Below are 144,179 nucleotides of genomic sequence, written 5' to 3' on the forward strand. Positions count from 1 at the left end.
CGAAAACACTAGTCAATAATTCAAATCTAATGTTCAAAATGTATAGAGGGCATTCCATGCCGGATTCATTTGAAAGCTTTGGGCGGCTGCAGGATTAATAAAGGCAGTGGCTATTATCACGGCAACCGTGCGACTCGCCTAAGACATTTTTTGGGCCGTCGCCTGATTGGCTAAGCACGCCACCTGGAGATTCCCTGGTGGAACAAATATTAGCCGACCGCCCATTCCTACCGCTGCTCCTGTGTCGCTGTACTGTGGCACCTGCGTGGAAACGAGAAGGCGTAGGTTGAGTTGGGCAGGGGTAAGCGTTTCCTTTTTTTAACTTTCGTAATATTCGAAATGTTGGCTACTCGTGATTCTCGTATTGCTTTTTTTCGTTCTCGTTATTATTATATCAACATTTGACGAGTCTAGAATGGGTTGGATTACGTTTAACATACGTGGTCTTCTGTGTTGTTTGGTTGTGTTAGGTTATAGGATCGTTTTAGTTCTGCCGGATTGGAAGAGGTAATGATACGTTCAATAGAGTACAATAATTTCTTTGGGGTAGGTTAGGTTACGTTAAGTTAGATTCGGTGGTGCTAGGTTATGTTAGGTTACATCAGAAGGTCTAAGTGCTCAGCGAATTTTAGGCCAGCCAGTTTTCTGGAAACTGCTGTAAAAATTTCCCGACGTAATTCTCACGGTTGCCGTGAGTATAAATGCAGCCTTTAACAAAATGCGAAATTAAATCTGCGCAATGTACGTTCGTTCATTCACCAAGGTCACAAATTAAAAATAACTCCCAAGGATTCTGGAAATTGGTGACTGATGAAATGCCGGTGGACAACAAGGAAGAGGACATCGAGCGCGCAGCTGCAACCAGTGCGTTCAGGAAATCGAATCGGGCCGGTGATCAGTGGACGCCTATGACGCGCTGGGCTGGAGAGCGCGGCCCTGTGATCGTGTTCGGGTGAGAACCTGGTCGCAACTGCTGCTGTGTCCGTGAGTCGTACGCCGCTGATCACGACAACCCGTGGGCTGGCCGTACCAGGAGCTGGAGACGCGCTGGGGGAGAGAGGGCGGGACCGGATTCACCTGGAGACAGAAACCTCCGCTCACACCCGCTGCTACCCAATCGAGCCGTGACTCATCGGTGTGGTGTAGTGGCGCCCTCTAGTGGAGCGCCCGCTCACTGTGTGCGCTTGGTTGTATGAATTGTAACTAGATGTCGTTGCTGTGGACGCACGTGACGGGTCACGTGCGTATGCGTCTCGGTGCCGTCTTGTTGAACAATAAACGTTCTCTTTGGGTTCTGGTCTTGGTGCGAGCAGGCCGCACTCTTTCTTCTTGGGCTTGTGGGTGGGCCCGGCGGCCGGCCTTCGCTCCCGTCGCTGCCGAGGCCGCTCGCCGTCGCCCACGACACATCTTTTTGGTGACGAGGATGGGATGCTTTTCTTCTGCTGCGACGACATCGTCGACGGGTCCGGCAGAATGAAAACGTGAGTGCGTTTGACCTCGCTCGAGTGTGACTGTCCGGCGCGTCTGGCGTCGCGAGGCCTAGCGTTCTTTGTGCTGACGCTTGTCGAACCGTCGTTTAGGCCTCGCCCTACTTCGTTCTTCTGCTTCTGCTCCTGCGTCTCTCTCCTTCCTGCTTGGCAGCATGGGCCTCTTCGATAACCTGCCCGTTTTCCTCGAATTGCCGGGGCCGCCTCCGATTCCGTGGCATAACTGGAAAAAATTGTTTCAGGCCCATCTCGAGGCGGCTGGCGGCAGCGACTGGAATGACGGACGACGCGCGTCGGCGCTCGTCAGCGTTTTGGGTAGGGAGGGGCAACGAAGGTATTTTGCTGAGGCGGAGCAGGACGAAGCAAGGAGGGACGCCGCCAGTAACGTGACCGACGCTAATGTAACCAGCCCTATCGTGACCGACTCCGCGACCGACTGTAGTGTGACCGCATCCTCGGCTCCGGCCATTTCGAAATTCGACCAACTTTTGGAGCAGCTGGACCGGCTCTTCGCTGCGTCCACAAATACGCTTGTTGAACGACGTGAGTTCACAAGCCGTCGTCAATTTAGGGGGGAAAGTTTTTTAGAATACGTGACCGCTCTAAAGGAGAAAGCCGTACGTTGCAAGTTCGGGCTGACGTACGCGAAGCGCGTCCGAGATCAAATCATACATGGAACGTCTAACCCCCAGGTTAGAGAAAAGCTGCTCGCACATGGCGAAAAGTTGTCTTTGGAGAAAGCTGAAGAGATTGGTCGGAGTTTTGAATCTTTTTCGTTGGCGAACCAAGCCTTCGGTTCGCATCATCAAGTACAAGCAGTAGGTCGACGAGGAGAAGGTGGCGTCGCGGAAGATCACAGTCGGGGAAGCCGCCGCGCTCAAGATGGCGGCGTGGAGAATCAAGATGGCATGGGCCGCCGGGGAGGCCGGCGCGCTCAAGAGGACGGCACAGGAATTCAAGATGGCCTGGCCAGCCGGGGAGGCCGTGACGTCATTCCACCGGGTTCGGGAAGGCAAGATGGTGGCCCCCAAGATGGACGTTTCCATTCGCAGTCAGCTGCAGAGTTTCGCGGTACAGTCCAGGCGAAGAAGTTTGCAGGCAAGCTTCAGTTGTGCGAACGATGCGGAAATAAATGGCATAATTCAGCATTTCCAAATTGTCCAGCCAGAAATCGGCGCTGCAACTCTTGTAATAAGTGGGGACATTTCGCATCGATGTGCCGTAAGCCGGCACCAGTGCATCGAGTTTCTTCGAAGGAAGCTACGGGACCCGCTTCGACACCGGAACCTGTAGAGCATCCAACATCCACGGAGATCAACTCATCTTCGAGATCTTCCGTCTTAACAGTCAGCACTTCTTCTAGAAAGGACTTAGTCGTCCAACCGGAAGTCAGCGTCAACAATCCTCCAAGAAAGGACTTAGTCGTTCAAGCCGAAGTCAGCGGAGTGACCATGCAACTCTTAGTCGATACCGGAGCATCCGTGTCGTTGATGACTGTCGAAGATTTCAAGCGTCACTTCAGTAAACAGCATGCGCTGTCCAAGGCTTCCGTCAACTTGTGGAATTTTTCCAAACAACGTATCGGCATCCGCGGCTCATTCCAAGCTCCTGTTCAAGTCTTGCAACGGTCTTGCTCCGTCACATTCTACGTCACCGACAAAGGGACATCTCTTTTGGGGCTCGACGCCATCCAGCAACTGGGCATTCAGATCGACGGTGCGCCTCTTACGTGTCGACTAGCATCGGTGTGTGCAGTGCAGTGTCCCGTGAACGTGCCCCCGGGTTTCGAACATCTCTTCAACGGCGAGTTGGGTATTGTCAAGGACGTCTCGCATAAGATCCAACGGCGGCCAGGTGTGACTCCAGTTGCATCTAAGCTACGAAGATTGCCTCTTGCTCTCCGTGATCCAGTGTCCAGCGAGCTGCGACGCCTCGAGGACAATGATGTCATTGAGCGTGTCGACGCCTCGGAGTGGGTTTCGCCACTCGTCGTCGTCCGGAAAAATAACGGGGACATTCGGCTGTGTGTGGACCTCCGGGAACCGAATAAGGCAATTATCATTGATGGGTATCCTTTACCGCATGTTGAAGAGCTGTTGCAGCTGTTGCAGACGGACACAGGTGCTGTTTGTTTTTCTAAGCTCGACTTAGCGTCGGCTTATCATCAGTTGTTGCTGGAAGAGGGAAGTAGGGACTTAACTACCTTTGTGACTCATGAAGGCTTATTCAGGTTTAAGAGGGTGTGTTTTGGTCTGGCGTCGGCGCCTGCGGTTTTTCAAAAAATGATGTCTCAGATCTTAAAAAATTGCAAAAATGTTGTTTGCTATCTTGATGATATTCTTGTGTGGGGAAAGACTCAAGCTGAGCATGACGCGAGCCTGGTTGAAGTCTTAACATATATAGCAAACAGTGGCATGAAGTTGAACGACAAATGTCTTTTTTCGGTCAAGGAACTTGATTTTTTGGGTCACAAGATTTCGGCTGAGGGCATCTCACCTTTGGAGAGCAAAGTAAAAGCTATAGTTCATGCTCCCGCTCCTACGGACATAAAGTCACTGCAATCATTTTTAGGTCTTGCAGGATACTATGATAAGTTCATAAAGAACTATGCAGAGATAGTTGAACCACTTCGCCTCATGCTCAGGAAGGGTCAGACGTTTTGTTGGTCTGATGATGCTCAGCGCAGTTTCGATCAGTTGAAAGCGTGCCTCACATGTTCCCCGGTTGTGAAGGTCTTTAATCCTGACTTGCCTGTAGTAGTAACTACCGACGCATCTGATGTGGGAATTGGCGCGGTACTACAGCAGCGGTATGGTTCTCGGCTTGAAACCATAGCCTTTGCATCTAGAACTTTGTCGGAGACTGAGAGAAAATACTCTGTGGGAGAGCGCGAAGCGCTGGCTTGTTTGTTCGCGTGCGAAAAGTGGCACATTTTTCTTTGGGGCAGACGGTTCACACTTAGAACTGACGATGAGGCTGTAGTTGCTTTGTTAGCCGCAGGAGACTCAGGTCGGAGACCTTTAAGGATTTCACGGTGGTCAGCTCGTCTGCTGTACTACAATTTTGACATCGAGTATTGCAAAGGGTCAGAAAATCTGGTGGCTGACGCTCTATCGAGATTACCCATTCAGACCGGTCAAGAACTTGTTAAGGAGGAAGAGATAGTGTCACTAGTAACATCAGTAGTCGATAAAGAAACCGTGCAGCTGGCAACGAAGGCCGATGTGACGTTGCAGAAGGTAGCAGAGTATGTGTCAAAGGGTTGGCCTGATAAGAAAAAGGTACACAGTGATTTAACTGCTTACTTTCATGTAAGGGATGAACTTTCTGTTGTGGACGGATTACTCATGCGTGATGACCGTGTAGTCATTCCTGGTGTACTGGAACCTACGTTTCTCGAGTTAGCACATGAAAATCATCAAGGAATAGTACGAACGAAGCAACTTCTCCGGGAACGTTACTGGTGGCCTCAAATGGATCGCAATGTTGAAGAACATGTAAAGCATTGTCACGTTTGTCAGCTGGCAGACAAGTCTGCTAAGCCTCATGTAGCTCCGTTGCAGCCAGTGGAATGGCCTGAAGGGCCTTGGCAAAAGTTGGGAATGGACATCGTCGGTCCGTTAGATGTGTCGTACCCCCGATTTCTTGTTACACTAGTCGATTACTACTCTAAGTGGCCTGAGGTTCTGGGCACAAATTCCATTTCAACTGAGGATGTCATTAAGTTGTTGGACTGGTCTTTCAGTCGAAAAGGGCTCCCTGAGGTTTTAGTGACGGATAATGGACCCCAGTTTGTCTCCAAACAAATGCAAGAGTATCTAAAGGAGAAAGGTATCCGCCACGTGTTCTCGTCGAATTATTACCCTCAGGCTAACGGCCAGATTGAACGGTTTAACAGAGTTCTCAAAGAACATTTACAGGTAGCCAGACTTGAAGGCAAGGATGCTTCGAAAATCATTACACAATTTCTTGGGTCGTATAGGGTCACACCACATTCAGTGACAGGTCTTTCTCCAGCTTTTTTGCTGCATGGACGTCAGCCTCGTTCCAAAGTGGATATTAGCAACTTCAGGATACGTAAATAGGCAGCAGAATCGGACAATTTCCTGCCTCATGTTCGGAATCAAGTCTTCACGAAGCAGCATAAAGCTAAACAGTACTTTGACAGAAGGAAAGGTGCGCAGCAGACCCGCATAAAGGTGGGAGGTGTCGTGAAGGTAAAATTCCGTAAGCAAGGATTTCTGAAGTATAGTAAGCCGTTGACAGTGCAAGCTCAGGTTGCACCTTTCACCTTTAAGCTCAGTGATGGAAAGATCTGGAACGCTTCGTAACTCACAGTCGTTCCGAAAGGAATTGAGATTGGCTTGGCACCGTATTCCTTTGACAATGTTGAACTCTCGTCGAGGCATAAAGAGTTTTTGTACTCTTTGTCTAACTTGGACATTTGTGACAGTCAGTCCCCTAGTCTACAGTTGTCAGAAGGGACAAGCCCCAGTGTTCAGACAGACCCTGATCTGTCGGAGGTTTCTACCAGTGCAAGGTCTGAATCCATTGTCCCTCGGGAACCATTAGAATGTCAGGAAGAAAATAGTGAACAAACAGATCCAAATAGCCATGTAGACAACACAAGGGAAAATGAGGGGGTTTCTGGATCGTCAAATAATGCAAGTTCAACGTCTACGCGTCCGCGCCGTAAGACTAAGCAGCCTCAGTGGCTTCGCGAATATGTGCAGTAAGGGGTATACGTACGGTTCATGCTTTGCGTCATGTTGGACGTGTCATGTCTGTGTTGAATCGTATATCATCATTGAAAGTGTTTTGGACGGGTTTTTTTGGGGACTTTAGAGAACTGTCGTGAGCGAAAATGTTTTTTGGACGGTTTTTTTTTTGGACTTATAGAACTGTCGTGAGCGACTGATAGCGTGTTGTGTGAGTCAAGTGAAAGGAAGATGCAGACATTCTTCAATGCACGGGAGAATGATGTGGAGTGTGCATTTAAGATGCTGTATGTATTTCGCAGAGTGTGCGAACTTCTTTTGCACGGGGAGATGATGTGGTGTAGTGGCGCCCTCTAGTGGAGCGCCCGCTCACTGTGTGCGCTTGGTTGTATGAATTGTAACTACATGTCGTTGCTGTGGACGCACGTGACGGGTCACGTGCGTATGCGTCTCGGTGCCGTCTTGTTGAACAATAAACGTTCTCTTTGGGTTCTGGTCTTGGTGCGAGCAGGCCGCACTCTTTCTTCTTGGGCTTGTGGGTGGGCCCGGCGGCCGGCCTTCGCTCCCGTCGCTGCCGAGGCCGCTCGCCGTCGCCCACGACACAACATCGGCAAGGTCGGCGATGCCTGCCCGACCTCCCGCGCCTGGATGCGACGTGGCCTAGAACCGGTCATCGAGCCAGCTGCACCGTGACGTCCCCGTCAACCCCGCACGCGTCGGGACTTCAACACCCCGAGGGGCTGCGACAAAACCCCATAGATGTTTCTTTTCTTTATTGCGGACATTAACCCGTTAGCGTCTTGTTTTGTTTAACGCCTATATCTTTAGTGTCGCTTCTGCTTCTTCTTGCGTCATGCATAAAGCAACGTTTACTCCCGCACGCACCGGCCACTGACTCGTGACTTTCACGCCAATCCTGGGCCCATTCATTACAGTGACCACCAACTGTAAAGATAATGCAGGCATACAGCCACTGACGTTCAATAACAACTGTACCCTAATGATGTTGATAAGGCAAAATGCTTTAACTAATATTTTGAAGCATTCTTTTGAATATCTCAACCACGCTCATTTCCGACTTGTGCGTAACCAATATTTTAGCATATTCCTAAAATTATCGTTGCAGGTTACAAAGTGCTCAAGTTTCAAAACTTAAAACCAAGTTTTGCATCAGGGTTTCATGAAATTCCTAATGCGGTCCTTAAATCGGGCGCTTCTGTCATATACCTAAATATTTAACACTACTTCGCTCTCCTTCAGACACAGTATCAGGCAACAGCCAATACGATCAGGCCGACGTCTGTTTTTCCCTTCTATTCAATATTATTACTCTTTCTCTCTATTTCTCTCAGGGTCTCTATCTGTTGTAAAACATAATCATTTCAAGTTCCACAGTACAGGAAGATTTCAGAAAGCTTTTCACGGTTTGTCGCAACCTCGTATTATTGAAACTATCTTTTCTTTGGTTTACCATACGATAGTCATTGCTGCTTCACACTTATCTAAATGGCCAGTCCCAAAAGCTTGTGATATTGTGTGATCAATTAACAAACGTTTCAGTGCCATCTGGTGTGCCCCAATGGTTGGTTCTTCAAAAACTTTTATTTCTAATTGATATCAATGGTATTGGTGCCTGCAAAAGTTTGAGTGTAAGGCTATACGCAGGCGACTGCGTTCTGCAAAGGATCTTTGGAGATTATTCCGATAGTTGGGCGTTACAAAGTGACTTGATAAAATAGTTTTTTGGTGCAGCCAGTGGCACATGTGCCTAAACAAACACTCGATTTTCGTGGAAACGAAAACCGTTCCTAACACAATATATTATCAATAACAAAGCTATTCCTCGGGTAAACCGCGCTAGGCACTGTGTGGTCGCATGCGAGCTAACACGGAACTGAGATATAGAATCCATTACCACGAAGGCAGACCGCGCGCCAAACTCCATTAAGAGAAATTTCACTCAGGCTATGCAAGCTGTAAAAGATCGGTTATATGGCACAATTATCCGTCCTACCGTCGAATACGGTCGCACGGTAAGAGGCCCCATTTACTGAGTAGCTGATAGGTAGCCTAGACGCAATGCAGAGCCGCAGTGTTCGTTTTCTTAAGTAGTTACGTATTTCAAACTACCATTAGCTTGCCCTTAGCAAGCCTACGCTTGCATGGTGTCGCGCTTGTGTTCGTATGGCTTTCTACAACACATATACTCCCTCCGAACACCACTGAATAAAGATGCTTGTTGGTGTCATCATCATCAGCATCATCCTCATCATCACCGTCAGCCTACTCAGGTTCACTTCAGGACGAAGGTCTCTCCCATTGACCTCCAACCGCTCCTGTCTTTCGGTACTCGAGTCAATAGTTTCCCCAAATTTTTTTCGTTTCATCCTCCATTGGGTCAATGGCCTTCCACTTCCCCGATCCATTCTGTTGCCCTAATTGTCCGCCGGTTGTCCCTTGGTCTCACCACATGGCCAGAACAAGTTCATTTATTTTTTTATTTGAACTATGATATCTTCTTTTATGGTCACCTTTCTGATCCACGTAACTCGTTTCCTGTCCCTGAATGTTATTCCTAACAATACTCGTTCGATGGCCCGTTGACCACACCTAAGTTTGCTTTCTATATGTTTAGTAACGTGAGAAATTGCAGCTCCGTAAGTCATCACCTGCAGAATGCACTCGATCTAGATCTTTCTTTCGAGTGGGATAGGTAGCTTACTTTTTATTATTTGGGCGTGCTTTTCGTCTGCTAGCTAACCCATACTTATTCTGCGCCGGATTTATCTCTCGCGGTTACGGTCACCCCTAACCGTCTCCAAGAGGTAGTTGTATTCTTTTACTTATAGCGTTTCCTTTGCTAAGCTGAAGAGAAGGCTTTTGGAATGCTTATTCCTCATTTCTTTTGATTTGTTCATATTTGTTTTTCGCCCCACGGCTGTACTTTCTGATAGCAGTTCCTCAAGCATTGTTTGCAGGTGTACCGTGTTCGGCTGTGTCACTCGTCAAGACTATGTCGCCCTCAAATTACAAATGGCTCAAGTTTTTAACCCGTTTATTTTCATTCATATGTTCTCCCAGTAAAGCTTTATAAATATTCTATCCAGACATGCTGTGAATAGACCCGCGCTTTGCGCGAAAAAGGCAACACCATCGGGAAGGACGGCACAAGCACAAGATGGGTTTGCACTTCTTCCTTCCTTCCTGTGTTTTGTTTGTCCTTTTTAACGCAAGGCCTGTGTTTATTCACCAAGATGCACCAACGCGCCCAACAACAAGTTATTCTATGCTATGAATAGCTTTAGCGAGCTGGTTTCTCACTGTCTAATTCCCTTTCGGAACAAAAATTTATCTGTAGAGGGCATGCCATGGAGGCGTTGAAGGAAGGAACAGACCATGTAGCAAAATCGGTTTTATTCCTTACGCACTGGGGTCTCCATCCCCAAATTCCGGGGGCGCGCGAGCCCTCCGGCGGGTAAGCGTGCTGTTGGCCTACGTCACTGCTGCCTCTGCAATGGTGGCTTGGCGCAACAGGGCTCGCCCGAAGAGGGGAGCTGCTGCGACACTCTGATCAATACAGCCCACATGACGGTCGCAGTGGTGTGCAGCCACGGTTGGAAGACTTGTAGGGCTGATGTCGTTGGCGGACCCGTATGCCGGCTTCAGACGCGCAAGACCTATAGTGTATAGTAGGGCTATAGTGTTGATGTTGACGACGTATGTCGACGAGTGTCCCTCGACCAGAAGGAAATGGACAACGTAGTGCTGTTGCAAAGGGTGGCGCATGTGTCCTGTTCAAGGTCCAGAAGCACATCAGCTGCTTGGGGTTTTCGTTCACATGTCGGCTGCGGTCTTAGGCCAGCGAGGATCAATCGAAGAGATTTCTGGTAGTACTCGGGGGAAGATACTTGCTACAACACCTATAACAGGTCGGCTGGTAATCGACGCTGGGTGCCATAAACGAGTTCAGCGGAAGAACACGTGAGGTTTATTTATTTATTTATTTACAGATACCTCAAAGACCCCAGTGGGTGGGGTTTTACATGAGGGGTGTTGAAGCACGAAAATTACACAACAACTGAACAAAAAACAGAAAACAATACAACCGAACAAGTGCATCACGAATACAGAGGGTATCAAGCACGCTCTGTTGATAAAAAAGCATACAATGCCAACCAACGAAGTAGATAACACCACTAAAGATAATCGCATACACGACACAAAAATAATCACTGCAAAAGTTTTTCTACGGCAGCTTTGAACTGAGTCGGGTTTGTTTGGGTGACGACACTTTCGGGAAGGCTGTTCCATTCGATGGCTGTCAGAACAGGAAATGAATTTAGAGTGGTTTTTTTTTTAGTGGTTGAGGCGATATACTGCTTTTGAGTGGTTGAGGCGATTCGATGGGTGGTGAGTAGTTTTTATACAGAGGCTTTCGCATGATAACGAGTTGTAGAACTTGTGGAAGAGGCAAAATCGCGCTACTGTACGTCGTGTTTTGAGACTTGGCAACTTAGCTTTACGTTTAAGATGTGTTACGCTTGTGTGGTATGAATAATCTGAAAAGATGAATCTGGCCGCACGGTTCTGGACGGATTCAAGGATGGTGCATGAGTTAGCTTGCGGTAAGTCCCAGACTGCACACGCGAATTCCAGCTTAGGGCGAACAAGCGTTTCGTAGGCCAATAATTTAACTTAGGACGGAGCCAGGTTTATGTTACGTCGGAGGAAGCCCAGAGCGCGATTCGCGTCACTGGTAATGCGATTTATGTGGGATGTCCATGTAAGGTCATGAGAAATAAGAAGACCTAGATATTTAGTGGACGAGACAGGAGATATATCGTTAAGGTGGAGCGTTTGGCCAGAAGTTTGAGGCCCAAGCGCTGGACCCAGTGAGTTGGGCAATCGTGTGCAGTGAGCGCGGCCTTACGTTACCGCTTAAAGCGCTCTACGAGCCCATTTGTTTGTTGCCGGTACACTACGGTCCGTAAAATAGCCGTGCCGAGAAGGTGGAGGAGCTCGGCGAACAAGCTAGACTTGAACTATCGTCTGCGCTCGGTCGCGGTGAATGATGGGCATCCGAATCCCACTACCTGCGTCGCACGAATGCTGACGCTACAGTCGGTGCGGAGATGTAAGTTCGCTATGTAGCTACCAGCCAGCGTATGAACCCGTACCTACAATTCAGTACGTACCGCTTGCCTTGGGACGGGGGCAAGGGATCGACGAGGTCGATGTGTACGACGGCGAAGCGCTCATGTGGTTGCAGGAACGTCTTCGCCGGCGGACCTGGGTACGGGTGAACCTTTGCACGCTGGCATGGTGCACAGGCACAGACCAGGTCCCGAACATTGGCGTTCATTCGAGGGCAAAAAACGAGCCGCGATGTGTATCCATTGTGAACTCGGACAGGTAGGCAAGCTTCCGCACTTCTTGGTGCGTATAATGAGTGTTGGGCCGGTTGAAGGCGTAGGTCAAGGGTTTGTGGTCAGTGAAGATGGTGAACTGTAGAAGATGTAAGAAATGATGCACAGCCAGTACATTGCAAAAAGTTCACGCCCGAAGTCTTTGCACCGGGTTTGAGGGGGGGTTAGGCGTTTTGAGAAGGCCAAGGGCTACCCCGCCATGTTTACCTGCTCTTGAGGACAGCTCCCGAAGCAGAACTCGAGCCATCCGTCATCACTGCAAGTAGACGTCCTGAATTGATGTTTGATGGCGCGAAAGGCTGCCTAAGCCCTTGCGTTCCATTCCAATTCGGTGGTACAGCGTTTCCGGGAAAGCAGGCGCTCCAGAGGTTGAAGCAGAGTGGCGCAGTTCCTGATGGAATGACGGTAGAAGTTTACCAGACCCAGAAATTGGCAAAGCTTGGTGACCGATGTTGCTCTTGGGAAGTCGAGAATGGCCTGGACCTTGTTGGAAAGGAGCCGAATGCCTGTCGCATCCAGCTGTATTGTGTATGTCCTTCTTGGCGATGGGAGTCTAGTGGTACGCCCGGACAAGGTCAGTTTTTTAAAGTATGGTAGCACCCTGCAGACTGGCAGTGAAATCTTGAATGTTGGGAAGGGGGCAGCAATCCAGAATATCGGAAAGGTTCAAGAACGGGTAGTCGCCAAAAGGTCGCCAGTCACCGTTATTATTGGTAACGATGTGCAAGGGTGATGCGTAGTGGCAGAAAGAATGTCGCACGATACTTGCTTGTGCTCTACACGGGCGATCTAGACTCCGTCGGGAGCGAGACGTCGCAGACAAAAGAAAACAGGTGATCCGGTAGTTGTAATACGATGACGGACGTACTGCGTCACGGTCTGAGTCCAGTCGGGGGGTGAAGTCACGGTGGGGAACTCATTAAGCAGGGCGGCAAGCAGTCCTTCAGCAACTGTAGTGCAGGAAAGCGGTACGTCTGCAACTGCTGTTGCTACAACGACTTGAACTGAGAGGATGGTTGTCGCATCGAGAAGTCGCCGTCGCTTGACGCCTACTAGGTGAATATGTTTGGTACCAAAGTCAGCATCAATGATGGGAGAGCGAACGTCCGCGAGAGCAAAAATCCACCGAGAGGTTCTGCTATGACCCAGGCTCACAGTAAGGGATCGCTGCGGCAACACGAAAATGGGTTTGGTGTAATATAGGTTTTTTTACTTGACTGACGACATGAATGTGTTCTATGGTTGAGTAGCCTTTCCTAATTGATTGATTGTAGGGTTTAACGCGCCGACGCAACGCAGGCGATGAGGCGCGCCGTAGTGGAGGGCTCCGGATTAATTTTAGCCACCTGGGGATCTTTAACGTGCGCCGCAATCTCGTACACACGGGCGTTTTTGCTTTTCGCCTCCATCAGAACAGCGGCTGCCGCGGCCGGGAATCGAACCCCCGACCTCGTGCTCAGCAGCAGAACGCCTTAGCCACTGAGCCACCGCGGCGGGCGCCTTTCCTAATCCGAGCTGGCCTTCTCGGATGTTGGGAATCCATGCTGTCGCCTATGCGGCTAACTATAACTTTGGGAAACAGCTTGTAAAGAACTGACAGTAGGCAGACGGGTCTGTAAATATTGAGGTACTTAAGGTCTCCCTTACGAAACAGAATAACGTTGGCGTTTTCATGGGCTCCGGGCACTTTTTCAGTCTTCAAGAATTCCGAAAATATTAGACCAAACGTTTACAGTACAATATCGCCTGCCTATTTCAAAATCTCCACGGTTATGCTGCCGTAACCTGGAGCTTTCCTTATATTCATGTCATTGACAGTCTTTCCAACTACCTCTTCAGTTACTGTTGGGGCATCCCAAGTTGATCTTGTACTCTCAGTAGCTTCCCCTGGTCCATCGTCGCTGGCCAACAGTTTTAGAATCGTTCTGCTACCTTTGTTACCTCGTTGGTGTAGCCCTTAGAGTGTCATAAAATTATAATTAGCGGAGAAACTGATTGATTGTGGGGGTTTAACGCGCCGACGCAACGCAGGCGATGAGGCGCGCCGTAGTGGAGGACTCCGGATTAATTTTGACCACCTGAGGATCTTTAACGTGCGCCGAAATCTCGTACACACGGGCGTTTTTGCTTTTCGCCTCCATCAGAAAAGCGGCCGCCGCGGCCGGGAATCGAACCCGCGACCTCGTGCTCAGCAGCGCAACGCCTTAGCCACTGAGCCACCGCGGCGGGTAGCGGGGAAACTGGCGCTAGTGTCGAATTGAATACCGAGGCGGCAAGTACGCTTTGATGGAAATGATGGGCAGTAATGAAACAGGATTGCAAACGAGCTAAACAGAGCTCTCTGGCTATGCGAATCGTGTATATTGACAGTAAAAATGTTATTGCCCTGTTTGCCATTTACAAATTACATGACGAACAAGAACATTAGCGATCAAAGACTGGTTTTGTACGAAATAAGAGGCCGCGTTTAATAAAAAGCAAACGCGGAGTTGATGAAGTTGGTGGAGTTGGTTTGCCATTTGCCGCCAGCTGCAGCAGGACTTCCTTAAAACTATTTATAGAAGTTTTCGCACTTTTAGATTTTACTGCTAAGAAACGCTTTGTGCTCCTAAAAAGATCAATCACATTTGCAGAAGTTGTTTTATCATAAATAAGTAACATTCATGAATCTACGTCCCTCTAAGCCGACGATACTGCTGGTCTGCTACATAGAAGCCGACGTTCGCACGAAAAGTGTGGCTATTATAAGCAGTTTGTAACCGTCGTCGGCTTAGAAAATGCATTGCTCTTCCGAATGAGCAGCGCCGCATGTCCTAATTCACACGCAACTTCGCTGCTCACAGCCCCGTCATTTGTGTTTTCGTGCTCGCTGTGCCGGCAATGCAGTCACGCGATAACCGAAGCGATTCGCAACGTTTGTTACCTACAATGTCCACTCAGAGAGGGTTCAGTTCGCGTATGGCATTCAGTTAAATGAGAAAGGTATTTTTAAATGCTTCTTCCAACATAGACAAATCTCTTGAAGCAATTAAAAAAAAAACTGCCTGACGATTCAATTCAGAGTAACTTTTGCAAGGCATCAAGTGCCAATCACAATCCAGAACTACCATTCCCGCCAATTGTTGCGGGCAATCGCAGCGCCAGATTCTCTCTTGTGGTTATTTTACGAAACTCTATGGGTTTTGCCCACATATACCTTTTTGTAGTCCATGTCTGGTCTGGTGTAGCCCACATATATCTCTGCTTGACCACATGCTCAAGATGACAGAAATGCTCGCTCGTACAAGTGCTTTTACCAATTTATATTTTCCCCGCAATGCAAAGTACTAGAATCAGCTTCCCTAGACGATATCGAAGTTACAAGCGACAATGAATTCCTCGTGGCTTTGGGCAATCCCCTTGGATGCAAAGAACTCTGGGCTATTCTTCCTAGTGCACATGCCTCTTTTTTGCATACTTGTTTTCTTGCATACGCGAATTTCTCTATATGTTTGTGCACACGTGTGTTTTTTGAATGCTGGGCAGTTTTACATTTTGTGCAGACATGTACATTTTTGTCTGCTGTTTGTTTCCGTGCTTCTTCGTATTGTTTAGACCTTCCATTTTCGTTGACGCACTTTGCGCGCGGAAATCTGTTTTTACGCCCTAGTGGTTTGTCCTGTAGGCGAAATGTCGCTGTGTGAGTAACCGAACAAACTAACAAACAAATAAATAAGTATACAATGAACGAAAGTTGGAAGAAAATGCAGACGCCAACCGGGCCAGCGTTATCAAATGGCGTTGCTTCTCCTTTCAAAAATATTATTGCGTATTTCTTGCAACGTGCCTTTTTAAATGTTTCAGTTCGCCTTGAATGGAGAAGAACAAAAAGAGACAATTTTATTCGAAAAGACCTCAGATCTCTCGAAATTGCCCTACTTTTTTTCTACCGATGAGGTTACCTTTGCCGAGACCGAGATTGTAGAACTGCACCTCTTATACAGTGGCATCACACAAGGTCTACCACCTCGTCGCTCTCCAGGAGACCCTGTAGGTACTCTGTGAACTCCCACAATCGGCACACAGTTCTTTTGCACAGCATTCTGAACATTGTTTATTCTAGTACGAGCAAATTATTCGCTTATTAGTTACTCCAAATGCAACACGTTCTAAAAGGGTGTCACAACTTAACAATATGTACAATCAGATGCCGCCGTAATAAAAGTGCTTCACCTGTATTGTCGCCTTAAATTTTCCCCAGACGGCGGTTATTGCCAAGTGCGAAGATGGTTTAAATTCGAACAGGGCGTGATCATGAAAGCGTTAAAAACAAGAGGGCTGCTTCTTGCAATTCAAACTAAAAACAGGTGATTGCTGCGGGATGGAATGTCACTCCATCGACAGCCGTGGAACAGTAAATCTTGAGGAAGAGGCCCTGGCACGAACTTCTTCCGCGAAGTTAGAGGCAAGGCAGATATCTTGTCGACTTTGTACGACTTCGGCTGGGTATACGGTAATGGTTTGACAATATAAAATGTGCTGCCCGATATCGAACTGGTTGGAGGCTTATGATATGAAGGGTAACGTGTGCTCCCCATACACATGAGAGAACGACAATGCCACAAAGAAATGTAAACCACATCGGCACGACAGAGAAGGCATCGCTTAAGTAGGAAAGAGTACGGTTAGCATCATTTTAATTAGGCTCGGGTGAGTCTGGCTCGAAGTCTGCCGTCTGCCATGCGAGTCTGCCTGAGAAGGCCGTGAGGAGGCGGAACTTCAAGGTAGTTGTAAGAGGTAGTTTTGTGGGAAAAAAATTTCGATATGTGGAGGATGTTGGCGCAAACAACGCCGTCGGCTTTGTTTACTTTTATTTTTGTAGGCTGCCTCTGAACGCGCAACGCCATGTCATCTGCTTTGTAACAGAAGCACGTGTTCCGTGCACCTTCTTTAGTAAGTCGCAGAGGCCAGAATATTTATAGAGCTAGGGCTTTGCCCAGTCATCGCTAGACTAGAATAATTGTAAATATTCTCGATTTCCTTCGACTGTTCAAGAACTGGTTACTCATCGGGAAAATTCTGCTGTATTCGATTCGCCGAGATCAGCCTACGCAGGTCACCTTGTTGACTACCTGTACACTGCTTGTATTTCCTTGTTCTTTTTGGAGAACACAACTAAACTCTTATAAACTTCCTTCATCTAAGAACCCCGCATCCTCCTTGGCCGCGTGTTATCCTGTGGAGGTGCGAGATACATGCACCCTAAGCTTCAATTCTCCAACCAAGCCCAACTCGAGCCAGCCGCCAACAGCAAGTCCACAAACCCGAGCTTAGACTAGTACAGGAGAAAGTGAGGAAGGGAGGCGTAGCGACAGGTGCCATGAACAACGCACCCACAAGGAGCAACGCTGCCTGCATTCGTGCAGTTCTATACTAACCGCGGGAGCCCCCATCATTTCACGGGTCCGATACGGATGGCCCCGAAGAATGGCTGAAACATCTCAAGCGGGTCCGGAACTGGGTAGACAACGTCGAAACACAAAAACAAAACTTTCGGGATATTAGAACTAAGTTCTAGAACAAGGAAAGCACCCTGACGACCTGGACTATATTTAAAGCTGTACTCGAGAACGTTCACCCCTCTGGTACGGAAAGAACAAGCCGACCATTTCATGCAAGCACGCCGGCAGCATGCCAATAAAATCGTGCTCATATTCGTTGCAGAAATTGACTTTGTCGACAGGCTGACCCGAAAAGTTGGCACAGGACCGAGATAATTGGAGAATAATGAGAATAAAGGGAGAGGCCTTTGCCCTGCAGTGGGCGTAGATAGGCTGGTGATGATGATGATGATGATGATGATGATGACCCGGAAATGGAGGAAGATAAGAACCTGCGCTTCCTAATGCGAGGGGTAAAGCAACAGCTATTCGATTGCATAGTCCGTAACACCCTTAGGACTGTCCCCAAGTTTGCATCTGAGGCAGCAGGCCTGGAGAAGACGCTTGAAATTTCAACAACGCCGAACGGGTACCCAATCAATGCGGTGGTTTCTGGGACAGTTGGTGCCGCCGATATTAGATCCAATTCACTACGCGAGACCATCCACGAAATATTCAGGGAAGAGGTGCGGAAAAATTGCCGAACAATGCTGCAACCCCAAGTTACTTTACTAGGTGACGTGATTCACGAAGCGCAGCAAGGAGTCGGGACCTCTATGTCACTTCAAGAACCATAGAGATCCCGAGTGCTTCTTGCGAGCCGCACGCTATGACGTACAGCGCTGCTCTACGCCGCACCTACCCACCGATTACGACCCGTCCTTAGAGCCGTCCGATGACCTTCCACTGTCGCCCATAAGTCACCCCGCAGTGCAAGACTCCCCCGGCCCATGCTTCCCAGAAGAGCAACGTGTGACGAACTCCCGACCGTTCTTCGCTGATCTATATCAGTACAGACAAGCCAGACACATCTACCATTGGTGCCGAGAATATATCGGCGAGGCCTCCCCGGCTTGCACCCCCCATTTTTCCCGGACAATCCGCGGAGGATATCAACAAATACTTATCCTACACCAGCCGAAGCCCGCAGCTCTTCACTCATTCGTCGTGTCCTATCCCTACAGAAACGTGAGGGCATTTCCGTATCTCACACGCTAAGTCACAAAAAAATATGACACAACAAAAAGTAACGTGGTCAGTTTCGAATTTACTGCAAAACATTAGGTCCTTAAGTAAAAAAGCCACTCAATAACGTTTTTAACTTTGTAATGAGGTGTTACAAACTGAGCTAATTTTTTACCCCTACGATTACGCTTTCGCAAGATTACACTTTTACGCTATGAATACACTTTTACACTTGCGATTATGGCGGACAACAAAGATCCAGAGGTTGGCGAAATTAATCCGGAGCCCTTCACTGCGGCGCTCCTCATCGCCTGCGTTGCGTGGGCGCGTTAAACCTTACAATCAATCAACCAATCAATCTTAAACACGCTGCAAGAAAACAATAAAACAATGGCGGCTCGCGCTGTATGCGATTTGTGTTAATAATGCAGTGCACCAATAAGGCGCTTTATCGGCTTTATCGTCGTTTGTCCCGTGTGTGTCTTGTGGAGTCGTTATTTTTACGTGAGGAAATTATGGTGGGCTGTGTTTATGGGTAAATTCGTCACCGATTTTGTGCCAGGAACGTCGAGGTTACATCTACTTCAGGTGGGATATCCCGAAATTATGTCGCTGGAACACAACCTGTCTGAGTAAATAATATGAGTGGCATTATTCTACGGCAGCACCGGTAACGAGTTGCAAAAATTCTTTTTTTCTTGCTGTGAACATTGGATTGACCGACCTTGAAGCCGAGGCAACGTAATTGGTGTGCGAACGGCCACTAGGTGTCGTACTACCTTTCTGACAACGAAAGGTATTCTTCGTTGCTGAATCGGAGCGGCTGCGCATGTTGCGGATTTTCAAGCAGGCACTGTTGAGTCTATATACAACGCTGCGGTCACGAGGGAAAACATTGTGGCATATCAGAATAGTTTCGTTTTAGGCCTTCTGTGCTTCATGTCGCCGTTTTTCAGGTGTACTGAAAAACGGCGACTGTTGCTTCTGTACTGTGTAGGTGTACTGTAGGTGTACTGTACTGTAGGTGTACTGTTGCTTCTGGATGTACAGCTGCAGTAAGAGTAACAGACGTTTGCTCACCAGGTTGGAATCGTCTGATGTCCCTTGTTCGAAGCACTGTCTCTCTTCGTAGCGGTTTGCTGTTGCATCTGTCGAGAAAGCGTCGGTAAAAATTGAACTCATATAATACGCTGGAATAAATTCATGCCACGCCTTCAGGCTATGAAGTCTCTCCTTCTCAAGCATTCACTCTTTCTTACAGCCATGAAGCGGTGGTAAGAGTTGAAGTATTAGACGTGTTTGACGTATTGAAATAAATTCCTGTTCCCTTGTGTAATGAAAGCAAAATAAATGAAAATGGGAACAAAAACCTGCACCAGCAAAGCTATCACAGGTTAAAGCCAATTAGAGAAATAAATGAACTGGGAGGTATGCTCCAATGTGAATTTCAAGTAAAGCCAATTTGGCGGAAAAGCAAAGAAAAGCGAGGCTCTTGCAACTCGCGACAGAAGACAACACAACCCAGTCCCATCAGAAAGTGATTTCGAAATGCAGGGGTGGGGCCTCCTGGACTAATTCAGCTCCCACATAAATGTACCCTTTCCCCAATGAATCCCCCCTCCACTAACTCCCTGATCCATCATCGCTTACCACAGCCTCGGGAGGTACCCGGCAAACAGCGGCATTTATTGAAAGCCAATGTAAAAGGGGTGCACTAGCCCATCCGTGGGGGGTGAAAAACCTTGCCTCCTTCTCCTGGCTGGACTAAAAACACCCCCCATCATGATGGGACTGGTCTCGTCCTCTCCTGACCAAACATTAAGGGGACCGCGAAAGGGATAAACTAGCCCATCCCTGGAGGGTGAAAAACCATGCCTCCTTCTCCTGGCTGGACTAAAAAACACCCTCCATGGTGATGGGACTGGTCTCAACCAATCCGACCAAAATTTAAGGGGACGGTGATGACGAGCCGCAGGCAGACCGGGTCCACGCAGGAACCGAGAGCAGGAGCCCGAGCAGCCAACTCAAACTCCCGGGTCCCGCGCTGGAGCTCGGAACAGAACACCAGGGCGTCTCGGGACCTGCACAGCGAGAGCAAAAGCGCAGAATACCAACAGACATACAAAAAGGGCAACTCTCTCAAGCCCCGCACGGCGGTCCAATCACGTCAGTCTGTTGAGGGCATGTAGAGATTAATGAATTCAACCATCTCCTTAATTATATCTAGTGCGCGCTGGTTACGCAATAGCGCGGGATAAAGGAGGGGCGTAAGGTCAGTGTGAAGCAAATCTTGCAATCGTTGGCGAAATTGGGCAGTTTCGCTACAATCAGACATATAATGTTCAATGTTCCAGCACTCAGACCCACAGAAACAAAGAGGATGAGGAACGAGAGATAGGTAATACAGATAGAAAGGAAAGCGGCCGTGCCCCGTGATAAAGAAAATCACCCTTCGATGGGGCGGGAAATTAGGTGGGAGGGACCTAACTACCGGTATCCAGCGAAACAATTCCGTATCCGTATGAACCGTGGTCCACTGTACCGACCACGCACGCCATACCTCTGCATCGAGCATCGACCTTACCACCCGAACCGATAAAGCTGACTCCCTGGGCTCACCCACAGTGCATGCCCTAACCGCAAGATGATCCGCGATCTCGTTTCCAGGTATGCGTGCGTGGCCCCGTACGTGGAAAAGGAAAAGACGCATGCGCGTAGAAAGAACTGAAAAAAGGGCGCGGATGTCCTCTATGCCCTCGTTACGCGTGCGCAAAGAGGCTAGCGCTGACAACAGCGACAAGCAATCTGTGTAGACCCGTACAGGCCGTTCCGTCGTGCAACCGGTTAGATACACGAGGGCCTCCCTGAGGGCGATCAATTCCGCCGCGAAAGCACTACCCGCCGACGAAACTTTAAAACGCCTGGCTTCCACTAAACGACCCGTGTGCGTGTACACTACAAAGGCGGCACCCGCCAAGGAATTAGAGAATGCACCATCCGTGTAAACATGCAACCCCGGTAACCTAGCATAATCGAGTGCCTGTGGCGTCTCCAATCGACGGAATGGACAGACGACGCGAGATGCGGGGTGCCGCCGCCAAGGATCAAAAGCACGCTGTACGCGGTCCGGGGACAGCGAGAGGCGGCCATAAGTTACTTCGCGGCGCAGGGAAACTAGCAAAAATTGCGCCCTCTGGGCCGCCAAAACCTCGGCCAAAGGCGGAATGCCCGTCAACGCATTCAAGGCCTCAGTACGCACCGTCCTCATGGCCCCCGTCAAAACAAGAAGAGGGATCCGCTGAAGCGACTTAATTCGGTTTACCAAGAGATTCGATGGAGATTCCGGCCACCATGCTGGAGATGCATAAGTGATGGCCGGTTGGATCAATTGGAGGTATAATCGACGGAAGGCAGAAGGAGGAAGTCGATAGCGCATGTGAATAAACTGAACCAGCTTGGGAACGAGAATGTCGACCTTAGTCTTAAGATAAGTAGTGTGAGCCATACATGTCAACCACGGGTCCAGGACTACTCCAAGGACTTTCATTTCTTTTACCATGGAGAGATTAACTCCATCCAGACGTATGGTAGGCAATCGACGGGCCAAGCTAACCCGCCCGTTAGGGAACAGCATAAAAGAGCACTTGGACGCATTCAGCCTAAACTTAACCGATTCCGCCCACTCACACACTACCGCCAGCGCATCCGCAGCTAGACGCTCCAACTCCCGGCGGTGACGTCCCGACACCACTAGGAGCGTATCATCTGCGTAAGCTTGTACATGTACACCTGGGGGGAACGTGGTCTCCAACAATTCATGAAGCACAATGTTCCAGAGAAGCGGGCTCAAGGGAGAACCCTGAGGACTACCTATGGACTGCTCAACTGACGCATCCCCCTCCTTAAGACGACACACCACTCTTCGATTACATAAGAAAGAGCGGAGAAGGCAGTACAAGTTAACGGGGCAGGAATGACGTCGAAGGAAGTTTAAAACCGTAGGATGCCAAACGGAATCAAAGGCACCCTGGAAATCGAGGGATATCAGAACCGAACGAAGCAAATCCCGACGGCGGGACTGGAGGACTTCCCTTAAGTGATGGAGAGCCATCGTGGTGAAGTTACTCATCAGTGGCTCTAGATGGAGAACAAGCAGATCAGTGTTCCCTTCATCAAGGCGGGGTGAAGCTGTTGTAGGGAACCACAGCCTGCTAGTTGGGAGGCGCAGTAACTTTGAGATCTAAAGATATATTGGCATATAAGGTGTTTCACGAAAGCTTACCTAATGGAATTGTCTACTACGTTTTTTAACAGGAACGTTCGCAGGAAGTGTTCGGGAATGCTAGGTGTGGGTGTTTGCACTCCACTGGCGGGTTCCTGGGGCCATGTCGGCCTTGCCTGCGGAAGGGGCACACAGGTCAGGTCACTGAAAAAGAGTAGCGGACCCGCTTTTTTATAAACTTGAATCCTCGGGGTACATGAGTAATGAAAAGAAAAAAAAAACAAAAAAAATGAGGTACCTCATTAGCAGCTTGGTTTCACATCAAGGGTTGATGCTGTGAGGCCACTGGTTCCTTCGCACACACTATTTGAAGTTACTCCTCAGCGGCTCTATATGGAGAACAAGCAGATCAATGTTTCCATCAAGGCGGGTCAAGCGTTGTAGGCGACCACACCTTGCTAGTGGGGGGGTGCAGTAACTTTGCGATCAAAGAATATATTGACACATATTATATGAGGTGTAACTTGCGCCTTAGAAGGCGCTTCAGCCGCGGGCGTGTCGTTGGGCCACTTGTCGCTACTCCTCAATACTGGCTTGCTGAAATATTTGCGTCACAGTGAGGGCAAAGTTAGGCGACTTCTGGGAAATCGGTACTCGCACGCTAGGCCGTGGGTGCTTTGAAGAGGCTCGAGGAGAACTAGATATATCCGCTTCGCATCACTCCTCCACAATATGTAACAATCGTTTACATTGGATATATATAGATGCTTGAGGTGTAACGTGCGTCTTAGAAAGCGCTTCAGCCGCGGGCGTGTCGTTGGTCCACTTGTCGCTACTCCTCAATACTGGCTTGCTGAAATATTTGCGTCACAGTGAGGGCAAAAGTTAGGCGACTTCTGGGAAATCGGTACTCGCACGTTAGGCCATGAGTGCTTCGAAGAGGCTCGAGGAGAACTAGATATATCCGCTTCGCATCACTGCTCGGTGCTTCCTTGGGCTGGTCCCCTGAACTGCTCGCATTAGGGGCAAAAGTCCCGTTTCGCTGGCCTTGGGAAAGCAACAAAAACACAAAATACCAATCCTTTTCAAGCATTCACTCTTTCTTACAGCCATGAAGCGGTGGTAAGAGTTGAAGTATTAGACGTGTTTGACGTATTGAAGTATTTGACGTATTAGAATGAACTCATGCTGGTTCATCAGGCTGTTAAGTAGCTCCTCTTGCAATTTTTCAAGATCCATAGCTTCGCCATCGACTTTGCCACTTCTCTCAGGATTGGCGCGGTGAACTGCTCAGCGTGCTGAGCAATTCAGAATGAAGTCGCCCCTAACCACGGCCAATAATGATGTTGTCTCCAAACTCACAGGTGCTTGGTATCAAATTTGGCATGGGAAAGAGGAATTCGGATCCTACTTGCACTTGATTGTGACAGCATCTTTTTCAAGCAATCTGAAAAAAAACCCACCAGGGGGCCGTCTGTATCAGTCGCTTGATGCATGTGCTCCCACATTTTTCGTCAGCAACTGCGGCTAGAAAACACAGATCTCCACGAGAGCGCCACTGCTGCAATCCTAGGGACGAGTAGACCCTGGAAATATCAAACTACTCCCCGGTGTGAGATATTTTTAACCGGCGTCACTTCAATAATCCCCAACCACGCCAAGCCGGCTCGCTACACGTAACCCGGAAAAGAACAGCTGCCACGCGCGACGAGTGCCACGCGCTAGGAACGCTAGCCTCACCGCGTTCGTGCCCTGCCTTCGCCTCGGGCACAGGCCCCAAGGCCTCACTCTACCACTGAGCTTGAGCGCACACCGCCCAAGATCCACTAATGCCACCAGAAAAGCCGACAGGCGTGGAAGGCGCAAGCTCAAGCGCAAACCCGCTTCCCCAAATTCCCCATGCGACGCCTCCTGCATCCGAAGCTTCACACGCCATGTAATTAGAAGCCGAAGACAACCGGACCACACGCCTCCAGAGGAACATGCAGAAGCGGAAGAAAAAGGCTCATATATGGAGATATAAACCCGAAGCAGGCGACGAAAACTAGCCAAGGAACGCCAACTAGCTAGCACTTCAGCGGCCCCGCTTCACTCGACAAGACCTTCAAAGAACCAGAGAAATATAACGAAGCTTCAGCCTCTTCCGTGAGACGGCTTCAAGGTGATTATCCGACCTCGAGACTCTTTAGACGTCAATCACTGGACAACTGCACAACTGGGAACAAGCCTTCGCAGCAGACTCGGAGGAGACATAACGAATTGTTTTAAGAAAACCAACCTGCGACGACACAATAAACTCAGCATCGACCAAATCAAACAATCATAAGTTACAGAACTCTGGATTTAAACCTGGCGAATAAGCGGAGAAAACTCCAAGCATTGTGTCTACGAGCAACCGACTGCCCCGTCGCCACATACACGGCAGCCCTGGACAATTCAGTGTAAGGCATAGTGCCTAGAATTTCCCCGGAAACAACAACAGGAGGCATCTTGGGCAACCAGGAAGACCCAGGGCATGAAATTCTCTATAGCCTAATGTTGGGACAGATGTACACGGCAGTAATCTCTTTCGCAGGAAAATGACTCCTCTTTTTCGTGTATTACATGAATGGAGAAATGCGGTGCACTCCACACCACCCAACGAGACGTGTCTGCCGAATTGCCTCCAAGAGGGACACCCAGCCGAAGTGTGCCCTGCCCCGACACTGCAAAGTATCAGACATGTGGAACAACCAACCTCGATCATGATCACCCATGTGTGCCAAAGTGCGCGCTGCTCCAGTGAGCACACCCAACGGCAGCGCGAGAGTGCCCACAGAGACTGAAGCACCCGTACCTAGCGCGGGCTACCACCGGACTACCACCTGCGTCTGACCGAATAACCCGCAGAGACTTCCCACCCCTCCGGACTGAGACCCCGGCCACCGGTCACAAACGCCACGAGACCAAGTCCGCTCACAGTCTGTTCACCTGTCCAAGAGGGGCCAATCAAAACAGAGCCCCAAAGCCAGTAGCCAGCTTCAGTCTGATTTGGTGAGCTGGAAGCGCAGCTTTTTCAGAATACCACTGCTCAATTTTTCCCCATCTCTCCCCCTGCCACACAAAATCGTGCAGTCATCCGCGTGGAGAGCAATTCATCGCGGAATTGCGAAAATCAAACGTGGTAAATATCCAACTGTTGGCACAAATTCGGCAACTTGAAGAATCCGACATACAGCGATAGGAACAAATCCCACAACTACGAGCAGCATTAGCAGCAGTGGACCAAAATCGCCCCTGCTAACGGCATCACGGCCCCGAGAACCAGTGCAAGTTACACAACCACCACTAACACCTGAACAACATCCATCTAGTAACGAATCATAATAAATGCAGAGCCAGTCAGGGCAGGAAAAGTCGAAGCTAGACGTGATTACGAACATCATTCGGGATACACAGCGAGCTATACAGGACTTGTATATGGCAACGCAGGACAACGTGCTCGCTGTATCAAATTTACGTGAAGGCATTCATACTATCCAGTAAAGAGAGGCTACACGGAAGAAATTAAGAGGTCACACAGCAGACACATCTGCCTCTGACGGGAACACCAGCCTACAAACTCCATAACATGGTTAGTTCTCGTAAGGAAAAAAAGCTATCCTGCATGTCTTGAGGTTGAACTGTCGGGAGTAGAGAGAAAAATGACGGTATGCAACATATTATATCAAGCCCTCAAGAAACGTAAGCCTTTCCAATAGCCTTCATAGGCCATTCTGCATATGTCTGCAACCGAGGTCAGCCTATCACGTATTATGCGTATATACTGTATAGGTTGCATTCTGAGGACATTCCAGCAAGTGGAGTCAGTAAATAGCATTAGCAAAAAAACAGTTCCCTGGAGCAAGAGGTTATTCCTCTGCTATCCTACACCCAGTAGTCGTTCGATGTATGTGAAGTGTGAATGTGATAATGGTTAAACCATAAACACTCCGTCGTAGATGGGATCTGGTCGTTGATGAAACTGTTCTTACCCAGTCTTCAAGAGTCAGGATATGGTACTAGACTATAAGCCCATAGTTAACCTCTCTCAAGGTAATTCCACTTTTAGATATGTCGCCACCCAGATAGCCAACGCCCCACAAGGTATGATGTCTCGTCTATGGGTGCCAGTGTAAAGGCCCAATCGTAGGTAGCGCTTGGTAAGGATGTGTAATGTACTCACCCGGAGGAATACCGGCGTCAGGGAGCGATGACACAGATTTTTTAATTGCACCTCAATTAGGCACCATTTATTTGCGTTCGGCACTTCAGTTGCCTGTGCAATTTCCACTTTTACGTTTCCAGCGTATTTATAATCTGCGCAGTAGGAAACGAACTACTGTATTGGTATCACCGCTGTCTAATCTTAATTGCGATATTTTAAATTTAAAAATTCCAACAGTCAGGATGCGGGATTACTTCTGGGCGCGGTGGATACTTTTATGATGGAGGCGAAAATCTAAAAGTGCCATGTGTCAAGACGTCGGAGCACTTTAAAAGGCCCCAGGTTGTCGAAAAAGATCGGGAGCCCTCCACTTAGGCCAGCCTCAGATTCAAGGTGTGGCGTTGCCGCGATAAACCCGACAATGAATGAATGAATGAATGAATGAATGAATGAATGAATGAATGAATGAATGAATGAATGAATGAATGAATGAAAAATTGAATGAGTGAAGCAATCAATCAGTGACTCAATCAATCAATCCTTCAATCAATGAATCTGTCAATCAATCAATTGATTTAATCAATCGATCGACCAATCATTGACTTGCACCGCAGTGGTCAAAACATTCACAACATTGGCGCTTTACCAGCTCAAGTAGCAGCGTACTCTTCGCTGCGTTTCGCATTTAGCGGAAACAGTGTAGCGCATGTCGGACTCAATGTTCGTCGTGTGAAAAGGTCACCTATGATCGTCATTCGAGACCGCTCGCAGAGCAACGCCAATGGGCAACGAGTCGTTTCCTGCTACACCGAAACAGCAACAAAAAGGCTCCAATAGAAAGCCTGGGATTCAAAGGTTTACAGGAGGTTTCACTGAATCAAAGGTCACCCTTCCGATCTTTATGGGTGCGGTATTCTTGCCACTAATATCATAAAAAAATAGTAGGGTTAATAAATCCTTTCAAGCGGTTGTGTTTGAACTTGTGCTTGAATTGTTCTGCTAAATCCGAGAATGTTTCTCCTTGCAGATTACCTTGAAAAACTGCAATCTTTGTTATCTCAGTCTAGGCGGCAGGGCTGTAATACAGGGAAAGTATGTAAACAGCAACTCCAAGTACAGCGGGTAAGTTACCACTTGAAAACTACCTGCGAGTACAGCAGTTATATTCTGCTACACCACAGGTTTTGTTGTTCCCTATTGTTTAAAATAATCGACAACATCAGAAACGAGAACATAACCAAATCGTGGAAAACCAACTGTTCGTTAATCAAAACATTTTTAGACCGAAAAGCGAAAGAAAATGTAATTAGTGCTCCTTTTCCGGCGATGTGTCTTATGTATGGTGATGTAAATACACGACGTGCAAACACGTGCCTTTTAAGTGCGGAGCACTTTAGGGGCCCGGTTTGCCGTCGTCATCGAGTTTTTTATTGATTATACTAGCACGGCCGCTGGATGAGAGCGCGCGCAAGGTGCGGCCTGCCGCGTCGCCCGGATTTCAACGGGCGAGGGCATGAATGGCGGTGTTTACGTTTGCCGCCGCTTGACTCCCTCGTGGCGCTAGCGTTCGGGGACTGGTTTCAGACGGAGCGGGGCGGTCCCCGTAGGCGAGCGCTTGCGCCGGCTGAGAGACAGCCAGCCCACGGGTTTTTAAAGATGTTGTTGTCATTCCTGGGCTACTCAACCGCGAAAACTGTCTGTCCGTACGTATGTATGTCTGCCAGTCTGTCGCTCGATCCAACCACCCGGCCGTAACTGACGCAGCCAGAAGTTAAAATAATTCTTGAATGAGGTATAGGCAATACATTTTCAATCTCACAAATCTAAAAAGTTACCCCATATTCGACAACATTGTTAAAAAAAGATAATATTCAACAAAAAGATAATACGCACCGGTTAGCTTTGTCTGAAAACGTCTCACACACAGCACGAAAAACCGCGTTGCACAGTTTAAAGCCGCAAGTTGATTAATTACAGTTCAAGCGGCAGGTATGTGGTAGGAATTTATTCGTCCGGAATTTCAAAAATGTCACCTTTTCTCGGGAAACGCGATGTCGACACACGGGAGAGCGATGAATATTTGCCGGCGACGGATTAAAGCTTGCCTTAAAGACACTTTGAAAAAAAAGTTTGTCCGGGTGGAATGCCCACCTCATAAAACGAGGACACGCGATAGGATGATTGAAAAAGGATTTGAAATGACTAGACATTTTGCTATGCCTGTCTTTTGATACTCTTACTGGCTCATGTCTTGCCGCGCATTGAGATTTCGGTTGTTTCATTTTCGCAGGCACGACAATGCCTTTTAACACGCTACTGAAAACTTGATGACAGGGGTTGTATAGAAAGAAAAATAAATGCACCGTGCTGTGTTCAAGAGACACTGCGTACGGTCCACTCTCCTAGCTGCTAAGCATTTTTCAATCTTTGCGATGAGAACTAGCGCTAGGTACATTTCCTCCGTTATTTCATCGCCGATTGAAACCCATATGCATTTATCTCTGAAGCTAACGGTCGGGCTCCTGGAGCAGCACACGTATGTGCTCAAATTAGCGCGCTCTAAAGACGTTGCGATAGTTTTCCTCTGTGAACATACTACGCTTCAATTCGAACCAATTTTCGTAGCGTAGGCAAATTTTCACACACGTTATTATTACGTAAGCTTACTTTTTTGAGTACCCACGCATAATCTCTACGTAATGCAAGAAGTGTAATGCCTTGTATCTGCACAAAAAAATGCGTAATTCACGCAGTTAGAACAATTAATAATAATGATATTCAAGATGTAGATTGTTGGTTTAAAATGGCAACAAAAAGAAGGAAATGTGAAGTGGAAAAACGGTGTTTGAATACTTACCCATTATTAGGCAATTTTTGGATTTTCTGTACAATTTCGCTTTTTTCTTTTGTGTCCGAGCAAAAATTTAGCTTGCCGAGCTCGCCAAATATTTTTAAAAGTGTTTTGTGGACACGGACATCCCATGTGCTCTCCTTAATTTTTTTCGAGGCTACAAGGAACAAGTAATAATATCAGGTAGAAACTGGAATAGCTTTTCAATCAACTGTATATATATATATTGTCAAAATAAAAAAGGGCCGACATAGCTGTGATAGTAGTATTACTGTTATGGAACGGGACGCAGACGCGAGGCCATGGCTGAGCCGGACCAAAGTTTATTCGCTTCTTTTTTGTCCCACCGATAGTAATGATAGTTGGCGGTTAGCCACCTTTGTCCTCTTCCTCTTCCTTAATAAATCTGCAACATACTCCCACCCTCGACGGTGACACTAGTGGGAAAGTGCAGAACACGTTAGTCTAGTTTTCCTAGATGGGTAGTCCGATGTCAATTTCTTTGTAAACGAGAGGTGGAAGATGCATCCTTCTTTATCCTCCATCTATGCTTCGCGGCACGATGCCTTCTTCTTGCTACCTTCTTGGATACGACGGGGCACGCTGTTTTGTTCGAAACGGAGTGCCTGACGCAGGAGGCAAAATTAGTCCTCGAGTGAGCATGGATAAATCGTATTCTGGATGCAGCCTCAATCTTTTGGTCAGCGGTCCCTTTTCCCTTTTATGATCGCTTTCGATGTTCCGTTCTAAGTCCTGGCTGAGTTTTTCGCACTTGTGTCTGTATCGTCGTCATTGCCCTGGATTTCCTTGCTTCTAGTAGTCGAACGAACGCTTCAATTTTCCATGCCTGAATATGCGTGTTCCGAGACTTGCTGCCGAGCCACCTGGTTGGTATCTCCGGTGCACGAGTGAATGCCTTGCTGTAGTCTCACTCGGTACCACTGCTCGGCCGTTCATCCATTGTCTTAATCCGACTATTTTCCATGCGCGGTGGCTTCTTGGTCTTGTTTCCGAGCGCATCCGAGTCTGGCATGGTATTGTACTGGCATCGGCGGGATGCCACGGAGCCAGCTGCTTGGCCTACCTCGGACATGCTGGTACATCCCGCGGCCTGGTTTACCGACGACGTTGTAAATGTAGAGTCGCTGTGCTGGTCTATCCTTTCTTCCACAGATGACGACGAACCCACGGTTTCGAAGGCGGGCCTTGTTGCGAAGGGGAGGCCTGCGCTGGCCGCGTCCTTTTTCTGGGAGGTGCCACCTCTGAGATGCCCCTGCTTCTTTTGAGGGGGCGACAAAGTCTTGGTCACGGTTCCCGCCTTTCTCAAAGTTCCCTCAGAGATTTGCTCGTTTAGCGAAACCTTAGCGCAACTGACCGTGTATGAGTACTCGTCGGCCTCTTCTAAGTCCTTTACGAAGGTGTCAAAGTCGATAAGGTTCTCAATCATCCCGTCAAGCTTTCGAAGTTGATCCTGTTTTTGTTCTACCTCATGGCACAAATCCATAAGCATACTGATATTCGGTGTTGACGATTCGAAGGCACGAACAGTTGTACTGGCTAATTCAGTTATATCCGCCCGGAGGATGACCTGCGAAATTCGAAGTTTTTCTATGACCTGCCAGTCATCAGAACCAGGGAGCGCAGCGAAGCAAGGGTTGGGATTGTCCGATGGGTGGGGTTCATCTCCGGGTTCTAGGCGAGGGGTCTGCGTCCAGCACGCAGCCATGGCAGACACCGTTCAAGGGTGAGGCCTCCGAAATGAGAAGATCCGACGTACCTGAGGCCGCGCACAACCTTGAAGGCGCTGCGCTGTGAAGTCCACTGGTCCGTCGCTCCCGGGTTTCACGGCACCAGAAATGTTATGCAGAAAATGTGTAGAGAAAGAAGACCAGCGTCCGGCTTCCGATGTGGTGATCGAGCTGATTAGTGAGGCAGTGAGCACCTTCGATCCTCCTCTTCCTCTTCTCCTACTCCCCCTATTGTCGCCCCCTGCCTGCGCACTTTATGTCTTAACATACTCCCGCAGCCGCAAAGTTGGTCAGCAATCAGCTTCAGCGACACAATCCTGAAGCAAAGGCGCAGCGGTTGCGGGCACGGAGTCTGAAAGCGGTCCAACTGCTGCAAGACACACAAGACAGACCATGCTTTAGGCCATTCGTCATGAAGTAGCTGCCGGGATCGTACGGGAACAGTTGATGTAGACTGCCAACTGCCAAATTTCCAGAGAGCGGCAGGGGAGTGCGATGGCATTGCCGTCGCGTCCACGTCTGATACTTCTTCCAAGAAAAATATGTGTGTTCCATCGGCGTGTCCATTTTCTCTGCGAACCATAGGACTTCGATCTCGCCGGACTCACCACGGTACAAAGGCTCGTACACAATAAAGTTCTGCTTGCTGAAGAAAGGGTCATCACCATAAAAGCATTTGCCTGCTTCGCCACGAGGATGCCTCCCCACAGGGCCTGCACGAGCGCGGCCGAAGCTCGGTTCCGGCTTGGAAGCTCGCTCACGGAGCGTCGGAGGAGCATGCGTTTCGGTATCTCCTGAAGAGAGTCCATCTTCTGCACGAATCGCGTTTTCTTTGCTGGACCCAATAAAGATATATTTGACTCGAAACCGGGTTGCTGAACTTCTTGCGAAACGAGAGATGCGTCGTCGACGTAAGGGTCGCAACAGGGAAGCTCAGAGGTGTCCAAAACAAGAGTCGCATCGTCTACGCTAGGGCCATGGCAGAACGGGTGCGACGTCTCCAGAGCGGTAGTTAAATCGTTACTGCGAGGGTCGCACAGTGTCGCGTGGACGACTCCCAAAAGGGGGGTCGCTTCGACGACGCCAAGTTCGCTGCAGGGCCGGTCGGTTGACCCCAAAGCAGTAGTCAAATAAGCGATGCCATAATTCCGCAAGGGCCGCTGTGACGTCTCTGAAGTGAGAGCCGTGTCGGTGACGCCAGCACTGCAGCTAGGCTGGTCAGACGTATCAGAAACAATAGTCTCGTCAGTGACAGCGAGGTCCTGGCAAGGTCACTGAGATATCTCAATAACGGCGATCCCGGAAACGCCAGGGTAGGGCGGTCGCAGGAGCCGCACTCGCATGCTGAGCCCCTCAGGGTCTTCTTTAGCATCGTTGTAACGCGGAGCGCCCTCTTTGCTGTCGTGTTTCTCTACCCGTCCAACATTCATTGCCCGAGGAGGCGGCATGTCACCCGAGACCTTTGTGGACACCGTCGGCGCACCTCCCCGGGAAGCGAGCAGAGGGTCGAAGTTTCGATGCAGGCAGAAAACAGGGCTGCCCTAGGTTGCGAGACGGGGCTTTTGAACAAGTCTTGACCCGCAGAAAAGCGTACGCACGTTCGCAGGGCGCAGATATGCTCCTCGTAATCGATCGCTTCCAAAACGTCGGCATCAAATTCTTCATCCTTCAGGTTCTCCTGAACTTGAGCGTCGAGTTTGTGAAGGCTCACCTGGTCTTGCAAGACGAGGTCGAGGACATTTTGTCTGTCAAGGGCCGTTGCTGCCTTGCTCCGCAGGAAGGCGTCGAGGACTGTCATGGTCCCGGAGACGGTCGCTCGCAGGACATCTCGGTGAATACGAAGAGCGTCCATGGCACCAGTCGATGAAGCAAGATGCTGGGGTTTCGAATACCAAGGGGACAAAGACGGGCTTGGGCATGAGCCGAAAGGGGCGGGGGTCAAGAGCAAGGCTTCCAGGATAAAGCAGTACGAAGGTATCCGAGCCTCGCGTGCCTCGGAGCCGCTGCGCCGTCGAACGTAGATTCGCTCGTGCGCCGGTTCCCGGGTTTCACGGCACCAGAAAATGTGTAGAGAAAGAAGACCAGCGTCCGGCTTTCGATGTGGTGATCGAGTCGATTAGCGAGGCAGTGAGCACCTTCGATCCTCCTCTTCCTCTTTTCCTACTCCCCCTACTGTCGCCCCCTGCCTGCGTATCTTTATTTCTTAACAATTACTTCATAACTAAACAACCTGTAATCAAGTCATATGGGCCGTGAGATTAATACGAATTGTGGTGTTTTAATTAATCAACAAGGAAAAACCTACATGAAAGTTGGTCATGTCTTAAACATTGAGAAGTGTTGCACTCATAAATAACAAGCACCGTCACAAAAACATTGTTTCCGTTTGCCCGGAATTTTAATAAATTCTCTGCAGTCGCAGCTTGCAGACAAAACGTAAATCTCTGCCAGGCGTGAGGTCACAAAGAGCATGCCGGACGATGTAAGACACAACGACACAGCAATGGGAGACAGAAGGCACACTATCAACGCCTGATGGTGCTGCTGCGAACGGAATTTAACTTCCATCTTTACCAAGTGATGCTCGACAGCCGCTAATCGTGTCTGTCTTTTAACAGGCGTAACATTAGTGATGGTAAATGCCTTAAGTGGAGCGTGTAACGCCGATGATAAGCCCACACTTCGAAATAAGCGGCCCGAAAGATCGGCGTCCCGCGGGCCGCACTCGCCGCAACCAGTCCCGGAACGGTGGCGCCGCGGTGGCAGTATCTGGCGCTAGGCGCACTCACGCCTCTTTGGAGGCACGCGGCAGGCCGCACGTCAGTGCGCCTTTCATCCAGCGGCCGTGATACTAGAAAGAAAACTGCGCATGGGAATCTATGTCGGAGTGGTTGGAGGGTAGGCGAGGTTATGTCCTTATCGGGAGATCCCAGTTGCTTGCTCGGCATTTCTAGCGGATTCTTAAGCGTATTTTCGGGTTTTCTTTCTTCACTATCATTTCTATAAGTACGAGTTACTAGCGGGTTTTAGCTGACCGTTTTGCACGGTCCATCTCCACTCCGATAGCAAGCGGAAGCGCCACTGCGCATGCGTGACGCACTTGGCCGCGAACGGCATTCGCTCCGGTTGCGCCGAGCAGGAAGCCAATACCGGAGCCGGCCGTCGCAAACGGTCTGCTAAAACTATCTATTCGCTGCAGCCGAAATGGCCGAAATGGCCACAAGTCGCCTCGCTTCTTTCGCTATGCTTGGAAACTCAAAATTTGATTCATTAGTTGATGCTTAGTCAGCTGTGCTTCATTACAAGCAAATAGGAGGACTAGTGCAGGCGAGCGACTATCAGTACGTATTTACGTACAGAAAACTACAACCTAGACACGTTATTTTTGGTGGTAAGCAGAATGTGCCTCCAGGTTATTATTTGCAGTAGCAGTATAGCGCCCGGACATATTGAGTATTTTTCCCGCAGCGAAAGTTGTACCAGGTGGTCTGTTACGAAAACACCAACTAAAACGCCGAGAAATCAGTGTTTTCATAGGCCCGCACAGAAAACCTTTATAAGCTTTTAAAAAAATCGTAATATGAAATGTTTGCAAAATAGTTTTTTCTCAGTTTCCCTCAACCTTTTACGCCACTGTTACTACCAGCATGGTCTGCAGAATTGTAGGCATAACCGTTCAGACAGCCTCTCAGTAACACGAACACGCTTTATTTGAATAGCTTTAAAACGGCGGGTTTTATTTTGTAACTATATAATTACACACTCGTCTTTGAGTTTTTGTGCACCCAATTTAAATTTACGTCTGATAAAGCGTTCCAATCTAAGCCAACGACGGAGCAAAGGTGAGCTTGGGGCTAAATGGGGCTTACGACAACACAGCTGGAATTGATGTGAGCAGCATAAACGATTGCACCAGATTCCCACGAAGTGATATAATAAGAAACTCTATGACAGCCATAGCTCATCCTGCCTCCCTTCGTCACGCACCCAAATAGAGGCTTCGAAAAGACCACCGCTTTCTCTGGTCGGGACCGAACCGGGGTCCTTCGTGTAACGAAACGAATGCCTAACCCATTAGGCCACAGCGGCACACGTTACGCAATTGCAAACTGTCGGCGGCGATCATTCTGTGGTTGCCACGGGCGCTGCAGTTGTTACAGCAGAAATAAGTACACATATATAAAAATCAGAACAACATCACGAATTAACACAAAAATACGCCACGGTAATAAAAACGAAATTCCGTGCCTATGCATAAGCCGTTCCACGAACTGCGGCGCCCTCCCTTGACTATTTTCGACATTATCAGCATGCTGATACTGAAACTGTAAACTTTGAAAACGATGAACACACATGGTTCACACCATAATAGGACAATGGAAGCAGCAGTGAATTAGTACTGCGCCCTTCGTACAGCTTTACTTTGAGTGGAATTCTGCCAAAATTTTTTACACGAAAGTGTTTTATTACGGGGTACACAAACATTTGAGTGACGTGATATCCGACACGGAAGTGACGCCAGTACAGCGAAGCAAGTGTCCTGTAAAGGGTGCACCCCTGCACATCGGGTGTTCTAGCGGGGAAGCAACCTTTAGCACCAAGGAGCACGTTATACTTAGGGTTCATCGTTTTCGGGCTTTATATTTTACCTCAAAAGTCTTTTATCCCGGGATACACCACGCTTTCACTGACGTCATACTCGTCACGGAAACGACACCAGTAAACCTTTGCCGAAGCGACTCGCGAGGAGGACGCCGCTCGGCAAGCACACCTACAAGACAGCCGCGAACTAGCAAATGATGCGCCGCTGTAGATTCCTCAGCACATTTTACTTTCGTGTTTTACGGATTCCTATGACAGAGAAATCCACCACAATTTTTATTATAGTTTGGTAAAAATATTTAGCTAAGCCGTCGGCTCAGTGTGTACACGAAATTTCCACACTTAACACTGCGCCCAATAGGAATTATTGCGCTGCGATAATTTTACACATATAAATTGCACTTCTGGCCTAAGCACTCAGGCCGAGTAATGATGCTCCAAGGACGTTTGCGAGCGCTTTGCAGGTTGAGTCGCAACATTGCAGATACAATGGGAAAGGTACGCAGGAGTTGTTTTCCGTATTGCAGTACTGCGTTAGTGGGCGTGAATTCACATTACGCAGCCACGTCCACCTCGTCCCTGTGTGCTTGGAAGGTGTTCCTGTAGAGCTTTCGACGGTTAAAGCACGGGACCATATTTTAAAACGATGCAGTTAGTAGTGCTCAGAAGACGGATAGGGGTGAGCGGCACAGCTATAGCGCAGCACATCACACCCTGTTTAGCCAAATACTGAATACTGTCAGAAGGGGTCAACTGCGCTAAGGAAGACGCTACACAGAGGGAGGTACACAAAGACAGGCGCAGAGAAAGACCTCTCTCTGTGTAGCGTCTTCCTTAGCGCAGTTGACCTCTTCTGAGAAAATGCACCATACTGAATACTGGTGTGGCAGAAAGAAGAGTATATAACGGAGTATCGCATATTACACAGCCCCATAGTCTTTCGATACACCTTCATATCGTATCCGCCATCAACTTTGCCACAGCATTTCTTGCCTATTATCATTTCACCTGTTCTTTGTGTGGAGAAGAAAACTCTCTTTATAACATGTATCGCAGCATGCATGAGGAATTCTAATTGAAAATAACCCAGCAACGGAACATGACATTTATCTTCGCTCAAGACTAGTAAGATGCAAAAAGGCAAAGCTGTCAACCAATGGAGCCTCCCATGCGTTGTATCTTGCGTAGAAGACTATCCACCACGTGCCTCGTTTCCTTTGAAGTTTTTACCCATACCTGCAGAAAGAATTTCAGCCCCTTTTGCCGTAATCTAATTCCTTCAGCGAAAGTAGATTGCTGTGAATAATGCATATAATGAAAACTGCGATGTTAGCCAAACCATTACGCTCGCTTGCTATGCCAAATGGACTGTTGTCACAAGTGGTGTGGGTGGGGTGCATATAAATATGCATACAAATACATATAATAAAAACTGCGATGTCAGCTGAGCCATTACGCTGGCTTGCTATTCCAAGTGAATAGTTGTCCCTAGGGATGTGGGTGGGGTGGGTTTGCATAGGTTAATTCAGTTAGGCTTCAATGGGGTCATCGGGGTTCATCGGGAGACTTAGAGTTCATCGCGGTCATCAGCGTAACTTACAGCTTCCCTCATTCGTCATGATCTCAAGGAAAATCACGCGGATTGTTATGTGAACGTCCTCAATGGTGCTCCTGGGAAGTGTTTAACAAGCCTCGGACCACTGGACGAATTTCTCAGAAAAAATGAATCTCCGCATTTTGGCTATAAGTGTGCGACGTGGCGCGGGGAGACTGCAACCATCACGCACATGGTGGAGGACTGTACCAAGAATCCAGGCAAAGCAAGGTCAGGAAGCATACCGCCATGACTGGAAGCCGCGGCAAAGAGCAAAATCCAACAACAAAAACTTTGGGCCTTTCAGCAGGCCTTCGAGGCTCCGGCCAGGCAGGGGCCTCGCGAACCGGCAATGGCCAACGGGGATCCAGTGAGGGCGCAGCCCCGACGACTACGTAGGCTCTGTCTATGCGTGCGCGCGCTTACTCATACATAATATTAAAGTTTGTTTAATCCAATGCAATCCGCATTTTGGTTGTCCTCCTTGCAGCAAACTGCTGCCGACTATTTTTGAATGTACACGCCAACGCCAATGTACAACTAACGCGCATAGTAGGTTTAGATGATCAGATTTTTATAACGGTTCTTCAGAATTGATTTTCTTCAATGGAATAGATCTTACTCGGCGACTGCGTCATGTATTGCAGCATTTGTTTTGAGTACGAGTAATAGCGTTAGCTTCTCTGAAATAGTTTAACTAGTCAGCGAGGCATGTTAGGTAGAACGAAACATTATCCGATTTCTGCGTAACAGGCCCGGTTCGTCGGAGTCTACTTTGAACCACAGAAATCTTTTTTCAATGACAATTATCTGCATAAATTTCAAAGAAGGATTTCTCCTCACGAATGCGAAGCAGGTGAATTCATGCCACATGAACGGAACGACCTTCGGCAGGATGAAAAAGAAGGCAGTACTTACAGCTCTACCCAATTCGTTGTGTCCTGCGTGATCACCAAAAGAGGTTACACAATAACCTGATCACATCAATTGTAGAGCCAATTTCGACTAAGTCCTTGTGCTGCAGTGATGCATGTTTATCTCGTCTCGAATCGACCTACTCCGCTGCGCGTACTCTGCAAGGAAACGAATCGCTGTGCCTTCAACCATTTTGTTTAGCGAATTGGATATGCTAGCGGTAAATGTTTCCCCTAAGCATAGCTTTGGTCCACCGGGACAAACAGTGCAGTTTATTATGCGGACGTGGGGGGTGAGAGAGTTGTCACCCGTAGCTTCTCCAATTTCTCCAAACACTGGTCTTAGTTTTAGTTAGGGTGCAAAATTCTCGTAAGTCAAAGCGACCTGTTCAGCACAAGATCAACCTGTGAGACTAACAGATTCAAGTACGCGAACACGAGTTATTCGTAGACGTGGGGAAAACCGTAAGAATCAGTGTAAAATTCTTACTTACTGCGCTATGTTTTGTATACAAAGAATTACGAAAATATAGACTTCATGTGAATTTGTAGTACCCAGGTATAACAAGTGCATGCAATACTTATGAAAACAAAGTATCAAAATACTTCTCTGTTCTGACACGTTAGACACCTTTTTCGGGTTTGTTTCTTCATTAAAGCGCAAAAAACACCACCATTGGGTTTCTGCATGTCATCCATATACTGGTAATAAAACAGGAATTCCCGCGAACAAGGACTTGGTGTTTCTGTTAGCATTAAAAAGATACAAATGGTCTCTAACTTTTTTAGCGTACTTACTGCCCTAGTGAAGCGTTTTGTATATAAAGAATTACGAAAATATGGTGCATGTTAATTTATAGTACCACGGCATACCAAGTGCACGCAATATCTTCAAAAACAAAGTATCAGAAGATTTCTCAGAACCAACACGTTAGACACATTTTTCGGGTTTGTTTCTTCAATAATCCGCGAAACATATCACCATTGGTTTTCCGTATGTCCTCCGGATACGTGTATATTATAAGGAATTCACGCAAATAATGATTTCTTGTTTATTGTGGCATTAAAGAGATATAAATCGTCTCTAACATTTCCAGCGTACTGCAGTACTCTGCGTTGATATGTTGTCGAAACATATTCTTGTTTCCATATCGAAGGAGCAGCGCAAGAGAGCTGAGACACAAGAAGGGCGAACGAAAACAGCGCTGTTGGCACTGCTTGTTCGATATGGCCGCGATGATCAAGTAGCTTAACTTGACATCTTTCTGCATCTCGTTGTTTGTATGTCGGTGCTCGGCCACTAAACCTAAGCATTTCATATTTCTATACTTCTGTCCCAACAGATCGTTTCAGAAGTATATTGTCGCGCTGATGCGCTAGTGGTGTTATTTACACGAGCCAGAGTGGGTGCCGAGCTATTTATGTCTTATTTCAAACATCTTGCGCTGCTGAGCCCCACGACGCGCGTTCCATCCCGGTCGCTGTGGCTGCTTTTAAGATTGTGATGAAAAGCGGAAGCGGAAACGCCCATATATCGAGATTTCGGCGGACGCTAGAGATCACCGGTTTGTCTGCATTATTCTGGAGCACTCCACAACGGCGTGCCTCATAGCCCAGTCTAGCTTACGCATGTTAAGCCTCTTAAATGAGAAACTATTTTATACATGTTAACAGGCAAGAAAGAACTTGCAGGCACCAAGTTCTAAATACCGCATTTGGTGTCATTAGGCAAACCGGAGACCGATATGCCAGGCGTTCTAAATCCCCGCCAGTGCGGCCATAACAATTCGAATGGTGTCAGATGTCGCTTCAGCCCTCCCGTTAGCGCTGACCTGAAGCATCGTTTATGAAGGCTATCTACACTTGTCGAAACAATATTCGCTCGTATTAAAAAGCTGATTCGTCAAAAGCCACTTGCCTTCGGTCGCCATGTTGTATGCAACGGAGGACGTTGTTGAATGTGATATGGCTTCATTGTGTCGCCTTGGCTCCATTTGCTTCATTCTGTCGCCCTGTGACGCCGTGGTTTCAGAGCGTGTGGCCAGGGGGCTTGAAAATCCTCTTTTAGACAACAAAGTTCAAAGCCATGTGCCTGTCCGAAAAGTGTTCTTTCGTATGACCCCTGCCTTGCATCCAGTATAACTTACAAATGTCTGTATGACCTGAATGAATTCATTCACTTTGTCAATGTTGCTTGATGTTGTGCGTGGTGTTTTTATGAGGGCACTCAACTTTGCTACCGGCCCGGAGCTTTTAGCCAGCTTTGTCAGTTTTCAATATTACTCTTATTACCCCCGACTGACACAGCCCAGTATGTGTAGGCTGTTCTTAGTTGCTTTGTACTTTCACAAATATAGCGTTGTCGGTGAGCTGGAACTTGTGTAGGCTTTTTTCGTCCATGCACTGAAACAAATGACATGTCTTTTTTTATTACTAAATTATCCGGAGTTCTCCACGAAAAATGTATGCTTGATTACCACAGAAAGGTCGGTCTATAAAGGCTAGAGTTTTTGATTTATCACTGACATGCTAAAACATCACTGCTGTATTTATGAATCCCAGTCTTTGCAAATACTTTGAGATTTTGTATTCGAAAGAGCAGAGCATTATGTATATTCAACTCTTGTAAACATATTTTTTCATGCCTTGAATTGTGTAGTAGCTGATGTAATCTTTTCATACCAATGGTTCTTTAGTTGTTCTTAACGAGCATCTGCTTTCTCACCTCAAAATATTGGTGGTGTAATAAAATCTTGCCTCATTGTATCTTGGAATGGCATTTTCAAAAAAAAAATTCGGGACATCTCTACTATAATTACACGAAAAAAAAAATTCGCGCCATCTCAAACAACGTTAAACTGAGGAAGGGGAAAGCATGCAGTTTATAGGTGTATTCTTGGCGCCTTCGTGTTTTTCTCAGTGGACATGAAACCGTTCGGGGTAGAGGTATGCAGCTATGCTCTAAAACCCTCCCGTGTTTGAAGAGCGAAGCGTTCGAACGTGAGGCGTTGGAAAACGTGTGTCCCAGTGTGTTCCTTTATTGCGTGTTACATTCCAGCGCGAAGCCTAACGATTGTCCCAGTTTTTTTACTACCGTCACTACATCGGCCATGATATCAGACGATCACGGCGTTCTAGCGCGAGGCGTAAACAAGTGTTCAGGTGTTTTAGTACCGTGATTACAGCGACGATGATGTGACATGACGACAACGTTCTAGCGCGAGGCCTAAACGAGGGTGAAGAAGTTTTAGTACAGTGACTGCATCGACGATTACATAAGACGACGATGACGCTCTAGCGCCAGGCGTGAATGGGTCTCCTGCGGTTTTAGTACCGTCACTGCATCGAAAATGACATGAGACTACGACATGATACGCCCACAGCCCAAGCCTTTCAGGAGCTTCGCCATAAAACACGCCATGAACAAAGCAGGTGTTTTCAATGTGCTTGGTTGTGCCAGGCAATGGGTTATTCTTTTTCGCCATTGAAGCCCTCATCTCTGTGGTCTTCCAGAACAATATAGCATCTTTAAATGACAAAATTTGCACCACTTGACGCAAAGCTACCAAGCGAATGCAAGCACACAACCTCATGATGGGTCCAAGAAATTGGAAATGCCGCAGCCAAAAATTATGCAGACACAAAGATGCACGACTGCACCTGGTGCACGTTAGGAGCGTATTCGTTAGCAGCTGCGGCGCAGAACGGGGCTTTTTTATTCTGCTACCTCAGGCGCTGATGACTGTTACAACAAATATGGAATCGCTTGCAGGCACGTTATGCAATGTGAGGAGGCACCGTTTTATCTACTGGGGGTACTTTCGACACTAAAGTGGGCGACACGCTCTTGTCTAACTTCAAGTGATTGCCATTAGGGAACGAATCTCGCATAATGTGGAGCTTTAGGGTATGAAAAAACAACGCGACAACGTAGACAAGGGCCACAGCTTGCCTTTGCCTTCTTTGTCCTGGTTATTTTTCGTGCGCTGAAGCTGCGAGTTGTGAAATACCAACTAGCTCCAACCCGAGCCCTTCAAATCTTAGTGGCTGCCCAGCTTCAGATAAGCGCGACGTAGCATACACTTAATGTACGGCGAGGGCTTTGTCTCTGAGGGCAAATTCCAAGGGTTTATTCATAACCATCGTGCTGATTGGGCGCCTATTATAACGGCACACGGCAAGCTTGCTACAGAATACAAGAAAAAACCACTAGATCGACGGCAAAGAACTGCTTGGTAGCTTTCGTGTAGATTGTGAGGGACGAGGAGGAATTCCAAACGCACATACGGAGCTGAACCTTAGCAAAGCAGAAATACTGAAGGGCTAATCCCACAATATCCGACGAGAGTTTACAAGTCAGTCCAGCATACTTCAACTAACGTGTGACAGTACTCCACTTGCAATGAAGCGCCTTAAAGACCAGCACCCGAAAACGGCTAATTTCAAAGTAGCCGATTATTTGTAGTCTAAACAAGGGTTTCGAAGAATGTTCATCTGTATTATTTATTCCACTCGTGATTTTTTTAGGTTGCACGAGAACTACTACTATCATTAGTGTGTTCAGCACACACGTAGATTCTAAAACACCCTCTATTGCAGCAGTGTGTGGGGGACGATTCTTCTATAAAAATTTGATCATATCTACAGTTCAAGTTCAAGCACAGGTGATGCCATTTTCGTTAGCGACGTATATTCTCTGAAACAGCCCTTGCTTTCAACTTGTTTCATTTCCGTAATTTGTATTTGTTTTCTTGCCAGAATCATGATTGGAGTTGCAACGAAGGGAAGTTCTTTCCCACAGGATTTTGCCTCTCAGAAGGACCCCGATGAACTTGCGACCTTCGCAATTTCGGTTGGCTTTCTTGACGTCGCCATAAGCAATAAGAGCGAGGAAAAGACGATAACACTTAAATACGACGACTTTCTTTGGCTCATCGTGGACAACATCAACATTTTGAATATGGAAATTGTGAGTATACATGCATGCTGCGTCTGCCTACTGTCATAAAATATCACGACAAGCTTAAAATCTCAATACACGTAGCATAAATCAAAATGAACTTGCGCAACAAAATGAACTGAAAAGAAAACTGGCGATCGAAATACAAAATTGATAACAGAATTCCTAATAAAACACGACTGCACCAAAACCGGCTTGATGTTTCCTTTCGCTAGCAGATCTACTCGATTGTTTCCAGAGTCATCGGCACAGAATACAATCTTCAGTGTGCAAGCATATTTAGCAGGATTAACGGTATGAATTGCAGCATATGATACGGCCACCGGCGTTTGATGCAAGAGAGATATAAAAGCCCAAAACCAGCATATTTTGCTTTTCACAATCTTGAATGGTTACAATAAGGCAGTTTTTCAACAACGTGTACAGCTGTACCTCTGTTATTCGCAACAAAATACGGGATGTCCGAACGCTAATTGAATATATTTGGAAATTAGTATTCTATACTTTGTATTTTTTATGTGTGGGCCAGAGTTTCCAAAATATATGCAAGAATTTTCAAACCATTCTGTGGTTAAGGAAGTAATGTTTGTAATGTATTTTAGAATGTCTTCACACACTGGGCCTATCAACACTTTGCTGTTTACCTTAATTCACAACTGACACACGTGGCACTTCTCGCATAACTTGCTCAAATCAATGACCTCTTTAAGCACCAATTCATCCCTCACCATTTCAAGCTCACTTTGATCTTCCCTTTTCCAATACCGACGAAGCCAACTGCAAATCAAGGGTACCTAAAAGACTTACCTCTTTTTCCGTTAACCCCTGTCGTAGGCAAATTATTTGAGACACTTATAATATTTGTCTCAAGCACTTCATGGAGTTTGTGCACCTATATTCTACCCCATTCAAGCAGACTATAGTCAGAACCTGGGCACATACGACAGCCTCTGTCATCTGCGTAGAGTCATCAACCGATCCTACTTCGCAAAGTGAAACTAGACATAGTCATGGCCGCTGATTTACGCGAGGCGTTTGGCAACTTCATCTAGAAAAATCTTTTTAAAAGAACTTGCGAAGATGTGTACTAGCCCAAATGCTCGGATGGGGATACTTACCTTCCTTCAAGGCCGACATAGACTCCAAGGCTCGCGTCATGGCCAAAAATCCACTGCCAATTATGTAGACCTAGGGGACCATGAAGGCTTCATTTGGGAATGGTGCTGTTTAATCTAGCCATGACCACACTGTCCCGACAATTGGAAGTCGACACGGATGTGCGCTTTATCCTTTATGAAGCCGACTTCACAGTTGCGACTTTGCTGCTGACTGTGGCTCTCCGGCAATCAGACAGTAAATCTTCAAGCCACAACGCGCAATCTCTAGCTGTCTCTTGCGACCTGGGACTAATATGGAGCAGTACGAGGTACTGCTCGTGAGCAACTGCTATGAAGACTAGATCGCTACGATTCAGCGGAGATGCAAAGCAGGAGAGGAAGTTGGCACCCCGTACCAAGGGCACCAGCCTTGCTGACCCCATCGGAAACTGGAGAACGCGGCACAAAACCTTGGTGTAGTGCCGCCCAACTACAGAAAATACACAAATAAACGGTTTTAGAGTTCAGTGGTAGTTCAGCAGGCTGCTGCAAAGACCCAGCCTTAGGCATATGCGGCTGCTAAACACCCGCTCCTTCCGATGACATACAGGTTATCACTAAGGATCATGAAATACAACCCATAACAGAACCCAGTACTCTCCTCTAATTACCAAGTGAAAAAAGAGCGTCGGAATATGGCTTCATTGATTGCAGCACAAGTAGAATAGTCAGCTCCACACAACCTGCAGACTTTCGAACAAATCTGCAGGAGCAACCCTAAAGGCTACCCTGATTATGACTAGCTGTCACAGTGAGCCCTCTCACTTATGATACTCTGGTCGACGAACTCAACAAAACCTACACAATAACCCGCCCCCCTCCCCCCCCCCACATGTTCATGAGGGCAAAACGTCGAACCTGGAACAGGCAGTTCGCCTTACCTTATTAATAAAGTTCCCTATAAATGGTACGGTAATAATGACCATCAGGTAGGGATCCCTTGTGTCCTTCAAAAGGTGCATCAAACACCGTTACGTAAACTTCGCTCCCATGAGCTCTATAATTAGGGAAAAAAAATGGCCATGCGACCCACTATCTCATTTTCCACGAGAGAGCCTATGATGTCATACCATACAGCTCTGCGAATGACGGAGGTGGGCAGAAGCCAACGCAAATTAGGCAGAACTTATAAGCTTGCCGAACGAGCTATTTTCGCATGCATTTATGGCACATTGTTTTTAAAGCCGTAAGAATAGTGGGACAAAAAGTTGAGGTTACGAAAGCACACGTAAAAACAGAAGTATTCATGCGCACTGCTGTTGGTATTGCGTGCACTATGCTTGGTTTAGCTGCACAAAACTGTGGTGCTTTGGGGCTGTCTCGGACTGCACTGGCCGATTGATTGAGGAGGAGTTTGCCACTAGGGGGCCAGGCTGTGCGAATGCCCTCCACGTCGGCTCCGAAAAATTTTCTCTTTTGCCGAAATGCGACGGAATTCCGCCACCGCCTTTGTCGACAGTGGTGCCTAAGATCTACCCGATCATCGTGGATCGCCGTTTTGTGGCTCATCTGTGAACTCTTCTACTCAACAGACGTTCGAAGTGCCGACCACGCAACTGCCAGAGCTAAGCCTAATCTAGGCCTCGCTCGAGCTCGGCGCAGGCCGGGCGCCGCAGCAGCTGCACCTCTCTGCCGTAATCACGGGCCGCCATGGCTGACGCGACAACCCCTCAAACTGTCAACTCCTCCACCGACGGCCCCATGAAATACATGGTCGACGGTGAAGAAATCGACCCTTCCGAGCCCCCCGACCCCAGCTGGGCTCATATTCGTCGACGACACCACTCTTACGTGGCCGCCGAACAAGCGGCTGCCACTGCAGCAATTTCCCGTCTTCCGGCCTCCGGCTCCCCACCGAAGGGACGCCCCCCTAAGCACCAACCCCCGGAGGCACCACTACCGGAGGCGAACCTGAAAATCATTCTACGGCCCCACCGCGGTCTTGCCCTTGCCACTGTGTCAGCAGCCACACTAGCGGACGCCACCCAAAAGCAAGCTGGAATCCCACTGAATGGTGAGGACCAAGTACGAATTCAACACACCTCCAACTTTGTGACAGTCAGCACGCCGTCTGATCACGTCCACGCTCTTATGAAAAGCTCACGCAGCTCACTGTAAACGAAAAATCGTACCCTCTAACCACCCATGTTGCCACCCCGGCAAACACAACGACTGGAATTATTTTCAATATCCCACCCGAAGTTTTCTCCGGAGAAAATTCTCGGCAGTGTCTGCCGCTTTAACCCGGACCTTCAAATCTTGTACGCCAAGCGCTTGAGCACGACGAACAATGCCCAGATTCTTTTCCATGGCACTCAGGGGCCATTTTAGATCCGCTACCGTGCCGCCAGGTATCGCTGCAAGCCGTTCCGTCACGAAACGGAGGCATGCACGGTGTGTTTGCGAGCCGGCCACAGGCTGGATGTGTGCTCCAATACACAAGTTCCCCAGGGGTGCCCTAAGTGCGGCGTCGCAAATACAGCAGATGACTACCCGTGCCCACCCAAGTGCATTGTGTGGGACGGACCTCACGTCACGGGCGCTGCTGAGTGCCCGCGCCGATTCAAGCCCCGCCTACAGCCCCTTACGTACGCAGAAGTGACCAACACCAGTGCAAGCTCTCCAGGCGAAACCGCTACCAGGACCCCAACCAAGAAGGAAGCTTTCCCACCCCTTCAAACCAGGCTTCGCACCCTCAACATCGAGACAAAAGAAGACACCAAGTGAAGACAGGTGAGCTGCCCATGCACCCCTTCTAGTAGCCCACCGTCTCACACTCTCCCCTCTTCACAAAATTCCTTACGCGATCCTCAATCGGAGCTGCTTAGGGAGCTTCGAGCCGTGCGGGCGGAACTGGCTACGTTGCGACAGGGAAACGCTGCCCTAAAACAAGAAATATCAATTCTCCGCAAACAACCCACACCCCCACCCCCTAGTGCGCCCAAACAGTTGGACCACTCTTCCAATCCGGCAATACCCCCTAGCAGCAACGACAACCCTTCTTCCCCATTCAATCGCAAGGCGCTCTCGGCCAATGACTCACCAAGTGGTGACACACTGAACCAAAGATTCGCCACTCTTCAGCGTACAATCGATAATCAAAGGGATGAATACTACCGCCTCCACAACACGCTCCTTTCCAAGCAGGCGTCTATGGAATCTACATTCGACAAAATGCGTGCAGAGCTCCAAGACTTCCTCTGCCAATTGGCCGCTCCCAATACTTCCTACCTCACTACGATATGGACAGCGATGTTTAAATCGTCTGAATCACTCGTGATTTGGCAGTGGAACTGCAGGGGGTTTAACAAAAAGCGCCACAACTTACAACAATTTCTAGCTGCCGAACCTAATCCTCCAGCAGTTATCGCCTTGCAACAACCGGGACTAAATGTCATGCTTACAGGTTACCAATTAGTCAGTCTTCTCAAAACCCGTTTACAGCTGTGTTCGTTCAACGTAATATTCCTGCCGATTATCAGCAATTTGATAGCGTAAGCATCCCCAATGATTTATTCACACTGTACTCTGCAGAACGAGCTGTCTCCCGACTTTACGTGTTCAACATATACAGCAGCCCAAAGGCATATACACATAACTTCACTAGGCTAATAGCCTTGGCAATACGCGCAGCTGAACATCATCCGCTAATAATCCTCGGTGACTTCAATGCTCCCTATACCGCCTGGGGGTACCAACGTTGTACCAAAAAGGGTCGCCTCTTGTGGGAACTGGTCAAGGCACGACGACTCACTGTCGAATCGTACCCAACCGTACCCACTCCTGTTAGCAACAGTGCGCAGAGGGACACTTCTCCAGATCTGAAACTGTCCCACAAAATAGCGGGAGTTATATGGTACTGCACGCCCCACACACTTGGCAGTGATCATTTTATTATACATACAACCGTTCAGACCTCTGCCACACTTGCCCGAAAATTACGACAGCAGTACATTACGGACTGGCATGCCTTTAGGGGGACTTGCCGCCCGCAAGATCCACCTGAAGATGATGTTCCCGTACAAGAATGGATTAATCGTCTAGTACATTTCAAGACGCAACACGACCAGCCTCTTGACCCCGACATTCCCGCCGAAACCGTCGACTCCCATTTGCGACATCTGTGGGAGGCTTATTCCAGCATTCAAAAATGATGGAGACGGCACAAACACAACCGGCGCCTTCGACTTAAGCTTGCTCACCTCAGTAGCACGATCGACGCATAGGCCGCTGAACTGGCTCGAACGCAATGGGGCCAATTTTGCGATGACATGCGGGGAAACCTCACCATGCGCCGCACATGGGCCATACTGCGGCATATGCTTGATCGCACTCAGTCTAAGCAGGCCAGCAAAAAACAACTCACCAAAATTATCCAACTGTTCCCCGGCTCTAACGACCAACTCATGACTAGAATTAAAAAAACTCTACTTCGCCAAAGGAGCCTGTGAGGCTCTTCCCGGCTACCGTAGACCCGCCAATGCTGTCATGGATCGCGCAATTACCGTGGCCGAGGTTCATGCAGCCTTACTCAAAATTCGTCGAAGATCGGCACCCAGGATGGATGGCGTCACTAATCAGCTGCTTCGTAACCTTGACGATCGCTCGATCGACATTTTAACCGCTTACTACAACTGTTGCTGGGAGGATGGTGACCTAAAACCCGAATGGAAACAGGCTAAAGTTACTCTCCTCCCGAAACCAAGCAAACCCCTGGCGCTTGAGTACCTGCGACCAGTATCCCTTACATCTTGTGTGGGCAAGGTTCTAGAGCATGTTGTTCATGCAAGACTTGTGAACCACATGAATCATACTGGGCAATTTCCGCACACCATGTTCGGCTTCTGGGCAGGGCTGTCAACTCAAGATGTGCTCTTGCAATTAAAACACGAAATTATCGCTGCCCCTTCAAAGGTAGATAATTCAGCCATTTTGGCACTTGATCTTCAGAAAGCTTTTCTTCAGATATCCCACCAGGCTATTTTGCGTAACGTTTCCACTTTGGCTCCGGGTAGCCGCACGTACAACTACATCCGTAACTTCCTTTCGAACCGAACGGCTGTTATTCAGCTGGGCGACCTACAATTCGACACTATCCATCTCCCAACCATTGGCACGCCTCAAAGCGCAGTGTTATCCCCCCGCTCCTATTTAACATTGCCCTAATACACCTTCCCAGTAAGCTCGCCGCGATCCATCGCTTACGCCACAGCATATACGCCGACGATATTACGCTGTGGACCACCGATGGCAGCGACGCTAAAATCGAGGAGGCTCTCCAACAGGGAGCTGACTTAGTTACGGCCACCGCTCGTGAAGTCGGACTTGGATGCTAACGGGAAAAATCTGAGCTTTTAATTCTCCCCGCCAAACAATCCGGCCAACTACCCCAGATACCCATCATTGAAGGCCCGATTGATGGTAGGGATGTTCCCCAAGTGGCAGTCCTGAAAATACTTGGGGTCTGCATTCAGCCCAATCCCGCATACACTAAGTGCCTAGCACACCTGACTTCTCAGGTGAATCAGACGATCGCCCTCATCCGCAGGATTGCTGCCCGGAACAAGGGGCTCAAAGAAACGGAGCGTATCCGGCTGAAACAGGCATTTGTGCTCAGCCGTCTCACTTACTCCCTCCCGTATCTCTTGCCCTCGCGTACATAGCTCTCTAAAGTCAACTGCTTCATTCGAGAGATCTACAAAACGGCGCTACAAATCCCTCAGAGCACTACCACTGCCAGACTCGAGAAACTCGCCATTTACAATACGGCGGAGGAACTCATCGAAGCCCACTTTATCCGTCAGCTAAATAGGCTCTCATCGACGCCCACCGGTCGAACTCTCCTTGCTAATCTTTACCTTAAAGCCCCGATTCTCTGAGACGACAGGCTCCCGATACCACCCGACATTCATGGCTCCCTCACTCTCCGCCCTTTACCGCGCAATATGCACCCTGTTTTCAATAAGCAGCGTAGGGAACAACGGGCACAAGCGCTTACAGAGAAATACCCCGTCCACCCCACTACGGATTACGTGGACGCAGCTTGCTATCGACGGCAGGACGCATACGCTGTCGCACTAGTCAGCCATCCCAACACTCCTCCTCTTAACTCCCTAACAGTCCGAACCATCCGACGCGCTGAGGCGGAAGAGGCGTCAATAGCCCTACACCTTACACATAGGCCGCCCTCTACAACTATCATATCGCAATTCGAGAACGGCCATTCGAAATTACGCCAGAGGGATGATGTCGCCCCTGGCGCTCAGAATTCTCCTAAAAAATCCCCCTACCGTACCCATAGAGCTGATCTGGACTCCGGCCCACACGGGCTTTGGGGGAATGAGGCAGCAAATAGGGCCGTTCGAGAGCTCACCGTCCGAGCAGGCCCTAGCCTCGAACCCTTTCACGGAGCCTTATCAGCTCGGGACAGTCTTTTAACCTTCCAAGATATTACGGCACATATCCACCTCTGACGCCCGCAGCTCCCTCCCGCACACCCGGATTTATCCAACAGGAAAGAACGGCTATGGCGACTGGTGCAAACCCATACCCTCCGCGGTCGCTACCACCTGCACCGTATTTATCCTTCCGTCTACCCCTCCACCAACTGCCCAGCCTGCGGAGCAGCGGAAACCCTGGACCATCTCCTTTTGAATTGTCGCCACAACCCCTTTCCCCCCTTACCAGACGGTGGGCACTAGGCTGAGGCGCTGGGCAGCTCCAACCTGTCTACCCAACGGGTGGTCATGGCGAGGGCTGCTGCGGTCACCGGTACGACGGTCATCACGCGCCCTAAGGGTCCTTTAAAGGCTCAATAAAATGTTTGTCCTCCTCCTCCCGATTGATTGACGCAAATTTGTCTCACGTGACCATATCTGTCGAGGGAGCACTATGTTCAACGAAAGGATTTCCTCCCCTAACAAAAACAACCCAGGTGTAAATACGGTCAAAAACAAACCAAATGCAGAAAACTGGATGCCATAGTATGGTGGCGCCATCTAGTTTGACTAACGTAAAACACGCGCGAGTACCTCGATGCCAGCGCCGCCGTACAGGGTGGAGACACCCTCTGAAAGGCCCCATGCCGCTGTCATTCGGTCAACGTCCTTAAGCAGGTTGAATGAATTGCAGCGGCCGAATTTTCGTTTCCCACGAGACCCAGAAACGAGAAACAGATAAGATAATTAAAACTTTGTCAGTTAACCACGTTGCGGCGACAATTTTTGTGCGGTTTTATAAAATGACCTGCTTCGGCGGCGAGCGAGTGACCCAAAATGGCGGCGCCAGCGTATACGTGTCTCCACCTTGCACGGCGGACGTGTGAATCAAGGGACCCTAGGCTGCAGACCGGTCGGTTCTTGTGATGTCATTTCATACCCCGAAAATATGCGATTTAGCAGGAAAATTAAAATTTTCACTTAAATTGAATAATTTCGCCGTGAATAAAGCCTTGTTTGCATTCGGACAAGCGCGGGAGGCACTAGAAAACAAGAAGTCGTTCAAATAACACAAACTTGTACTTTTTCTTCATGGCTAATTAATTTCTCAGTGAATATAGCATCGTTTGCATTCGGACAAATTCTGGGGTTCACTATATAACACGAAATCTTTCAAATAACACAAATTTGAATTTTGTATTCGTGGCTGCTTTTGGGCGTGCATAAGGAAACGGCGACCCATTGAAAAAATCTTAATGAAACAATGCCAAGGAAGATCTCCGATTAAACATGATATCGCTTCAACATTTCTAGTTTACGGTTACTTTTGAACGTTTACTGAAATGTCACTCTAGAAAACTTCGGAGTCTAAACTTGCCCTTTAGGGCCTCTACTAATATTGTTACAATAATAAAAGTCTTTTTAGGCGACTTATTAGCTATCGCCACTGTTTTCATTGATTACTTTCAGTCAGCATTTATAACGGACAACTAACACATACCTGATTTACCACACGAGCTGCATTACTAAATTGGTTACATAATCGTATATAATTAGAGGGCATTGAACCTAATTTTGCAATTGGACAATTAGAAATTATGTTGTCTTCATGGAATTAACAAAGTTCTTCTTGTTAGATATTTTATTGGGAGTGGCCGGCCCTTGACCACCACAGTTTCTGAGAAATGTTTGCGTCGCAAGTTCCTTCAGTCTGGAAATGGGCAAAACAATTTCCCCGGTTTGAATCCGGCAACATGCAGTGACTTTTAATCTATCGTCTGATACCCCTTAAGGTCTCAATAATGGAAAGTTCTTGAACAATAAATACTTTGTCACGGTATAGGGTTTTTTAAAGTAATAAGATTTTGTGTTATGTCCAGCATGTTTTCTATCGCAAATTTCTCACAATCACAGCGTGTCGAATTTTCTCATGGCATTGACACACCCTTGACAAGAGCCAGCAAATAAATGCCATTTTCTTGGACTTATTCAAGGCGTTCACACCGTCGCCCAACCAAAAGGACTTCATGAACAATGCGTTATACTTAATAACTCTGTCTTAGTTGACAGCATTGCTAGCTTTTCTCATGACCGCTCCCGGCATGATTCATTTAATTTCTTTAACTTGTCTCTAGCGAATATATCATCTGGTTTTCTTCAGGGTTCGGTCCTGGGGTCACTTTTGTTTTTTTTCTGCATAAATGAGTGCGAAATTATGTATCCTAAAATATCCACCTCCACGCTGACGACTGTGTTGTATACAATTTATTGAACAGCAATGATGACCATACGTCCCTTCTTTTACACAATTTGCAGGTGGTAAAACAAATGGTAAATGAGTATAAACTTTATAAAAGCGGTAACTTTATCCTTCAGTACGCGCAGTTGCGTGACTTTGTTTAATTATTTGTTCAAAGGCTGTTCTTTATAGAGGGCATCTGAATATCAATACGAAGGTGTCATTTCCTCACCCACCTTGTTCTGGTCAAAGCGCATTGGGCTCCATTTCGAACAAATTGCTAACATATAAAGCACTCTTCCGACCCATCCTTGAATACGCCTTCACAATCTAGAACCCTTACAAAATATCTGAAATAACATGACTGAATCAGTTCAAAATATATCAATCCATTTCATTTGCTGCCGTTTCGTTTCGGGCTTTTCACTGTCATCAATCTTTTATACACTTGAATTAGAACCCCTGTCCGAACGCTTTCATCGCGAAAGCCCTAATTAAACTTGTACATATTCCGAGGTATACTCCACGCCATTTATTAAGATACTATTTGTCTCCTGGTGCACTTATGTGGACTTTAAATAGCCGTAACGTAACCTTGCACATTTTTATCCCGACATTAATTTAATTAGGTACAGCTTCTTGCCCCTAAGAATTTGAAATGAAATTTACTTCAAGGAGAATAAGGTTATTGCCTGAAGAAAAAGTTTTGCGGAATTGAAAATAATTCAGTTGGGCACATTTTTGTGTAGTTTCATTCACTCTTTTTATATTTAGTGTTACCTGTGATTGTAACCTCGCCGAAACATAAGCGAGTTTTGATGAGTTCAGAATTATGTGATAATTGAGCTGTGCAGCAATGCGTTAAAGCGGTATATGTAGATACTCAATCCAGCGATAGCCCATTGGGCGGCTGTATGTAATATTTATAAAAAATAAATAAAATATTATTAATAATAATAACGAAAAAACTAAAAACATGAACAAAGAAATAAATAACAAGTTGCAGAGACATGTACATTTGCATCCCAAGTTATACGGCGCGATAGCGACACGACTCCCATGGAGCGTTTTCGTAAGCAGTTGCTGTATTTTCGATTTATGCTTCACCAGCAGTAAAGGTGATCGAAAAGATAAAGACTCGTCGTGGCCCAAGAAGGACAAAGGCTCTCTGCACTTCTGTGGCTCAAAATCTGAGCGTGAAATTTTGTGGGTGCGAAGTGTTGGTAAGGCTGAGTAAGGAGGTGTCAGTGTCAGTGTATCAAGACGTTTATTCGGTGATGTCTACGCCGAGGTTAACAATTTTGCTTTTTTCGAAGAGAGAAAGAGACAGAGTGGGCGAAAGAGAGAGAACATTTTTGTTCAGGAAGAAATAGTTGTGGAAGGAAGTTTGCGTAAAGAGAGAGAGAGAGAGAACCTATAAGAAAAGTATACTACTAGTCAAGATGGACGGAAGGATGGGGAGGATGAGTAAGAGAAAATAAACAAATGCATCTCGTTCAGAGTAGAGTTAATAACTGGGTCACTCCTTGAAATCTGCGGTTAATTGGCTAGTTCGTCGTGATCCCAGTAGAGTCAGTAGGTCGCACAGGTTTGCCAGTTCGTTCAGGGAGGACCCACTCAAACAACCAGCGCTAGACCGCGTTTTATTGAATAAAACGGTCATTTGAGATAATGGTTGGGCGTCAGTTTGTTGTGGATCGGGATGTGGTTGAAGTGGTTTGAATTTACGGTGGCTGCCGAAAGCTGGGCTCCACCAAACTGTGTGTGAGGTCTGATGGATGGGTGGTATGAAAGTAACGAGGGCGCAGGTTGGCGGTATATCACGTCCAAAGTTTTTCGGGTGTGTAGGCTGAATTTGCAATATGTTTGTTGATAAAGATTTCGCGTTAGCGCGGAAGGCGAGGAAGGCGGCTGAGGTATTCAGCTGGAGTTTGTGCTTTTAGACGGGTGCGTCGATCCTTCTTGCACTAGTGGATGCGCAGCGCTCGGGAGGACGAAGGGTACAGCTACAGCCTTACCCCAGGTACCAATGGAGGATGGGAGGGGGAACTTTTCTGAGCACCCTCGAGGGCCGCCTGGTTCCCTGAAGGAAATGGTTTGTGGCCAGGTGCCCAATCGATGGGGATGCTGGCATTGTTCCGGTGAAGTTCAGTTTTATACAAAATGCAGTGGACAAGAGGGTGGGTGGAATTATGAGATCGCAAAGCAGTGAGGGCCTGATAAAAATCTGTGAGGATGTGTATAGAGGGCGGTAGAGGGCAAAAAGATGCCAGAGAGCTCAAAGGTAGAACCTGATTTCTGGACACGTGATGCAGCAGCTCCTTCCTCTACTCTCTCACTCACCTCACGCTGATCGTAGGTACCAATCCGGCTAAAGCTACCTGCCATTACTGATCTGTTTAATTACCTACCACATCCTCCCCTTTGCTTTCCAAGGTTTTGTTGACTGCCAACCCTTATTTCTGTCTTAATTCAACGAACTCCTCATTTCCCATTCTGAAACGCTATATGTATAGCGAGGGCCTCTGTTCTCGAAGTCTTGGTGTCATAGATAGCTTAAGAGGGTTAAACCCTGGTCGACCATTCTCGGCAGATCATCTAACCTCGAGTCACGGCCAGGGGCTTAAAAAGAAGTTCCCGTTCATCCCGATTAGTCTGAGTGGCGCAGGCTACAGCCCCAAGTGGAGGAAAGAAAAATACCTTAACACAACTACCCCAAAAAGTGGAGGAGAAAACAGCCCCGCCGGTAGCATAGTTGTCATTGCACCAGACCGGTATTCTGGAGGTCGTGGGTTCGGATCCCGCCCAGCGGGCATTTTTTACCACTTTCATTCTGAACCAAATAAATCTTCATCTTTATCTCTCACCTACCGCATTCCCCCCTAGGCTTTCCGAGGTTGTATTGACTGCTAACCCTTATGGTATATATTTATATATATATATATATATATGTGTGTGTGTGTGTGTGTGTGTGTGTGTGTGTGTGTGTGTGTGTGTGTGTGTGTGTGTGTGTGTGTGTGTGTGTGTGTGTGTGTGTGTGTGTGTGTGTGTGTGTGTGTGTGTGTGTGTGTGTGTGTGTGTGTGTGTGTGTGTGTGTGTGTGTGTGTGTGTGTGTGTGTGTGTGTGTGTGTGTGTGTGTGTGTGTGTGTGTGTGTGTGTGTGTGTGTGTGTGTGTGTGTGTGTGTGTGTGTGTGTGTGTGTGTGTGTGTGTGTGTGTGTGTGTGTGTGTGTGTGTGTGTGTGTGTGTGTGTGTGTGTGTGTGTGTGTGTGTGTGTGTGTGTGTGTGTGTGTGTGTGTGTGTGTGTGTGTGTGTGTGTGTGTGTGTGTGTGTGTGTGTGTGTGTGTGTGTGTGTGTGTGTGTGTGTGTGTGTGTGTGTGTGTGTGTGTGTGTGTGTGTGTGTGTGTGTGTGTGTGTGTGTGTGTGTGTGTGTGTGTGTGTGTGTGTGTGTGTGTGTGTGTGTGTGTGTGTGTGTGTGTGTGTGTGTGTGTGTGTGTGTGTGTGTGTGTGTGTGTGTGTGTGTGTGTGTGTGTGTGTGTGTGTGTGTGTGTGTGTGTGTGTGTGTGTGTGTGTGTGTGTGTGTGTGTGTGTGTGTGTGTGTGTGTGTGTGTGTGTGTGTGTGTGTGTGTGTGTGTGTGTGTGTGTGTGTGTGTGTGTGTGTGTGTGTGTGTGTGTGTGTGTGTGTGTGTGTGTGTGTGTGTGTGTGTGTGTGTGTGTGTGTGTGTGTGTGTGTGTGTGTGTGTGTGTGTGTGTGTGTGTGTGTGTGTGTGTGTGTGTGTGTGTGTGTGTGTGTGTGTGTGTGTGTGTGTGTGTGTGTGTGTGTGTGTGTGTGTGTGTGTGTGTGTGTGTGTGTGTGTGTGTGTGTGTGTGTGTGTGTGTGTGTGTGTGTGTGTGTGTGTGTGTGTGTGTGTGTGTGTGTGTGTGTGTGTGTGTGTGTGTGTGTGTGTGTGTGTGTGTGTGTGTGTGTGTGTGTGTGTGTGTGTGTGTGTGTGTGTGTGTGTGTGTGTGTGTGTGTGTGTGTGTGTGTGTGTGTGTGTGTGTGTGTGTGTGTGTGTGTGTGTGTGTGTGTGTGTGTGTGTGTGTGTGTGTGTGTGTGTGTGTGTGTGTGTGTGTGTGTGTGTGTGTGTGTGTGTGTGTGTGTGTGTGTGTGTGTGTGTGTGTGTGTGTGTGTGTGTGTGTGTGTGTGTGTGTGTGTGTGTGTGTGTGTGTGTGTGTGTGTGTGTGTGTGTGTGTGTGTGTGTGTGTGTGTGTGTGTGTGTGTGTGTGTGTGTGTGTGTGTGTGTGTGTGTGTGTGTGTGTGTGTGTGTGTGTGTGTGTGTGTGTGTGTGTGTGTGTGTGTGTGTGTGTGTGTGTGTGTGTGTGTGTGTGTGTGTGTGTGTGTGTGTGTTTAGATAAATGAGTGCGTCAAACCGAAACAAATGCCGGTTCGCGAAACGGTTCGGGAGCTTGAAAGGGTTTGCGAACTGGTTAGACGAGTCGAATTATCACTGAAATTAAAAAACAAATATTGAGTAGTTTAAAACGACCGGCAAATCAAAATACAAACAAAAATTCAAAATGCTGCTGTTCCCTAGGGCAGTGGCGCAATTGCAAAGCAAACTTTGAACAATTACGAGAGTTTAGAAAAACAGATGAAGTGGCGGTGATCATTCACCTACTTTCTCGCCAAGAATTTATGTTCTCCGAGCGACTATTCAAAAAGCCACCCGCAAGAGATATGACGATGGAACATAATTTCTTCCCTTTATTTTTTGTTGAAATCGCAATGGTCACTATGAAATTGCCCATCACGATGCCCTTGAAGCCTTAAATTTAGGCCTGCATACTGGCGAGTTCAAATACCAACGCTTAATACCAATAGCGCACATTTATTTATGTTTGTAACATGACAGAAAAATCCTACAACAGGCACAAAAATAATCCCAATGAGTTAGAATGTTTGGTCACGCTTAATAATTTGTTAGCTTTCACCTTATCGAATGTGCTAGGCACACTTTTGTTAAAAAGCAGTCTTTAGTTAACGCTCAGTCACTGCATTATTCCTCTGACCACCGCAATTCCTTTCGCGATAGCTATACCGGATGGGTGCATTACAATCAGTATGTAATCCTACCGCCTGACTCCCAGCCATCGTTCCGTGCGGTCCATTTCGAATCTTATAAGACATTATGCTGTTACAAAATAAAAGAAAAATTTGACGCCCGGAGCATGGGATGGGACTTTTTTGGGTAGGCGCTCTTTAATTCGCCCACAGCAGTACTCATCTCTGGAAGGAGTAGCAGTAGCAGTAATACAGCGACTTGGGCAGTCAGTACAAGTGCACGTTCCAAAAAAGCAGATCTGAAAGAGACAAAACGGCAGAACAAGCAGAAAAGATGATCGCCGGGTGAATGGGACAGTGTGAGGTACCGGCCCCCCTTTCTGCACATGTCATCTACTTTATTACTGTTTCTGCTTCCAAGAAAAGAACGACGGGTGCAGTTTCTTGCCAAGAGATTAAGTGTGCACCTTAACAGTTTTCCCTGACATATCTGTTGTTATTTGTACCTGTAACTAACGGAACTTGTCCACTGTACTGTCCTCAAAAACTTACCACAGAACTGACTTCCTCCGACATGATGACGCGTTTGGATGTGAAAGGCCGGGCAAAGAAAAGTGTAGAGCAATATTGTCCCGTGACCTGTCTCTGCTAAGCACTTACACTTTCTTTTGTTACCTTTTCTATTACAGCATAGGGGTATGAGAGACCCAAACATCTAACTCCTTTGTTTATTAATTTCTTGGCTATATACTTGCAGTGCCGACAAGCGCCAGGTCATCCTGAATCACCCGCAGATACAAGATCTGTGTTTTCACCAGCAAACGGTGGTGATTAAAGTGTTGAAAAAACGTGGTTTTCTTCGTAGTACCTATCAGAGCTACCAAATCGTGGTGAATTCTACATTGTCTCAAAGTTTCACATCAGGCCTCTGTTTCTACCGCCGACACAGTATTTGGAATGCTTTTTTGTGTTTTTTTCAAGCCATGCCTATGAGGGAGAGCTAAAATTTTTATCCCGTTCATTTCACAGTCGTTAGTGCGACTATTTCACAGTCGCACTAACGTCGTACAAAAGTGACAAAATTTCTAATAGGTTAGTTGTGCTCGCAAACTGTAATAAATCAGCATATGTCTTTTTCAGCTTGTAAGCTGTAGTCTAGGGATAATCATAACGCCTCCGACGGTACAGCTCGTCTTTTGTGTTCGACACCTCACCTCCCAAAAATTGTTTTTTAGACAAAATTTATTCCACTCAGCCAAGCGTAGTAGTGAAAGTGCAATGCGAAGTTATGTACGAAAGCACACAAGGAATGGTGTTCAATTGTTAACACCAGCGCTCATCCCGATGTAGCTGAAGAACTACACAAGGCAGTCCGGGCCATCATCATCATCAGCAGCAGCAGCCTACTCAGCCGCACAGCAGGAGGAACGCCTCTCCAATCGACCTTCAACCGCTCCTATCCTGCGCTCCTTGAGTCCACAGTTCACTCCTGAATTTCTTTATATCATTACGACATAGGCTAATGTCCTTGCCTGTCTTCTAAACCCATGTCTTGTTATGCACTCTGCTACCCTAACTTTCCACCGGTTGTAGGTTCATCCCACTGCATGGCCAGACCAAGTCCATTTTTCGTCTTTATTAGATGCGGTGCTAAGATCATCTCTTGTCGGCGGCCCTGTCTTCCTGTGTGCGTCCGTTGTTGTCCGCGTGCGTCCGTTGTTGTCCGCAGCCACTCTCCCCCTATCTCGCGAGGGGCATTGGATTGGATTCGATTGGATTGGCTTGGCTTGACTTGCATTGGATTGGATTTGCATTGGATTGGATTAAAATGGATTGTGGTGGATTGTGTTGCGTCATAGCCGCGGCAGACGCACTGCCGCCGGTGCGTGCCCAGGTGACAGCGTGTGCGGCCCAGCACGCGCTCCCTCCGCCGGTGGGCGGCGCTGCGCGCGGTGCTCGCATGTGCAGTACTCTCTCTCTCCGGGGTCTCCTGTCCTTCGGGTGCGCTGCGCATATAACCGGTGTGCCGCTCTCCGTCGGCCTTTCGGTCGACGGTTGCTCTCCGGTTGCGCTTGAACCCCCCTCAGCGTCGCATCACACCAGGTTCCCGCGAGGGGAGGTGGGCGTAATTTTTTTAACTATCATATTGTCACGTAGCCAAACGTAGCTCAGCTGTCTTCAAGAAAAAACAAGTTTAATGAAGCAATTTGTGCTCCCGTAACAACTCAAAAATTACACAGGCGGCGAAGCAGAAGTCAACAAAGTGACCGGTGATGAAATGCCCCCGGCGTCGCGCGCTGAGAGAATTTGTTCCGGCGTGATTGTTTCTAGAGCCGTAGAATCACATCGAGAACTCTGAAGTTCAAGGAAGAATATTTTAGTCTGTGGTAGCGTAAGTGCCAAACACTCGCCCAATATACTAAGAATGCCTGTGCGTTATAAGAATGGAACTGCCGCTTAGCTTGGCGCACATATAACAAAGCCGGGCACGGCCGGGCGGTTTAACCAAAACGCATAAGTCGACAAACCCAATGCATGCTTCACAGCGAATCCTCTCGTCGATCGAAAAGTACATCGACCCGATGCTAAAATACAACGATAGTCCAAAAAAAAAACTCCCCCCACCTCCCCGAAGGGGATCGTGCGGAAATGCGAATGCATTGGGTGCACCGATGAGTGCACTGCGGCAAGCAGTAACGGAGAGAGGCGTGCGCTCCACTGCATTTATATACATTTTCCGAGCGCAGCGAGCGGAGGGAGGGTACGCGGAGAGGAGAGAGAGACCCGCGCAACACGCCCGCCCTGCGCACGAGCTCTCTCTCCCGCCGAGCTCCGCGATGCGAGCACCCTCACACGCCCGAACGCGCTCCTCCTCTCCACTCACTCTCCGCTACACCGCCCGAGCTCCACGATGCGAGCCCCCTCACAAGCCCGAGCGTGCTCCTCCTCTCCCCTTGTCCTCCGCTACTCCCGCCCGAGCTACCACCTGCTCCGGTTGCTAGGCGCGCCACAGCTGTTGCTAGGGGCGAGGAGGAGCGCGGAGAGATAACACCTGCGGGCGCACGCCGACGGAACACGACAACCCCCGACTAAGAAATGCATTCGCATTTACGACGACGTCGACGACGAAGGCAGAACTACGAGGCGCGCGCTCACGTGCGCTCGCGCTGGAGGAATGCAGGCGCACGCCGGCCAACGGAGCAAGACAACCCCCGGCTAATAAATGCATTCGCATTTAAAACTCAGTGCCCTTTCACTCTATTTAAAGGATGACCTGCGAAGTTAGACGCCGTTTACAGAGAGCATGAAATAAAGCACGTTTGCTTGGAACTTGTGATTGAGCATGCTTCCTTGCCAATTGCTGAATGATACTTCGAAGGACCCGAGCTTTATGCTATAGGTGACCGATTGAGCTGTCTGTATCACTCTCGCGTCTTACGCAGCTTACTATCGGTGCACCATACCAACCCAATGTGCTCGACCACTCATGACACCGGACAGGTGCGATGCAGGTGGTTCTAGGGGCGAAGTACCTTAAGGTCGAAGCTTGTCCGTGTCCCGCGTCCGTGCTCACGGCACAGCACCGTGCAAATCGAAACACCTATCAAAAGAGCGTTCAAAAAGGTTAACAAGAACAAAACAAAATAAAATGTTCAAAAAGGTTCGATAGAAAGACTGAACCTGGAGAGCTGTGCTAGGCATGCGGAAAGAGCATTGGATTGAATTGGATTGAATTTTGATTGGCCCCGCACGGGGCACTTTGAGCAATCTTGGTGATGGTATTGGCGACACTGCATACCCCGTGCCCCCATACATAAGTTGTGATCAACCGTAACGATGTATTTTAATGTGAAGGGTAGAAACCTTTAACGGTGGCTGTCGGAGCCCAGGTCAAGCTTCGGCGGATGGGCTCTCTGTCTGTTTACCAGGCAGGGAGCTCCGGGACCTCTTACTATCAGGGTAAGGCTGACGAAGAAAGTAGCCCCGTGTCCCTGCTTTTATACTATGCTCTATGGTATTGTCTAAACACCCTCAAACGGGATGGGTCTCTGAAAAGGGGCCGCACTGAAGCGAGTTTTCGCCCAGTGCCATCCTTAAGCTTTCCTGAGCAGGATAATTTTTCTCGGTTTCTTTTGATGGAATCGCTCAATCCAGCCCAACCTCTTGCATCGCAGTCCGTGTTCTTGATTGCAAAATATCTTGAAGGCATAATTGGAACATCTTACAATGCCAAAAAAGACAGGACTGGCGTGGTCCTTGTCGAAGTAAACGGTAGGCAGCAGGCCACAAAGCTTCTAGCTGAAACTCAACTGGCTGATCTAGACGTCAGGGTCACACCCCGCCAGACCCTCAACAGCTCCCAGGGTGTGATCTCTGATCCAGATATGTTGTACGAAACGCATGTGAATCTCCTTGCGGGCTTGAAGGGTCAAGGCGTCACAGCCGTGAGGCGCATCACCACGCGGAGAGACAACAAGGAAATCCCCACCAAGCACATAATAATACCTTCAACCGCTCAACACTCCTCCAACACATAAATGTCGGCTTTATCCGATGCTCCATCTGTCCCTACATCCCGAAGCCACGGCGCTGTTTTAGGTGGCAGCGGTTCAGACACGGTACAAACTCTTGCCATGGCCGAAAAACTTGTGCAAAATCCGCGGTGCATGATCTTCCGAGTGACAATTGTCCACCCAGTACCCTGACTTGTGTGAACTGCAAGTGGCCGCATGCGGCATACCCCCTCAAATGGGAAAAATTTAAAATCGAGAAAAAGATCATCAACATCAAGGGCACTGAGAACATCACCTTCCCAAGGCGAGAAAGAGGTGCGGAGGTACACACACGCACCTCGCCGGGGGGCGGAGCGTCGTCTGGTTTCCGCAGGGACCCAGTTCAGCGAGTCTGACCTGGTCCCTGCCGCGCCCCCCGTCGTTTGGTTCAGGCAACCCAACCCGTCAACACGCCGCTTGTAAGGCAGCAGCGTTTGTTGTGCGAACCGTCTCTGTTGGGACCGATGCCACTCCCGCCACTACCTCCCCGTCCTCCAGGACAATGGAGGGTGCCGAGGGGATGTACATCGGCTCCCACCACCACCGGCTCCCATCGGCTCCCACCACCACCGCACCACCCGTGCCACCTCTGGCGCCCCCGACGCCCTCGGCGGTGGCGGCCTAAACGAACGGTGCCCGATGGGGGTCCAAGCACACGGGGCCCTGCCCGTATGGCACCCATCTGACATTTCGCGAAGAGATGGATGTCGAACCGTTCCCGCCTGCAACGCAGCGCAAGGAGCGGCCTCCGACGTCCAAGCCCACAGAAAGGCCAAAAAAGCCCAATCCCAGAGTAACAGTTTCGAAAGACGACACGTGAACACACACACACACACACTCCAGTCATTCCTAAATGTAAATAATAGGAACAGAAAACATCATCCAATGAAACTGCAGAGGCCCCCTTAAAAATCTTGTTGTGTATGAGATGCTGCACGCCAATCAGCCAAGCGTCACGTGTCTCCAAGAAACACACCTCAATTCCAAACAGACAAATTTCTTAAATAGGAACATGGTATTCAGAAATGACAGGGTTGGCTGCACCCACTCCTTGGGCGGTGTGGCCATTGTCACCCGAAAATTGTTAGCATGCCACCCTGTCACCTTAAACACTGCATTGACGCCGTAGCAATTCGCGCGGTAATATTCAATAGCTTGATAACGGTATGCCTCATTTATATCTGTCCTGATATTGCACTCCTGAGCTCCAGTTTCGAGGCACTGGTTGACCAGGTACCCGAGCCATGCATCCTCACAGGCGACCTTAATGCGCACAACTCGCTTTGGGGCTCCCCGCGAACTGATGCCTGAGGTCGCCTGAGAGAGAAGTTTCTAACATCCTCTGGACCATGCCTTTTTGACAAAAAACAGCCTACATACCATAACTGAGGACACAATGCACACTCTCATCTTGACTTGGCTATTGGTTCTGCACTTCTCTGTCCATGTCTTGCGAGGTGTGGGCACAAACCCATACGGTAGTGACCATTTCCCCACCTCATTAACGCATATAGGTAGTGGCCCAAGCAGTCCATCTTGTCATAAAAGGTTTAATGAATCAAAAGTAAACTAGAACACACTCACAGAAACATCTAAACTATACTAAACATCCATGAAACACGTGCATGTGGAGGAAGGCGCACAACTCATCACGCGCAAATCCTCGACGCTTGCCGAAAGTTCATTCCCCAGGCCTCCAGTTTGTCCTGCAACCCAAGGAGGCCCTGGTGGAACGAGGACAGTAGGCGTGCGCGAGTGGCCTAGAACAAGGCGTGGGGTGTCTTTCGCCGGTACGCCACGTCTGATAATCTCCTTTCGTTTAAACAGGCAAATGCTTTAGGGTAGTGTGTGCGTCTTGAGGCGAAACGGGAGAGTTGCCGCGCCTTCCTCACTTCCATCAAGTCATACACAGACACTCACAAGGTATGAACAAGAAGACGTAAACTTAAAGAACAACATACACATAGCCTGCCCCTGGTCAGTGAAAGGGGGGACACACTCGAAAAGCAGGCTAACACACTTACACAACACTTCCAACATGTTTCCAGCTCTGCACCCTACACAAACACTTTCCTGAAACATAAAAAGTCTTGTGAAAAGAAGTCCCTACATGACAATAACATGTCAAAATCTGGTTGGAATTCTGAATTTATACTCTATAAGTTGAGGGCTGCCCTGAGCACATGTAAACCTTCAGTTCCAGGTGCAGATAACAGTACATACACTATGATACAACAGCTACACGCAGATACTCTTGAAACTATCCTACACCTATACAACAACATATTGCTTTCGTGGCACGTTCCAAAATATAGGGAGGGATGCTATTGTAGTGGCGTTTCTGAAGGAGGGGAAAGACCCTTCTTCTCCCGCAAGTTATCGACCCATCGCCCTCACAAGCTGTCTGTGCAAGCTTCTCGGGAAGATGATTAACAGGAGACTCGTGTACTTAGAGTACAATGTTCTTCTCGAGAGCTGCCAGGATGACTTGAGGGTGGGGCGATCCACAAACGACGAACTCGTCGCCCTTGTGTCGTATATCAAGGATGCATTTGTCCAAAACAGTTTTGTGCAGCGGTGTTTTTTGATCTTGGCAAAGCCTATGACACCGCTTTTTTTAAAGAGTGTTTAAGCTTTTAAGAGTGTTTAACACTCTTTATAGCTATCTGGCGGAGTGAACCTTTCGTGTAAGAGTTGGCACTGCCCTTTTAAATGTTTTTGTGCACGAAAATGGTGTGCCTCAAGGCGGTGTTTTCAGCTGCACATTGTTCATAGTCAAGATGAACTCGCTTCGAAAGGCGTTACCACGAACCATTTCCTGTACAATATATGTAGATGATGTCCAAATATCTTTTAAATCATGCAATATGTCAGTTTGAGAACGTCAAGTTCAGCTTGGTGTCAATAAACTAACTTGCTGGGCTGAACAGAACGGTCTTAAGCTGAACCTAGTTAAGAGCACTTGAGTGGTGTTCTCCAAAAGGAGTGGGATCAGGCCAGATATAGACATGAAACTGAATGGTGTCTTCACTCCGGTCAAAAATGAACAAATGTTCCTAGGCATAGTCCTTGACTGAAAACATTCCTTTATCCCTCATATCAAACTACTAAAAAAATGTCTTAGACTAATGAATATTCTCAAGCTCCTGTCGGATCACTCCTATGGTGCTGATAATCAACTTCTGCTGCGAGTGTTTACCAGCCTGATAGGCTCGCGGTTGGACTATGGGAGTGTTGTGTATGGTTCAGTAAAGGAAACTGCTTTGAACATACGCAACCCAGTGCAGCACGTGGGCCTTCGACTTACATCTGGTGCTTTCTGGACTAGCCCTGTGGAAAGTCTGTACGGCGAGTGTGACAAACGGTGCCTAGGGTACGAGCGCGAGTATGTCGATTTACTATGTGCTTTTAAAGTTTCATCGATGCCTCACCATCCCATTAAATGCATAATGAACGATACATCTACATCCCAACGGTTTTTAAATCGTCCATCTATTTCTGCGCCTTTCTCACTCAGGGCAAGGGAGGAGGCTTCTGAACTTTGTGTATCGTATATAGACACTTTGAAAACAGCTCAAATTGATTCTGTCGCCCCATGGCATCTTCGCGCTGTATTGTGTGATTTGTCGTTTACGCAATTTAAGAAAAACACGGTGCCCACAACTGCCATTTTGCTGCATTTATGTATCTCAAGGCGAAATATGGGGCGGCAGAATTTTTTAGTGATGCATCAAAAACATCCACTGCGGTGTGTTGTACTGCACACGAACCCAACTTCAATGCTTCCAAAACCATGAATGTGAATTGCAGCATCTGTACGGTGGTAGCTCATGGTATATTTCTTGTCCTAAGTCAAATTTTTGAACATAATATTGCTAAGTCCATCATTTTCACAGATTCACTTAGCATCGTGCGCATATTAACATCCCAAACGTCTTGCAAAAATTGTGTTGCCAATGTTTTTAAATTTTTGATGTCAGCTTATGCTTTAAACTTGAATGTGACCGTCTGATGGGTTCCAGGCCACGCTGGGATCACTGGCAACGAGTTGGCTGATGAAAGGGCCGGTGCTGCTCCAGTCAGAAACACTCTAGACGTAGCAACAGTACCCTACACTGACCTCAAGCCACTCAATAGACAACACCTGCCTAAAACGTGGCAAACACACTGGAGTGAAGAGACAGACAACAGAGTACATGTAATAAAACCACACTTCGGACGATACACAACTTACTCACACAACAGACACACCGAAGTGGCCTTAGCAAGGTTACGGATAGGTCACACACACGCAACACACTCGCACCTGCTCACTGGATCTCCAAGAGCCATGTGCAGCTGGTTTTGTGAGAGAGAGTGAGGAACAAACTTTTATTTTTCGCAGAACCAATGTCCAGGTCCTAATTTGAAAGTTCAATTCACCGGATCCACGAAGAACTGCAGAATGTTTGTGTGGATCCGGTGCACGTGTTTGTAACGAGCTTCCTGGGCAGCCTGGATGTTTACTGGGGATGGGGGAGACCGCCAGAGCTTCCATGAGGTGATGGAGGCGAGGGATGCGGCAGCAGATGGTGTGGTGCAGTCGCAATAATAATGAGCGATTGATGGGTAGAACGAACACCTGGGGCAGGAAGGATGGCCAGGGCGCCGATAGATGCGGTCAAAAATGTGTCAGGAGGGGAGTGAAGAGGTTTGAGCCTGCCGAATGAGGCACGCAGCCTCACGAGTTAGACGGGAACTGGAGGGTGGGTACAGCATGCGTGTCAGGCGTTGGGTGTGTAATTGGTAAAAGCGGGAAGCACGGTGTTGAGTACGAACCGTCGGCGGGTGGCACAAGATTGGCCAGGACACATGGTCAGACCCTGGAAAGGTATTTAGTTGATCGCGTTTGCTAAGGCGTTTCCGCGCATGCCAGCGCGGCCAGGAACCCAAAAAAAGATAAAGCGTTGCCGACGATTCGATGCAAGTATCTGAGTTACGAAATCAGTGGTGTGTACGTGAGTCTCATAATTAGCGAATATACGAAGTGCTGACTGACAGTCGGAGAAGATATATACTGGCGTGGTGGTAGGAACAGTAAGAGTATCGTGCTCTATTGCAAGGGTAATGGCGTATTCTTCGAGAGAGGTCGAATTCGGTGGGGAAAGAAAGGAAAGAGTGGCTGTGTCTAAAGAAGGGAGTTCAAGAAATGAAGCCGTTCCCGCTGCGTTTGAAGGGATGTCGCCGGCATCAGTGAAGTAAACGGTGGAACCATGGGAGAGTAGAAACTTTCTCCGTTTGGAGAGGGCCTGACCGCAGAGCGCACGACGAGCAGGGTGTCGATCAGGGTTCATGTTGTGGGGCAAAGACTGAACACGTAAATTAGAGGAAGTGGTCCAATAAGGGAGTTCAGGTGGTATGCGGGGTAGTTGCGAAGTGGCGTAGTTAAGTGTATTGAGAATAGCACGACCTTGGGCAGAAGTCTGCAGGCGTTCGAGTTGGGCCTGGCGATGGCATGCAATGCGTTCTTTTGTGGTATTGTATATCCCTAGTTCCAGAAAGGTGGCGCTGGGGGCGTAGGAGGTCACGCCCACAGCGATGCGTTAAAGTGTTCGGAGGGAGGCCCCGAGGGACTATAGTTGAGATGGCGAGGGTTGCAAATACGGAATTGTGTATGGTATACGGCACATAATAAAAGCATCGATGATGCGGAATAGGTGAAGTTCATGCAGTCCAGCTCTTCGGTTGGCGACCCGGTGGAGGACATGGGAAAGCTGAGTGATCTGATTCTGAAGTGACCGCAGAGCCGGTACAGAGCTACCCGCATAATGAAAATTGAGACAGGAGATCCGGAGGGTGTAACATGCGGTATACGGTTGCCAAAAATGTGCACCTGAAGAACAAAGTGGTCCGGTGCCACCCCACGCTTGTTACTAACTACGAGAACAACGGCTTTTGGAGGCGAAATAGAGAGGCCGACAGACGTGACATAGCCTTGAATGACGTCACACGCTCGCTGAAGAGTGTTCTCTAGTTTCCCGGGACTGCCCTTGGTCGACCACAGCGTGATGTTATCAGCGTATATAGAGTAGGAGAGAAGGGGATGGCATCTAATAGGGAGAAGCGAAGCTAAAGCGATGTTAAAAATGGTAGGTGACAAGATGGAGCCAGGAGGGGTACCTGCATATAGATATAACGGAGGTTGTAGAGCCCGGGATACAGAAAGAAGCGGTACGATTAGAGAATATGGAGCAGATGTAGGTATACATGCGAGAGCCGCAGTTAGTTTTGGCTAAGTTAGCGAGAGTGGCGGTGTGCTAAACATTATGTAAGGCTTTATTAATGTCAAGAGCAAGGATGCCACGGAGCTGAGAGGAGGTACGAAAGCCATAGACATCGTAGGAAATACGGAGGAGGGTATCCTGAGTGGATATGTAATGGCGGAATCCCATTTGGTTAAAAGAGAAGGCAGAGGTGTGAGAAAGTTGCCATGATGCCCTATCCGTAATCCACATATTCATTCAATGCAAGGCACTTGACACAACACGACGCAAAAACTTTCCACAAGTATACAGGCAACACGTCCCGTTTCACCCATCATACTTTTTTAGGAGAAGAGCCCATGTTTTCCACTGAGGGTGTTTTTAAGTTTCTCGCCGAAGTCAATTTTTTATATCTGATCTCTTATCATGCATCATGACAACCTGGCCCTTTACACCAGTCATTTTCATTAGCTTGTGTTTTAGTTCGTTTATTTTTACTTACTTTTCTACTTTTGCCTTCATGTCGCTCTCATTAAATCACTCTTGTTTGGCGCTCTTTGCCCTTAGTTGGCCTTGCGCCATTAAAATTCAAATATCATCATCATCATCATCGATATCGATTGGATTGGATATGGTCAGATTGAAATGGACTGGATTGCATTAAATTGGATTAAATTGAATTGCATTGGATTGGATTGGAAATCGTATTAGCAGGAGTAAGCACTCTCGTGGGTGATTTACGGTAAGAATGAACCCCAGTGCTTCGCCCCCTTGTCATTTTCAGTTCGTCGAGATACGTAAAATTTTTGTAAGTGAAGAGGGTTCGTTTTACCAGGCGGAGAAGAAGCGAGGCAGGTGACATCGGACAAGGACAAAATCTATTCACGGGGCAAAGAAATAAGATATATAAATAAACGCGATCTAATCTTCTCCGAAGAGTGAATGCCCTACAATAACAAAGTTATTCCTTCAAACTACTTCGGGCTCACATGTTGGAGCCGATGACTTCGTGGAGGTGGGTCGCTGAGCTGGGCTGAAGGGTTTGTCGACGCCAGTGGTGCGGTCGATGAACGACACGACGAATTCGGCCCGGTCTCTCCATGGCCGGTATCGGCAGGAAGTTGCCTCGAAGTCAACCGGGAAGATGCGGCGTCGAGCGGGGGTGCCCCGAACCCTCGCGTCAAGCAGGTCGCTCCTCAAACTGGGTAAGTCCTCCTATCTTCGCAACCACCGTAAGGCTTCCTCGCCTTCCTCACTCCGTTCTTCCACGCGGTCTTCACCAACCACCGCACGCGCACTTCTTTTCCACTTCTATGGGCCAAATCTTGTCCTGTGAGCACCGGCTCCTTAGAATTGCCCCATCAAAAGAAGTGTTTTGGGGGAAAACACTTCCGGTGAGCGGTTCGTTTGAATGTAACGCGGCTTGATGGTGCAGTCAGTTTGAAAACATTCACATCACTTGAAGTCACTAATCGCACGACCTCACTTCGATATAATAAAGTGCAACTTTCTTTACACAAAACGCAACATGCGCACAAACCAAAACTAAAATAGAGACTGTTAAAATGCAGTGCACTACATCTCTTGCATCACTTCTGACCCGAATGAACCGTGGCCTATATTCCAAATAGAAATAAAAATCTAATCAACATTTCAAATCAAACTAAAGTTTATACTGTACCTTTTCACAAACACAGAACCTACTTTTCTGTGTCCTCTTTCATTAAATATTTCCGAAAACTACACTGCTATTTCTGTCCTATTTAACATTTCTTCCTTCACGCAAAATACTCAAAAATTGCAACACTCCCTCACTGTTCTAAAATATTCACCTCTAATCTGCAGGCATCACTATACAACACAAAAATTCGCCATACTTAGGCGTTTGGACATGTGCGTTTTCCTAGTTAGTCCTATTCCGGCCCAAATCAGTTCCTTGACTTCAACCTGTTTCAGGGATTGCGCTTTATCTTCACCTTTTGTGCCGCTTTCTTCTCCACCCTTAGCGAAGCTATCACTTTTGTTCTGTGAGCCAGCTGTGCTCTTATCACTGAGGCGCCAAAGGCACGATGCCTGGCTGAGCAGTTCCACTCGAAACCAACATATCCATCCACTCTTTTGCCTTCGCGAGCGATTCTTCGGGCTCCTTTGTGACCTCAAAATAAGCGGGACGCATAAGATACTTTCCTACTTGCGCTACCAGGCTTTCGGCCCTGCTGTGGCCCTTCATTTTTACTTTACTTCAGCTCTGGGACTGATTTACACACCAGGACCCGTCGCAACTCATCATCATGCACTGGAGGACAGCATCTTGGCTTCCATATGTGCTTTTTTCGGCGAATATCGGACTCTTTAGCTACTGGATGTGCTAAAAATAGTTCGAGCGCTGTATGAGCTGCTCGAGCGCGCCCAATGTCGGACTCGACCGTCGCCGCTGGTGACCGCGCTAAGGACTCAGCGAGCCTGAACGAAAGTTAACCTGCAGATATGATGGCTGAAGACTCAAGTGAGATGGCGAGGAGCTCACATCGGACTCCATCACAAATTCAACGTGGATCGACGCCGTCAACAGGGCCAGCGACGATGCCAGCGGAAAGCAGCGGACGAGGTAGCCGTAACGACCTCCAATGCAGCTCCTTCGCACCAGCTCCATCGCACCCACACCCAAACCAAGTCCGCTTCCCAGGGACGCTTATACGCTCGTTTTACGTCTCCAGGGTTACCTGAAAATTCCCAATGTGGACTGGGGGGAAATTTCTGTCGTCTTGCGCAACTCCTTCGATTTCACTTGGCGGCAGGCCAACCTAAAAGTGTGTTTTGACGCCACACAGAACAATACAACAATTAGCACTCCATTCGAGAACGGAGAGAAGGCCCCGACCCAAGTGAAGCAAAGTAAGTTGGGCAATATAAACCACCCCGTACAAGTCTTTGGACTCGCTCCTGATGACTCGGTCAAACGGCTCCTCCGAAGAGTGCCGGTACGTTTCTCCTAGGCTGAACTCTTGCAAAATAAAGATCAATCCAAGCATAAAATTTAGGCATGCCGAATATTGTGTTAAACTTACCTGGTCGTGATCACATTCCCTGGCGGCAAGGTTTCTTACTACATAATCCTTTTGTGAGCCGAAAACCCGTGCTTGCCATACAAAAAGAGGGTTCAGGTCTGCGACGTCTGCCATGACGTCGCACATCCGGTGACGGCATGTCCCCAGCCAAATGTAAATACGTGCCACCGGAGCGTTTTACGGGATCCTTAGGCTAGACACGCCTGTCAACACCACTGCACACCCTTGGGGGCTCCAAAGCGACAGATGCCAAAGGCTCCCCGAAACGCTTCAGGGTTCTTGCTGAAGTGACGGGAGTCTGCGAAGCGACGATTGGAAGAGCTGTCCTCGAGTGACGACCTGGATCCACAACACGAAAGACGAGACCGCTCCAGTACCCACTTCCAGGGAAGGGAAAGCCTTTCGGTTTCCAGGTCCGCTTCCACGAACAGGACATCTACGCCAGGCACGTGCGATAAACAGACGTTCCAACATGGACGGGACAGCAACCGGTATAGAACTCCGATACGAAGGCCGTCCCGGGACCGGTCAATGGCGGTCAGAGAATCCACAGCTTTGCGCAGCACCAGCAACCGCTGGCGCGTCTCGAGGTCGAGATTCAAGTCACATAACCCCACGCCAGTCATGAGGAACCACAAACAGGTGGGCTGGGCACCACGATCATCTATCGTACACGAGGGCGAGTTTCCCCCGTTAGGGCAGGAAAGTAAAGAACGCTGTCAAGAATGCGTGCAACTTAAGCCCCCGATAGCGAAACAAACGGAGCAAATAGAGAAACAAAACCAGTTGATCAGTTCTTTGCTAGCGATGGTGGAGGCTGTAGAGGCCAAGGTGAAAACGACATGAAGCGGAAGGTGGCCAAAACCGACACCCAGCCTCTATTGCCAAAGCAAGACGATGAGACTACAACTACACCTACAGTGGAAGAACTCATGTCGGCAAACCTATGATAGAAATCGCAGCTATGGTATAGCACCGCACAAGCCAATTATCGCTGCTGATGGCGCAAACGACGCAATTGTGCTCGAGTGTAGCCAAGATGGGCACGTTGGAGGCAAACGTGAATCACCTCTTACTCGCTCACAAAACCAGGGAAGGGGGGCGCTACATGAAGACAAGTGCAGAAGGGAGCTTCACCGCAACGAAACACAGTGCGAACCAAGATGCAGCGCCAACCTAAGAAAAAATCGGGCGTAAAGGTAGTTCTTCAGTGGAACTGAAGTGGCATCAAAGAAAGGTTGGGGGAGTTGCACGAGTACGTGGAATCTCTCGTATACAGACCAGATGTACTAGCTCAGCAAGAGACCAATAAACGACCCAGGCACCCCGGATTTGTAACCTATACAAATTCTATTTAGGGAAGAACGGCCGTCTTAGTGCATAACAGCATCGCAGCTACCCAACACTTGGCCACCCAGAAGGGCTGTGAGCACACCCTGATTGAGATACATAGCAGAAGTATCGGAAGCGCAGAGAATGTGTTTGCGCTAAACGCGTATTGCCGACCAATCAAGAAAGGTCTAGATATCGCTTCTACAATTCAAGACGCCGCGATGAAAGCAGGCTCTCGACTATTGCTTATACTTAGGGACTTTTACGCTGCTCACACGACGTGGAGATGCAAGTTTTGCTCCAAGAGGGGAAGAATATTGGCTAGCCTGATTGGCCATTTTGACCTCGCCCTTACCAAAGAACCATGTACTCCCACCAGCACAGGTACAAGCACCTCAAGGGACACCACACCAGTTTTATTTTTCTTAGCTGGGAAAAGAACTTCGACGTCAACTTCAACCTTCCAAGCTACATAGCAGAATTCGGGACCACGGAACCACGGGACCACGGAATTCGGAACCATGGTTCTGACCACGATGTGCTACATATCACGAAAAAAAGAGTGGCGTTTAAGGCGAGGATGGGTACAACACGGATTACGAACTGAGACAAGCTAAGAAGAGAGCAGGAAAACTGTTCAATGGAGGAGTAGGAGGGCCAGCCGTAGAAGTGGTAAAAAGGAGCAGCTGGTGCTGGTGGACAAGCACCCGCAGAAGATTGTCACGGCGCACCAGACTGCATGCGTCGACGCACGACTGGTGCGCCTTTGGGAAGCCAGATGCAGCCTCACCAAGCGGTGAAAATGGCAGCGATATAAGAGGAAACTGCGGAAGAACATCATTAAAATAAGCAGGAATGCAGCTGAGTATGCCGCCGAGCTGTGTAAAGAGAGTTGGCTCAGTCTCTATGACGGTCTGCGAGGGATACTCTCTACCCGCAAGACTTGGAAACTGCTCCGCCATCTCATTGAACCACTGGCCAGCAAAAGTGCGACCAACCGAAGCATGGCGCGCACATTAAACTACGCAGAACATGCGAAAAAACTAATGGAAGACCTCAGGTACCTCAATACGGAGAAGAGTGTGGAGCAACGTGGGCCGTACAGAGGCATATCTAATGACGTCTTGGACAGGCCTTTCGTCGACTCTGAATTACGAACGGTCATTTCTGAAAGTAATAGACGGCCTTACCCTGGCCCGGACACTATTTCTTACAGAATCCTCAACAAATTTAGCGACAAAGCCAGATTCGAGCTCCTTGGACACATGAGCATTGCCTGGGAAAGCGGCGATTAGCCAAGCAGCTGGAAGGAGGCGGAGGTCAGGTTAGTACCAAAGGCTGGGACGTCACCACACATAGATAACTTACGGCCTATCTCGCTCACATGCGGCTTGGGCAAGGTTATATAAAGAATGGTGTTCAATTGGCTGCAAAACCATCTAGAACGCACTGATCTGATGCCGGACTCTATATTCGGATTTCGGAGGCCCTTAAGAGCGCAGGACGTACTGCTGCAACTGAAGGAAGAGGTCATGAAACTAGAAACCAAGCAGTCGCCTAGAGCCATTTTAGCGCTTGACCTGAAGGGAGCGTTTGACAACGTCGCTCACGCTAGCATCCCAGCCAACCTTCAGGCCACAGGCTCTGGCGAGCCGGTATACAACTACGTGCGAAATTTTCAGACAGGCCGCAGTGTTTGAATCAAGGGGGAGGAAGAACAGAGGCGAGTCACACTAAGGCAAAAACAGAGGCGAGTCACACTAAGGCAAGCCGCTGTTTTAGCCGGCAGAGCTGACCGATCGAGAACAGCTTGTCGAAAAATGATTAGACGAAATCAAGACCAACTCTCTCCCAAAGAACATGCATCCGGCTCTCCATGGCGGCAGGCGTGAGACTAGGTCTCTCAGCTGGCTCATTCCGCTTATCTGCACGTAGTGCAGATGAGCGGGGAGGATTTAGATGAGTGCAGGGGATCAGCGCGCGCTTCGCACGCCCCTTTAACAACTGTGATCGGCTGCCGGAAACCTTTCACTTCGTCTTTTTTTTTGCACGTGGTCTCTTTGATGTCTGGGATACGCATGCCTTCTCTGTGACGTAATTCCGCGGCAATGCTCTCGCTGCACCCTTTTTTATGTGACCGGATACTCTAGCCGGATAATCTAGGTGTAACTCTGCAGTCACAAGCTTGGGTTCGCTCCTCCCTGCATGCTCTATCTGGAGGTCTTAAACCTCTATTTAAACTTGAAGCCTTTTTGGTTCAGTATCTCTTCCGAGTGCCTTTTTTTCTCGAGCTGTGCTTGTCCCTATTTCGAGCCATTCCTTGACCTCCTTACCCATTAGACATTTCTCTTTACCAAACGCCATCAACTCCTGTACTTCCATACCGGCGCCAGGTGCTCGCACCTCCTTCACAAATACAACTTCCTCAACTCTCTGTAATTTGTTCAGAGAGTCATGTCGCTCATTCCATTTTTGTGGTGCAGGTTGTTTTTGTGGGAGAGGGGGATTAATTTTACCGGGCGGAGCAGAAGCGAGCCAGGTGACGTCGGACAAGGACAGAATCTATTCATAGGGCGTATAAATAACAGGACATAAATGAACGTTAAAATATTCTAGTCCTACATAAACAAAGTTCTTCCTTCCAAACAGTTCCCTCCTACACCTTTGATGTGATGGCGTCAGTGCGCTCGGCTCGGTGCACTTGTCAATGCCAGTACTGCGGCCGATGAACGACATGTCGGATTCGGCCCGGGTGCTGTGTGTCCGGTTGCGTACGGTCCGGTGCTGCGTACGGGGAAGATGCCGCTTAGAGCGGAGGTTCCGCGAACGTTCATGCCAGGCAGGTCGCTGCCCCAACCGCGTTTTAGATGCAAAACATCTCTTGCTCGGGGCTATCTCCGGCGTCCGTCCGTTGTGCGCACCTCTCCCCCTACACTATAAAAAAAGAAATAGTTAGCGGCGCCCGGTTTCGATTCCACGACTTTGTTACTGCAACGGGAGGTACGCGGTGCTCTTCCAACTACGCTACAAAACCGGGACAGGAGAAAATGATAGGAACGCGTCTTATGTCCTTGACTCATTCAAACTACTTCAAGAAGCCACTGATACAACGAAGGCACGTGAACATGAACGTCAACGGAAACGAAGAACTGAAATCTGTTGAGGAGGATGTTTAATTTCCCGTGGGAAAGCTGTGGCGGGAAGCGCAATGCACCACGCAGCTCAACCAACCCCCTTCCGCAGCGCCTCTGATGCTGATCGTGGCAGGATGCCCCTAGGGATTGGCCAACCAAAGAATCCATCACGAGATAGCTTCGCGTTCAACCACCAGTCATCTTCCGGTAGGGGAATCGATGAAGAAGGAGAAGAATACAAAGCTGCTAAGAAGAGGGCGTGTACGTTGCTCTCGCCCCGTCCGCAGCACCTCTGATAATGATTGTGGCAGGATGCCCCTAGTGATTGGCCAACGAAAAAATTCATCACGAGATAGCTTCGCGTTCAACCACCGTCGTCATCTTCCCGTAAGGAAACCGCCAAAAAAGAAGAAGGAGAAGATAAAGCTGCGAAGACGAGGGCGTGTACATTGCTCTCAGCCGGTGCACCATTGTCAACACTTACCTCACCAACGCTGACGAAGACCACCGATTCTACCACAGAGACGACAACATCCACAAGAACATGATGGACGAGTTGCGGCGTCTCGAGAACCACAGCCTACTCACCGTAACGTACTTGCGTGTCTTTGCCCCTGGTGTTAACCCGGACGCAGAATTCTCTCTCGAGCTAGTAAACACCAGATCACTGAACATAACGGCAACACAATGGAAACACACGGAACCGCCACCATTCTTCGCATCCTCATCAGGGTTCCCCACGGGAAGATTGTGTAATTTTTTCTGCTCTACGTGCCAACACCGTCTAGCTTCCTTCTCTTCCTCGCTCCGCTCTCCCACGCCAACTTCGACAACCACCGCCCTTCTATGCATAGAATCCATTCCCGTGAGCAGCGCCGCCTCACACAGGTCACATTCGGCCGTTATGGACATGTTTAAACTACCTGCCAGCCCAACAGGGCAGGACACCTGCATCAATAAGGACACGACCCCTGTAGCAGCGCGCGCAAGCCCCCCCCCCTCTTCCCTCTTCTAACCCGGTTACGCCTAAACCAGCAACCCGTTATAGGCGCGTGCTTACATATGAAAGACAACGCCGAAAATGTCGCTGTGCAAGCCCTCTCATCTTAACTAATATGGGCTCACATCGGCGTTCCAAGCCGGCAAGGGACTCTTCATGCGGAAAGTAGTGGCGGGGCTACTCGGCGAGGTGGACCTTTTAGCGGTAATGGCGGCGGCTTCGGCTTTCTGTTGCTTTCGCGCCCACTCACGCTTGCGTGCGGGCCGACCCTTCTTCTCTTTCGGCTCGCCTTCCTTCAAACGAATGACAGGCGTCCGTCTAATACAGAGTGTCAATTTCTAAGGCCTCGAGCTTTATTCTAACGGGCAAAGAGCATGAGCGTCCCCTCGGGCCCTGCCAGCCGCGCGGGCAGCATGCGGGCGCCGCGGCCGCACTGGCCGGGGCCCCCAACTGGCTGTTCGTTTTGCTCCCCATCGCAGGCATCTTACGGTCTGCGTTGCATGCCAAGACAGTGCCGAGCCGTTGGATTACGGACTAGAGCTGACAGGGCGTATTAGACCATGCGAGTTCCACGTTTAAATCGCCCACAAAAATACCGGGCATGTGAGCGGTAGTGGCATAAATCCCCGCCGCGTGTACACGGCCGCTCCTTACAACACCAACCCATGCAGGCATAAACCGGCCACGTGGTGATAAGCGCGTGCTTATGCGTAAAATATACCAGCGAAACTGCCTCTAAGAAAGTTTCGACGCTGAAGAAGAATTATGTGCTCACGCCAGCGTTCCAAACGGGAAGATTGCTCTTTAACTGGAAAGGATTCACAGCTACTGAGCGAGGTGGAATTTGAGAGGGTAACGGGGAAATGGTGGCGGCTACAGTTTAGCTGGAGGCGGTTTCAGGTGGTTGTTACCCCATTTGAGCTTGTGCCGATTATCGCAATCATTGAATAACGGTGCCACGAGTTTTGTCAGCCGAAAGCGCGAATTGTCAAAGAGACAAGGATGGTGGCGAGCGGGTTACAGTTTTGAAGGAGGGCTCGGTGGTGGCGCGGAGGAGTAGCCGAGCGCCGCCGAGTAAACCAGCTACAGTGGAATGAAAACTTTAGGGTTAGACACATACCAATTTCGCCGTAGAAGTCCGTTATCTCGCGTAGTAATCCTTAAGCCGAACCACGTTGACACTTCAGGCCCCGTGCATCGTCAAAATGTGCCGGAATTACCGTCGGAGCCAACGCAAGCAGCACAAGCATATATGGCTCAGCATGAGCTGTCCATCTCTGGCGGGAAATTTCTGCTCGGCCGTTGCTCCATCAGAGTGTAAAGCCCATACTTAAAAGTGGGCCTTGGCCGTGTGCTGAAAGTTCCCTGGTGTAAGCTGGACAGCTGCTCACCTTTGACCAAAGCACCACCAAGGGGCCTACAACCGCCCTTCGGCCGCCAGACTTTGCCGTCGGCTTGCCGTTCTTTTATTGGCAGGCGGCAGTTCAACCATTAACAACCCACGGCCGTTCAACCCTTACAGTCGACGGCTTTTCATCTTTGCTTGGGGGCCAGCTGCTGAACCAAAGCCGCTCAGCCATGGTTGAACTTTAGCCATGCAACATACTCGTCCGGCCGTTCCACTGCAGGAAGCAAATTACTTGTGGTGCTTCAGCTTTCATCCAGCCCTAGAATAGATATAGTGGAACTGTTTCTACAGCCAAGTGCAGAATTTATAACCTCGTAACATCAATCACTTGTGCTTTTAAGGAAGCAATTAAATTCAGCAACTGACAAAGACTGTTGATCACAAAATGTGGTGCAGATGTATTTTCTCAATTGCTGCTCCAACAGTGATGCTGCTTCGATATGATGCAACCGCTACTGTGGTCATGGACAGAGTTCCAATGGAAACTACAGCTGCCATACTCAGGAGCACCTGCAAAACAAAACAAAAAGAAAAAAGGACAAGTTACAACTCTGAACAGCTCACACGTCACCAAACTAAGAACGGCAGTTCGAGGCACATACAGATATTTACGCTGCTAATGTGCAAAGTATCTTGATTTAAATTTACCCTACACCACTCTTGGAGCAGTGGAAGTAAACCTGCACGGCGTTTAGGTTCCACGGCCAGGAATACCTGAGCCAAATATTACACGAGCACGCGAAGTGGTGGGCGTGCAAATCACTGTGAAAGACATGGAAAAACCAACCACACTCTCTTCAATTTTACTCATTATGCACCCCTGAATTGGCCTAAACAACGTCAACACGGCCATGGCTGTCCTATTTGCTGTCGCTGGTCAACTTCGCGGCTTATTTATTGCGTTTCCTGTTCGTCGGCGCTGTGTACCAACCTCTTCGAAGCGTGAACCTGTACGAGAGTTTCGGGGGTTCTGGTGTGTTCTGCGTGCGCAAGGAGTTTGAGGGACCGCCTAAATAGTCCCCGTTCAACGAGATCACTCCACAACAAACGTTCATTACTGTAAAAACGCCCTACCAGACTGAACAGCGCTTGCGAATAGGCAGCGATGCCTGGTTTTTTGTGGCACCAGACGGGAAATAGACCCCTCCACGTTGCGTAGAAAAGAAAAAAAACTCCCCGGCCTAAGGTAATGCGAAGGACCCAAAGAGAAACCGTGAGTTGCACCCTATTCTGGGTGAGAGCGCACAACTTTCGCGCGTTCAGCCGAGGTGCTCCTGAACTACAAATTGGTTAAAGAAAATAAATAGTTTCCCAAGAAACAGAACCCCAGAAAGCATTATGAAAGGTTTTCAGACAGGAATAAGCTAAAATTAAAAATGGGAATGAAATTGCAAGACTCAGATTTTTAAACTATTCCTGTGTTTCCTTTTTTTCTCAAGGGAAGTTTTAGCTCCGAAACGTTGAGCAGTCGCATAATGTATTTTACCTTGTTCAAAGTGGCCCAGCTATCGAAGTCACACGATAGTGCGGTGAAACCGCCCAGCCGCATATATAAACAGAGCTCGTGCGATAAAAACCAGCATACGGTACAAAACGCCTCCATTCCTCACGATGTCATCAAGAGCACCGGTAATTATTTCAGACTTCCCAGCCCTCTCCGGTGCAACTACCACCTGTCCACCAACAACGCCAGACATATCGAGCGTAGTCAGCTGCTGTAAATTGAATTTAGCTTCCGCGAACCACACCGTGAGACTGAAGCGGAAGCGGGAAATCGAGCCGTAACACGTGTCTGCACCGAACCTTAGTCGCGAAAGAAAATTGCCAGCAAAAATGAACTTACCAAACTTTCTTTGTCCGGGCACTGGAAAACGCCGTCGTTCGTCCATCGTTTGCAGCAGCATTTCAGGTTATCCTTTACTTCACGTGTTTCCAAAGTGGCAAGCAGGCTTTATCCACAAAGCGTGAACACATGTCACAACACGAGACTGAAAATGTGGCTTTCCAAATATACCACTAGCAAGCCAATATTTTGTCTTGACTATCCATTATCTTTCATTTATCGTATTCAGTTATGATTCCTGTGTTCTTGTTTATTTGTCCACCAGTGCACATGTATATACAACACACTGTTCGGTGGCTGGGCGCGTGGCCACGCATGACCTTCGGAATTCCGGAGATTGGGCACGGGTGGTCCTAGACATGCAACAGAGGTCAGCCGTTCACCTTTTTAAAAGCAGGAGCGTGCAGATTCATAAGCGGACCGGATAACGTACGTTTCCAAAACAACTTTTGAACAACGGCTGCCAACGAAACACGAGTACTCTAGCACTGGACAACAGCTATTCATCATGTGTTCCCCTGCAAGCGGAAACAAAGCGGTTGTGTGATGGCCGTGCACAAGCTGATCATATTTTGTGAACCAGATTTCAAGCAACAAGCGAATATAACCTGCATCCTATCTATTGATTGGACGTTGCTGGAGCAAGTGCCGTTCATCAGCGGTGGTTGATCCGCCAGATAACTTCTGAGTAACCTTCGCCGAGGGGAAACCGTGTTGACAGTAATGAGCGAAAGCTGATCAACTTAAGAACATTGGCTGCCGAAAACGTGCGCAGAGGATGGTGGCCGTATTCAAACCGTTTATCTTATGTTCAACGCTAGCCACTTTGCTGCCGGTAGCCGAGCATTCCGGAGAACAGCTGTAGGTCGGCCGCTCCAGAATCGGAGCGGCCGCTCGGCCGCTTCAGAATCGGCCGCTCCAGAATTGCTGTGGTGCCTGGGAACCTCTTAGACACGTTACCCAACGCGTCGTTGTGTTGTGAAGTGCCCAAAGTACCGTCGATGGAGCTTCGCACTGATTCTGAGTCGTCGAACTGGAGTCCACACCCACAAAAGGATTGCCTGTGTGATCCTCGGCGTCTCGGCGTCGGTGGGCTCAGCACCCAGCATCCACACCCTGCTGGCCTGTAGTATGTGAGCGAGCAACCTAGCAGGCCCCTCAACCCTCTCCGTCCGCTTGGGCATTTAGGTCGTCTTGTCCAACAGGTGGTAGCATGGCGTAGAGCATCGTCGTCGGCTGTCGACCGTACACAGGTCGAAAAGAGTCATCGGTGGGGTGGGTTTCCTGCACAGCTCTATGGAACGCGAACGCCGCATAAGGGAGTATTTCGTGTCATGTCTTATGTTAAACGTCGACGTACACGGACAGCATATCTGCGATCGTTTTGTTCAGGCGTTCGGCTAGTCCGTTCTTCTGTGGGTGGTGCGCCATGGTGTTTCGGTGATCCGGGCTACTGTCCCCTAGGACGCCTTGCATGAGCTCTGCAGTGAACGCCGTTCCGCGGTTCCTGATTAGGATTTCAGGGAGTCCATGTCGCAGCACAATAGTGTGAATGAACAACTTTGGACTTCAGCGCTCCCCCTGGAAAGAGCGAAGGCCTCTCCGTAGGGCGTCATGTACTCTGTCGCTACGACAATCACTTGTTCACGTCTCGTGCCGTGGGGATCGGGCCTAGAATGTCCATTCCGATCTGTTAGAAGGGTCGCGATTGCACGGCGGTGGGCGGCAGAAGTCCGGCCAGCCTCGTCGGCGGTGCGTTTTGTCGCTGGACGTTGCGGCAGCTCCTCACGGAGTGACGTCGGCTGTAAAGCTGGGCCAGTAGTATCTCCTCAGGAGGGGTGAACTGCACTAAGGAAGCCGCTACACAGAGAGAGGTACCCAAAAGACATGCGCAGACCGGCGCAGTCTGCGCCTGTCTTTGTGTACACCTCTCTGTGTGACGTCTTCCTTAGCGCAGTTCTCCCCTTCCTAGAAAATGCCCCAACTCACCCAACAACAAGTCCTTCTAAACTACACTAGTGTGCGCGCCATTCCCGAGTGTGCGCGCCTTTCTGAGGAGCCCTGATGTTGGTTCGTCATCGCATGGTTCCAAAATTTTATCGCGGAGGCAGGTGCGGATGGCGAAACTGTACTTTGCCGCAGGGTCTCGTAGTGTGGTCGACGTTCTTAACCGGGACCGACTTTTTCAGGCTTAATTCCGCGGAGTTACGAATGAATGTCTTTGGAACGGCGACGTTGCGTCCTTCGAGGTAGCCTGTCGTGGAGGTCGGCTTGGTGCTGAACGGCTAGGTCACTTTCCGTCACAATGCCGAGGAGCGCGGCGTCTTCGTAGGAGTTTTGTGGCGGAGGGTCGACAGGGGTACCGGACAGGCAGTCGGCGCCCGAGTGTTTCCTGTCCGATTTGTAAACGATGGTTATGTCGAACTCCTGAAGGTAAAGGCTCCATTATCGAAGACCGCTCTTCGGGTCCTTCAAATTTTCGAGCCAGCACAGCGCATGGTGGCCTGTACGTGCACCTTAAACGGCCTGCCTTACACTTACGGACGAAACTTAGAAACGGCTCATATTATAGTGAGGCACTCCTTTCAGAGCCCCAATAGTTTCTCTGTTCTTTTAATAGGCTGCGGCTGGCGTAAACTATTACTTTTTCGCAGCCGTTTTTCACTTGGACGAGGACAGCATCCAAGCCTGCGCCACTGGCATCGGTGTGCATTTCTGTCAAGGCTACAGGGTTGCCTGATGCCGCCGAGCAAACAAGCAAGCAGTCACGCCAATAGAAGCCCGAAAAAAGCGGCACCACTCTTGGAAATAGGCGCAACATAAGCGGAAGTTCAAGTATTCTCACTCTTAAAAATTGCTTTGTAGTACGAAGAAATACAACGAATACAAATGCAAAGTTAACAAACAACATTCATCTTGTATAATGAAAATTTATTGCAAATGATGGAACGGTATTTTTTGTCGCATAACACACAGTCATTGTCACTGGCATCTGACAGGTCCGGGAAATGAATGACATCCAGTTCCGTGAAACCGTACATGTTCTTCGCATTGAAGAGTTACATCATCTTAATTGCGGTTGGAAGTCTCGGCAGCAGACGCCACGAAGGCTAAGATGAAAGCAAACGTGCATGATGGCGCTCAGCATTACATTTCCAACCCTATTTCGGAGGCGCGATCTTTTCAAGTTCATGTGTGAAAATACACCCTCGACATCGGCGTTCCATAGAGGTACACTAAATTTTTTCACGCTTAAGAAGCGTAAGTATCAATGATTTTTGCACGCTTGTTACAAGCATGGCGTGCTTTCTTGTCATTTTTCTAGGATACGTTTACAGCAGCTCGAGATTGAGAGCCACCACGTTCCTGACAGCTGAACGAACTTTAATGGTTCTTTGTCGTTTTTTTTTCACTTGGTACATCGTGCTGTAGAAATAAATTCGGAGTTCACTGTATTAAAACCAACTGTTCCAGATGCCAACCAGGTATTCCATATTCCGTGGAAGCAGTTCCACTGCCTTGCGTGCGCATTGCTGAATGGAGTGGCACTCACACTTCTCAACAACGAGGTTCTCGGTCTTTTGCAGGAAGTGTTTGTACAAAGAATTGTTTCTCCCGACCATAGCATTGTTTCTCCCGGTCTGTGCCGATTCGAAGACACATTGTGAAATCCATAAATAAAGAGGCTCTTGTGCAATCCACTGGGCGCTTTAACCCTCGGGCATGAACACTCCGAGGAACGTGGCACTCCAATTATTCAATGATGGGCTTTTATAGCAAACAACGACTGCCAACTGCTTTCTGTTAGATACGTCTGTGTTCCCATCAATCAATAATAAATTATGCAAGCACCTATATCCTTCACAAGGTCCTCCAGCAAGGAGGGGGAAAGAGCGGTTGTTATTAGTACACCACAAGTTATTTCGTGAAGCTTTACGTCTCATGCTGTGTACGACTGTTCCAGTTTGACAAGATGACCAACACAGTGTATTGTGGCACGACACGCTGAATAACAAGCAAGCTTGAGCTCCAATTCTGGTGTTGTCTTTTGAGGCCACGATTAGGTGAAACACATCGTGGCCTCATCAAACCCAGATGAAACCCATTCAGTGGCCGAGGGTTTCTCACGTATTTTTCTCTAGCCATGTGCTGCAGGAGCTCGGCATGATAAGCGCAGATCTCACACTGGCACTTTTTTATCGTTTCCGGGGGCTGCACGTAACCAGTCCTTGAGCTGTAGTTCTTTTTCTCACTCTCTACAGCAGTGTTTCATATTTCGACCACTTTGAAGCCATGACAGTGAAATACCACGACGACGACTGTTTGCAAAACAAGAAAAACGAGAAGGAAGGCAACGGCAACCAGGCACGGACGTGGCCGCAATCCACAAGCTAACCGATAATAATTGGTGGTGATCGTCATGATGATGACTGCAAACTGTGGCCACTAAAGATGTCTTTTTTACTGACCAATGCGCATGCCGGACTCTGCAATAAAATTTCCTGAACTAACGCAAGTAAGCCAGAAAACGCGACAAGCAACTGTAAGAATTTACAAGCGACTCGGTGATAAAAGAAGCGCAATTCCGCTTATAAATAGCGGAACTGGCAGCTCTTCCCGGCTTACTCATCGACATGTGGAAGAAGAAAGAGGGCGCTGTAGGTGATTCTGAAGCTCGCAAAAAGGCGCTATGCTGTACTTCCTCCTAGCAGACCTGAACGCTGCTTTTTCTCAGGCGTGTAAAGGGTTGGGCGATATTCGCAGATTTTTCGACGAAGCGCCGGTAGTACGCAGACATTCCTAGGAATCTTCGCAAGCCGTTCTTGTCATTCGCCCTTGGAATGTTGGCTATGGCTGACGTTTCCGTGTGGTCCGGCCGGACTCCCCTTTTACTGATGACGTTGCCCAAACGATTGATATCGTCCTACCGAAAGTGGCACTTTTTATGCTTCAGTGTTAACACTGATGTTCGGATTGCCTCGACTACAGACTCCAACCTGTCGACTCCAACCTGTCAAGGCGCTCGTCGAAGCTACGGAAAAATACAACAACGTCGTTGAAGCAAACGAGGCAGGTGCGCAACTTCAGGCCGGATAGCACAGTCTCCATGTGTCGTTGGAATGTTGCTGGTGCCGTGCACAGCCCAAACGGCATCAGCTTAAACTTGTGCAGTCCCCCCGGGTTATAAAGGCCGTGTTTTCAAGGTCTCTTTCGTCCACTTTATATTCCAATACCTGGTTGACAAGTCCATCGACGGAGAAGTACTTTGTGGGGCGAGGCGCTCGAGGGCATCGTCAATTCGTGTGAGAGATTACAAAGTTCCTTTTCGTGATTTTGTTCAGCCGTTGGTTGTCCACGCAGAACCTTAGCGTGTCGTCTTTTTTCTTCACGATGACAACCGGAGCAGCCAAGGAACTTTTCGAGGGGCGTATCGTGTTGTCGCTCAGCATGTCCTCAACTTCGGATACCCTCGCGCAGTGTGTGAAGACACGCGGTAAGGTGACTGCCGCGTTGGCCGAGCGCCCTATAAGGTGATTATACGCTACTTCGAATGAGGCATCTCACATAGCTTTAAAGTCGATAAAAAGACGTCGCTGCAGCGTGCAGCAAAGCCATCAGCTTTTTCCGTTTGCTTGTTTTATTGCCGGGCTGACATCGAAGAGGTGAGCAGATTTGAAGATGGCATGAGATGCGAGCTCAAAGATGGCGACGACGATCACGTCACTTTCTTAATGAATTTCTTGGATAAATGCAATAGAAGCGGACATGTTTATGCGCTGATATTCCTCCGGGAAATCAGTCAACCGAATATTGTATTTTCCTTTCTTCAAGCCCACAATTCTTCTGGCCACTGAGACACCACGCACCAGAAGCAAGGTCTGGCCGCTCTCCACGATAGCTTCGGTTTCGGCACTACCATCTTGAGTGTAGACGGCGATAATCAGGTTGCTCGGCTTGGACTGGCTTGTCGGCTTCCAGAGGGCATAGGGACAATAAAGGGTGCGTGCCCGGCGCCTTGCCAGATATCTCGTAGCCAAAGATGACGAAAATATCTTGATGGAACCCTATGTTTATTGGACCAGAATAGTTCTCCCGTAACAACTCAAACAATACGCAACCGGCGAACCAGCAGTTAACGAAGTGACGTGCGCAGGCAAGTGTCAGTAAATGGTGTGCTACGGCGTCTGCATTCCGAGAATTCATCTTTCTGCGTGATTGTTTCTGGAACCGTCGAATTACATAGAGAAGCAAAGTGGAAAGCCAGGCTAGTTGAAAATGCTTCATGACTGGAACAGCGCACAAAAAAAAACTGAACCAAGGGAAGAGAACACACACAAATCAGTTTTCAACTAAATTTATTATCAGAAAAAACACACATATATAGGTTATGTCACATGATTTCTTGGGGGCACACATGCAAACGGGGAATCCGAATACGCGTTACACGTGCGTTGCTAAAAGGTTAATCTCTTTATCTATTAAGGCCAGCGATGGGTGACTCACACAGCCATCTTTGTGAGCAGTAGTGTGGAAGGCTTCTGTCAACTCTCTTGCCACCTGTTTCTTATGGGCAAGTAAAATATCTGTGTTATCGGAACACGGTGTGCAACCACATTCTGCGCAGTGGAGGGCTAAGTGAGTGAAGGGCCGATCCTAGAAGGTCGACGAATGCTCTCCTAATCTGATATTGACAGGGCAGGGCGTCTAGTTTTCCGTACATACACATGACCGCACGTCATCGGGATGGGATATACGACGTTTTTCTTGCATTCAACAAAACGCCGCAAATGACGTACTGTACATACTTGTGTACCTTGGGGCTGTTCGAACTTCTTTCGAACCAGAGAGCGCACACTACTCAGCGTATTCTTCGCCGAAAATGTCATCTTTGCTCCGAATCGCGCTGCCGACTTCTTTAATCGATGTGATAACCCCTGCACGTACGGAATTACCGATAACGGGCCTGGCTCATTAGGATCCCGTCCGTTCTTTTTTTGGAACCACTGCCCACAGACAGGACTGCTTTTTTCACTTTTTTGCTCGCCAATAATAGCACCGCGTCAGGGAAGCCTGCCTTCCTGAGCCGGGTCTGAAGAAAAGCTAAGTAGTGGCTTCTCTGAACGAGGCGAAAACAGCCAACAGACATGGTCCTTTTCAAAAGCGAGTTTAACGCCCAGGTATTGCAAGCTGTTCCCACTCGGTGCCTCGCAGGTGAACTTTAAAGGTGTTGTGCCACCAAATTTTAACTCTGTAAAAAGCCTGCTGTAAGCTTCCTCTGCATGCAACGTCCCTCAACACGAAGTACTGGGTACAGCAAGCGCTTAATATATATTTTAATTCGCTTCTACAAATTACCTAAATGCTCTTCTCGAAATCGGAACCCATCGCTAGCGCCACTAACCATGACGTCAGTCAATTGCCAGCATAACAAAGTTTGTGACATCATACAACGTTAGCGACTCGAGCGACGTCAACGTGAACTCCAGTTACCACAGTTTGTTTGGTCGCTTGGTCGTATCAGACACACCTGTTCTGTGGACACACCATGCAGACACGACGGCGACGACGACGCGACGCCGACGAGTCGAACTATCGGCCAACTGCCGAATTGCCAGACCGCGTTGTCACAATACGCCGACGGCGGCACAAACACGTCGGCCGAAGGAAAGTCGCCGTAGTGTGACTGACTCGCCGACCGAAGACGCCAACGAAACCGGTCGCCTGACTGGTCGCCCGACGCGTCGTCGCGAATCGACCGAGAAGCGAAAACTGCGCCCCGACAACATTCGTGCCGCAATGACCGCGGCTCTATTTTGTTAGTTTCTGGAGTGTACTAAACTCAGTAAGTTCCATGAAGCCCACACAACTCAACACTAGCGCTAATCTGATCCGTATTTTGGCGGTCGACGCTTCCACCGTGCTCTTCGGCGACGCCGCTACCCCGGAATGCGTGTGCGATCGGCTCGCCTGTAGAAAATATAAGGTCAGTTTCCTGCAGAAGACGAGTTACGTAGGGTAATTTGGGTAACAAGAGATCAGTATCGGCAAAGGTTTTTAACGTAAACCCAAAGTACGGCAAGCACTATCCCTTCAGTGCAAAATCGCAGTCTCATCCGGGCACACTTATTTGTGCGAGCGCTTTCGCAAAAGAGCAGAGTTGATGGCGATAAGCTGTTGCGGGGACTTTGCGGAACCTTCCTGCGCAAGCGCTATTTAAGAAATTTGAGTTTACAAGTAAAGAATTCTGTAGACTAGCTAGTAAACACCGACGTACGACTCCAAGGATGGGCCTCCATCTAGTACACCGGCTATATCGCAGCGCGAAGCGCTTCGTTTGGTGGCTCAGTGGTCTCGCGCGTTGCGCCTGATTGCTCAACGTTGGTGGTTCGATTCGCGGCGGGGCAACTTTTTTTTGCGATTTCTTTAACATTTTTATGGTTTGCGTATCCATGTTTTTCGTTTGTCTGCATCCTAGGATGCAGACAAAGAATCTGTGTCGGAGCTGTCGCGGCTTGACGTGACGAGTCGGCGTGTTTACTTCCGTGGTGAAGCACGTATGTGGGGGAGCAGACGCCGCAGTAAAGTCACAACGTACCGCAGCGCCGCATGGTAGACACACGTGGCAGAGCGTTCTCGCAACACTGTGACGTCACTGCTTGAATCGGCGCCCAGAAACCGAAACCGAATCCTGTTCACATGAATCGTGCGATAATAATTTTTTTACTCCGAATATGTGCATGTGAGAGCATGTATCATGCTTTCTAACGAAATATAAAACGTTTGCAACAAAGAATGCACCAGCAACAAATTTGGTGGCGCAACACCTTTAACCCCTACCCTCGAGTACGTAATGTATCCAATACTTTTTCTTTACCCATTGTTAAGTTTGGACCAGTTGTCAACACCAAATTATCGTGTGCGTACCTGAAAACTTTGATCACAACTTCTTGGATGTCCCTGACCAGTTCCTTATCCAGAGAACAAAAAAAAGAGCGCTCAATGCAGGTGCTACGCTCGAGCCAATGCAAACCCCACTTTTGGGGGTTGCATTGGGGTTTGCATTGTTTGCATTGGGGTTTGCAAGAGTGGGGTTTGCATTGGCTCGAGAGTAGAACCCGCATTGGGCGCTATTTTTCTTGGTTCTCTGGATAGGGAACTGGTCGGAGATATCCAAGATTTTATGGTCAAAGTTTTCAGGTACGCAGACGATTATTTGGTGTTGACACTGGTCCCAACTTAACAATGGTTAAAGACAAAGTATTGGATGCATTCCGTACTCGAGGGAAGGGGTTAAAGTTCACCTGCTAGGCTGTAGGTGGGAACAGCTTGCAATACCTGGACATGAAACTCGCTTTTGAAAAAGATCATGTCTGTTGGCTGTTTTCGCCCCGTTCAGAGAAGCCACTTCTTAGCTTTTATTCAGATCACTCCAAAATAGTTAAGCAGGGTGTTTCAGTGGCCTGTTTGAAGTCGGCAGTGATGAAATCTTGCCCACACGGTGTGGGGCAGTCCTTCAATCAGCAAGTAGCGCGGCTCAGGAAGGCAGGCTTCCTTGATGCGGTGCTATTCGTGACGAGCAAGAAAGTGAAAAAAGCAATCCTGTCTGTAGGCAGCGGTTCCAAAGAAAACGGACGGGATCCTAATGAGCCAGGCCCGTCATCGGTAATTCCGTACGTGCACGGGTTATCACATCGATTAAAGAACGTGGCAACGCGATTTGGTGTGAAGGTGGCGTTTTCGGCGAAGAATAAGCTGAGTAGTCTGTGCTCTCTGGTTCTAAAGAAGTCCAAAGAGCCCCGAAGGAACACAAGTGTGTACAGTTCGTCATTCACGACGTTTTGTTGAATGCAAGAAAAACGTCGTATATCGCATCCCGATGACATGCGGTCATGTGTATGTAGGGCAAACTAGACGCTGTGTCAACATCAGATTCAGAGAGCATTGGTCGAGCGTCCAGGGGCTGCCCTTCACTCACGTAGCCCTACACTGTGCAGAATGTGGTTGCACACCGTATTTCGATAAGGCAGATATGTTATTTTCACACAAGCATATGCACCCCATCTACAACCAAGGCCGACGCAACGCCCGCGTCCGATTCCTCGAAAAACGCTACGGCTCGGATCCCAACACCCGCTATACCGACATAGCGCAGTCCTCAACCCGCCACAGCACCACCATCGCAGTCGTCAACAACGAGGGCCGCCTCCCCACCGCGGCCTCCTACCGCCACATCCCCACGCTCACCGCCGAGTCCCTCGCCATCGCCCAGGCTGCCCTGACCCACTGTCACCAACCCTACCTTACCATAATAACCGACTCGCAGCAAGCCTGCCGCCTCTACCAAGCCGGCCTCGCCCCGCCAGCAGCCATTCACCTCCTTCAACGCCTCCCCGAAGACATTGACCTATCCATTGTCTGGACCCCCGGCCACTCCGGCCTGGCAGGGAATGAAGCGGCCCACGTCGCAGCCCGCGCACTCATTATCCGGGCACTTCTCTCGCCTAGTCTCGACCAAATAACTCCCCCACCCCCGACCCAGCAGCCCTGACACCTCTCGACCCCACGTACAACTCCATCCTCTCCCACCACACTAACTCCCAACGGCGATACCCGCGCCCTCACCCTTCCCTCACCGCCCAACAGGCCTACATCCTCCGCCGACTACAGACCGAAACCTACTTTAACCACATCATTCTATACCACATTTCCCCTTCTCTCTTTCCACCAGACTGCCCACATTGTCACATCCCTCTCAACACCTACCACCTCGTCTTCTCCTGCCCCCAACACCCACATCCCCACCCCTTCCTCTTCCCCTGAGCAGTGGGAGTCCGAGCTGACCAGCTCCGCACCGGAGCGCCAGTTCGCCCTGGTGCGGCGCGCACTGGAGGCAGCCCGGACAAGAGGCCTCCTGGACTTAGGAGGCTAACCACGCCCTTATACCCCTTCCCTTTAAGCTCAATAAACGTTTTGCCACCACCACCACAAGAAACAGGTGGCAAGAGAGTTGACAGAAGCCTTCCACATTACTTCTCACAAAGATGACTGTGTGAGTCACCCATCGCTGGTCTTACTAGATAAAGAGATTAACCGGTTAGCAACGCACGTGTAACGTGTATTCGGAGTCCCCGTGCGCATGTGTGCCCCCAAGAAATCATGTGGCATAGCCAATATTCATGTGTTTTTCTGATAATAAATTTAGTTGAAAACTGCGCTGTGTGTGTTCTCTTCCCTTGGTCCAGTTTTTTTGTGCGCAGTTCCAGTCATGAGGTACATAGAGAACACTGAATATCAAAGGGAGATTATTCTAGCCCAGCAACGTCAGTTCAAAACACTCACCCCAGCAGCTAAGATAACCCGTGTGGCTGAAAAAAGAACGTAATACACCTTTCGGTTTCCGCACTAATAACACAGCCGGGCGCGGCCGCTCGGTATTAACAAAACACATAAGTAAGCAAACCCAATACATTATTCCCGGCAATATCTTCAACTCCAGTTTGTTCGAAAAAGGGCTCCCGTTTGTTCTATGATCCTGGTAGGTCGTTCCCTGTCCCTGAGTGTTATTCTTAACTATATTCTTTCTATGGCTTGTTGAGCCACCAGATGTTTGATTTGTAGTTGTTTAGTATGGTGCGAAGTTTCAGCTCCGTACGTCATTACCGGTCTTAAGCACTACTTATAGATGCTTCTTTTGAGTGACACAAAGAGCTTCATTTTTTATTATTTGTGAGTGCTTGTGGAGTGTTTCCCAACCCATACCTGTACTGTGCCCGATTTCTCGCTCCTGTTTGGGGTCAATACTAACCATCGGTGCAAAGAAGTTGTATTCCTCTACTTCTAGCGTTTATTTTTGTTAGAAGAAATGGATGTTTTCGGCAGCCGTATTCTTCATTTATTTGGGTGTATTGATATTTATTTTTAGCATCTCGACCGCGCTTACTAGTTCTAGTTCCTCAAGCATTGTTTGTATGTGTTCGGCTTTCTCACTCAGCAAGACTATGTTGCCCGCAAACCTAATATGGCTGAAGTATTCGCAATTTATGCTTAATCTTACGTTTCCCAAATAAAGCGTTCTATATGCCCCCCTAGAAATGTTTTGAATAGGTTTGGTGACTTGGAATCTCCCTGTCTTCCTCTTTCGGATCGCAAATTTATTGCTTTGCTTGTGGAGGGTCATCCTGCACGTTAATTGCCTATATATGTCTTCTAGAATTCTTATGTAGAATTCCTCTACTCCCTGCTCTCATTGTGCTTCTAGCACGGCTGCGGTGAATACGAAATCAAATGCTTTCTTTGGACCTAAAAAGGTTATGTAAAGGCGCTCACTGTATTCCTTGGAATTTTCTATCACTTGATTGACGACATGGATGTGATCTATGGTTCAGTACCCTTTCCTACACCTAGCCTGCTCTCTGGGATATCGATAATCTAGGCTGTACCTTATGCAGCTGACCATAACTTTGGGAAACAGCTTGTAAAAGACTTAGAGAAGGCTGATGGGGCTGTAATTATCGATGTCCGTGGGATGTCCCCTCTGATGAATCCGAATAATGTTGGCGTTTTTGCAGGCTATGGGCAATTTCAGAGTCTTCAAGCATTCAGACAAACTTCGGCCATGGCAGCCCGAAGCAAGGGTGATAGGTTTTACTACAGTGGAATCTCCATGACGGTAAATGTGATGACTAGTGCATACCCAGCGGTTAGTTAAACATCCTCCCGCAGACTTCCTCTCCAGCTCTCGGCGTGGCTGGTTGTCGAGGGAGAGCTCCCCGCAGGTGACCGATGCAGCACCGCCGGACCGGGTTTCCGCGACCCGCCCCTACCCTCCACCCCGGCTGCCTACAGGACCCTTCTGCCTGTGCTTCCCACCGCCAAACTGAGTGAAAACTTCATCGAGACCCCTTAGCGGGCCCACGGGGTAGTAGTCTTCGCTTAAGCCTTGAAGAAAATATTGGACCTGAGAACGATCGCATACCTCGGACTATTCCAGTTCAGACATGTTTGAATGGTGCATTTTCCCTCGGAGGACGACATGAAAACACTGGCGGCCAGGCCGGAGATAACCGCGAATTAGAACCTTGCTTGGTCTTAAACACAAACCAACGTGAGGTCGCCGTCAAAATGCACTGGCTTGCTCCAAACGTCTCCAACGAACTGATCGTACGACAGGTGGAACGCATCGGCAAAGTGCAACGTGTGGTGCGTGGCGGCGGACGAAACCCGGGGTTGTCGCACATGGCCGGAACTAACAAGCTTTAACACGTTATCTCGAGAAGCCCCACAGCACTGGAAGGCGTTCCCCTTCAGGCCACAGTTCAAGGATGCCCGATACTGATCGAGGTGGCCGGCTGGCCGACACTGTGCCTTGAGTGTACACCACCGGACACTACCGCAAGAGCTGCAGAATGGCCTAGTGCCTGTGCCGTACGTGTTGCTCCCTAGGTCCCGACCAGGCCGAGTGCACGATGTGATACGCGGCTAGGGTGAAGCAACGAGCGCCCGCGCGGCCCCAGCTGGAGGAATTTATGGACGCGGACGACATAGTGGCCATGAGGACATCTACGGATCCGGAGGTAACTGCTTCAGCTGAAAGATCATCTAACCCACCTAGCCTCCCAGACCTCCTCCACCGCCACCTCCCGCAGTAGAGGAAACCAGCAAAGCCCGGGAGGGAGAGGACAGCGGTGGCAAGGAGGAGCAGCCAGCCCGGGAATAACAGAAACCTCTGGAAGACCGCTCGCCGAGCGTGGACACGATGGCACAGCTAACTTCCTCCCCCCGGAGGGTGCTGCAACAAAGGACACGCAGAAGGCCCCCCGAGGGCCTGAAAGTACCATCGAAGCGCAGCGGAAGGCCCGCATCCGGGCAGGGATCAACGCCGGACAAGGAGAAAGCGGGCCAAAGAACTCTGATGGGCCCAGCTAAACGCAGCCAAGGTGGGCGCCTGCCCCACAGTGATCCTCTTCCAACCCAGACTATCCAAAACAAAACGTACAACTCTTAATTACCTTTAGATCTGCAGAGGAATCACAAAAAGTTCCCCGCATTTCCCCGAGGGGAACAATGTGAAAGTGCGAATGCAGGAGTTGAATTTGCGCGGTTCGGTAATGTTCGCGAAAGAGAGATCACAAACACAGACACACAAAACTACAAAGAAAGAAAGATGCATTTATTCACAGACACCTATTTGTGTTGTCGTTGTACTTGATTGCTAGAGCGAATCTCAGCTTTGAAATTTCGTGTCAGTATTCCTTTAAGCGGGTGCATTAGCCCTTCTCACGCCCGATTCCTGGCCAATCCCCCACGTGGGTATGTGCCATGCACAGACACCTATTTGTGTTGTCGTTGTATTTGATTGCTAGAGCGAATCTCAGCTTTGAAATTTCGTGTCAGTACTCCTTTAAGCGGGTGCATTAGCCCTTCTCACGCCCGATTCCTGGCCAATCCCCCACGTGGGTATGTGCCATGTCAGCGGCCAGGCAGCGCGCGCCCATCTCCCCCCGTTGCCAAGGAAGACGAGGAGATTCCTGGCCAATCCCCACGTGGGTATGTGCCATGTCAGCGGCCAGGCAGCGCGCGCCCATCTCCCCCCGTTGCCAAGGAAGACGGGGAGCGCGCGCACCCGCAGCTGTTACTATGTGGACTGACGGCGGTCACTGGAATTCAGGGTCGCTTATAAAGTGCATTCGCACTTAAAAAAAGTCGGAGAGCTTCACCTCCACATCGACAACCTTAAACCAAAACCTTTCGTCAATACCCTTCAGGGAAGTGGGTACATAACGTACGTCCGGGTACATTATGTACACAGCCGCCACGGAAAAGAATACGGGACTCTTAGTGCGCAGCAATATTGCTGCGACACAACACGTCGTTACTAAACGCGGTTGTGAAACGTTCTAGTCAAAATCCACAACAGCAGCATAGGGAACAAGCACAATATTTCTGTCCGCAACGCCCACTCCCACCCATCGAAACAGGATCCCGATTTCGAGAGCACCTTTTATGACTGCCTACAAGCGGCGACGACGAGATCATAAATAATCTTAGGAAATTTTAACGCACCCCACACACAATGGGGATACCGCTATACCACTCCAAGAAAGGCAAACAACTCACTCAAGCAATAGAACAACAAGGCATTACAATCGTCAACGGACCGGGCACTTCCTCGCACGGGCACGACTACGTCCAGGTACAGCACCCCGGACCTCTGCCTGCTAAAAGGGCACCTGGACGTGACATGGCAGAAGATTGGCAAAAATCTCGGATCTGATCACATCATCAGCCTAACAATAAGGGGGCCAAACTTCATAGCACAGGTGGGACAGGGCCGAATAGCAGACTGTGACCGACTCCGTGAAAAAACAACGAACAACGAGAATCTCGTGCCAACGTCCGAAACGGCGCCACGTACGGGTGCCCCAAAAAGTAAAAAGAGCACGGCTTCGTGAAATTAGAATGATTTCTATTTTATGCGGCTACCAGCATACATAGAATTTGTGCGGACCAATTTAAGTCTGCAATGCCTTTCTTGAAAATCCACTTAGAGGTTGCTGGCTAGGCACACGGCGGAGAAATCCCCTCAAAATATCGGACCCGTGCTCTGTTTACTTTTTTGGCCACCTGTACATATCAAGCCTGCTGGCCAAAGGAGCACCTCGACTTGGTTGACAAATATACCCAAAAGATATCCACCACTGCCCAAACCCCATAGGTTGACACTAAACTCACACACATATGGGAGGCTCGACACGCCCTGACCAAACGATTGAAGAGACAAACACACAATAAGAAGCTCCGCAGGCCCATCCACATCCTCAACAGACAGGCAATGTAGTATGCCTCCCAACTCTGCAAGGAGAACTGGATGAAGCTCTCCGACGGCTTACAAGGAACCCTATCAACCAGAAAACATGGTACCTTTTCCGTCATATGATCGATCGACTAAGTGGCAAACGTACAAGAAACAGCAACTTCTAGCGCACGCTCAACAACTACATCAGGGGTTCTGACCAACTCATCCATGACCTCAAAAACAAGTATCTGCAAACAGCAAAGAGCATTACGCGTATCCCAGGCTTCGAGGGAACATACAACCAACACCTTCACCTCCCGTTTTCAGACCAAGAGCTCATTGCGGCAATTGATGTATCCAACCAAGGCAGCGCACCCGGCAAAGACACCATCACCTACCGGTTCTGAACCTCAGCAAACAGAGCCGCCTAGAGCTCCTAGATCACATCAACAACGCCTGACCACAAGGGTTACTACCCAAATAGTGGAAAGAAGCCGATGTCCGGTTCATACCCAAACTGGGAAAAAGACCACACATCGACAACACGCGACCTATCTCACTCACCTCCTGCGTGGGAATGGTTGTACAACGAATGGTTCTCAGGCGCGTGCAAGGACACTTGGACGCCACTGGAGAGATGCCGATAACCATGTACGGTTTCCGCCGACACTTGAGCACCCCCGACGTTCTCCTACGACTTCACAACCTTTTCATCAAGAGAGCGAAAAACCAAACGCCAAGGGACATCCTGGCCCTCGATCTAAAGGGAGCCTGTGACAAAGTCACTCACGCCAGCATACTTCTCAACCTCAACAAGACGGGATGCGGCGAGAAAATCTTCAAATACACCGAAGACTTCCTCAGCAACCGCACAGCATTCATAAAGATCAGAAAGGAAACGTCACATCCGATCCAGCTGGGTGGTAGGGGCACGCCGCAAGGGTCCGTCCTCTCGCCCATGCTCTTTATCTTGGCCCTCCTCCTCCTTCCATCCATCCTGGACACCATAGATGGACTAGACCACGCTCTTTACGCAGAAAACATCACCATATGGACCTCCAAGCTGGGATCGGATGGATGGATGTAAGATGCCCTCCAACACGCAGTGAACCCTGTCCAAGAATACGCACAATCATGTAGGCTCAGCGTCTCTCCCCAAAAATCTGAACTACTCGTTATAACACCAAGCAAAAAAAAGAGCGAAAGAGATTTCCATAACCCTCACCGTCGATGGCACCGACATCAAACCTACAAATAAAGTGCGGACCCTAGGCTTACTCATTCAAGAAAACGTCAAAGACGGGGCAGCGATCCCCAAACTCAAAACGACCTTTTATCAGACCATCCACGTGATTCTTTGGGTAACGAATTCTGAAAGGGGATCAAGGAGGAAGACGCACTTTGTCTGGTTCAAGCCTTTCTAGTATTCTGAATGTTAAACTCCGCCCCATATTTCCAACTCCGAAAAAATATATCGACCAACTCGATGCAATACTAAAAAAATCTCCCAAACTGGCCCTGGCCATCCCTGTCTACTCCTCCAGCAAAAACCTCCTCGGCATGGCCAACAGAGGCCCTTTTCTCGAGCCAACAAATCCGACTGAGCAAACCTAGAGGGACGAGCCGTCCTAGCCAAAATGGGATGGCAGGTAGCCTACCACCAAGACAAAGGACCAATACCACTATCTGGGCCACCATCATCCAAAGTAAACGAATCCCACCAAAAATGAACCCCGATCGCAACAAAGGTCGTAGAAAGGCCAGAGTGGAAGCCCTGGCCAAACGCCTGCAGAGAACGACGGAATCCTGTACCCAGACACCTCACTCCCCATGCCCTCTACATCGGTAATGATAGCCGTAACGACAATTGAAAAGTCCATCTGCTGCGCTTACCTCATCCCTCCCTCCTCTTAAGAGGGCGAGGAAATGGCCATGGCGATAGCCCTTACTCACCCGGCTACAAAGGCATCATCATGGACTCCCTGAGTGCATACAGACTACAGAAAAGGGTTGGTGTCTCTCACAGCGACCCATTCCCTGACTAGAGGTTATGCACTCCCGTGCAGCCGAGTAGGCAGCCTGGTTCCCTGGTAATGACTCGTCGTGTTCAGGTGACCAGTCGATGCGCACATGAATGCCGCTAGATTTCAGGATGGAGATCTGATGAAGGATTTTGTTGGCGATGGTACTTGTCAACGTGGGACTTTTTCGATACTGTAGGGCTTTGAAAGAGTCCGTCAGGATGCGTCTCAGGGAAAGAAAGGATGAATGAAAATCAAACATGAGGTAGTCCATGGCTTGAATGATAGCATGAAGCTCCGCTTCGAGGATTGTGGCACATGGAATATTAAGGGATCGTTTGCCTTGAATGGAGGGGAGGTCAGGTGAAGCCATGCGGTGCCAACTAGTGGAGGAGCAATGCTCGCATTGGTGTAAATGTCGATTTCGTGGGGGAGTTTATTGTTTCGATGAGCGTTGATGTGGGCAGCGCGGACGGGCCGGGCGTTACGCGGGAATGGATGGGTGGCCGTAGACTCCGTGACAGAAGGGTGGTTCTAGGGAGGAAGAGGCGATGGGATGTCAGGGGGTTCTGGTGGCTTGCGATTGTCTCAGGTGATGATAGAGACACCTTGATGAATAATTGTGCGTGTATGAAGGAATCGATTCACTTGCTCTTTATTTATCTTTTCAAAGGGGGGAATTGCAACTGCAGCTTGCAAGTAGTCCAGTCGAGTATGTTTCGGTACTCGGCTGATGGTGCCAAGTGTGGCTCGGTGCACATGTTGAAGGATTCTCAAGGGCGTTTTGTAGAGGTCGTAGGATTGGCTACGTAAATTATGGCACCAATGGCGACAGCGTGCGCTAAAGTTTAGGTTGCCTTCTGGCTTGCTCCACAAAATTTGTTCGAGAGGCAACGTATAGCAAAATGAATTGTTTTACATTTAGCTTTCAGTTGCTGCAATCATATTTATGGGCTATTTTTGTGTTCAATAGAGATTCTGAGTAATCGTAAGGGTTGAAAACTAGCGGTTACAGGAGTACCAGCGAGAAGAATAGTTTAAAAATTATAGTGCGCAGGGGGTCTCTGTCCAAATGTGGGTAAGAATTCGGTTTTTTCTAGGGCTACTTCGAGACCAAGAGAGGCCAAGGAGCATTCAAGGCTATTTGCGGCGGCTTGGAGTTTGGTTTGCCAGTGTTCTGGGCAAGAAAAGCCGGCTGATTCAGTCCATACCGTTACATCGTCTGCATATATTGTGGATCGTGCAGCAGAGTCACGTTCGAGATTTCCAGCTACCCTCACCATGGCGAGGTTAAATAGTATCGGGGAAAGTATGGATCCCTCAGGTACCCCGTGGTCAAGGTAGTAAGTGCGAGGAGTCCAGCCTGGGTAAGACCTTTGAAATTGTATTGGCTGAGCATTCAGAAATTTGCGGATCCCAATTCGTGACCGGGTGCTTGGGTAGGCGTGCGCCAGTTCCTCTAGTAAGGAGGATTGGTTGACGCGATCAAAAGCCTTGCGTAGGTCAACGGCTATGATCAGTTAGGGAGGAGAGTGGTTATTCTGGGAGCGATTGATCACTCCACGTAATAGCCAAAGGCTATGTGGGACGTAGGTTAGGGCGGAAACCAGTTTGGGCAGGGTGAAAGTATAATTGGACATATTCGAGGTAATGGGTGATACGGTTATTGATTCGCCGTTCTATGAGTTTGCAGAAAACAGGAGTAGGAGAGTTGGGTCCGAGGTTGTTGAGGTCAGTTGGGCCGGTACTAGGATTTTTGGGTTTTGGAATAGGGAAGATGAGAGTGAGCTTAAGATGCTCAGTAACCTTACCTCTTTCCCAGCAGCGGTTAAATGGTCAAGTAAGACCACAAGGGCAGGTTTTGGCCAGTTGCGGAGGTGTTTCCAGGTCACACAGTGATGTCAAGGGGCAGATTTGGGTTTTCCTTGGGGAATGGCCGTGTAAAGTTTATTGAAGGTGAAGGGAAGGTCGTGATCGTCGTGTGGCGATGAAATGGGTATGCGTGGAAGAGGGGTAGGAGGATGGAATAGGGCGTGCGGGACGAAAGCCATAATAATGTCATGTTCAGTGAGTCACTTTGTGAGCCAGAGGGTAGAAAATAGTGAATGCTGCTGTTTTTTCTTAAGCCCAAGACTTTTGCGACATTTCCAGAGAGCCCGAAGGTCTTTGCCATGGCCGAGTGCGGCAGAGATTATTCCAGTGGTTTTTGGAAGGGCAACGTTAATATGACGTGATGAGTTTATACTGGCGCCGGATGCGGGCAGGACTCGCATGACATTTGCCGGTAGAGCGGTGCAATTGTGGGAGATAGTTCACTTTTTTCTAGGGGTTTTTGAGGTGCGCATTGAGAGCCCGTGTGTCGGAAGAGCACTCGATTTCTTCGGTGGCTGTTTTGGTACAAGTTCGAATAAGGTTCGCAAAATCAACGAACGAGGCAGGGGGTGTTTTTGATCGATATATTCGCGGAAGATTTGCCAGTCTAGTCGTGACAGTGTTCGCTTGGTGTGCATCGTCTTGCCACGAAACGTTGTAAGGAGAGGAAAGTGCTCGCTACTCCAGGTTGTAGAGTCGGGGACCAACTTTTCATGAGATTGGGTGTTATCTAATTGAGGCCCGGTGGGGTGTCTCCCTGAGCTTTATGAAGGCCACTTATTGACTTTTGGGAAGGTTCGTTGATAACAATGAAATTGTGGAGATCCATAATGTCGACAAGAGAGCTTCCACGAACAGATGTGCGACTGTAACGCCATCGTGGGTGAGGTGCATTGAAACCACCACAATGGATTATTGTAATTTTGGGTGTTTGGTGACGAGAGCCGGGAACCAGGCAAATTCGGAGTAACATAAGGAAATGCGATAGGTTTGTAGTCGGCTGAGACGAAAATGATTTTGCGGCCAGTAGGGAGGCGTGTGAGAACTGCAACAACTTTGTGAATACAGGACGAGAACTCAGGAAGGATCATGGGAGAGGTAGCGAAATGATACTAAAAGAATGGCGGCATATTCTGGAGTGAGAGTGGGACCTACCGCTTTGGACATACTTTGGACCTACCGCGAGTTACTTGGGTGATAGAAGGGCTTCTATGCGCAACATAGCCGGGGATACTCGGAGTTCCGTGTGTTTCTTATAGGAGAATAAAAGAAGGTTTGGACCGCTTAACCTTCATCAGTAAAGTTGTGCATTGGTGCTGAAAGCTCCGGCAGTTCCACTGTAGTGCAGTGTTTAGGGCAGTCATGAAACAATCTGCGGACGCCGAGGTGGAATGTTTCTCGGGGGCTCTTTGGTTGGGTAAGTGGGTGAGAGGCAAGTACTGACTTGTAGTAGGAGCTTGCGTAGTTTATTCACCTGCGTGTCGATATAGGCAAGCGTGTTTTCGCAATCATCCTGTCGAGCGAGTCATTCTTGATGTATGTCAGTAAGTACTACAAACTAGGCCTTAGATTTTACCACTTTTGGGAGATTCAGAAAGGCGAACGTTACGACTGCTCTATTGGAGTTGCCAAGGCGATGGCAGGCTATAATTTTGGTTTACTTGCAGCGGATACATTTGAGAATTTCTTCATTTGTTTCATTGGGCTCAACTTCATAACACCTCTGGACCTATTCGGCCGATATGGGGACAGCTTTATTTCAATTTGGATAGTGACTGAGGATCCGCTCGGGACGAAATGTAACTGAGTGGCTGATAAGAGACGTTGCGTATGGGAATCGTCGTACACTGTGATGTAAAGGCAGTTGCCGAGTGTGTCGTTCCGGTGGGAAGCTAGTTCGGCAAGGTAAAGGTTTGGTGCATTTGTGCCAATTAGATGGGGCGGGGTTAGTTTGGGAATCTCATTGATGCTCATTTTAGCGAGCGGTATGAGCACGAGCTGAGCGCGTGGACTACTCAGCCGATAAGTTTCGTGCAAGGTTCTGTTGGGGGAAGAGGTTGGCCGAGTCCATTAAGCACGGTCATTGAGAGGTTCGAGTTTAGAATCTGTTTCTGGATACTTCGGGGGCGCATCAATTGAACTGGGAACATTCGGCGGGTGTTGCACGTCGTCTTGCATATACACGTCTTCAGATGCCGCAGTTCGGTCGCTATGGGGCGCTGTTCCATCGGCGGTAGATGAACTGGTTGGTGGTGTACAAGTGCGGGGCTCTGTTGGAGGGGCAGTCACTTCAAGGGCCGGTTGCGGCGTAGCCGCGCTCAGTGGGGGCAGAGTAGTAATGACTGGGGTTGTACCCGCAACAGGTTGAATCGACGGCGTCTGCAAGTTCAGCACAGTGGGCCGCAGCAGCGCCGGTGGCGCCTACATGATTGCAGTGAGGCCTAATGTGGCAGTGGCGGTGGTTGGGCTGAAAATATCACCGTGGCTCAAAGAAACTCGGGACAGTGGGTATCAAAATGAAGCGGGACGCTTCGTTATCAACGGGGAATTACTGAGAAGGTGGTTGGTAGCAACAGCCTTTAGAAGCCGTTGAAACCGGAACCGATCGGAACCACACCAGTAGGCTTCCGTTATAAAGAGCTAATTCTGCCCTACAGTACTATAAAAGTTGTCACTTCAGCAGATATCGTTTTCACAATAAGCCGTAGTCGTTTTCTGGAAGTAGTACACCGGCCGCACCTAGCCGTGCCTCGCACGGACGTAAGAGGGCCATAATTTTGACAGTGGCTTTTAGGCGTTAGCATTGGGGCGATGCTTTTTTCTAAAGGGGGGTAAACTGCACTGTGTCTTTTTAAGGCCAATGAGTGAAGAGGATGACGTAAACGCGTGGATGAACTTTTGAAGTTCGTTCCCGGCAGCCAAGACGATGACAAGGAGCGCTTTCACGGAACACATTATAATCAATAAACCATATGCTAGTGGCTGGCTATCGCCGCTATAAAGCTTTTTGCTGGACACTTCGTCACCACCGTACCTAGTATGAAGGCACTTCAGGAAAGCCTAATGCTTGCTCTACCATGAAAAGCCTGCGGATCACACTTTAACAATTTCGATTAGTATTTTTAAAGCCTTTAATTTATTTATGTACCTATACCCTCGGTAGCTTATACCGTAACACAAGCCCCTCCGTTTCTGTCTCTAAATTCACAGAGCAATTGTTAAATGTTTGTAACGCTGCAAATTGGTCCGTCGTTACTCAGTGAAAACGTCCAAACCACGATGTGAAGAGGAAATACTTTTCAAACGAGACCTCGACCTATGTCTTTATTTCGGCCTCCTTCATGCCCCGCAGAGGTAAAAGACATGTTTGGTCGTGATGTGTTTTGTTGTTATAAATCAGAGATGCCAGAATGTTTATTGAGGCTGGTTGTATGCTTGCTGAGCAATACATTGTTACTGCAGACTGAATGGTGAGTAATAATATAAAGACAAAAAGCGGGTGAGCCTACTGAAGCATTCATAACCCACTGCCTGCATGCAGTTTTCGGAATTATCATCAAAGAAGGACTGATTGTTCGCGCGACCAAAAATCATTGCCGTGAGAAGTCCATAAACCCGGCAACTAGGCCCCATATTTGTTATCCCTGCATATTCAATACGACAAGCATAGGATGAGTCTTAGCCATGTAAATTTGAATCGCCCACTCATATTCTTTAGTACGTTAGGCATGTTGTTTCTAATAACAGAATATGATACCGAAAACATAAAACTTACTCACAAGAAATAAATTTTAAGTGCGAATGCACTTCTTAAGCGAGCCTGAAGCGTCCGCCGCCGTCCGCATAGCAACAGCTGCGGGTGCGCGCGCTCCTCGTCTTCCTTGGCAACGCGGGGAGATGGGCGCGCGCTGCCTGGCCGCTGACATGGCACATACCCACGTGGGGGATTGGCCAGTAATCTCCTCGTCTTCCTTGGCAACGGGGGGAGATGGGCGCGCGCTGCCTGCCCGCTGACATGGCACATACCCATGTGGGGGATTGGCCAAGAATCGAGCGTGAGAAGGGCTAATGCACCCGCTTAAAGGAGTACTGACACGAAATTTCAAAGCTGAGATCCGCTCTAGCAACCAAGTACAACGACAACACAAATAGGTGTCTGTGAATAAATGCATCTTTCTTTCTTTGTAGTTGTGTGTGTGTGTGATCTCTCTTTCGCGAACATTACCGAACCGCGCAAATTCAGCTCGTGCATTCGCACTTTCACATTCTTCCCCTCGGGGAAATGCGGGGAATTTTTTTCAGAGTTTCCACCGAAAACTCATCTAGACAAAAATGTTTATTACCCACAAAAATACTATGTTCACGCTATCTCTCCTTTTATAACGAATACCTTAACTCACAGGGTGTTTTCTTCTTACTGGACACTGAAACACAATCGTTTGAGTCCTCCTGGGGTATTTCTAGTAAATACAAAGCACGACTGACTTTGGCTGCCATGAACAATACGTCGATATTTTGGGGGTAGGTTATTAGACCTCCAACATGAAGACTCAACTTATGCACTCTTTGCAAACGTGATGAAGCAATGGTATAAATATTAAAGGCTGGTCTTAATCTAAACTCATGCGAACCTCCAAGTGGCATGAAGAAGAGGTATAGTTTGTGCAAGCTCATTTTAGCACAAACACTCGTAAATCAGCCAGCTCCCGGGACGACCGCAGACCACTGTGGAGAGAGACGATGGGATAATTTAATATTCACTCCGAGCACAAGCGAAAAAAACAGAACGTTTCGCCAACCATTTTCCAGCAATTCTCACCAGAATTGGACCACTGGCTTGCCTCTTTCTTTGGGAGGCAAGAAAAAAACCCCTGGGGCGCTTAATTCCGATATCACTGCCCTTTTTGATGGCGTTAGGCTGGGTATTCAATGTGACACTAACAAACGCGTGGCTGCAATTCTGTGCATGTTCGTTCAAAAGAAAATTGTACACTGCTAGTGAAGGATCAAAGTTGTTGCTGCTGTTACTAATGTGTGCGGCGTCCCCACAAAACTGGTTCATAGTTTTTCCCGCTGCTTACAGTGCACGTCAGCACGCGCTTAACTGGAAGCGCCCCGCGTCTTCCACACGCGCGTGGCGCTGCCAAAAAATTGGCCGCATATCTGCTCCTTTTCTTGCAAATGTCGTCAAAAGACGACAGCCTTTGTACACTTTTGCCAAGAAAATGCCCTCCTTTGCTTTTCTGCTCAGCTTTCATGCTGTTTCTGTTCCGTCGCGCTCATTTAAAGCTAAACACACTAAAGGTTTTCTCAAGGCGATTTGAATTTACCGCGTTCCACTGCTACAGGCGGGGTTCGTCGATGCCAGCGCTGCAGTACGGCGGAGACGCGCGTGAATCGAGGCGGCCGACTTCAAGGTTTATAGAACCCCGTTGCCGTGCTCCACGTGCGTTCCAAGCAGAACGTGAAACCTAGCTACTGGAACCTTTCTTTGCTGTTGCCGCGTGATTTCTCTTATGCCGCCAGGAGTTGGTGTGGGCGACAGAATAGCAGGTGGCGGTTTTCTGCAGTAGATGTAGAATATCATTTGCTATCGAAAAACCAAGCTTCCAGGAATGTATAATAAGGGAACACTGCAAATATCACTCTTCAGTAACTTTCGGTCTTATATTTCCGTAACATCACGTTCTAGTTCGACAAAGTTTACAAGTATGAACATATAAACCGGGCTTAGACGTTTACATTTGGCTAGGAGTATATAAGAATATTGGACCGTACGTATTTTACTTTGGCCGGGTGGCTCAATCGAGTTACAGAAAGACAGACGGACAGATAGACAGATAGACAGACATACAGGGAGACCAAAATTTATGGGTTTAAGTAGCTCAAGAAAGACTGTCGTCTTTAAAACCAAGAAAATAGTTCCCGTGCGTTCGCTCTTCAAGGGGAGAGCACAAAACAGCTCGCGCTACAGACGCCCATTTCGAGCAGCCGGTTCCCGCCGTCCCTAGCACGTGCTGACGCGTTCCACTTTGGGAGGAATTTGAATGGCTGCGTTCCGTACCCGCAAGTCAAACATGAGAAAGACGAAGATATAGATGGATATGACATTTACTACTAATACCAAAGTGAAACTCGATGACGAAAAATGTAAATAAACCATTTCAAACCTAATTAAACGCTGGGTACTGTGTCTTTAAGGCTTATATAGAAAGAAGGCATCTAGCTGGGCTATGGTCCAAGAATTGCGCGACTTGTGCAAGCTTTGCCGAATTTTGGTGTCGTCATAATATTATTCGACGTTCAAAACACTTACCGGCAATTTCATTTCTCGTAATATAATTTAGAAAAAGCGGTTCTAAATTTCCTTAACGTTTTCTGGTAAGGGTGTTCTAAAATATTCACCGATACAGGTACTTCACCACAAAGTTTATGAATTAGGGTTCGATGGAACTTTACCTGAATAACAGCTGACAGTTAAATAGAACAGCTTCAACGTCAAACAATCTGCTTGCAGGTAGATTTAAATTCTAACAGAAGTAAAGGAAAAGCAGTCCTTTACAAGCACTTTTTTTTCAGGGAGCGATACTCAGGTGTTTTAAAGCACCCTGGGGCTCTAGCAAATATGCTCTGAAAATGTTGATTGGCTTCACACCAAGCTGAATTTGTTAAACGAATAAATATCACTGTCTGTAACCGGCATATACAGGATATAGGTGGTAATAAGTAAGGTTGCAATATATGATGAGCGAGCGACATCAGGAATATATTTCTGGCGGAGATATAAATACAATCATAGTGAAGCGCGCAAGTGCGTGGCCTGCATGCGCGTAACAGACAACCAAGTTTAAAAGGGCTGCACGCATATCAAGTTTGCATAAGTAAAAAGTTTCCGGGAAAGAAAATTTTCGTCTAGCCTCTATTGATGAGTGATAGCCCAGGTGCGATTCATTTATCACACAGAACCAGACGCACACTACTTCTAACGCACAGACCCCAAAAAGTACGTGTGTCTGTGTGCGTGAGAAGTAGCCGCAGGGGTTTACCCAGAATTTAGATTTCTGAGGTGTCTATTATCCCTGCCTGGGATAATATGCCAGCGTGGTTGTAGGATCTTCTGGCGGGACGGTCGAAGTCCTCCTGGGGAGCGTTGAGGGGATGTATGAACGTAGCCAGAGGAAGAAAAAGAATTCCAAGTAAGTAGCTACACGCACAACTGCATAGCTATTTGCCACAAACTCAACACGTGTTGCATGGATCAGATGGTCTCTTTCGGTGTCCGGTGTAATAAACCTAGCGATTTTTTTCATCTTCACGCGCTACCTCGTCTCGCACCTTCCGGAAATTCACGATGAGTCCTCTTTCCAAGCTGCTAGTTTACGTTTTACACTTTCACGTTTGAAATTTTATTACCACAAACTCTTGGACAGCTAGTCTAACAAAATTTCAGTGGTAATCAATTGTCCTGTGGGTATTTAATCATGGTCCATAAACTTCTGGGTTACATGTCCAGTAGACATCGTAAGAAATTGGTCCTCATGATAATTTGCACTATCTGTTACCGAACTGTAAAAAATAGTGCGCATTCAATAGGCAGCGTCTTCAAGACCCATTGAAACAAACGCCACTAAGACGTAGCATGAGCGTTAACAGGGTGGGTAGGGTAAAAAGATGCACTTACTCCTCCCTCCACCTGTTCTCTGCCTTCCCCTCACCACGCTATAGGTTTTTTCCCTGAATAAAAACCTTCCCGACTACCATTCCTCAATGTCCTTAGCGCGCCATACCTGAATGCAACAAAAAGTGTGCCCTTGTTAATCGTCTTTGTGAGTTCATTCTGACACCTACAAAACGTCTATTACGAGGTGATTATGGCACGTATTGCGCAGATACCTAGAAGACATTATTAACCCTTGTCTTTATTTCCAAGCTAGAACCGACGTCTACACCACAATGATTGCAAGACCACTACATGACATCGCGTTATTGAAAACATCTTGAACACTTTTTGAAGAAGCTATCTTTTAGCTCTCTTGCAATTACGTCATGTAGACATGATCAGTAGCTCAACATCTCACTCATCTATTAGTGATTTCTTTCAGCAGCCTACACGAAACGTACGGTAGACATCTTACGTTAGACGTTTTGTAAGAGTCTTAAGAAGAGTACAACGTCAGTATGCTAAGACAAACGTCTTGTACATGTTGAGTTGAGTATGAATTCCAGCCATTTAGGCAAAGATGAGTTTACAACATCTCGCGAAGCTCAAAACGCCTGAAATTTTCGACAGTTTCCCTCCAGCTGTCTCTCCTAAGACATCTTCAAGGCGTAAGGAAATGGACGTCTTATAGGTAGCTTTCATGGCGCAAGATTTCTAAGGCCTCACAACACCATAGTAGACATCTATACGATCCTTTGTGCTCAGTGGAGTAGAAACAGCGCTGTAACGGTGTCATTTTCTAATCAGTGTCACTTTCTTCTTTAAAAACACCGAACATTTTTTTAACAGCGAGGCCGTTTGGCAAATCTTTTTTTCCTGTGTGCATTTAAAGTACCTAGAAAATTTTGAGCGCACGTCAGCGCACGCCCGTGAGCATGTGCCTCGCGGGAACCACCCGGCAGTTAAAAATCCAAGAAAATGACGAGTGCTCCTGTTTTCGCACTACAGGGAGAGCGCCCAGTGTCCCCGGCGTTGTGTAAGCATACCCACGTAGGGAAATTAAAAAAGATTCGCAAAAAACTTCAGCATTCACGGCAATCGTGGCAACACTTTTGCTATCGCAATCATAGTGCTCATGTCACTCCCGTGTTTTGGCTCGTCCCACGATAGAGGGCTTTCGGTTAGTCATTCGCGTTCTCCGGCAGGTAGTTTAATGGTGTTTCTATGAAGCGCACCGTCTGAGTCGAAGGGTTTGTCGGCTAGGGGTCGTCCGCGCACCCGACGAGGAGGACGTGCGTGTTACTGTGGGCGTCCCTATAGCAACAAATAGGGAGTAAAAGTCGTTGCGGCAGTGAAGAAGCAAATTGGCTGCAGTCATGAACTTAAACCCCTGTGACGGTCGTGAAGGTTGCGTAATGCTTCGCTACCTACAAGTAATGGGTTAGTGTTAACTTCCTTGATTTTTTCTGTACATTTCGCGATATGAGATACCGTGACTGCCCTTATTCTGCAATTTTTAGTAAATTATATATCTTCGATAATACATTAAAAGGGTTTAAACGCAATCCAACTTATTTATTTGGTTTCCGCAGCCTATCTACGGTTCAGTAAGTATTAGGATTTACTGAGGTTTCTCAATACCCGCTTCGACAGTGAAGAAGGGTCTTAACCGAGACAAAGAATAGAAACGCTATGAGGAAAAGGACTTGTGAATAGACACACACAACTCGCTACGCTAAATATATCATAACCGGTGTCCCTTCAAGATTAGAGGCAATCGCCTTGTCAAGTTTGGAGAAAAAAATAAACTGTTAATAACGGGTGTGGGGAATACAAGACTCAATGCAAATTACCCCCTCCTGATGGTTCGCTGGATAGTTCGACATGATAAGAGTTAGTCTATGGAAAAAATTTTCATCCTAGAAAAAACAACCGCAACAAAGTACGTGCAGTGTTAAAAGGCAATCATGGCGTATTGGTTTATTGCATTTTGTACAGAAATGAGTAGGTCTGTATGAGGTGTCAAATAATACATGTCCTTTCTGTCAGTGTAAAAGGAGGAGGTGGAGGTAGCCTTTATTGTGGCAGGAAGACTCTACGTCAAGTGGGGGATAGGGAAATAGAAGGGGGGGGTTGTAACTTGGGACATCTTAAATGCGTACAGTTCGACCCAAAACAGGTGGGCTCCTTAAGAATGCTAAAGAGGCCGCGTGGGGTAAGGAGAGCAGGCTCACGACTCTAGACGGCTCGCGCTAGACCGCTTTTTAGGGAAAAGTGTGCAATTAAAGCCAGCATGGAGGGTTCCAGTGTACGAGGGTCGATGTAAAGAGAGGCTGTATTTGGAGGAGGCTTGAAGGTTCTGTAGCGCACGAACTTCGGGCAGTGCCAAATTAGGTGCTGGAGATTGGCGGGAGTGGGGGAGACGCAGAAGGGACATCGAGGCGGTAGAGACGGGGTGTACCATTTCCGGAAGGTCTCAGTGGTAAGGCTAGCATTAGCAAAATATTTGTTTATGAAAATTTCGGCTGATCTTGGGAGTGGGGGCAGGGCGGATAAAAAGCCGGTTGGAGTCAGGGCCTTGAGGCGCGTTGAATCCTTCATTTGAATGGGACATGAAAATTGTTTAAACCCTTTTCAGTGTTTTTGATGGTGTAAGGGTCATCTGAAGAGAAACTGCCCAATGTGTCTTGCAGAAACAAGGCAATGTGTTTTAGCCATGTTCCATTGACAGAAATAATTGCCTTATGTGAAGTCACCCTCGCAAGTCTAGGCGCTGAAAAGATTTCAATGTATTCTTGCTTACTGTTATGTAAAGGTCCCGCCAGAATGGTGACTTTTAGAAAATTTAGACCCACTGTTATCGGGTCGTACGACCGAGCGCGCCTACAGAAACTAAACATTTTTATACACTTCTCTATAGCTTCGGTTCCTAATAATGTATCTTTTAATACCGGGCAAGGCGATTTCCTCTACTCTTGAAGAAACACCGGTTGTCAAGATATTTAGATTAGCTCCTTGTGTTTGTCAATTCGCTTGTCCTTGCTGTCGTAGCGCTGCCATTCTACGCCATGACCTACTAACAAGCAGAAAGCAGCACTACGTTGACGGAGTAGCTTTGGAGAAGCGATAGCCACCCACTAGCTCCTGGCTTATTGATGATGAGGTGTTATTAGGAAGATGATGATGCGCTCTCTCGCCGTCATCGTCTTGGCAGCCCAGAACCAATGTAAAAAGTTCATCCATTGGTTTGTCGTGCTCACCTTCGCTCCTTGGCGTTACTAAGTTGCGTTGCAGTTCATCTACCCCCGAAAAGAGAATGGCCCCGATGCTAAGGCGGAAAAGCCACTGTCCATATCATCACCATCTCACGCCCCTGTAAAGAACGGTTATACGTAAATGGTGTGTACTCCCCCCGGTAGGCAACGCCGCATTTGTAGAAAAGCTGTCTGCCGAAGTAACAACTTGTACTCTGTAGGGCAGAGTCAGCGCGTCATAAGATTCTAGCACCTCCCTGGACGCTGAATCGGCTTCCAACGCATCTGTAGACACTATAAACGCAAAAAAGCGGAGTGCCTGTGGCGAACCATGTGAGCAGAACCATTATGGAACTGCTGTTGTCTGACTCCAAGCAGATCAAAACGACGCACCTCAACCGCAACGGGGAAACTCCTACTCTGTCTGTTCGTCATCGCCACCATCATGGCAGAGAATGTTTGGTATTTTGCATCGCCATTGTTTCACGTCTCCAGAGAACTTATTGCGGATAAGTGTGCCTTCTTCCTGGCTGTGTTAAAAAGAAGCCTTCTTTGCTTCACGCAGCGCGTCGAAAAGCCAAAACGCAATGCAGGAAAGCTAGCTTTACACAATACGTTTTGCAAAATTATGATAGTAGGTGCAAAAACATCAAGCACATTAAAAAACGCTTCTCATGGTCGAAATAAAACCTGCGCCCCTAGAGTCTACCCGACTGAGTCTATCTGATTGCGCATTCTCTTACGGTCGAAGCAGTTTAAATTTTGGACTTTCACTCACTCAAATTATTGGGATCAGGCTTCGCATTTTAACCATCTTCGTCTTAACAGAGGGCCTTTGATTTGCTTGACATATTTCCAGGTTCCAGAGGGATAGGCATCACGGTGAAGTTTATTACGGAATTGGCCCAGGCATGCTGGGAGAAACCATGCCTTCTATGGTTGCCGCTTTCAATTTTCCCCGACAAGTGGTTCAGGATCTTTCTCGACTGTGCCTCCAAAGGGGGGACGGTTACCTTTGAAATCCTTAACTGGGGAGTATGAAAAGGCTCGACGAGTGGACCACCTGTCTTCCCTTAGTGTAAGGTGTTTTTCTGAGCGGGCAATCTCGGCCACTGGAAGTAATAATGTGGGAGGCAATCTGCGAAGCCCAATATCCCGGTACAGGAATGTCGGTAGGTATGGCCTGCTCCGCTGTAGTGGAAAAACAAGTTGGTCACCTGTTTTTTTTACGAATGGTTTTAATCTTCCCAATCATAAATAACTACTGCGGCAAAAGGCAGGCAATATTGATTGGCGGGTAATTGTGGCCAACAAGAAAATGCGATGATCTGTCATTCCGCAAAATCCTACATCGTTCCAGATGGACATTGTAAAACCGCTCGTGACGTTTCGCTGTGGAAATATTCGAATATGCTTATTCTTTCCATGGCGCTAACGTGTAGCCGATGCACATTTTTGGGTGCCCAAAGAAAACGCCTACATGTCCCCGTTGAGAGCTTTGGCTGGTTAGAAGATAGTTTTGGTAAGCTCTTTTAAAATGCATTGTTAAATGGGTCCTGGCCCCGGTAACCGAAATCGGCAACAATTTTTTTAAAAGGTGGTCTCACAATAAAGACAGCACAACGAAGCCACGTGTCTTCGGTTGTAACGGGACTTTATAAAATGGAATTCGATTCGGCTATGCGAGCTCTAACTGGTCTTCCAGCCCTCACCCCCGTCCCTATCCTGCAACAGGAAGCGCAGCTCAACACGTTTGATGAGCTAGTGCATCAGCGTCGACAAGCCCGCCTCCAAAAACAAGCCCTTGAGCCTGATTCCGCCGCTCTTGCAGCGTACATGACCGGTTGACCAGCCCCACCACTATCAAACACCAATATACGGCCCCCATGGAAGTTCCACCAATTAACGGATACACGACCTGTTGCCCGTATTCATCCCCGGACAGTTGGTGCTCCGATTCCGCCTTCTATGGAGATTGGTAGCCCTTCGTCTACGCTGATGTTTGTCGACGCCAGTGCTCCCGATACCTTACTTCATACGGCACTACTCTGCCCGACTGTGGCTCCCAATCCAGTGACCTGCACTTACATAACAACGGAGAAGTGGCCATCAACGCAGGCAGAACTCCTTGCAGTGCGGGATGCTCTGCTACACACATCGTTGCTAATCAACCACGCTTCACCACAGTGTACAATTTACACTGATTCGTCGGCAGCTGTTCGAAAGCTTCGTAAAACTCCACGTCCAACGAACATCTGCTAGAAATCCAGGACATAATGGACACTTATCTATGTCGTGTGCGCGTGTCATGGCGCCAACGGAATAGCCACCCCGCAATGCAGGCTGCAGATGCCGGCACACACCCCGTGAGTGTGCAATATCCAGCTCCTTTTGCACCTTCGTCAAACGGTGTTCGCCTTGCCAGTGCAAAAGAACGTCTACGGCGCACCGCGCGCGCTCTGATACCCCCGCGCGGTACAGATCTCCCTGGCGGGTTGTCTCGCCAAGATGAGGTCCTGCTCAGACGTCTTCGCCTGGGAGTCGCCCTCACGCCAGCTGTAACGAGGTCCTGGCCTCCTCAATACCATGCCCCGTCCAACTCCACCTGCCCCTTTTGCCCCGCTCCAGTTGACCAGGCTACAGCAGAGCACCTGGTGTGGAGTTGCCCTGCTCTGCGAAGCCTACGAGATGTGCACATCGCCACCTGCGGCCCACGCCCCGGACGTCCGCCAGACTTCATGGCGTGGATACAAGGACCACATCATGGCCCGCTACTTCGATTCCTTCTGGAATCCGGGGTGTATCTATACATTTAATTTCCCCCTATGCTGAATAGCAAACTTCCGCAATAAAAAAAAATATTCTAAAAACTAACTTTTTATACGGCGCCATCCAAGTTGAAAATTTAGCCCCGTTTTAGTGTAGAAACGTTTGACGATTTTTGAACCTTGCAATAACTACCTTCCCGTTTCTACGTCGTTTATCGGAGGACAATTTTCGCAGCGATTCCGAAGGGAGCTCTTGTGTACACAAAGGGTCGAGAAGGCACAGATCAGGGCGGTGTTGTGACCACTTATGACGAGGAAGATAAGGTGGTTTTTTTTCTACTTTACAATTCCGAGCAGGTAGAAAATTAATTTTCTTAAACATCATTTTGGTTAAATTACAAACACTCAAACTAAACGTCATTATCGGTTAACCTTATGTGTTCGTCGCGCTCTACATTGGATACAGGGAAGCGCTCCTAACTGAGCACAGGGAAAGATCCTAAAAAGAACGGCCGCAGATGTTTCATAAAGTCTGTCGATGGAGGCTGCCATGAAACAAAAACACAAGGTATTTGTTGACTCTTCGTGAGGGCTAATGTCGCCTACGTTGAGTATGTAAAGCATTTTCCGCGGTATACTACGAGCATATCCACATTTGCGCAGCTGAGCCACGAGCAATGACGCGGCCGGCAAACTTGAATCTCGCCGGAAGGGAATCTGGTCACCTCAAAACCCGATGTTCTCCCGTCAAAATTTCGCAACAAAGCAGCTACCTATTTACAAACACTGGACAAGGGAAATAGTGCTCTACCCATATTCCGCAGTTTCAAGAATGAGGTCGACATGTGTATGATGCGTATGCGTAGAGGAACTACGACGCCAAATGGTATACCACGAATATTAAATGAGTGTACTTCGGCCATTTGGGCTGGGAATAGTCACAATATATGCAGTCATCCGTACGGCTACCGAGAATAACTAGCATTCAACGTGCCTCTTATTTTCGAAACCTTTATTTTGTATCTTTGTAAAGGGCTGCAGCGTACTGTCGTGGAGTGCTTTCTTCGGAGATCACCCTTTAACTGATCATATTGAGAATGTGCGTTAACGCCTGCTGAACTTGACAAAAAGATGCTCCGCCATTTTCATCCTCCTGGCAGTGATAAATAAAATGCAAGAAAAATAGAGATACCGGAAAAAATCCCAGGGCGTACAAAAAGCCGAAGCACGAAAACTGCACCATTCAAGCAGTAGAAGCAGGGCAGCGGGATACATAAAAGTCAAGTGGGAACAAAGGTACTGTAAAAAAGAAGTGAATTATAAAATGGCAGGTAGATAATCTTACAATGGCAAGTTTAAAGCAAATGATCGGCTAGAGAAGAAAAAAAAACATTCCAGTGGAAAAAAGTTGCATATGGCATCGACGGCTGGGTAGCGTTTTCGAACCTAGCTCCTAGATTGCCAATGTAAGCTTGCGAGCCCTGAGGGTCCGTCAAGCAAGAAAATCATTCACTCCTCCACCTAACACCGACGATAGTTGAACTCCAAGCTTTCTGGTGATGGGCTGTTCGGTTGAACAATTCCACACTGCGAGTATGTGCTACTGTGGAGGTATGGACCACTTTTGTGGAATACGCACTACTCTCCAGTGTTCTCTCCGTAGGCATAACATTTGTGTTGTGAGTGTACGGCGCGAGTCGGTACCTGCTGGTTGGCGTCAGATTCGACAATATCGAAATGAAGCAGTAGTATAGACCCCGGTGTCATAATGTGAGAGACCTAAGTTCGATTCCACTCACGGGAAGTGATTTTTTTTCACTCATTCACGATCACTTATCATCATCATCTGAGAGAGTTGGCTTCCCTGGTGGGCAGCGTGCAGCCTTCTGGCATACAGCGGGTTCGGTGAGAAGACTAAAGCTACGGATTAAAAACTGGCAGCGAGGGTTTTTTAATTGCCGCGGCGCAGGAAGGAGAGAGGCCCTCAGCGCTTCTGCGGATTAAACTGTCGGTGCTACCGGTAGTGGCTGCATAATGTGCATCAGTTTATAGGACAATATGGCATTTTTGGGGCTTCAAACTCTTTTTTCGCTAACATCTACGAAGATGACCTCACCCACTCGACCCCCACAGGATAAATAGGTGAGCAGCATGATGCTATGCAAACATTAATAGAAGAGGCGCATCTTTATCGGAGGTTTAGAGGTCTCGAGTGGCGCCAGAAAAGTCAGCATTCCTTGCTCTCAGTAGTGGCTCAATGTAGAAAGCGGCGCATCCCGTATCTGGAACTACGCATAGCAGGTAAACTAGTTCTAAAGGTATCCAATCGGCGTAATCTGGGACTTACAATCCCCCAAAGTCTATTAGGGCTCCGCACTATAGCCCTACTACAAAGGACGCTCAGTAATTGGTTCACTTAACACACACTGTACCAAACCGACACTTTGGATTGCAAGAGTCGGACACCCTGCACATGGCGCAGGCAATCTTAGTCAGCCGGATCGCCTACGGTGCACCGCACTTGGCTCTCAAAAAGCATGAGGAGGCTACACTGACTATCTTTATCTGCCAAGCCTACAACACTGCCATAAGATTCCGTCCAAGACGTCTACAAAGAAATTATTTCAACTTGGATTCCACAATATCTGGCAACAGGTAGAGGAAGCCCATCATACCTCTCAAACAGAACACCTCAAGCTAACGCCAACAGGACGAGCAACCCTTAAAAGATTGAACTATACAACGCCGCCAACACAAACCACAAGGTTAGTATCCCCCTATGAATTAGACAGAACATCAGGGTAATACCGCTGCGACGCCACATACACGCAAGTTACTATAGTTGCTATCAAGCGCGCCTAATCTCACGACCCAAGGTCATGGACATGAAGTATGGCTAAACCCCGACTACAAGGTACACTGAAGTGTCTGCTTATGTTCAGCCGCCAGCCCACGTGGTATGCGTCACCAGTTCAGCAGGGCGAGAAATGCCCTGCTTCACCGTTCGTACAACACAGACGGAAACCGCACAGGAAGTGGCTATTGCCCTAGCCGCAACGAATAGTGAGGACGCCACTGTAGTCAAGAGTCAGGGCAGTGTGATGATCAATCCCAGGAACAGTTGGTGTACCGCTAGCCGATCAGAAAGGGCCAACAAGAAAGGAGGAGCACAAGAAGGAGCTCGGAAGCGGTAGGGCAAGATGACAGCAGGACGGCGCCCTCGCGGTGTAGCTTCGAGGTCCGTCGGCGGCGCTTCCTTCGAAGTTTCCGTCCGTCGCGGTGGAGGCCCGACGACAGCCGTGGACGCCGCCGGGAGAAGCCGGGGTCCGGTCCAAAAGTGAGCGGTGTGCCGGTTACGCGGAGCGCTGGAAGGGAGGCCTCACTTCAACCCAAAGCTATCTTTTCCAGCCGCTAGACATCGGCACCGCCACGTTCTTCGCCTCGGAGCATAACGCCGGGTTGAAACGCCGGGTTGAAGTTTCTGGGCGCAGACATATCGTCAGCTCTGCGTACAGACTGCCACCTCGCGTCGACTCTCCGACGTCACCAGCCCGTCTCCGCTCTATCCAGGCCACAGCGGACTTGAGTGGACCAGTTCCTCGCCAGTCCTCTGCGAGAATTGTAAATATTGTCTCCCCCCTTTAGAACTTGCCCGTTTGGATTGCCTTTTGAATATAACGCGTGTGTTGGCTTAGAAACTGTAGTCCGGCTCATTGCTCTGCACGCGGTCTGGTCCAACATTCAGAACAGCAACCACAGTGCTTGCAGATACGCAAGCAGCGTGATAGAGTTATCTACGTGGATGCATTTCCAAAACATCCCTCTGCTACCTTGAAACCAACGGTCAGCTACCCGAAATTGCAATCGTCTCGGCATCCGGACACACATCCCTCGCCGGCATTGAGGCGGCGCAGTTCCGCTCCCCGCGAGCATGCACACCAGGCCATTATCGACGTGGACAAAACAGATCCTCTCTTAAAATGTGGATATTCTGGCCCACTATCGCCAAAGCACAACGAAATTCCCCGCTCCACATCCGGAGTTGTCGACACAAGAAGCCACCAGCCTCCGAAGAATACAAACTCTTATCCTTTGGCACCCTTCTGCACGCCATCTACCCCACCATATACCAGGCCACCTGCAATTTCTGTCTCGTACCCGGCACCCTATACCATCAAGTATGGAAGTGCGGACAAACCCCAGGCATAACCCCAACCCTTACCCCTATTACGAGCAGTGGGTTGCCTGTCTGAAAAGTCGGGACCCTTGGACAAAACGTATACTGGTGAAGGGGGCTTGGACTACCAGACAGCCATGACCAGAGAATCCCTAACTAGACACCCCTAACCGGTCGGGTGCCATAACAGAAGCACCAGCGCTTGTGAAATAAACACGTATTACTCCTCTAATATATTGGCGAACAAAGCAATTCACACCGAACCACTTACCGCCCGCTCCTGTGGTTTCCCCTCATCCGTCACCGTCGGCCTTGTTGTAAGCGAGAGAACGAAAAGGACACCGAACATAGGTACAGCAGGGAAATGGAGAATGAAAGTTCGGCGAAAGTGTGAGAAGGATGGTGGTATGCAAATGGGGCCTTACGAGTCATGCTCTGCGGCGACGACGCGCTACAGATAATGTCAGAGTGCCGCGCGCTGTCGTTAACTCGCTGATAACACGTTCACATACTACGGAAGTGCTGCCCGACCAGAGGCTCGTCACCGGCAACGCCGGAATTCAGAGGTGTACGTCGCTGAAGCAACGACTATGCGCCATCGCTAAAAGACTGTGTAGTTGTGCTGAACTTTTGTCTTAGGGAGTGTCAAATTCGGCAACCAAATCTTTTAAGCCTTTCTGGCCAAAGTGACAGTAAGAAAGTGTGGCTTTATTTTCTGTGGAACAAATCGCTGAGGTTTGGAAAAAAAGGGTGAACAGTTGGTGTTAAGATCGAGGGGTTGCATCGAAGGCTTGGCGGTGGCGGAGGCTTGCTGGTGACGTTTCTTTTTGTTTGTGGGTTTTGACTATGAGCGCCGGGGGTTGGAGCATCCTTTCGAGTGCCGTTGTTTTTGTTTTTTCTCGTGGTCGGGGGCCGCACCTCGCTGAACGTTTCGCCAGCGGAAATGAACCGTTTGCCGCTAACTCTCGGAAGCAGGATTAGGGCGAGGCCATGCAGTGCATTGCTCACAACGGGATAGCCCCGTGTCAGGCGCGGGCGCGGACTGGAAGAGGCCGGTAGTAAATCGCAGGGCAGACTCGACGCAAAGACGCGAAATGCCAAAGTGGCTGCGCCCACATACGTTAAAGAAATTACGACACTTTGCCGTATGTTTTGGAATGGAGAATTCGGGAAATGACCGAAAGCAGCTGCAGTGGCCTTTGGTAAGCGGCCAAACTGCGCCAGCACGACACAGATGTGCATTGGAACGACGGTTCTGGATTTATTGCTTTCGGGTCCTGTGAGGCTAATCCTAAATCACAGCAACAATGCGTCAGACTTGGGTAGTTTGTAGGTTTTTAGTTTCGCGGCTTCCGGTTTGAATTCTTTCTGAGTATTCACGTCTAGTTTGCGAGGGAATGGGAAAGGAGTTTGGGACAAGGGGAGGGCCAATTTCCTCTTTATGAGCTCCGTCTGTGGGTGGCTATGGGGCCTATAAACAGCAAGAACTGTTAATTTTGTATCCTCCTCTTTCTTAGGTTCCGCGCTGTTTGTGGGCGGTTTTTCTGAATACAATCAAGGTTTAGGGTGTTGTTTGAGCCGGCTGAGCGGACAACGTGGAGTCTGCTAGCTAACTTGTCATGCCTTGTAAATGCTACTGTACATAAATTGTAAATAGTCGTGTGGTAGACCGTCGTAGGCTATGTCCTCTGATTATGCCCTCTCTGCCTCATCCCTCCGCAGGATAATGTTTGGCACTCCCCGGTTATTCAACTCAGTCAATGGCACCACCTATTCTGAGTAAGAGGGGATGTACTCGCGGTAGTATTTGAATTGGCCCAGTGGACTGAGCACGTCTTTCTTGGTCACGGGGGCTTTTAGTTGCACGATAGCCTCTACCCTGTCTGGGTCGGAAGAGTGAACCCCTGCTCGCACTACATGCCGTTAGTACCTAACCTTTGATTCAGCAAATCTGCATTTGGCAGGGTTGATTGTGAAGCCGGCATTCGTTATAGTATCTAAGACCTTGCTTAGGTGCTCAGGGTTTTCCTTTCATGTTTCAGAATACACTGCCACATCATAATTGTAAGCACAGGCGTAACCTGTATGAACCTAAAGGGTTTCTTTCATGATGCTCTGAAAGGTAGCTGTTGAATTCCGAAGCCCATACGGCATAACCTTTCAGGCGAACAGCTGTCGCAAAAGCGGTCTACTTTTGCGAACTCTCTTCGAGCGGCATCTGCCAGTAACCCCTTGTCATGTCGAGAGTAGTGACATACTTAGCCCCGGCTACATCATGCAGCAACTCGGTCACATGTCCCTTTCGAAAACTGTCAACTTCGGAGACGGCGTTCAGTTGGCGATAATCAATACAGAGCCTCGCCGACCCGTCTTTCTTGGCTACGCAAACGATCGGGTGTGCGCAACTGCTGGGGACGGGATACACCACCCAGTGAACGCAAGCACGTCTTGTATAACTCTCAAACTTGTCTTGTGTAGCTGTCCAAGACATCTTAATCTGCACATTAAGACAGCTAACACACTCCTATACGACATCTTGGCAAGACCTTCAAGATGTCTATGCAACACCTCATCAAGATTTTTAGACGTTGCCAAGACGTGAGATAGCCATTAAGTAGCTCGGCTAATGCGACGTTATGCCTTAATTCCAAGACGTCTTGCAGGATATTCTTGACATCTAAGAGACTGCTGAATATCCCAATACGTAATAAACACCTCATAGCTATCTGGATTGAAAGAAACAAAACGTTTATTTTCCGTTTTGATCACGTTCTCAGAAATCTTGCACATCAATCTATGGGACGACTTGTAAGCATGGCAGATAGAGAAATAATATCTTGTGAAGATGCTTTCTAGTAGCTGTGGAGACATAAAGGAAAACCTCTCACAGCAGTTTACACCAGCGTTATAGCAGACATCTTGTTGTCCCCTCATTAAGATGTTTTCAAGACGACGGTTAAAGCCCTCTTTCTGTTTTGAGCACAAAGAATATATACAAATGCGGTTATCTGAATAAGAGTGCACTAGCATAACAAGTTTCATCTAATACAACTTTGATATTGCATAGATGCGACAGCATAACCACATTTCACTGCATTTGATGTGGCCTGACATATTTGAGTGACTAAAGCTTATAGACACACCTTAAATGCAACAAGAAGTGCACTAAGCAACTTTTGGAAGACTAACAATTTTATTATTCAAATATAAATCGTCACAAGTGAAAATAGAATAAAAGGTGACTCAAAGATGCAGAAGTAAAAAAAACTTGAAGCACTCAAATTAAAGCTATACAGATGTTATGCCTAAAAGGCAAAAATTAGAAACAACCCATCCTGTTTGCTTGCCACAGCGAATAAAATTTGCTTAGAAAAACGACTAAGTACATAACGCCTTTCAGCCTTCCAATTTTATGGCAGACAAAAAGTCAACTGTAAGAACTAAAACGACTGATAATTAAAAATTAGTTACAGATCACAGAAAATGTATCCGAACATGGGCATAAAAGCGAACACCTATTTAAAGTGTCTGAGTCTTGATAATGTTTGAAGTGCTGGAAATCCAGGCAGGCTGAGCCGATGGCGGAACACTAACCTTCCTGCGATGAGATAAACACACGAATATGAGTATACACAGACGCCCACCCAAATGAAACACCATACTGGCACAATTGTGAGTAAGGAGACTTTTTTTGCACCACTAAGGCAGGGCAAAGGTAGATGCTTAACGTAGCTGCTACTTTACAGGTAGCCAGTGAACTCTTGCTGAGAATTTTTTTTATGAACTATTCTTTCTTTTAGACACCGAGAAAGCCATGGGTAAGGGAAGTCAACACGGACTAATAATGGGCAGGGGGAGGTGTGTATTTATTTCAGTGGTTTCCAGGTGCCACTTATGCAAGATGCCAACAATATGCCCAATACGACGTCAGGTTAATAATGCAAATAATGTGCAGGAAATGATAAAATGTTGCTTGACAACAATTTTCAGCACTATAAAGCAGCGTAAAACAATTTGAGCAATTTCCACAGTATAAAAGCAAATTCAGAAGAAGGGAACAAAAACACAGGGGGTGTGGAATATTGGCTGCATTCCCCTCCAGGCTACTATACACAATTGATTATTTTTGTGGTGGACACCTGACCATTTGGCAAGGTTGTGCATCGTGCAATGACAAAATATAATGCAATTCCAACCCAAGTTTGAGTTATACTTGGGATTGGTTCTATCATATAAAACCCGAATTTACTTCATTTTTCTACCCGAGTCCTGTCCGGAGAAATTGGTTAAACTGGGTTTCTCCCCCGAATAGAGCTTTTAAAACTAGCGATCTGCACAATCGTGGGCTGACGGTCTCAACGAGCGCTCACTAGAATCCCCAGTACGCCTCAGAAGAACAACTTGCAATATCATGAATACCGACATGACTCTACTGGTCACTACCCCAGGTCAGCAAATGCTGCACTGATAATCTTGTGCCTTGCTGATGGAAACTGTGATATCGAGACCGCATTTTCAAAGATGAGATACGTTTAACGATCGGAGAGATCTTGAATGGATACCGACATGTTGCACATGCAGATATGTGCATAAACAACAACGTGAAAAAAGCGATGACCTGGTTTTTTCGGACAAAATATTTCATTTTCTAAAAGTTATCAATACTCTCCACTGCCATCATTACTGATCCATTTCAAACAAACGCCAAACTTTGGACGGTGTTCACTAGGAAGCCCTGATATACCCCCGGTTAGCAGCTTCAAACAAGCACCATTTTCAATGCGTAAGAGTTAAGAAGCTCATAATGCTTACTGATAAAATAGATTGAAGTAAAAAGTTCATGATGAGGACAATGATGCGGTAACTGACCAAGTCAAGGTGAAAACACGGACGTTTCGGGTATCGTACGGGGCCCTTGATCACACTAAGCTGGCGAGAGCGGTAACTCGCTTCTTATTTCAAAATGTGGCTGGCGGTAGATTGCCATCTGTCGTATTGATAGTGTCTTCGGTCGTCTGAATAAACACTGATTCCAAAAATAGTCCCGTATGTGAATTATCTTCCTTGGCTGTTATAGCCCGGTTATCTCAATCGATGGAATGGCCATGATTATCGGCGTACTCTGCCAGGGTGTTTGACACTTTCTTCTTGTTGCCCGCGTCCGTTTGATGTTCCTTTATCTTCTGTTGGAGTTGCCAGTTCCGCCGATGTAACTGCAACTGCAGCCTGCACATGGTATCTCGTAGACAATTCTGGGGATCTATTCCTGTCCAAGCAATGTTTCACGTTCACAAGCTGATTTCTTACATTGCTGGTTGGCATGTGCGCAGAGTGAAGGTCATACCTTGCAAAAATACGGCTTAGAGTTTGCAGACCCCAGGAACGTATGGGACACCGGCACGTCTCCGAAAAAAGACTTGCCCTGGGACGGCCTGAGATTGAGGACATGATCTTCAACATTTTAATAAACTTCTCTGGCTACCCGCTCGTCATTATTTTTTGATGCATTGTCTGAAAATTTTTCCTCATTTCGTAGGCGCGAAGGACCTCTCTCCGGTCCAAAGCGTTGACAAAGATCGTGCCTTTTTCGAAGTCTAAGCGGTCGAGCAAAGGAAAGACTGCAGATCGTACAGGTAATGTGCTTGTACTTTGACTACCCTGAAGTTGAAAAAACTCTTATAACTACCTTTTTCCCTCATGCAACTACCGACAAAGCGGCTCTTCGTCCCCTGCCTGTTATCGAGACTACTACGACCCTTTGAGACCTCGACTCCCCATTCACTTTAAGCGAGCTCCAAGTCGCTATGTCACAGGGAAAGCCGAAGTCAGCACCCAGTCACGACCGACTTAAATGGCAGGATGTCCTCAACCTACCACATAATGGCCAAGAGGCACTTTTGGCTCTCGTAAACCAATCCTAGGACACTGGAGAAGTTTCTGAGCACCTCAAAACGTCGATTATTCATCGTATACCCAAGCCGGGAAAAGACTCTCGTAAACCCGAAAACATCAGGCCTATTGCAATAACCCCTGTCCTATGCAAATATAATAGAGCAAATGATCAATAACAGGTTTCAACATTATCTCGAGACGACTGGTTGGTTTCGCCCGGCCCTAACTGACTTCCACCCTAATTTGGGAACGCATCTTTGGCTTCTCAGTCGAGTAGTGAACCGAACATCCCGCAAGAGTACTCCTGACTACATCGTCGCTCTCGATATTCACAAGAATTTCGACAACGTCAGCCAAGAGGGCATACTCCGAGAATTGGCCGCTGCCTTCCCCAGTAAAAAGACGCAGAAATGGGTTCGGTGCTTTCTAGCGCACCGACCCCTTCGTCTCAAGCCGCGGGACGCAACGCCCAGAACCTACTACCTTGACAGAGGCTCGATTCTTGGACCTCCACTATTCAACCTAGCTATGAACCGCGTTGCTCGCACACTCGAAACAGACTGTGCTGCACGCTTTGCCATGTATGCAGATGATATCATCGTGTGGATAAAAGCTGCCGACTATGACTCCAAGGAAATGCAAATTGAGCTTGAGGCTGCTGTGTTCAGCTTGGAGCGCACCCTCGCTACATTCATTCTGCAATTATCTCCTGATCAGACTGAATTCCTCAGCGTGGTCGGCAAACGCGCGACGAACCCAGATCAAACCATCGAATTTCAAATGGCCTACAAGGTTATTACCTCTAAAAATGGCATTATTGAGCTCCTGGGGTTGCATATAAGCAGCTGTAATAGTCCCGCTGCGTTGATTCGCCATTTAAGAACTACTTGGCACTCCGCATTACACTTGATAACTCGCATCTCTGGAAAATATGGCGGATTACGTCAGAATGCATGTCTCATGCTTGCTTGTGCCGTTGCGCACGGACGACTGACGTACGGGATCCCCGTTTATGAATTGCGTCCCCGCCATTTAAGCGAGCTGAACATCTTCAACAGGCATCTAATCCGTACCATCTCGGGGCTTCCACTCCATACCAAAACAGACATACTGTTGGAAGCAGTTTCGCTTCCCCCCGTCGCTAACCTGGTAGAGGAGACGACGCTCCGCTTTCAGAAGCACCTTGAATACGTGCCTTAAGGACAATCAATTTTGAAGTGGGACACAATAATTAGTACTTTAAGGCTGACACTTTCCCACCTGCTATTCCACCTGGGAGCGACTCGCCCTGGGCCACCTCAGGCGGTGACCCATTTCTCGGCGTAACCGCGCCACACCGGAACAATATGTCCACACCCTCGCCAACGACAAACCTTTCGATGAAATAGACATTTTTACCGATGCATTCATGAACGAAGCAACAGCAGTGGTGGCCTGGACCTGCCCTGACATCCCCCAGCTTCATGGCTCTCGCAATATAACCAACACATACGGTCTTACTGATGAAGCCGAACTTTTCGGAATCCTCGGTGCCATTCAGACCATACAAAGTGCGACCTCATTTATCACCACCAACAAGTTCCGTGTCATCACTGACTCCACTGTCATTCTACGGGAACTGAACAGGTCCTTCTCGCCCAATTCTATGGCCACCAACATTCTTTACAAAAATCGCGACCTCACTCACGAAGGGTTCAAGATACGCCTCGTCTGGACTAATGCTCACACATATAGAGCGGACGGAAACCATTCGGCGCATAATGCTGCCCGGGAGTGTTTACGCAATCCTCCCATGGTTCCCGCGTTCATCCAAAAAAGACCTGAGCCCCAACAGCCATGCGAGATGGACTGGCAGCAAAAATGCCGTCGAATTAAGAACCTCAGCCGGCAACGGCTTGCCGACGCCTCACCACATGGTTTTCTTGCTCCTCTGCAGTCCCTACCAAAAACAGGAGAAATTTTCGCTAATAAAGTCTACGCTGACCTGGCCTACACTCCGGACGTCATCTCCAAATGGACAACGCATAGGCGCCTTGCTAGTCCTCGGTGCCCCTACTGTGGCAGCAACAATACACCTTTTCCACCTCATCTGGGCTTGTTCAGCTTGCTCGACTGACCGGGACAAGTTTCTTACAACGCAAGTACGCCCGACGACTTCTGAAGAACATGTCCAACATGTCAAAAACAACCCCAAATTTTACAGAAAATCACAGAATTCGGTTTCAAAACAGGTCTCTATAAAGTAGTATGATGACGGATCTTTCACCCACTCTCTAGATGGCTCCCCAAAAACACCCTTTGTGGCTTCTGAACGGCTCTTGGATACCCCAATAATGGACGCGTTAGAGTGTCCTCGGCACAACTTCAACAGTGCATACCGTGCTAAGTGAACCCTCACTGTGCAGTGAAGACTTTTAATGAACCAGCTTCCCCTACCCTTTTTCCCATGTCACCCAACAGGGCCTGTTGGCCTCCTCCTATAATAAACTCATCCACTCCATTCCTCATTTCGTCGTCACTTGAGCAAATACGTGTTGTCAAGTGATAGCTTGCTTGTGAAAGGGTGGGTGGCAAGAATTAAAATTCAAGTAATGTCTAGTATGCGTCGCTTTCCTGTGTAACGCAAACGAAAGCCTAGTTCTGGTACGGTTCACCTGGACATCGAGGAAAAGAAGGCTGCTGTTACACTCATTCGGCTGTAAACTGGATGGCGGCTTTTATAATCTGCTGTGAACTCCTGTGTTTTGAACTCCATACGGTCAGTATCCCTCGTCAGGCACTCAATGCCTTTAGCTCCAGTCTCTTCAGCGGGAATTGTAACAACGTCTGCTGAAAAATAAACTCTTCTTCTTGTTCTTCTTCTTCTTCTTTTTATCGAGTTGAGATGAAGCAGGAGCCGTGAGGCATCATTTGTATTGATAACGCAGAAGCAGTCGACCACGTAGAGAACAAATATCTTAAGTTTGGGACCGAAATCGATGAGGCCCTCCGGCTCAATAACCTCCATGACCAAATTTGCATCAGTAACGGGCCTGGAAGCTCCCATGGCTATTCGGCGGATCTCCTTGTAAAACTGCTAGCGGTAGGTGAAGTACGTGTTGCTTAAGCAAAATTCAAGCAACTCACACACGTGCTCCAACCCACCGCGGTGGCTCAGTGGCTAAGTCGTGGTGCTTCTGAGCAAGGAGGTCGCCGGCTCAATTTCTACCCATGGCTGCTGCATTTCTGATGGAGGCAAGAAACCCGCCGCGGTGGCTCAGTGGCTAAGGCGTTGCGCTGCTGAGCACAAGGTCGCGGGTTCGATTCCCGGCCGCGGCGGCCGCTTTTCTGATGGAGGCGAAAAGCAAAAACGCCCGTGTGTACGAGATTTCGGTGCACGATAAAGATCCCCAGGTGGTCAAAATTACTCCGGAGCCCTCCACTACGGCGCGCCTCATCGCCTGCGTTGCGTCGGCGCGTTAAACGACACAATCAATCAATCGATGGAGGCAAGAAGCGAATCGCCCATGTGTACAAGATTTTAATGCATGTAAAACATCCCCTGACGGCCAAAATAATCCGCAGCCCTTCACTACGGTGCACCTCATCGCCTGCGTTGCGTCTGCATGTTAAACTCTACAATCAATCAATCAATCAACAAACGTGTTCTACCTCCAAAGATGTGCGTTCCGCAAGCGTTTCGTCCGCTAGCAGGACCCTCTTGCATGTCGCTGCAGCCACGTCGACTGGAACCGAAGTGAAGAGGGATTTGACGTCGAAGGACACCATTATGTCACCTTCATCCAGGGAAATGTCGCGCACTTTTACCACGAAAGCTGAGGAATCGGCAATGTGTGCTTTTATTTTCCGGCGAGCGGGCCCAAGACTTCGTATAGGTATCGGGAAAATTGGTGCACCGTTCACCTTGTGACGTCGACGGTGGGCCGTAGCGGTACGCCTGGCTTATGTACTTTCAATGTAATGGTTGCCTTCGAACTTCAAGTCGCTCTTTACTTCCGTTCATGTCAACGTGCCCGAAGCAGCATGCAATGAGTTCCTGCGGGTGGACGAAACGCTCACGCAACGCACACCTTTCGAGGAAGGACACTAGTGAGTTGCTAGAACTTTTAGAGCAAGCACAAGGCACCTTGCCCCCAGCGCTAACGGCAGCTAAAACGTTTGCACGGAGAGCGGCGGCAGCGGCTACGATGGCGGCAAGACTGAACACTAACTTACCAAAGGAAGACTGCAAAATCATAGTACGACCGCGTGGTGGGCTTTGCGTGGCGAGGACTCCACTCCCTGCTATCGAGGCGGCGATCACCAGAGCAGCGGGCATACCAATGACCGAAGCGGAGCACGACGCTTTCGTGGCTAACAAAGAGCAAAATATCATCATAGATCGACGACGACGATGACGAAGGGTGCAGGCGTGTCTCGGTCGGCTCCGGCTTTAGGCCCATTATTGAGGCGATAATTAATTGGTATCGCAGAGATTGTGTTACCAGTGCTTCCGGTAGGTCATCGCGCACACGCCGATACCGGATTTTTCAAGAAAGGTACGATTTTTCCGGAACTTTTCGGGGATTTCTCTGTGCCGAAATCCTGTTCGGAGCTAAGCCTAGCCGACTGGGAACAAAATACGTGGCGGAGATAGGCCACCAGGCCTTACGCTGAGCGTAATGCTGGCTGAAACAGAGACCATGCCGAGCGAACTCGCGGAGTCAGGGGTCCTCACAACTGACGACACGGGCAGGATGTGCGTAGAGGTCACAGGTGTTGATGAGGAAGTTGCGTCAGGATCTCAAGAACACAAGGAAGGCTGGACGACAGTCAGCCGCAATAAAAAGCCGAGGGAAGAGCAAGCACAAGGCACCTTGCCCCCAGCGCTAACGGCAGCTGAAACGTTTGCACGGAGAGCGGCGGCAGCGGCTACGATGGCGGCAAGACTGAACACTAACTTACCAAAGGAAGACTGCAAAATCATAGTACGACCGCGTGGTGGACTTTGCGTGGCGAGGACTCCACTCCCTGCTATCGAGGCGGCGATCACCAGAGCAGCGGGCATACCAATGACCGAAGCGGAGCACGACGCTTTCGTGGCTAACAAAGGGCAAAATATCATCATAGTCAGCACACCAGATGCAGACCGGGAACGCAAGTACTCGAAGACCAAGGAGATCGAGATCAATGGAAGGAAACACGAGGTCGGAGCTTACGCGACGGTGCCCGAGGGAACAACAAAGGGCGTGATCCGCAACACGCCGCTGGACCACTCGCAGGAAACGATCTTAGCCAAGTTGATAACCGACAGGAACCCAACGGTGATCGGGGCCAGAAGGATCGGTAACACCCCTACCATCATCGTGGCCTTCGAAGGAGACAGAGTCCCCCGGCAAGTGTATTACGGCTCTAGCATCTTGGAGTGCAGCCTGTACAGGAAGCACTTCGATTTCTGCACGACGTGCGGTGAAATTGGTCACAGGAGAGATGTCTGCCCTACACCAAACGTACGAGTGTGTGCGGACTGCGGGTTGAAGAATCCGAAGGAAGGACACTCCGAGACCTGTAAGCCAACCTGTAAGCTGTGCAACGGACCTCATCCCACCGGAACCTACGGTTGCAAAAATAGGTACAAGACTCCTTACATTGTTACGAAGCGAAGATGGGCCAGGAAAGAAGCAGAGGAAGAACGGCGCAGGAAGGAGCAGGAGAGCCTCGCGCCCGGCAGTTTCCCAGAACTAGAAAGGGCATCGTTCAACAGGGGCCAGGGAAGACAACCACACTCGGTGAGCAGGAGAAGATCCGATCGCAGCGCGAGTAACAAGAGAGACCAGAGCAGATGCAGGTCAAAGTCCAAGGATAGGGTGAGCTGGAACCGGATCGTACAAGACGGCGCTGCAAGGAAGGAGTCCACGACGCGTTCCTCCACACCAAGTGACATCAAGACAAATCAAGATGAGGCCATCCAGAACGAAGCGGATGCACTCCGCAAGGAGAACGCACAGTTACGAAGCACAATAGAGAGCATGGCTGAACAGATGAAGATAATCAGCCAGCAGCTTCATGCGTTACAAGCGCAGTAGACCGAGCAAGCATGGCAGCCAACGCAAGAACGACAAGCGCCGCAGCAACAGCAGTAGCCGTGAGAGGAGCAACAAGCAGAACCTATAGGAGAGGACAACAGTGCCAGCGAATGTCAACCACAGCAAACGGCAGCCTCTGAACCGTCACCCGAGAGAAGGGCCGTTGATAACCTCAAGGAAAGGAAACTTATTGATAGAGTCAACAAACTGGAAGACACGGTCACCAGCCTGAAGCAGGAATTCAACAGTCTCAAGAGTGACATCAGCAGAGACATGGCGGCCATCATACAGCAGAGCATCACTGCGGCTATACAGCAAACTGTCATGCCTGCCATACAACAGAGCGTAAACGCTGCCGTCCAGCAATGCGCCAACAGCACATGTCCGTTGCCATACAACAAATCAGAGAAGAGATTAGCCTTAGCATTCCACAATGGACGGGACCACCGCAGGCACAGTAGATGAGAAGTCTCTCGTCATCTGGCAGTGGAACGGCCGCGGTTTCGACAGCAAGAAAGCCATACTCCAAGTCCTTACCACCAAGGCAGCCAGAAAGCCAGACGTTATTGTAATGCAGGAAACAGTCAGTGAAAATGTGCGATTACCTGGTTACAAGGCACACGCCTGCCCTCCCAGCAGAGCACCCAACGGCACGGGTAGGGGAATTTGCACCTTAATCAGAAAGGGGATATGCCACGAAGAGAGGGAAGGTCTAAAAAAGTCGATGGCTGAGCACATCATCACGGAAGTAGTAGTAGGCAAGAAAAGGAAACAGAGCATTTACATCGCAAATATCTACAGTAGACCAAGCTACCTCAAACAGCGTTTCAAGACGCTAATGCGTAAGATCAGCAAGACGGCAGGTCTCAATGCTAACCTCGTAGTATGCGGAGATTTTAACGCTCATCACAAAAAATGGGGATACGATGCGAATCTGATCAAGGGAAGAGATCTCCTGGAAGCCACCGAGGAAGAAAACCTCACCCTGATCACGAACCCCGCACACCCAACACGTACCGGCTCCAAAAGAGATCGAGATACTACACCAGATCTTACGTTCGTCAGGGTAAACAGCAACAGCAAGCTCCCGACGTGGACCAACACGGGTCTCAACCTGGGAAGCGACCATTACATTCTGTAAATACGGGTCCCCGTGAATGAGAAGCCAGTCAAGACACGCATCCACAAGCTACCGGATTGGGATATGTACCGCACTCTGTTACCGGTGGATGAAGAGGACATTCAGGATATTGAGACTTGGACGAACAAAATCATGGATAGCGCCAAGGCAGCTACCAAGGAGATAGAGACCGAACCCGAAATAGAGAAGATCGACAGTCGCTTGGCACACATGTTGGAAGCGAAGCAATCCATCCACAAGAGGTGGAAGCAACAACGACACAACAGGAAGCTAAGGCAAAAGGTCGCCGATCTCAACCGGGCCATCCAGAAACACTGCACTGCACTCTGCCGCCAACAGTGGGCGGAGGTATGTAGTGCGGCGGACGGTCGACTTCACATAGGGAAGACGTGGTCATTGCTACGCCACCTATTGGACGAGACCAAAACTAAATCCCACCAACGCGACAACCTTAGCAGGGTCTTGAACAAGTCAATCAGAGAGCTTGGTCAGGAGGAGACGTTCAAGCGGATCGGTGACAAATACCTACCGGCCATCCCAGAGGAAATACATCCCGACTACCAGGGTCTCGCCAACGACGAGTTGGATAGAGACATCGAACTCTGGGAGGTTCGTGCAGCGGTCCAGGAACTGAATTGCCGCTCGGCAGCAGGACCGGACCGGGTTGCAAATAAGGTGCTCAAACACCTCAACGAACCGACGTTAGCTAGCCTCACGGCCCTGTTCAACAGGTGCTGGAAGGAGGGCAAACTACCCAAGAGTTGCAAAACAGCAAAGACGATACTGATACCCAAACCAGGCAAGCCCCCAGGTATCGAGAACCTACGGCCAATTTCCTTGACATCGTGCGTAGGGAAAGTGCTTGAGCACGTCCTCATGATTCGATGGCAGGCATACTTGGAAGAGAGCGACCTTTACCCCCATTCGATGATCGGATTTCGAAGCAAATTAAGCACACAGGACGCCATGCTACAGATCAAGGCGGAAGTCATTGACAACAGAACAAGGGACAACCAAGCCATAGTGGGATTGGACTTACAGAGCGCCTTTGATAAGGTGAAACACTCTGCCATCCTTTCCCAGATCAGCGCCCTGCGGATGGGGGAGCGTACGTACAACTACATGCGCGACTTCCTCTCGGGACGCACAGCACATATTCAAGCAGGAGACCTTACCATGGATGAACGGAAAATAGGAAGTGTGGGTACCCCTCAAGGATCGGTGATATCACCACTGCTCTTCAATCTAGTCATGATTGGAGTGGCAAGACGACTGGAATCAATACCCGAGGTCCGCCACACCATCTATGCGGACGACATCACTCTATGGGTGCCGGGTGGATGCGATGGCCACATTGAATCCTCCCTGCAGCTAGCGGTGGACGCCATAGAAGAACAGCTACAAGGCACGGGTCTGGTTTGCTCCCCGAGCAAATCGGAGCTACTAATCATCCCGCCAATGTCAAGACTCCGGCAAGAGAGCACCATCAAATTACAGACCAGCAACGGGCAAACGATCCCGGAGGTGGCTAAAATCAGAGTGCTGGGCTTCCTGATTGAAAGGAATCGCAGAAACAACGACGCGGTTACCCGCCTGGTTGGCAAGGTCACGGCTGCCACGCAGCTCATCAAACGAGTGGCAAACAGAAAATCCGGCATGAGAGAGGACAGCCTACTCAGGTTGATCCAATCATTTGCAATAAGTCACGTTGCTTACGCCGCGGCCTTCCACAACAGGCTACTTCAAGAGCGTAACCGACTGAACGCTGCCATAAGAAAGTCATACAAGGCAGCCATCGGTGTTCTCGACATCGCAAACACCGAAAAGCTCCTCGAGCTCGGAATCCATAATACTTTGGAGGAAATCATAGAAGCCCAGCAAGTAGCCCAGATCGAGCGGCTCAAAGGATCGAAGACGGGAAGATCCATCCTTGCCCGACTCGGTATGGAAACGGCGTACAGCACTCGTAGCCCCGGCAAGCAAGAAGAACGAGACATCCCGGCTGTCATCCGGAATGCTACCAGAGTCTATCCTCTACCCAAGAACATGGACCCGACTCACAACAAGGATAGAAGAATGGCCAGGGCGAAGACCATGTTAGAGCAGCAGCTGAGCGTTCCCGGCACCAGATTCGTAGACGCTGCAGAGTACAGCGACCGCCGATGCTTTGCAGCAGTAGTCATCGATGCAAGGACGGGAGACACTGTCAACGCTGCGAGCATCGTTACACGAGAAGCGCAGTGTGCAGAGGAGTTGGCCATCGCCCTGGCCATCGCGGACCCAGAAACAACGACCGTGCTAAGTGACTCCAAAAGTGCAGTGCGTAACTTCTCCAAAGGCCGGATGTACTGTGGAGCAGTGCGGTTGCTCGAATCGGTGAACATCGACGGACGTAAGGTAGCAGTCAAGTGGTTCCCCGCTCACGCAGGGAACGATGTGTCAGAATCGGCCGCCAACCACAACGAGACGGCAAATTCAGTGGCGCGAGAATTAGCAGGCCGCGCGGCTATAATGGATTCGTCTGTAGAGTGGTGGACGGAGACAAAGGATAGGTACGATACCTTTCAGGGTATCACTAAGTATTACAGGAACAACAGGAGGGTGCTGGCACCGCCTCACCCCGACTTGACTAGAGAACAAGGGTCTACGTTCAGGCAGCTACAGACAAATTCATTAATGACCCCGGTCATTATGAAACATATCCAACCAGAACTCTACACGGACGACAAGTGTGTGTTGTGCACTAACTCCAGGGCAACAGCCGCCCATTTATTATGGGATTGTGAAGTGCGACCACACGAAGCTTCAACCAGGACCGACCTTCCGCCGTGGTTACAAGACGCCATACGCAGTTACGACAAGGACATTCAGCTCTCAGCCGTCCAGCAGGTCCTAACGGCTCTCGAACGGCAGCACCGGAGAGAAAGCTGCGGGCCGACACCCTCCCTTCGGGGACAAGGGTGTCCACCCCCGCAGTGAGTAACGAAAGTGTTGCTCAGTAGAATGCCACGAGGATCGACGAGTGGCTACGTCTGGGCGTAGTGGAGACACTACGCCTGTTGCCGGCGATCATTAAAGTCTCTTTCACTTCACTTCACTTAAGCAACACATACTTCACCTACCGCGGGCAGTTTTACAATCAGATCCACGGTACTGCCATGGAAGCTTCTAGACCGTTACTACCGCAATTTTGGTCATGGAGGTCATTGAGCAGAAGCCCCCCCGCCACGATTTCACTGCGAAGCACAAGATGTTCGTTCGCTATGTGGACGACAGCTTCTGCATTATCAACAGGCCAAATGCCCACGGCTCCTGCTTCTTATCAACCCTATAGAAGCTGCCATCCAGTTCACAGCAGAATATGAGTGTGACAGCAGCCTTCCTTTCCTCGACGTCCCCGTGAACCGTACCACAAGTAGCCTTTCGTTTGCTATGCGCAGGACAGCGACGCATACCGAACATTACTTCAATTTTATTTCGTACCACCCAGCCTGTCACAAGCAACCTGTAGCTTCCTCTCTTGTGACGCGGGCAACCAGAATTTGCTCAAGTGACGACGAAATGAGCAAATGACTTCAGACAATGCACAAAGAAATATTGATGAGCTTTTACCCGGAGAATTTTTATTAAATTGTTGAAATTCCTGTCCTTACTCCCAGGCCATCCCAGGTGCAAGTCTTGTCTAAGACGCACTGGCATCCCATACCTGACATATAAAAAAGCGCTAGAAACAGGACTTCAGAAAGGGCACACAGACAGCGCACTAACTAACTGAGTTTATTGTCTCTAACGAGCAATAAATGCGGAAAGAAAGTGACAAGGGAAGAACCCATAACACCCAACTCATAACTTATAACTGAGTTATGTACCAACTGGTCCGCCTTCAATCTGTGTTGCATCCCATACGTTCCTGGGGTCATCAAATCTCTTAGCCGTTTCTTTGCAGAGTATGACCTTCACGCGGCGCACATGTCCTCCAACTGGCTGAGGAATCCAATTGTGAACGTGAAATATTGCTCGGACAACAAGAGATACCCCATTGTTGTGTACAAGATGCCATGTGCAGACTGCAGCAGTAGTTACATCGGCGAAACTGGCAACTTCATCAGGAGATTAAACGAACATCAAAGGGACGCAGGCAACAACTTGAAAGTGTCGAACACCCTGGCCGAGCCCGCCGATAAACACGGCCATTCCATCGATTGGGATAACACTGCTAAAATAGCCAAGGAAGAGAATTCACCCACGGGACTACTTTTGGAACCCGTGTTTATTCAGACGACCGAGGACACAATCAATACGACACATGGCAACCTGCCTCCAAGCTACACATTACGTCACATTTTAGAATAAGAAGCCAGTTGCCGCTCTCGCCAGCTTAGTGTGATCAAGGAACCCTTACGCGTCCCGAAACGTTTTTTTCACCTTGGCTTGGTCAGTGACCACATCTTTGTCCTCATAAAATAAACTGAGTACATTACTTAGGACATCTGTGGATTTAACATGAAAAAATACAAATTGCCTACCGATAAAATAAACTGAGTGCATTACTTAGTACATCTGAATATTTAACATGAAAAGACACATATTGCCGGATGGTTTTACAACAGTCAAATATTTCTCCGATTATGAGTTTGATTTTTACAGGAAATTTAAAATAATATAAAATCCGAAAACGGACAATTCTAACTAAACTGAGCATACTAATAATATGGGGCGGATTGGATGGCTTAAAGGGGGAAGCAAATAAAAAAAGAACATTTTCTTTCATTTTGCTATTTTACGGTTCTTTATTTTAATAATTTTTGAATAAGCTTTCACCCAACAAAACAATGTAAGTATTATCGAAAATCCACGGAAAAAGATGTTTGAATATTGATCAGAACTTGGCGAATATGTGTGCAAAACGCTCCTTGTGGTTCAAGTTAGTTCAGTCAAATTGTGGCAATCTTTGTTGCAAGGCATCATTCTGGCTGGCATTGGGGCTACTGGATATACCCCAAGCATTTTTATTGGGGGGGGGACGGGTCTGTGCAGTTTGTGTTTTAAATCAGCAAAGAAAAAGTTTCGCAGTCTGTTTTGAGCAGAACTAGTGAGCCTTTTAATTCTGTTGCAAATGCGGGATAACACGACACCGCTCGGGAAATGTCTCGCCGGGAATGCTTTTCCAGATGCTGCTGCTATCTACGCTTGGGCAGTTGGTGCCTCACGAGTCAACGCTGCTGCTCGCCCCCAGGAACGACGCTTGCAGTTCCCCGATCTTCAATGACAACGTTTCGGCGCCAACACTCGTTTCACCGCAAGTTCTGGACAAGCCACGGTATCGCTCTTGGCAACATGCGACGCTGGCTGCTGATAACCCGGAGACCATAAAGCGCACAGCCTACGACGCAGCTTTTGGCCACGACAACGCTCGGGAAATGTCTCGCCACTCACCGGGAATACTTTTCCAGGCCAGTTTTTCTGACTGCTGTTGTTACCGGGACGATGTTGTCTGTCTCTTAGCGGTGTCGTGGCCACCCCATATCTTGAAGCGTTTTCGTGTAAATGCAGTGCATATTTGGCGGGTATTGATCCTTGGTGGGGACATCGAATCAAACCCGGGACTCAAGACCGAGGCGTAGATAGAAAAGCTAGAATCTGTATTTTCTTCTATGCAGAGACTGGAGGCCAGTAACACTAGCCTTTTTGAAGGAATTAACAAAATCCTACTGATTCACATAACACTGCCGAATAACTTGCGGTCCCTAACAAAGCCTGTAGACGAATTAGGTCTAAAACGAAATGGGCGACGCTTCTGGACGCTGCCGTGACTAGAAGCGAAGTATTTTCTAAAGTCCAAGAGACAGTTGATGATTTGGAAAACCGCTCCCGCAGGTCTAACGTCCTCTTCTATGGCGTTGCCGATCCCAACAAATTTGAGGCTTATGACGAATATAAGCGCCTCGTTAAGGAATTTTGTCCTAACAAGCTACAAATAAGTGTATCGACTGTAGTGAGGGCTCACCGGATGGGCCGCTTTTCCCCTGACAAACCACGGCCAATTATAGCTAAATTTTACAGCGAGAAGAAGTAAATACAGTGATGAGCCGTGGATTCAAATTAAGAAACACTATGTTCAGTATTTCTCGCAGCTATTCTCAGGCTGTTCGCGATAAACGTCGAAAACTGCTGTGTTTTTCCAAGTCTCTAAAGAAAGACGGTGATCGTGTCCATCTATCTTTCCATAAACTACTTATTAACACTGATACGTACACTTACTACTCAAATGGCGTTTGCGCAGTGCATGTTTCGCAGCACGCCCCTACCACTGAACAAGTTACAAGCCCTTCGGCAAGCCCAAACCAGTGACGTTTTTGTTTACACCCAGCTACTAACCTGCCCTTGCCTTCAGTGCGCAGAGGAGATCCACCAATATCTCAAGTTTTTTGTTTACAAATATTAGGAGTGTAATGTCAAAAAACGTGGCGCTTTCATCACTGATCGATTCATGTTCATCATCTGTAATCGCCCTAACTGAAACTTGGCCCAGTGGCGTTATTCCTGACGATTTGATTCTTGTGTGTAACTATGAGTTTAACTTTTTTCGCGGTGTTCGCGTAGATCGTAGAGGCGGCGGTGTGCTTCTTGCGGCAAAATGAACTAATCGCAGTATTATTTCTAATCAATTCATTTCTTGAGATTATTGAGCTGTGAATTAACTAATGTCATTATTGGTGTTTTGATTATCGCCCTCTGACATGCATACGTTGTTTGCTCACAAATTTCGTAAACTTTTGAGTGAAATTTGTACACGTTTTCCTAATACAGAGATCATTGTGTTTGGTGACTTTAATTTCCCGGTCAATAATTGGTCTACGTTATCTGTAATTGCCAGCGATACTGAAGCTCGTGCGTTTCTTGAGTTTTGCCTTGATTCCTCGCTTGTTCAGCTTATCACCGAGCCTACAAGACAATCCGCCGCCTCAGCCAACAGTCTTGATCAAACCCTGATAAATAATCCCGATCTTTGTTCTGACACCATCAAACTCGATGGGCTTTCAGATAATTGCATCACCATGGGAAATCTAACGTATTCACCTCATAAGAAAAAATAACAACAAAACCGATAAGGTGTTACAACAGAGCTAACTTCGATCGTATGAACCAAGAGTTATCCATTTTTTCTGAAGAATTTCTGCGTGAATATTTGTCCCGGTCCATCGAAGCTAACTTGATTCTTTTCAAAAATACGTTTTCTCAACTCATCGTTAAATATATACCCGTGATAACTATATCATGCACTAACACTCCTCCTTGATTTAACGATCAACTTCGTCGCCTTAATAACAAAAAGAAACGTTTTTACCGGCAAGCAGGCAAGGATAAAGGATCGTTTTCATGGCACCGGTACAAAATCTGTGGCCAAAAATATCACGCGCTTCTTAAAACCACGGGCCGTCATTTTCTCACTAATGATTTCCTCTCAATATTACCTACAGTCCAAAAAGGGTCTGGCGCTAAATTAACCCCCGATGGCTACCCATTATCACGCTTTCATCAGTGAATGGTGACGGGATTCCAGAGGGTGGTTATGCACAGGTGTTTAACGATAGCTTTTGTTCCGTATTTACCCTTGAAAACACTATCAGTTGTCCTAATATAAGCCACGTTGCTGACACTAACATGGCAGTGATTACGGTTAGTGAAGTCTGTATTCTATCTTTGTTACACAAACTAAAAAACTATTCTGCTCCGGATCACCTCCGCTTCAATAATAAAATAATAAATTATACTTCTGAGGGTATCTATATCATCTTGTCTGCTCTTTTTTCACAGTCTATTTCATCGGGTGCAATAATTAAGATTGGAGAATAAAAAAAAATACACCATCTTCTCGTGGAGAACCCTGATGAGGATGCGAAGCATCGTGGCGGTTCCGTGCGGTTCCATTGTGCTGCCGTTATGTTGAGTGATCTCGTTTTTACTAGCGCCAGAGGGAATTCCGCGTCCGGGTCCACACCGGTGGTAAAGGCACGCAAGTGCTGTTGTGTTACGGTGAGTAGGCGGTGGTTCTCGAGGCGCCGAAACTCGTCCATCATGTTCTTGTCGATGTTGTCTCTGTGGTAGAATCGGTAGTCTCCGTCAGCTGAGACGCGCTCACGTGCGCTGGCGATCGGACGCACCTCACATCGGCTCCGCGAGGAATGAAAGATTTCGGCGTTTCAAATTGCCCCAGCTCGACCCGAAAGGTGTGTACGGATTCAGTTTGACGAGATCTACGTCCTGCTGAAAGAATTTTGCAAATCGTTCCACTTTTGGGCATTTTAGGCCCATAGTTCTAAAATCGAGGTGGCGAGCGCGCTAGGCCTAACGGGCCGGCGTGGTCCGCCGTCGGCTTCGGCCGCATCGGAGCTCGCCTCGGGCCTCACCGGAGAAGAAATGACGTCGTCGGGACCTTTGACGGACATGGAAGTGACTCAAACGGAAGTCCAGGATGGATTTCTGGACCGCGGCTCAGGCCGCACGGCGATTGCAGTGCGTGGCTTAGACGTCGACGACTCGCCGTCGGGAAGCCACGCCGGATGGGTGGTTGTGAATCGTCGCAGCCGACCGACTAAGAGGGACTCGACCGAATCTTCGCAGCAGGTTCGTCAGCCCGGTAAGCGTTCTTCGACTTCACAACCATCGAGAGCGCAATTTGCCCAGAGAGTGAACGCGGCTTTTACGAAACCAGCAAGGATGCCTAACATGCCCATTGGAGAGCATAAGGTGGTTGTTCGGCCACGTGGCGGACTGCTAGTGGGGAAATTGGACCCGCTCGTGCTCGTGCGAGCCATGGCGGCGGCAGCCAAGATCGAGTTGAATGCCTTTATGTCGGACAATGCATGCCCAAACGCGAACCGGAACATCTTTGTGATCGGAACGGCCAGCGAAGAGCGAGCCGGTCTGTACGACCGCGTGAGAGAGATTTCTGTCGGAGGCCGCAGCTACGCGGTGTTTGCCTACAGAGTTGCGCCGGAGAACACGGCTAAGGGAGTTATAGACAACATCTCCCCGGAACACTCGGCTGAAACCATCAACGAGTGCGTTATCCAAGACCGTAATCCCACGGTGCTTGCCGCGCATAGGATTGGAAGTTCCAGTTCTGTGATCGTGCTGTTTCAGGGCACCAAAGTCCCGTCGCACGTTAACTTCGCGGGCGTGTGGGTGAGATGCCGCCTGTATAGGCAGCACAAGGAAGTGTGTAGAACGTGCGGGAAAATTGGACACCGCAAAGATGTCTGCCCGCACCCGGAGCTCAGAATATGTTTCGCCTGCGGTCGTAACAACCCGGGCCCAAACCACGCTAACGAATGTAAGCCGAGATGCAAATTGTGCGGCGGACCGCACGCATCGGGCATGGGCAACTGCAAGAACAAGTTCAAAACGCCATTTATAGTCCGACAGCGTGAGCACGAGCGCAAGATGGCGGCCGAAAAGGCGGCAAAATCTGCCAGCCAGGCAAACAAGGTCCGGTTTCCCGGAAAGGAAGAATTCCCGAACCTCCGAGAAGCGGGCTTACATCACGCGAGCCGCAGCAAGAGCCGCGGCAAGAGCGGAGAGAGAGGGAAGAGCGGAGAGCGGAAGAGGAGCCAATCACGCAACCGCGCGACTTGGGCGACCGTTGCTAGGCAACGCGAGGAAGCCGGCAGCGCCCCTAGTGGCGCTGGCACCGCGCCAAGCGGAGAACGCGGGCGCTCCAAGACCCCGGCGAGGAAACCGAACGACCCGATGACGTCAAAGATGACGCAATTGGAGAACACGATCAAGATGTTGCAAGAAACCATCAAGCAGCAGCAGGAAACCATCAACAAGCTCACGGCAGCGCAGAAGCCGGCGTCCCCGTTCACGTGGACGCTCGGATCGGTCCCCAAACCGGCGAGCTTCACGGCCCTCGGGGTGAAACCGATGGCTGCGGAGCCGTCGACGCCACCGGCCATGTCGTTTACACCGGCGCCGGAACAGAAGAAGATCCGGCCTCCCCCAGCAAAGCTGCGCAGGAGGAAGGCACCGGAATCGGACACCGAAACCGACAGCGCCATGGGCGAAAACAGCTCGGGCGATTCTCAGACCTCATCGGACGCGGGCATCAACTACGCCGTCAGAATTCGCAAGATGAACAAAAGGCTCGATTGGCACGAGCGGGAAATCAAGGTTCTGAACGAGAAGGTGACCCATCTCGACGAGCGAGTGAGTCGCCTGGAAGTCAGAGTGGAGAAGGGTTTCGCCGAAACGAAGCAATCAATCGAAGAGCTCAAGCAACTCATCATGGGCCTAGCAAGCAAGATAGGCCACGGTAACCAGGAACAACAGCAGGGTCCGACTCCGAAACATGGATAGAAGACCCCAAGGCGATCAACTCAGGATTTGGCACTGGAACGCGAACGGGTTTCGGTGCCGAAAGGCAGTATTACAGCAGCACCTGCGATCGCTAGATGCATCGGAACTCCCCGACGTAATAGCGGTGCAGGAGACGCACGCGGAAGATTCCACGAAGATGACCCTGCCTGGATACCGCGCACACGCCTGCCCGCCGAGCGCCCGCACCTGCGGGAAGGGGGCGGCACAAGGCGTGTGCACGTTCGTCCGCAAAGGCATAGCGCACATCAAGCACGACAAATTCCTGGGTTCCCGGGATTCTGCGATAGAGCTCTGTGTAACCGAACTGGCCATAACGGGACGGCGAAGCGGAAGCAGAAGAAAGGGGAAGACGTCGACGACGATCTACGTTGCCAACGTCTACAGTAATCCGCAACACGGGAAACAGAAATTTAAGACGCTGTTTCACAAAGTCAAAGAAGCCACCCTTCAGGCGGGGAGGGACGTGGCGGGAAGAGGAGACGCGGCAGCCATCGTCTGCGGCGACTTTAACGCACAGCACACCGAACTCGGCTACACGCACACGACGGCCAAGGGCAGAAGCCTGCTGGACGACGCGAGCGAAGCCGAGTACACGTTACTCACGAACCCGGCGCACCCGTCACGCATCGGAACGTCGACTGCCCGAGACACAAACCCGGACCTCGCCTTTGCGATCCTGCCCGACGGAGGGACCGCGAGGTGGCGGAACACGGGCCACAACTTGGGCAGCGACCACTTCATCATCGAGATCACGATGCCGCTGAGCCATTCCCGCGAGGGAAGCGGCGGCAAGGTTACCAAGCACAAACTGGTCGACTGGCACAAGTTCCGCGAAACGGAGCTTGGAGAAGTCGAAGACATCGAAGCGTGGACCGCCAACATGGTGGCCGCGACAGAGGGCGCCACCGAAGAAATCGAGGCGCCGGGTGACGTGGAGAGGATGGATTCCCGCCTCGCTCACCTATTGGGGGCCAGAAGATCGCTCCAAATGCGATGGAGGAAACAACGCCATAACCGGACGCTGCGCAAGCGGGTGGCCAATCTCGGTCGCGAGATCGAGAAATACAGCCGCCAGCTCTGCGCGCAACAATGGTTCGCGCTATGCAACCAAGCCGACGGACAGCTGCACCGCGGCGGTACATGGAAGTTACTGCGACAGCTCATGGACGAGACCAAGAGCAGCGAATTTCAGCGCAGCCGAATGGCGCAGATATTACATACCACCGCAAGACAGCTGGGCGAGGACGAAATGCACAGGCGTCTCAACGAGAAGTACCTGCCGTCCACCCAGCACGAGGATCATCCAGACTACGCGGGCCCGCCCAACCCCGAACTCGACCGAGACATCGAGGAATGGGAGGTGCGACAAGCCACGCAAGATTTGAACTGCCGGTCGGCCGCTGGCCCCGACAGGGCAACAAACAAAGCGCTGCGAAACATGAGCGACGCGGCCATCTCGTCGCTCACCAGCTTCTTCAACAAATGCTGGCGCAGCGGACAGTTACCGAAGATATGGAAGACGGCCAAGACCATCTTGCTGCCGAAACCCAAGAAGCCGCCGGGGATAGAGGGCCTGCGACCCATCTCGCTTACGTCCTGCGTGGGCAAGGTGCTGGAGCACGTCCTCAACACCCGGTGGAATCGATACTTGGAATCCCGTGGGATGTACCCGGATTCGATGCTGGGGTTCCGGGCGAAGCTCGGCACCCAGGATGCAATGTTGCTGCTTCAACGAGAGATTCTGGAGCCCCCCGGCGGGGTTCCGAAGAACGACAGCCGCGCGATCCTTGGCCTGGATCTGCAGAGCGCATTCGACAAGGTGCGTCACTCTGCGGTCCTGGCCCAGGTGTCGCGCCTCGGGTTGGGATCAAGATCCTACGAGTATATACGGTCCTTCCTCTCTCGTCGCACGGCTCGGCTGGAGGTGGGAGGAGTCAAGCTAGAAGAGCGAGAACTGGGCAACGTGGGCACCCCGCAAGGCTCGGTGATCTCCCCGCTCCTCTTCAACCTCGTGATGATCGAGGTGGCGAGGGGCCTGGAGAAGCTCGCACCTAACATCAAGCACTGCATATATGCGGACGACGTCACCATCTGGGCGACGGGCGGCAGCGACGGCGACGTCGAAGCCGGCCTGCAGGCAGCGGTGGACGCCGTCGAGACCGCGCTCTCGGGCACGGGCCTCCGGTGTTCGCCGCAGAATTCGCAGCTCCTGATTCTTCCGCCACCCGGCCGGCACAGAAAGAAGGCGACCGAAGAAGCGGCCCGCAACATCGTGGTCCGCACCGGAGACGGCGAACCGATCCCGCACGTCCCGGGCCTCCGGGTCCTGGGCATGTTCGTGGACGCCGTCCAAACCAACAGCACGGCGGTGAAACACATCACGAC

The sequence above is a fragment of the Haemaphysalis longicornis genome, unplaced genomic scaffold, assembly GCF_048455015.1.
Source record: "Haemaphysalis longicornis isolate Haplotype H1 unplaced genomic scaffold, Haemaphysalis longicornis Haplotype H1 scaffold_3, whole genome shotgun sequence".
NCBI classification, from domain to species: domain Eukaryota; kingdom Metazoa; phylum Arthropoda; class Arachnida; order Ixodida; family Ixodidae; genus Haemaphysalis; species Haemaphysalis longicornis.